We start from the raw sequence: 121,896 nt of genomic DNA, 5'->3' as shown, positions 1-121,896 counted from the left end.
GCAAAATCATAGATGAAGAAACACAAAAAGTTCTAAATTCAGAAACTGGTCATTGGAAAAATGTAATACAACGACATATCAATAATACAGTTCTTAGCACATCAGTGTCATCCAATGAGGGGCGATTCTGATAAACATTTTCATCAAAACAATGGTAATTTTTTTAAGATTTTTGAGCTCTTTAAAAATTTTGATTCTGTGTTACAAGAGCACATTAGGAGAATAACTAATGGAAGTAACAAGCAGCATCCCTACTTGGGAAAACGTATTTAAAACGAAATTATTCAGCTCCTCCATGACCAAACAAAATTTTAAACTTTTTGAAATCAGCAAAGTATTATAGCATAATTTTAGATTGTATATCTGATATTGCTGGGGTGAAACAGATGACTATTGTTGTACAATTTTTCGATTTAGGTTCTTGTTCACAAAGTGTTAAAATTGAAGAACATTTTCTTGGATTTGTGCCTGTAGTGGACACCACTGGCTTGTGAGTTACAGAGTCCCAGAATGAACTAGGAATACCTTTGGAAGATATGAGAGGACAAGGGTATGATAATGGGGCAAGCATGGAAGAGAAGAACTTGGGAGTTCGAAACAGAATTTTGAAAATGAATCCTAGAGCATTTTTTGTCCCATGATCTAGCCATTTACTTAACTTAGTCGTGAACGATGCTGCTAAATCCTCACAGTATGCTGCTAAATCCTCACAGTTTGCAGTTTCTTTCTTTTTCTTAGTGGCAAAATTTACAAGTTTTTCTCAGCATCTATTCGTTGGACTATGCTGAAAAATCATATTTCTATAGCCTAACATTGAAACCTATGTCCGAAACTATATGGGAAAGTAGAAAAAGTGATGCAATTACTCCCATTAGAGACCAAATTAAAGAAATTTACGATGCTTTTGTAGAAATCACTGTGAATAAAAACAGCGATAAAATAATTGCTCATGAGGCAAGCTGTTTGGCAAATCAAATCCGTGATTTTACTTTTCTTTGCTCTGTGGTAATATGGCATGACATTTTACTTCACGTCAACGTAGTCGCATATGCAGAGTATTGATATGGTAGCGTATCAAGCTATCAGTTTATTAGAAAAATCGGAAAATCATTTTAAGTCTCTCGGAAGTGATTTAAAATTCCAGGGCTATTTGACAGACGCAAAAGTGCTCATCAAAGTTAGATATTAAGAATCCAAAAAGGAGGCTGAAGATTAAAGTATGGACCCAGATCCAGAGACACGATATAAAGTTGACTTCTATTTAAAAATTATAGACACAACCGTTAATGAATTAAGTGATAGATTTCAGCAAATTAGCCATAATGAAATTTTTGAGTTTTGGGTATACTAAGGGGGAGGGGCGGCGGTCGCCGATCTTGCCCAGGGCGGCAAAATCCCTAGGGCCGGGCCTCATTAAAATCCACAAAGCTAAATAAATTCGAAGTATTAGAAGCGTTGATTGATAAATATACAGATCCGCGTATATTTATCAATCAACGCTGTTAGTGCATGAAGGTCAGTGGCGGCTGGTCACAGGAGGCAAGGGATAAATTTTTTACACATGCTAAACACTGTTTTGTTTACTTTGCTATTTTGCGTCGCGTTAGAGATATCGGAAAAAGTTATTTGAACAAGTTGTTCCAAATAATGTTCTAACCCCACATACCAAATTTCATCACAAAATTTGCACTTTTAGTTTTTTCATTATTTGTAGTCAGGATCCTAAAACTGGACCGGAGGCTGCTAAGCAAATCGTAATGCAAAATTGTAATGCAAAGCAAAATATCGGTAATTTACCGTGTTTTAGATTCGCAGTAGGCCGCTTTTAGAATTAAAATACTTCAGTTGAGTACCTATCTTAAAAATTGTGAACCTTTCGCCACCTGTACCTATGGACTGCAAAACTTCAAATCTGTATTTATTTTGATATCTATGCATATCTATATAGGTACTTACAGAGATAAAATTGTTAATTATGTTAACAAATAAACGACACAAACTTTGGTAATACACTTTTACAATTAGACTACTTTTAAAATGATATGATATTATAAAATTATGAATTATGAATATTATCTATAAAATGTACCTAAATAAAAAATGGTCAAAAATATGGGGCCTTAAATTAGATTTTTTTGGCGGATTTTTTTTTAGTGCAAATTTGTCTAGATATTTTACAATTAGGTATAGCCTCTTCTATTGTAAAAATCACGAGCCGCCACTGATGAAGGTGTTAACTCATTTTCTTCAAAAATGACAAAAATGGTATGCATGAAAGTGTTAACTCATTTTCTTATTCTACTCTATTCTTCTATTATATTCTATTCTATTCAATTTAATTAATTAATTAATAGTTAAATCAAATTAGGAAATGGATTTTTTTTTATTAACTAAGATAAATTTTATCTTTTAATTTATAAATTATTATTATTTTAATATTATATTATTTTAATCCTCCATCTACCGGTTAATAGCGTAACCAGATAGAAGTTTTCTTGTTGTCAACTTGTTAAAAGCAAATCGGTAAGGTAGGTAACCGCCTGCCAAATTACCTTCCATAATTCTTTTTCAGCAGTTGTCAAAGCACTGTAAGTAAATTTTAAGAAATCTTTTATCATCCTTTGAAAATAATTACTTTTTAGGAATATTATATAAAGTAGACGATAATATTTAACAGTAATAATATCATTTCATACATATTTTTGCAATAAATACGCAACATCACTATTAAATAACTAATGTTTTTAGAGTATAGGTTATGTTATACCATTTACTAAACTTTTGTATTATTTTTAGGCCACAATGGGTAAAATAATGAAATCAGGAAAAGTCGTATTGGTCCTCGGGGGCCGATACGCCGGCAGAAAAGCCGTAGTCGTCAAAACATACGACGAAGGTACATCAGATAAACAATACGGACATGCCTTAGTAGCTGGAATTGATAGGTACCCAAGGAAAATCCACAAACGCATGGGCAAAGGCAAAATGCACAAGAGGTCCAAGATCAAGCCTTTTATCAAAGTAAGTGAAAATGTTTAAATGGAAAAATAGACCATAACCTTAATACCCTACTAGAGTTTATCTTGATGTTATGTCTGTGTGAGTGGCTCTGTGACAAAATCGTATTTTGAATGTTTTTATTATTCCTTCCTTTCACTAAAAATTTTGGCATACATATAAGGCTTTCATCCATTATAATTTCTTTCTTTTATGTTCAGGTGTTTTGCCTGATGTATTCTTATTTTCTTGTATTTCTAAGTGTTTTTATTTATTTTGGTGATTAGTTTAGGAACCACTTTATTAGTGAGTATCCACTTCTATGTCCTATAAGTACCTTGTCGTTTTTTGTGCTTAGATTCGATTTTTTTCTGAATACCCATCAGATAATTTGTTATTAATCATCTGATTGGATCATCATCATTTGGCTCTACACTACAACTCTATGTGAGTCTTGGCCGCATTTACTATTTCCCTCCATTGTTGTCGGTTCTGAGCAGCTATTTCCCATTGCTGTACTCCCATTTTGCGTAGATTACTGGCTACTACGTCCTTCCATCTCTTTCTTGGGTGACCAACTGACCTTTTTCCATCGGGGCTTTCCCAGAATGTGGCATGCAGAAGTCTTTCGTCACTCGATCTTAGCATGTGACCTGCCCATCGTATTCTGTTTGCTTTAATGTAGTGTACTGTTCTCATCTCCATATATTGTCTGGAGTTCATCATCTGATTGGATCGTCTAAACTATTCGATATATTTAATTTTACCATACTTAATGAAAATTGTTTCACTAAAACTTTCTTATCTACCACTTTCAAAAAAGAAGAATATCTTCAAAATTATATAATAATATATTTACAATCATAAAATCTATAAAAAAAAATAAAAAAATAATAACTTGCTTGGGGCTTGAACCCACTTCACGTCTACCGCACCGTATGAAAGTTGACGCCATTTCAAACTGCACCAAACTCTCGTATACGTCATGTGGGAATATACACAAACTGAACGTTTACACCATAAATTTATATGAATTTAATAAAAATCAATTCATTCAAAAAAAAATGTCAAAATGCTGTTACATTAGTTTTTTCAAAGGTAATAAGAAGATCAATACTTCATATAAAATAAATAATGAAGATCTGAAATATGTTTCAAAAGTTAAAGATTTAGGAGTAATTTTTGACGAAAGTTTGAGTTTTGTGTAACACATTAATTACATATGAGTTCAGTCTTCAAAAATGTTAGGATTTATTTTGAGGCACTGTAGTAATTTTTCAGTTGACACTGTAAGAGGAGTTTATTGTTCTTTGCATACCATGCAGTTCATAATATGATTGTTGAACAAATTCAACACAAATTTTTGAGGTTCTGTGCATTTAAATTAGGTGAAACTATTGTAGATCACGATTATTCATTAATAGAAAACAGTTTAAAACTTAATACACTAGAAAATAGACGTAATCAAGTAGGATTAGTATTTTTGTATAATTTAATAAATGGAAATTTAGATTGCTGTGATCTAATACAGTGTATTAATGTTGATATACAAACTAAAAATCGAAGAGGTGATTTTATAACATTTTATATTCCTTTCCATCGTACAAGTTATGGCCAAAATTCACCTATAGATCGTTACTGTAAACTTATAAACGGCAAACACATTGAAATTTTTAATATATCTCTGAATATGTTTAAAAATAATTTAAATAGAGTATTTATTTAATTTTTTTGTTAGTTCTAAGGTTACAAGTACCTACCGTATCTACCTATTCTTACTCTAATATTTGTTATCTAATTATAATGTTAAAGTATTATTAGTACATATTTAGCTCGTAAACTTATTATTGTTAATTGTATAACTTTTAATGGGGTAATCCCGTCAATAAAAAAATAAATAAAATAAAATTATTAGTTTGATTTTTGTCGAAATAAAATACAACAAAATATAGAGTAAGAAAACGATATATGAGATGAAGATTTGGAGAAAGTTTGTTCGTAATCAGATTATGTAAATTAAAGCATTGCCTACTAATAGGTAACTACAGTAGAACCCCGCAAATCCGAACTAATTGGGGGGATAGCCTGTTCGGATTCCAAAAAGTTCGGATTATCCGAAAGTTAGCCTTAACTAGTAGTTCAAAGCTTTCATTGTGATTTTGAGTAGCCAAACGTTCTCGCAAGAGTGTGGACAATATTTTTGGACTCGATGTGACTACGAGAGAACCAAAGTAAGTTTGTGTTTAACCTTTATAAACCTGTATATTAAAGTATAATACTTATTTTTAAGAAATTTTAAACGTCAAAATCCTAGTAATCCTACATTGTCCAATTTTCTGGCTTTACTCTGTATAATAAACATGTTTTTAAGTTTTTGTCTTGAATTTTTAAATTTTTTTCACTTTCGGTTGGTTCGGATTTGCCGAAAGTTCGGATTCGCGGGGTTCGGATTTACGGGGTTCTACTGTACATTATTTTGTTTACATTTTCCAAATACACATATGTCCAGAAGTTTGGAATATTGGAATATTTCGTCTTTTTATTGATTTTTATGTATAAACTTTTCTGAATAGTTAAACATCATTTTGTTTCAATTCTTAACAATACTAAATAAATCTCAAAACCACATAAACGATATGCAAAAAAAATATTTATTCTCTTGGAGTGAAAAACTTAGAAAGTACAACTTACATTTAAAAATAAATTAGTAAAGAAAAAAATAATTTTCAATAAAACTAATAATTAGTATTTCCTCCATTGGCCTGTATGCATGCCTGTAGGCGATTTGGCATGCTGCCGATTAACTGGTCAAGCTGGGCTTGCAGAATTCTCTCCCATTTTTCACGAGCAGCATCTTTTAGTTCGCGAAGTGTAATAGGGGGATTGTTTCCCTTTTTGATGAGTGTTTTGAGAATGTGCCAAGCATGATCAATAACGTTCATATCAGGGGAATTCGAGGGCCACTGTAATGTAGATATTCCTTCTTCTTCCAGAAAATTTTGTACTGCTGCTGTTCGATGAGGAGGTGCGTTGTCATGCATAGACACAAATTCATCACCTACTGCCCCTCAGAATAGACGTACGATAGGATTTAAATCTTCCTTGATGTACACAGCACCAGTGACACTTCTCTCCAGATCCAGCAGTGGCGTCCGTATACCACTCATAATACCACCCCAAACCATAATACTGCCACCTTCAAACGGGACACGCGGTTGGGCTGTTTCTAGTCGGGCTTGTCGTCCTGGGGCCCTCCAAACCAGTGTTCTTCGAGAATCAGATACCAAGCCAATTTTTGATTCATCGGAGAACATCACGTTATTCCAGTTAGGATCATGTTGCACCATTTCTCTAGCCCATTGCAACCTTACTATTTTGTGCTGGTAGGTTAGTTTAGGAACATGTAAGGGCCTTCTACGATACAAATTTACCGCATTTAGTCGGCGTGTTATTGTTTGCCGTGAAATATGCAGTCCTTGCAGCCTAGAAATTTCTCTGGATATACCACTTGTGGATTCCAGACGATTTCTTCGAGCTATCAATGTTATCTGCCGATCTTGTGCTGCTGTTGTACATCGACTTCTACCACTTCTGGGACGATCCTTGACGTCATTTATCTCTTGGAATTTTTTTAAATTTTAGATACAGCACGCTGAGTAACATCAACAATATTCGCGATATCACTTTGACTAAAGCCCTGTTGTAACAAAGTAATTACCCCAGATCTGTCAAAGTGAGATATTACGTTTCTAGGCATTTTTAAACGGCTCAATTCAAATTTAAACACAGACTGAAATAATGTGTAAATACGCTAATCAGTGGAATGTGACCAAAATGGGCAAAATGATACAAAAACGATTCAAAGTTTATCATTTTCATGTAAAAACGCTCTAAAATGAATATCAACAACAGTTTTTAAAACACCATAGGCGTAGATATATTATTGGTACGTATTCCAAACTTTTGGACATGTGTGTAGAAAGGTATTGAAACTATTAGGTATTTCCAACTGAAACATTTAGAATTACGTACCTGCGGCTTTTCAAAACTATTGAAAAAGTCACTATAATTATAAATTTGATTTTATTTCTGGCCACACATCAATAAAAACTAATATACAATATTTTTGTTTACCGATAACCTCCATATTGAACAATTATTGACAGTTCATTTCAAAATTTCAACACCCAATCAGAGCCCATGTAACAACTAATACCATACTGTCGGTGTGCGCATGCGCGCGGATCAATCAAATTTTACCCTCAATCGATTCGCCGCTAAAGAAGAATATCTTCAAAAAATGTTTATTATTACAAACAAGACCTAAAATACATCGTAAGACTAACTAACGTAACCTAACCAAAGTAATAAAATAAACGACTCTGTAAACAAAATGACACAAACGATGGTGGCGCCACAAGAATTATTGTATAAAGGTAAACAGTCCCGGACAAGTTCTATTTATAGACTCATCGATCCGTCGACGTTGGTTTAACAAAATGTATATCTCACTTTAATTTCATACGGAAGTGGACTTATTCCCTTTATACAATAAGCGATTCAATTGGTCCAACCTCAGGCAAGTTTACTCCACTGTTATAAAATTTTGACACTAATGACATTTATCAAATTTTGACACTAGTGACATTTAGATTTCATAGGTTAATTAAGTTATATCAGCGATTTTTGTGTTTTCTGTGTTATTCCTTTAATTTTTAGATTGTTAGTCTGCTTTTATATAAAAAGCATTTGTTTTTGGAACTCTTTAGCGACATATTAATTTAATATAATATTATGGATTACTGTTGAGGGCTGACTAGATCAACCAAAAAAGAAGATGTATTTGGTTATTATTCTAGTGACTTTCTTGGGTGTGAATCTGTCTTTTAAGTTTACTCCTCCTGGTTAAAAAACAAACTATGGTATTTATTTTTAGTTATCGAGATTGCTTTACTTTGAAATTCACCCTTCAAATATGAAAGGCGCTATTACTAAGACACCCATATTCAAAATTCGAAGCTTATGCTGTATTAACCTGCCACATTACTATGCTTATTTTTTAACCAGGAGGAGTAAACTAAAAAGACAGATTCACACCCAAGAAAGTCACTAGAATAATAACCAAATACATCTTCTTTTTTGGTTGATCTAGTCGGCCCTCAAATGTAAACCATAAATATATTAAATTAATATGACACTAAAGAGTTCCAAAAACAACTGCTTTTTATATAAAAGCAGACTAACAATCTAAAAATTAAAGGAATAACACAGAAAACACAAAAATCGCTGATATAACTTAATTAACCTATGAAATGTCACTAGTGTCAAAATTTCATAAATGTCATTAGTGTCAAAATTTTATAACACTGGAGTAGACTTGCCTGCAGTTGGACCAATTTCAAACAAGCAATACAGCGTGGTAAATTTGAATCACTCCTCTTGGTTAAAAAACAAACCATAGTTTTACTTGAGTAATCTTTCTTTGCTAACCAATGCAGTTCACATAACATTTTGTTTTTGCTCTCTTGAAAAGTTTGCTATTTCAGGGTTGTGGCACAATAATGCTAACGAATCAGTAGGGTCACTCTATGAAAAATCCTTCTTTCTCTATGTTCCCTTTTGGTGACAATGTCACCAAATTCATCAAAAATTTTAGACCTTTGCGCAGATGAACGACAGTTAACAGCATCCTACATTTGCTGTGATTGGTCGTTACTGTCGTCCATTTGCTGTGATTGGTTGTTATCGTCATGCATTCAAAATGTCTCAGGAGTGGATTGCAAAATTGGAACCGTCAAAATTGAGAGTGCCCCACTGATTCGTTAGCATTATATTATGGTTAGGGCATTAATGAAGTCAGTGTGATATATTCGTCAAAAATGACCATAGAAACTGTTTAGATCTCTTATAAACATAATTTGCAACTTTTTAGTGAAATTTTATGTTTAATTGTTATAACTTTTTTTATTAATAAAGATAAAGCCATTTTGTCAAGTTTTCTTTAAAGGTGGAAAAATTATCTTTAAAATGAGGGTTTTGAAAATTAATGGCACATATTTTATTAAAGCGGAGTTATACTTGGAAAAGTCCCATTAAATGCCTATTTTGCAATTGTTTTTTACGAAATTTGTTATAACTCTTGTCTAACAATTTTGTTCATTTTTTCAAAAGGAATCATTTTCATTTGGGCAAAATTAAACATTTCTAAAGGCTGTATGACACTATGCATTTTCTTGTATCATTTCTAATATCGTTTCTGATATGTCAAAAAAATGTATAGTGTCATACACAGATACAAGAAACGATACAAGAATTTGTGTCAGGCACAGATTCTTGTACAATAACTGCGCCAATTTCTGCGCAAAGAGCAAAAACGTAAAACCTGCTGGTAAAACTTCTAAATGTCATGGCGGCTGAAAATGAGATCATATGATTTATGTCTTGATGAACTTATTTGTGTTTTGTAGGTATTATTTATAAATATTTTATTGATACTTAATATACCGTTTGGTATGGACTACTGTTCTACTAATAACCATATATTTAGAATAACTTTGGGTTTCATATTGCATAATTTTTTAATAGAGGAAAATACAAATAGTTCCAATTTGGATCAAACTGAAGATAATTATAATGCAAATATTTTAGCACAAATATCAAAACAAAATAAAAAACACAAATAATCAACAGTCAACGTAAAAATTCTAGTTATTATAACATTAAAATATTTGTTTTTAAAAGTTTATAAATTTTATAAAATCCTTAAAATCAGCTGTAGACGCAGTACTACCATACCAATGTAACGTGACAGGGTGACAAACAAAATTTCGACCAATCACGTGCTGAATTTCATACAGTTGTCGATACAAGAACTTGCATAGTGTCATACAGGGCACAAATGTACGTACAAGAAATGATACAAGAAAATGTATACAAGAAACGATATCAGAAACGATATTAGAAATGATACAAGAAAATGTCATACAGCCTTAATAGTTTAAGGGCCGGTTGTTAGAACGCTAATTAAAATTGATCATTATCAAATATTTAATTACTGTCACAACTGTCAATGTCAGCTTTGATTGGGTTGCTGAAAACATAATTATTGATTACAATTATGAAATTAGTTAATCAATTATGTTAATAATTGTTATGTTAATTGATTAACTAATCTCATAATTATAATCAATTATGTTTTCAGCAACCCAACCAAAGTTGACATTGACAGTTGTGACAGTAATTAAATATTTGATAGTGATCATTGTTGATTAGCGTTCGAACAACCGACCCTTAGAGATACAATAATTTAAATAATTAAATTATTAATAACAAATTATCTGATGGCTTTTCAGCCTGGTACCCTCGAAAAATTGAATCTACGCATCAAAAAAACAGAACTGTCAAAAAACAGTAAAATGCTGTATAAAAGGTATATTTAAAATCCCTCAAAAGGGCCACATCAAAATCACATAACTAGTTTTCGACTGGTTTACCAGTCATCATCAGTGCTTACGTGCAATGTACATGCTAACCACCAAGATATTATTTAACAAAAATATGTGGGACAAAGCCCAGTAAAAGTAGTCCATCAAGGAAACATTGGTTTAAAATGCTACATTAAGTGTGGATGTTTAAAATATTTAGCTAGTCTGCCCCAGGTAACATCTGAGCTGTGGATTTGACTTGTTTACATGTTGAAAGTATGACGGCAAGTATCAAGTGATACTTGCTCAGATGTTACCTGGGGCAGATTAGCTAAATATTTTAAACATCCACACTTAATGTAGCATTTTAAACCAATGTTTCCTTGACGGACTACTTTTACTGGGCTTTGACCCACATATTTTTGTTAAATAATATCTTGGTGGTTAGCATGTACAGCTGGTTCCAAAAAAACTGATACGACTCTTTAGCGTATTTTGTAGAAAATTGAGCAGTGTATTTTGAAATATAATTATTATTTACATACTGTCACTGTTCAACCTCCAAAAATTGATCACATGCTAGCAAAGAACTAAAAGCAAGAATTGTAACGAAATTAGAAGATGGTTGGTTGGTCACTATCTGTCGTAGCGAACCATTTTAACGTAAGCAGAACAACAGTTTTTAATATTAATAAAAGATGGAGAGAACAAGAAACTCTCGAAAGAAAGCAAGGTTCTGGAAGACCAAAAATATCTACCGCTCATGAAGATCGTACGCTTTTTGAGAGATTAGAAGAGAATCCTTTTAATATATGATGTTGATATTTATATTATTTTAATATATGAATTAACATATGTAATCAGCTGTTTGTTTGTATATTTTATTATTTTTCTGTCATAATCAATATAATATAATGTCAAACCAATCAAATACACTGCTCAAAATAATAAAATCTTACTAAGAGTTGTATCAGTTTTTTTTTGGAACCGGCTGTACATTGCAAGTAAGCACTGATGATGACTGGTAAACCATCCCTTTGAATTGTTTAGTACAGTCGAACCCACTTATTAGAATAGCCTTCGTGCCAATCAAAATTATTCCTTTAACAGGAATATTCTAATAACCGATCATTGGTCCCTAGTAGAAACGTGTCGGGACCTCAAATTTTTATTCCTTAAACCGGGATATTCCTTTAAGAAGTATTCTAATAAGCGGGTTTGACTATTACATTTTAGTTAATTTTTCGTTATTAAGAAATATGTTTTTATTGTTCTGAAGCAAATTTTTTGTAAGTATTTTGACAATGACATCCGATGTGGATGTCATTGTTAGTTAAAATTGTGGCTTATTTTCCAATTAGAATAGTTAATGAAGTTGTTATATACATTTGTTAAAAAAAAACCTTTTATACAGCATTTTACTGCTTTTTTGTATTACATGGTATACAGCCAACCACAGGAAACTTTTTCCTTGTGAATTTTTACTAAGCTAAATGGTTACACATGATATTTTACGTTTTATATATTTGTTCCAGGTATTGAACTACAACCATCTCATGCCCACTAGATACTCTGTAGATTTGGCATCAGACTTGAAAGTCGTACCCAAGGACCTCAAAGACGCCATGAAGAGGAAGAAGGCTAGATTCCAGACCCGTGTCAAATTCGAGGAAAGGTATAAGCAAGGAAAGAACAAATGGTTCTTCCAAAAATTGAGGTTCTAGGCTATAGATTTAATTTTATAATTGTACACTTTTTATTTTGAGAATAAAATGTGGATAAATGTTTGTGTTTGTTTTTATGGTATTCATTTCAATTTTAGATGGGTATAATATAAGAAAGCATTGATTTTGTTGATATATGGCCACTGTTTATATTTTTGTGTGTCCATATCTGTATTAGGCTGTGAATTAGTTTTTGAAGGATATCTTCATTTTGTGATCGATAGTACATCATCCTCGAAACAGAAAATTTTAATTTCATTGTTCCCCATTGTGTATCTGTTTCTACCAGTACCAGTGTTTTAGGCCTTCTAATGCTGTATGTTTTTGTGAATGTAATGATTGTGTTTTATCAGCACAGCCAGTCTCTCTTACATGAGTACGATCATCTACCGCATCCAAAGTAGATATGACTCACTGTGGCAGATCTACAGGGTGGGAAAATTTGAAACAGCCATCGAGACAAAAATATATGCATTTGCTGACTGCCTCCACCTGCTCTTGCTTTACTGGTTACTTTACCCAGGGATGCAAATTGCCACAGGTGTGTCTCGTCTATATCTAAAAAGGCGGTCATTACTATCTCTTTGTTCTCTATTGATTGAGATAATCCAACACAGTGCCTACCTAGATTTACTAGGCTGGTATGAATATTGATGATTGCTTAGAGTAGAGGATTATCTCTTCTGAATACAGATAGAGGATACACTGTGGTTTCTTAAAAGAAATAAACAATGATGCCGAAAAAAAACGAATGACAAAATTTAAATCTCCGAAATGAATCACCATCAGCAGTGGTGCCGGAACGCTGTTCCGGCACTGGTTAAGAAAAGAAATTAAAAATTTAGGTTTTCTAAATAAAACAGGGATTATAGAAAATGCATTTTTGAATTACGCAAATTCATATACATTTTAAAGTATGCAGACGTAACTTGTATCAAAAAAACATGAGTACCTAATATTTTAGGTACTTGTAAAAAAGTTAAGGAAAGTGCGTTCCGGCACTGCTAATTTTTCCATGACACCACTGACCATCAGACAAAACAGTAGAAAGATGTTGATAAAATATTGAAATGGAAAAAAGAAACGAATGGATTAGAAAAGCCAACAAATTGGTAGGCTTAACTGAGCAAATAATACGACCGAAGAGATTAGGAACGCCCCTTTAATTTCATGGAGATAAAGTAGGCGAGAGCGAGAGGCCATACCTCAGATGAACTACTGAAATTACGACCGACCTTAAAAACGTGGATCTGGATGAAAACAGCACTGGATAGAGACCACTTCGGCGATCAAACGTCAACTCAAAAACAACTGTCAAATTTTCAACTCCCAACATAACCTATAAAATCTTGATTGACCAAAAAAGTAAAATTACGTAATAAACAATCGTTTTTATTTATTAAAAAGTAATTTTTTAGATACAAAAATGGTTAAGGCTTCCGAGACAGGGGGCGTGAAGCCCATGTCGATAGCAGGTCGCTTTATAAACGAACGAGAACGTTTACTAGGAATGACAGCTGCAGAACGAGACTTTCGCAAACAGTGGCTAAAAGACCAAGAATTGTCCCATTCTGAGCCGAAAAATGTCCCCGAAATGTATAAAGCTACCCATAATCCAATCAGGAGGCTCTACAGATTTCCTCTGGATACCTTAGGTTAGTGTCTATTTCTACATCATGATAGGTTGTTAAATAATTCTTTTCTTCTCTAAGTGCAGTCTCCTTTAAGAATGTTGGCTATCTTCACCTTTGATACTGCTGCTCTAAACAGCTCAACAGAGTTACAATATTATTGATAATGGTACACTTATTATACCATTGTCTCAAATTGTTTAACCAGAATATACTGTGCATATCTTTCCCTGTAGGTATATCGATCTGCAGCAAACGCATATCTCTCACCTCTCATGACATAAATAACCCAGATGGTGCAATTTTAAAACATTGTTGTTCGTAACCTTATCAATCAAACTTATTTTTTTATATTCTTTTATAAGCCCACATTTCAAACGCTTCTATTCTGTTATTCATATACTATATTAGCGTCTCAGCTTCCATTCCATAAAATAACACAGAACGTTATGCACAGCAATTTTGTAATACTTTGTCAAATGCCTTGTTGTAATCAAAGAAACATCCATACATCAAGGTTGGTTAACACCCATACATTGTTGCGCCAATACATTAAGGGCAAACAGGGCCCCTCTTGTACCCATTGCATTTTTGAAGCCAAACTCAGTGTCACTAATATCGTGCTCCAGTTTTTTGAAAGTCCTCTGATGTACCTATAATATTCAAGAATACCTTTAGAGTGTGGCTCATTAAGCTGATGGTTCAGTGGTTACAGCATTCTCTAGCTTTAGTTTTTTTGAGTAAAGTTAAGAACATCAACTTACGCCATTTTTTTTTGGAATGATGCCTGTATCATATTATGAGTCTTTTAGTTGGTCTTAAGGTCAACAAGAACAAGACCAATTACATGGTGGTTACGAAGAACCCAAGACCAAGGGTTAGACAAAACGTAACAATTAATGAATACAATTTTGAAGTCGTCAAAGAATTTAAGTACCTGGGAGCGATCATAACATCTGAAAATTAAATTGAAAAGGATGTGGCAGCCAGGATCATTGCAGGAAACAGGGCATGTTACTCATTAAGGACCCTACTTAAATCAAAAATACTCTCAAGACCAGCAAAAATAAGAGTATATAAGACAAGAATTCGTCCCACAATAACGTATGGAAGCGAAACATGGACTCTGAATCAGCGGGAAACAACAAAATTACTGGTACTTGAAAGAAAGATACTGCTGACTATCTATGGGCCTTGCAGAGAAGAGACAACAGGAGAATGGAGAAGAAGACACAATGATGAACTCCAGGCAATATATGGAGATGAAAACATAGTACCCTACATTAAAGCAAACAGAATACGATGGGCGGGTCACGTGCTAAGATCAAGTGACGAAAGACTTCTAAATGCCACATTCTGGGAAAGGCCCGATGGAAAAGGTCAGTTGGTCGCCCAAGAAAGAGATGGAAGGACGCAGTAGCCAGTGATCTACGCAAGATGGAAGTACAGCAATGGGAAATAGCTGCTCAGGACCAACAACAATGGAGGGAAATAGTAAACGTGGCCAAGACTCACATAGAGTTGTAGAGCCCAATGGTGATGATGATGATGAGTCTTTTAGTATATTTATGTGATCTTCTGAAATTAATATTTTCTGCTGGTATTTCCTCAGGACCTGTAGCTTTATTATCTTTGGTTTCTCTTTTTTAACTCTCTTTATTTTTAGGTAAAATGTTGGAGCCTGTTTTGGGATTACAGAGTGCTGCTAGAGTGAGATACTTCACCGGAAAATTTATTTTGGCTGTTGCAGGTGCTTACGCCTTGACCTACTATGTTAAATACAATACCAATGACTGGACACGTAAGAACGGAATGAGAATACTTAAGTCTAACATATCAGTACATGAAGGCGACCCAGGCTATCCTAGAGTATCTCAAAGGAGTAAACCATCAGATTATGGTGATCGAGGATTCAATGATAACAAATTAAACTTGTAATATATTTATATGAAAATATTTAGTGTTCGTTTTAGGATCAATTATTTGTTGCTTGCAAATTTTAACCATAACATCTTTGTATAATAAAGTGCAAGAACTATTATATACAATATTGTTTTGACTTAATAGGTACAAAGTAAAAATTTTGGGAAAGATTAGATAAATAGGCGCTTAGATTAATTTATAATTACATATTACGAAATATTAAAATAAAAACTTAAATTCAGTATTTAAAACGTAAGTATATTTAAGGTTAAAATATACACCAGAGCTTTGACCAACTAATATTATTTCCTATTAATGTTTTTAATTTTAATGTTTTAAATTAATCACTTTGACATTTATGTCAAATTTCCAGTAAAAGCTTACAGACTTGTCACTACTGCCACTCGCGAATTTTTAGTTATCCCTTCTACCTACGAGCTCATAGCGTATATGCTCTGTGCTTCGCTGGTGGCGCTCCTAGCGGATTACTAATTCAACTTTCATCGGTAATTTTTAAATTTATTATTTAATTGTTATCGCTTAATATTTACAACGCAAAAAATTAAATAAATTGTAATCGATTTTTTAAGATTTTGCTAATCATTTTGACGTTCTATTGATAAAATATGAATTTCTTACTTAGGATACTTTCACAATTATCGTGTAGATGGCGCTAAGATTAATAGAATAATTTTTAATTACATATTACGGAACAGTTGCTTGTGGCTGGCCTCCACACCATGTAAAACTTTTGAGCCTAGAAACCCCAACGGGCGACCATGGCCCTCCATGGGCTGTCAAGGGTCACCGACGATGACGATGATGAAGCTATTTCCTTGTGGCATTTTTATAATCAACTATTTTTAATCGGAAATAAGCCACAATTTTACCAAAAAAATGACAACCAAAGGGTTTTTTGTATTTTGACAACAAAACCTGATTTGGGCTTCGAAACGTTAATAAAATAATTTTTTTGGTAAAATTGTGCCTTATTTCCCATTAAAAATAGTTGATTAGATAAAGAATCTATTTAAAACCGTAGTACACATTATTCTACTAACTTTTTTCGATGTGTATTGTCTACATACTTATTAACCTTCTACCTTCCCCAGTTGTTTCTGTCCATTGTCACTCTTCCTTCATAGTCGTCTCACTCTATTAATATTTCTTACTGGTACTGCTACTAGGATTCATCTGGGTATGCGTAATTTTTATTTGCTGTAGACACAGATCGTCGGCTTACTGCCAAAACCAACCAACTCCATTTTAAAAGTTTTGGAAAATCTACCTTTTAAACTTTAATTTGAAATTGAAAATCGACTGAATTTAAAAAAATTATTTAATAACTGAAAAATATTTTTGTCATATTTTTCAATTATTAAATCATTATTTAAATTCAGACGATTTTTCATTTCAAATTAAAGTTTAAAAGGTAGATTTCTCAAAACTTTTAAAAATGGAGTTGGTTGGTTTTGGCAGTAAGCCGATGATATATTCAGCCCATCTATTTTTATGAAAGATATTACATCTCTACCATCTATTTCTTTATACTTCTCGTATGATTCAAAGTTATACTTCTCGTCCAATTGCAGTCACGAGGTTGTGATTTGTGGGTTTTAAGGGGGCCATTTGATCTCAAACCTTTCTACCCTTATTTTTTCTTTTTATTCACTTATATTCATGCCCTAAGTATTAGCTCACTATTTTCCTTTTTTCTTTTACTTGTTGATATGGGATGTAGAGAAACATTATTGGGTAGTCAAAAGTAATAATCGGGAACAACGGAAAATAATACTTCTAAAAAACTAAATTTTTTATTTTAATAATACATAAATATAACAATATTACATAATCAAATTGTTAAATATTGATGGGAAAACAATATACAAAAACTATACACATTAAACAGTTTTTTGATAGTTAAAAAAAACATTTCATTGAAGGCAATAAAAACTAATAACCATAGGCATAACCAGGGGGGTTTGGGGGTTGTAACCCCTCCCCCCCCATTTGGATGTACTGTACTTTGAGCTTCATATGCTTAACACCATTACTATTCCATACTCCCCAGAGACCATCAAGTAGTTGTAAACCCCCCCCCCCTTAGGATCATCCTCCTTACACCTCTGTTAATAACCACATGCAGATCAAGAGAATATAAAAATAATAAAGAACTGGAACACTTTTCTAAAGAATGAAACTTAATATTTTGATGTAATTTGTTTAATTAACACATTATGCAGTAAAAATTATGTTTAATTCCCAAATAAACTGCACCAAAAATATACTTAAAGTAAAACTATACAGATCATATAATTATTTTATCAAAGTGGTCATTAGAGACAAATACATTCAACAAATGGTCTATTATAGTTACCCCTTGAAATTAAATAAATCCAGTAAAATTTTAATACAAATATGTCCCCACTATGCATACATTACAGTCCAATAAATAATTATACAATAATACAAACCATACACCATCTACCTAAACTTAATAACTAGATACAGAATAAAAAACACCACTACAGAAAACACAAATAAATACAGGATGAGGTAATTATGAGATCCTTTCGATAATCTCAGTACTCTCGACATTGTGGTGCCCAAGAAGCCTCCAGTCTTATCTAGATCGTCGTCCACATCTCTGAGCATTCTGTCCTGGTATTTAACTTCATTTCCAATGTCTATAGTCAACGATTTTAAGACGCCAATCTTTTCTTGCAGATCATTAGTCATTCTATCGTTTTCATCTTCGATTTCGTTGGAAGCTTGTGGTAATGGTTCATAATAGTTACCTGCGTGGGCTCTCCTCATCTTGTAGGCTGCCACGGTTAAATATCGCTTTATAACTTTAAAAAATAGAGAAAATATGTATTTACAAAACTTTGTCTTTTGTATGAAGATTGACGTGTACTCTAAACGTCAAAATATGTAAAAGTGGGGTTATGATATAATCGATTATTTTTATTCGATTAATAAATAAACTTCAGTCATGCCGATTTGAACATTTCGTCTTATAATTGTGGCAACATTGTCGAGCTGTCATATAGAGGGCCTATTTATAGATATATGGTTTTTTGATTAATTAACACAAAATATTATTTATTTTACTTAGGTAATAAAAACAGTCATTAGTAAGCAAAATACACTTATTATAAAATGTAATATAATAAAAATTTATTATTCATGGGAAAAGCCATAACTAAAAAAAAAAATGATTTATCGACTTCGACGTTCGACTTCCAACTCGGACGTCTCGGAACTCGGAGTAGAGCAGCCAGAGATAGATACTTGTAGGCGGATGCTGGGGGAGACCAGGGGCCCGTCTTGGGTACTTTAAAGTTTAGATATTTTTCTGTTTTTGTACAATTTTCTTTTTTTATCACTTTTGTCTTTGGTTTTGGTTTTTATATGGTCAGATTGTATTTTATTAACACAGTAGATATTGTTGTTGGCTACATATTTATAATAATTAATTCTCTCTTCTTCATGGAACTGTTCCTTTTTCACTATCTTCTTGATTTGCAAATATTTTGGAAATCCTGGGAATTATTTGGAACAGCATCTTTTCTAAGAGAAGGCCTTAGATAATTTTTAAAACACCAACAGAATGTATATTTATGTAAAACTGTATAGATCTTTTGATAGGACCTGTATCCACTGCTGACATATTTCAATGTTCTGGTTGTGGATTACGTGGTTGTTTTTAAAATAATAATCTTATTCCAAATAATCGTTTATTTTGTGTTTTTTCGATAAATCAAAGTAGCGATTAATCGGATTTATAGGCTATCTCGAATTCTCTGTAAGGATAAACAAAGATACATGACGAGAATAATTTATTGTTTACCTAACAGGTGACAGTGGCAGGTGGCATAGGGCTTTTCATCGATTGTCATTTGTTTCGAGCTTCTGTCAAATGTTGTATAATCTGTGTATAATATTAATATACTACATTCGCTCTCGCGAGATTTTTTTTGACACTGACGTTAGTAATTTCTTTTTTGAAAAATTCAGTTGTCAGAAGTGACTGGAAATTACTACAAAACCAACGCACCTGCTCATATCCAATATTATTAATAGTAAACAGACATAAAAATAACATAAACCTTACGCCAATCAATATTTATTTATTTAAACCATTATAATGTATTGATAGCAAATGAGAAAATTATTTATTGTACAAAATAAAAATATTTTGTAGAAATAAACTTCACAAAATTTTATGAGATTAGTAGACACTCCCACTATTTCTAATAATTCTTCTTTTTTTAATGAACGATTAAGTTGATTTGAGTTGATTTTAGCAGTTAATAGTGTGAGGTAGGAATTTTTGTGTTGTACGTTTCCTATTCCGAATGTCTCAAAAAAAATCTCGCGAGAGCGAATGTAGTATATACACGGATTATACGACATATGACAGAAGCTCGAAACAAATGACTGTGAATGAAAAGCCCTATTGTCAATGACCAGTGATCTCCCACATCACTGTCAATGACCGATGACCGAATGCGAATGACCGAACTGTCAATAATCTTGTTGAAATCATAAGATCAAAATAAGATTTATTTTTGATTGATAACAATAAAAACAAAATTTTATAAATTTAAACCGTATGTGGATTAATTTAATAGTTCACATTGATCAAAAATACATGTTGAAAATTAACAATCAGGTAATTAGAACATAAAATGAATCTTTTATCTCATAGATATGTAATTGTTTACTTTATTCTTTAGTTCACCAGAATGTATTAAACTCTCGAGACTCGAGATGAGTAATATTTTATATGGTGTTATCCAGTGTTATCTCATTAATAAATACTTTTTATCTGCATAAATTTTATTGTGTATCATCTTTCCAGTTGAAACAATGAAATGATTAGGGAGGTATCAGTATAAAGTGCTCTAGGATTTAGAAAAAAATGTCAACAATTTGGAAAGTGCTAACTAGGAAAAAGGAAATTGATACTGAATCTGTGGAAGAGACAAGACTGTCCAGAGTTTTGGGCACTTTTGATTTAACAGCCTTAGGTGTGGGCAGTACTTTAGGTGTGGGCATATATGTTTTGGCAGGAAAAGTTGCTCTCACTGCGGGCCCCTCAGTGATTTTATCGTTTTTGATAGCTGCTATAGCGTCTGTTTTTGCAGGTGAGTCAAAAATATGTTTTATATGCAATTAAGTAATTAGAAATGGTGCATGTGATAAATTAAAATGTTTCCCAGAATAGTTTTGACATGATTTTAGAGGAAAATAAAGATATAGATTTTTTTATTACATGTTTTAATTTACAATCTGTTTCATCGAAGCCGGAAGTAAATAGTGTTAGTGTTAAATACATAAGCGAGAGGCTGCCTTATGGCAACCCTCCTATTTTTTACATTAGATTATTAGATCATATATTTAATCAAGGTGTAGCAGAGTCCTCATTCAGGGTTCTATTGCTTATATACCAGGGCATGTTGAATATCATTCTCAATATTTTTGTTTGGTCTCTTTGTTTTATCTTGATATTTGATAGCAACCCTAGAGTTGGACACCATAGGTTCAAATTGGTGTTATCATAGATTTATATGGGAGCAATTTATTTTCAATAGTAAGTTTTGATTTTTGACCCTTAAGCCATTTGTACTATCTTTTTTTACTTCTTTTACTGTCAGGACTTGTATTTGTTCTTGGTGATTTTTTTGTATTTCATCAGTTAACACCTTAAGCGCTTTGTGTATAAAATATATACACAGTAGTCTGGTCCAGGGTGCCTTGTGTATAGATATTATTCACAAGGCATAGCTGTATTATAGGCCGTAATTCTGTTATGGCGCCACTGACCCAACCACAAAATATAGTTTGGCGCTTAACATGTTAAATATTGAAACTCACAACCTCGTGTTTTATATTTATTAGTATTTATTTGGTTATTACTCTATAAAATCATGCCAAAACATACTTTTCATGAATCTGGGCTTTTGCCAGAACATTCAGAACAATATTGTGCATACAAATTAAACATATGCATTACTAATCATGATTATACCTATATTTTAAAAACTCTCAAGTTGAATTTATTAAAAACTCAACGAGATAACTCTGATTTGGTATTTGTGTTTAAATTAATAAATGGTTTAATTTGTTATTCTGAACTTCTCCAATCTATTAATTTATATGTTCCCTCCAGAAGTCTCAGACATGTTGATATGTTTTATATACCTTTTTATCGAACAAACTATGGTATGCATTCACCCATTGAGCGAACACTAAAAATTATAAACGAGAATAACTTGGAAATATTTGGTGTCTCCTTGGCTGCTTTTAAGAATCGGATTAAAACAGCTTGACAGGTACTTTTTTGTCTATTTTAATTGATTTGTGTAATAGATGTAATATGTGTAATGGAAAACTATTAATATTTTTGTTTTTTTGTTTAATGTGTAATTAAGACTTTAATTTTACTTTAGTTTATAAGAAATTGCAGAGATTGATTTTATACTGTATGTTTTGTAATGGGGGTAATCCCGTATATAAATAAATAAATAAATAAATATTATTTTCAAACTAAATCCTCATAAATCTAAAAATGACCAATTTTTGACTTTTGATGTTTCCACATTTAACCATCGATTTGTTGTTATGTTTTTATGGTTGTATTTGTTCTTTATCATTTAACAAGTCTTCAAAATACTCTACCCATGTAGTTATTTTATCTGTTATATCTGTCAAAAGTAATCCTTTCAACAATTTGTGTAACTATTTGCCTCTTGTTTTTTAACTTCCCAATAAAAATTTCTAATTTATTTGTTTCTATAATTTTCTTGTCTTTTTTTAAATTGTTTTCCAGTAAGTAATTGTTTCTATCTGTTATTTCTGATTTTTTTGGTAGTTTTTTTTTGTTTCTTCTAGTTTCATTTTGTTTCTCTGGTGTAGTTGTCTCTTGCAGTCTTCATAGAACCTGCCTTCTTCCATCTAAATTTCAGTTTTTTAATGCTTAGTGAGGCCTTTTGCTTTTATCATGGCTGTTTAATATGCGTCTGTTCTTCTTCTGGATGGTCACTAGCTGTTGTTTCCAGTTTTTTTTTTATTTATTTTCACCTGTACTTATTCTGCTACAGATTTATCTTGGAGATCTCTTAGTCAAACTCATTGTTGTCATCATTTTTATTTTCTTCAGTGTTTATTTATGATCATGATTTTTTGTACAATCTTTAAAACCTGTTTCCTTCAAAGTTTCGCACAGTTGTCACTTCTCTTCACTCCTGTTACATTGTTTTCCTCTTCTTCTTCTTTAGCCTGTTTGCATCCACTCCTGGACAAAGGCCTCCCCATGAGTACTCCATTCTTCTCTGTTTTGAGCTATTGGGTGCCAGTTTCTCCCCATTTTTGCTTTGATGTCATCTAGCCTTCGTTTTTGTGGTCTTCTACTATGACAGTGCTGGCGTGGTCTCCAATATACAATGTTTCTCATCCATCTTTTGATGTTTTGTCGTGCAACATGTCCTACCCAGTTCTATTTCATTTGCGCAATTCTTCCAATTACATCTTCCACCTTCGTCCTGCTTCGCACATCCTCATTTTATGTATACTTCATCTAATTTACTTACCGTTGCACGTCATCCGCGTCAAAGCCCGTGACGTCACATGATACCAACATGAAATATTTAGGCGGTAGGTGTGTGCTTTTTTAGAATCACTTTGCCGAGTACACTGGCATTACAGCCACTAGACATATTTTATTATATACGCTTCTTCTTCTTAAAGTTCAATCTCCTAGCGGAGGTTGGATATCATAATGGCTATGGTCACTTTGTTGGCTGCTGCTCTGAACAGTTGTAATGAACTACAGTTAAACCATTCTCTAAGGTTCCTCAGCCAGGAGATGCGTCTTCTTCCTATGCTTCTTTTTCCTTGGATCCTGGATTTAAAGATTTCTACTAATGTTAACTTAAAGAAATACACAATAATATGTTTCATTTAATTTGTATTAAATGGATTATAAAGCGTTTTAATGAAGCACATTTGTTCGGAATACACTGGAACTATAATTGAACGAAGGCGATATTTTGGCATAAATTGGTTAACATTTATTTGACAGTTGCGGTGATGACACTTCATATTTGTTTATATTCTTTACTGTAAATATTTGTTTCATTATATTTACTGTTTTTATTATGTACTTTAACGTAAGATTATAACTTAATTCTTGTTTTCTATTTCTAAAGTTTTTATTTATTTACATTGAATATTAATTTGTTTTGCTGTATAATCCACTTCCGCAAAAATTGTGTGATGTATTTGATTTAAAATGAATTCAAGAATTTTTTGTAATTGGGCAACAATGTCAACTTAGATCTCTAACGTAGATAATGACGTGCAGCGGTAAGTAAATTAGATGGACTTTATGTTTCCTCAGAGATACTCCTAACAGCTCATTTGATCACCCTCTGTGTTGTTCTCAATCTATTGGCATAACTGGTAGAATACAATTATTGAATACTTACCCTTTTCTTTAGATTTATTGGTATCTTTTTGTTTTTTAACAAATTGCCGAGTCTTCCGTCATTCGGATTCTTCTAGTTATGTCTGTCGGTTGATTCTGTTTGCCTTGTTTGGTTGTGTGACGTAGGTAAGTATATATACTTTTCGACACTTTTGATTACATTGTCTTAATATCCTTGTTGCATTTTTCTTTACTTTTTACTTTTACTTTACTTAGTTTTTCTGTTGTAGATGGCCCCTTTCTCATATTTTAACTTGTTCTCGTTTTTTTTTTAATAGCCGGTCTTCTTTCTCATTGTTTATGTTTTTTGAACGATACAGTTTTCTATCAGTTCTTCTATTTTTTCGTCAGCATTTGCATTCATTTTTAATCCTGATAATATTAGATTTATTCATACTGTGTTTTTATATATCTATTCCTATTCCAGTCTTTTTTCTAGTTGCCTTATCTCACTTCTCAGTTTATGGTTCTTCAAGCAAAATATAAGCAAAATTCACTATTTTAACACTCAATCCATTGCTGATTTGTTAAATTGTTTAATCAAAAATGACCCAGTTTAAACAACACAAATATTACATAAAAGGTTAAAAGGTTCTGTAATAATCAAGTAAACATTTAGTTGAAAAACAGTTTATATAATATTGTTGTTATTTTAACCATGAGGAACCACATAAAATAGATTATCTGACCTTAAATATTATTATTATTGACATTAATTGGTAGATTGTGGTGGTACCAGACGGAAATGCATTTTATAATAATAAAACAAAAGCTATTTGCCCAAAAATTTATAGATAGGGTCTCTAATTAAATGCTTAATATCTTCACTTCGGGTTTCAGATGTTTTTTTACTTCTTTTGAATTTTTTACTTTTTTGGCAATGTTCGGAAATGAACCCCAATTTTAAATACTTTTCTATTTACGCTATCAAGTCCTTTGCTTGGAATTTTATCTCGAGAGAATCTTTTAAGTTGATTTTGCAGGGAGGGGAGGTAATTATTGGGGATTTGGAACATTTTCGTCCACAAGTGTATATTTTTTTGAGCTTGGGGATTTAAATCTTGGAGAAGTCCCCTACATCATGATTCCGATGGTTCTATGGACTCGTTAATAAATTTGGAGCAGGTAGGTTGTGGAACCGTCTGCTTCTCTTGCAGATATTTAAAGACTGCTCCTTTGGAGAAAGATTTGTTGGTTTCTGCATGAAATCTTCCTAAGTCAGTTTCATTTTCGGCTACAATGATGTTTAAAAATGTCATGTTACACATATTTTCGGTTTATAGAATCTAAAACAATTGTTAGATAGTAGTTATAATGGCTATCAAAACAACACTGTATTTTTGCTCTTTTCCTTTGGCTAAAAGTGAAAATGGAGTCAATTAAAACTATGAAAAGTATAGAGGTATCAGTCTATTGAATGCAATATATCATAATATACTCGAAACTATTACCAGATAAAAAAATGGTACAGAAGCCATTGTAGAAGAACAATACAATTTTCGAAAAGACAATTTTACTGATGATTGTGCACTTTTTTCTGGATAGAGTGAGTAGTAAATGGTTTATTTATCATTGTTGCTTCCAGGCCTTTGCTATGCAGAATTTGGAGCTAGAACTCCAAAGACAGGATCAGCGTATGTCTATACCTATGTGTGTGTAGGAGAATTTGTGGCGTTTGTTATAGGATGGAATCTTATACTGGAATATGTCATTGGTAAGTGTTTTTTAATATATTAAAGTAAAATATAAAATATCTCAATAAATTTAAAGAGAAATAAAGGCAAATACTTACTCACAATCAATTTATTTTACCACAGGCGACCGGTTTCGTGTACTATAATTTACTATGCATCCTCAGGTCTCTGGTACCTCAGTCTTTTTACTTATTTCTCTTTTTACCTAAATTGAAATGAACTCATATAGTACATTCTTTAACGGTAAAATATTGCAAAATCTCTAAATTTTAAAGAACCGCTTGGATTGACATGAAATTTGGCACACACATAGCTAACAAGTCAAAGAAAAAAAGTGATATTGTGCCCATGTGTGCTTTTGCCCTGGGGGTGGTTTTCACCCCTCTTGGAGGTGAAAAAATATACGTCCAAAGTAAGTCCGGAAATGGATAAACTGACCAATTTTAAGTAACTTTTCTTCCATAGAGTTTTTTCATTAAGTCAATAATTTCGAGTTATTTGCTAGTGAATATGTTCATTTTTATAACAAAATAACCACGCTTTTAGACGGTTTTTCGGAAATAACCCAAAAAGTAAGTATTTTCTCGAAAAAAACATTCTTAGCAAAAATTCAGCATGTAATAGTTATTTATGATATAAGTGTTAAAAGTACACGTTTAAGGCATGTATGTGAAAGTTTGCAGATGTGCCTTAAAAATTCACATGAGTGCCTTAAAAATGTACTTTTTAACACGTATATCATACAATATTTTTTCTACAAACGTCTTATATATCAACAATTATAATTTATTCCATTATGCAGTTTTATCTATAATCCCGTCGTCACGGTGCGGTGCCGATTTAGCTGTATCATGAGAACCATCAGTACGTCCCCCAGTAATTATAGTAAGTACCTCCCCCAGTAAGTGCAGTAATTATAGGGGTATATCACGTCTCTGCTCAGCGTTGAAAATCTACGAAATTATTCTAGAAAAGAAACTACGAGAAATAGTTGAGCCTCGACTGGCAGATATACAAAGTGGATTTAGACCATCACACGGCGTACAAGATCATATATTCACACTACAGCAAATTACTGAAAAAACACTGTTAAAAAGCCATACACTGTATCTGGCGTTTTTAGATATGAAAAAGGCGTTTGATATGGTCAATAGAAAAGGAATATGGCAAAGCCTGGTAAACAAGGAAGTAGATGAAGAACTTGTAAGTGTAATAAAGAGTTTGTATGTCAACACAAAAAAACAGGTCAGGACAAGTAACTTAATCTCAGGCGAATTTTCCAACAACGACGGGGTTAGACAAGGTGGAGTGCTGAGCCCACTGTTATTTATTTCTGTTATGGATGAAGTTATTAAAAAGTGTTGGAAAAAAACTAAAAAATGCGCTGTAGGGTATAGAAATTTGCAGCAAATAAAAATTGAAGCCTGTGCATTTGCTGATGACATTGTATTAGTTGCAAGAACTGAAAAGGTTCTCGCAGATAACATAAGAATCTGGGCCGAAGAACTAAAAAACTACAACTTAATAATAAATATGGAGAAAACTAAAGTAATGACAATAGCCAACAAAGAAGCAACTGTAAATATTGAAATCGAAGGGCAAAAAATTGAGCAAGTAGACCTCTTTAAGTATTTGGGAATAATGTTAAACAACAAAGGTACACAAGAAGATGAAATTGGAAACAGAATAAAATTGGCAACGAGAACTTATTATTCACTGTATAAAAATTTCCTAAACACAAAAGAAATATCGAGAAAAACCAAAATGACAGTATATAAAACCGTATATATGCCAATTACAATATATGGGGCAGAAAACTGGGTACTCAATGACAGACAAAGAAAAAGATTACAAGCTACAGAAATGAGATACTTAAGAAAAGTGGTGGGAGCAAGAAGATTAGACAAAAGAAGAAACGAAGATATAAGACATAAACTACAGGTAAAATCGCTCAACGAAAAAGTTGCAGAAAAGAAGTTAAAATGGGCTGGACACATGATAAGAATGAGTGGCGACAGACAAGTGAAAATGACATGGGAGGCCAAAGAGTGGGTAAAAGCACGAGGGGCATACCAAGGAAAAGCTGGAACACTAGTGTAAACGAAATACTTAAGAAAAGAGGAACATCGTGCCAAGAAGCAAAAGTTTTAGCAGCAGATAGGAAGAAGTGGCGTAAATTTGCAGAAAGCATTATATAAAGGAGGAATCCTCGACACCTAATGGTATAAGAGGCAATCGATTATGTATGTATGTATAATTTATTCATTCTCAATTACAGGACAATATCTACAAAAACTTTTACTTGAACTTGACTGACATTCCATTTCAGCATTCTTCCGCTCTTGTAGGGTAGTATTCAGCACTATGCCCTGAAAAATCCTTTTTTGTTTTCTTTAGTTAGAGTGTTCTTCCATATCACTCCATAGAATGCTTTCGTGGCTTGTTTTCTCCATACTCTTTTCATTTCTATATCTTTCATACAAGTGTCATCTCGGTTTATCATTTACCCTAAATACTCAAAAGTCTTAAACTCTTAATAGTGTCTGTATCAATATAACCAGTCTGTAATCAATTACTTTCGACTAGATTAAATTGGTTTAGACTAAGCTAAACTAGTTGATCCTGATATAAAAATATACACTGGCCTAGGCCAAACTAGTTTATCCTGAAGTGTGCGTCTTTATATCAGGATAAACTAGTGGCCTAGGACAAACTAGTTTGGCCTAGGCCAAACTAGTTTGTCCTGAAATCGGGTTTGGCCGGTAACATATATACCACGTCTCTATACCTAGTAGAAGCAGAGTTATATCTAATGAAAAATAGGTTCATATTCGTCAAATTCCAAATGGAATACTTTAACGTGAAATAACCAAAAATGAAGCGCATTTCGGGGAAAATTCATTACAACTTATTTAAAGTGTTTAAAAATAGCTTCATTTTTGTTTTATAAAAAAAATTTCTAGCGTCAAAAGTAAACAAGCTACGCTCAAAATAAAGCTAGTTCTTTTTTTTTTGGTAAAAAAATCGGGAAAGTCACCTCCTAATTAGTATCTCAAATGAACTTAATCGTTACGACTTCACAAGTTTTTGACTCGTGTATGTATTGTTTATATGATTGTATGTATGTTTCATCGGTTCAAAGTCCTTATTTTTGAAAGGGCTGTAGTTAAAAGGGGTTGAACGAGTCACTGATCATGAATGTATGCAAATTTAGAACCACCAAATCTTAATCAATTTTTGTCTTACAGAAAAACAAAAAATTCAGGATATTCAGAAAAGCAATGCTGATTTTTTTTGTTTTTAGAGATTTTTGGTATCTCTAACAATTTTTAAGTTATTTTGAAAAAAAGCATATTTTTCAAAATTAAAATTTTTAAAAAAATTAATTTAAAACCAAATTTTTTCAAAAATAAGCACTTTGAATCGATGAAACTTACAGATCATATAAACACAGCGTAAGTAAAATAATTTGTGGAGCGGTAACTATTAATTTCCTTTAAGTTGCTAATTAGGAGGTGGACTTCCCGATTATTTTTGCCAAAACAAAAGGACCAACTTTATTTTGAGCGTAACTTGCTTAAATTTGATGCTAGAAACTTTTTATAAAAACATAAATAAAGCTTTTTTTAAACACTTTAAAAAAGTTATAATTGATTTTCCCCAAAAAGTGCTTAAATTTTTGGATATTTCATGTCGAAATATTCTATTTGAAATTTGGCGAATATGCACCTATTTTTCATTGGCTATAACTCTGGTTCTACGAGGTCCAGAGACCTCACGCGTACACCATTTTTTTACTTTTTTATAGGCTATATTTTTGCTAAGTACGTTTTTTTCGACAAAATACTCACTTTTTGAGTTGTTTGCGAAAAACCGTCTAAAAATGTAGTTATTTTGTTGAAAAATGAAGATATTCACTCGCAAATAACACGAAAAGTGTTGACTTGGCGAAAAAGCTCTATACAACAAAAGTTACTTAAAATTAGTCAGTTTATCCATTTCCGGACTTACTTTGGACATATATTTTTTCACCCTCAAGAGGGGGGTGACAGTCACCCCCAGGGCAAAAGCACACATCGGCACAATATCACTGTTTTTATTTGACATGTAAGCTATGCGTATGCCAAATTTCATGTCAATCCAAGGGGTTCTTTAAAATTTAGAGCAAAACCCGTGAAATAATGTACTAATAGGCAACATATTATATTCAACATTTCAATAAACTTAATTTTAAAGTAAAGTGGTTTGTTTCCAACAAATATACTAAATGGCAAAAATATTTTAAGAAACTTAAAGTTAAATGGTATTATTGTTTTTCCACTTTTGTTTAAAATTAGATGAGAGATATTTATGTAATTTTCCAATGATAACAAAAACTACATTAGAGTGACGTGATGTATCAAGTTATCTTTTTACTGAAGTTTTTTTATTTAATTGGTTATAATAAAGTCGCGAGTACGTACTGACAAGAATAAATGATTTACTTTGTTTAAAAATATACTTTTTGTTCTGATAATTGGTCGCAAAGATTACAAGGAAGTAGATAATACATTAATTTGAATAATGCAGATAATTGTTGTATTTATTAGTTGTTAATTACATCGATATCCAACAATGACTAATCAAGTATAGTATAATAAATGTTTATATCATTTGAATAATTAAATTGTATGGATTCACTTGTGTACAAAATAACACAAAAATTATCGCTTTTAAAATACTGTTTCAATACTTCCACAAAATTTATTACTGCCACTACGGCTGTTTCGGCAGAGTGCCTTTCTCAAGTCATGCGTTTTTACTATGAAACTACAGTTTATAGTCTCTAACTGAATAAGTTGAGCAGGGGGAGCTGATTGTCGCAAGTTTGTCTTTCATAATAAATTATATCTGTATTTTTTAATTTATTATTTACATAGATTCTAATAAGGATAGCTTAAGACCTTAATTTTGAATATGCAGAATTTGAGATTGGGCACTAAAAGAATGATTATGATCTAGCTTACTTAGAATCTGTTTTTATATTATTGAAAGCCCTCTTGAGTTCTGCTATACGTTTGTTAAAGGATCTACCAGTTTTACCGATGTAAGTTTTTCCTTGTGTTATTCCTTTCTTTTTATTTATTTGGCTTATAATATGTAATCGAGCAGAGGGCACTGGGATTTTTCTCTGGTGGCGGAAAGACTAATTTCAGTGCTTTCTTATGCAGTTTTTGGTTTAAAAAATTGTTTATTGTTTGGTCGTTTTATCGATTATTTACGGCTATTTATTGAATGATATTCAATTCTATCTAAGTTATTTTTTGCCATGGAAAGTACAAACCTTATGGAAATTAGGCCCCAGTGGATTTAGTTTATACTTTGGGAAAATACTCTTTCAAGCATCCTGATAAAAAGTTCTCATGGGCACATCTCGATCGTATGGAGGATTTTCAAGATATAGAGGAACAAACTCGGAAAATTATAAGATTACCGGGTATTCCAATTCCCTGAGTTACTTTACTAGTTATCTGGCAACATGTAGAAGTTTGGATTAAATAAAAGTATTAGTAGTCTAGGATTTTTTCCTGGCTATCCAATGGCCATCTTTACTTTGACCTTGACCTTAAACGGACGTTATCTTCTAGAGTTTCGAGGGTTTTTAGCATTAAATTGATATAAACAGATTACTCAGTGGTTTTTGGGATCGCTAAACACGAATATGCCATCAGAATTGACCTCCGTAGGACGTGGTGGCCAGGGCCACTGCAAGGGACGTCATTTTCTAGAGTTTCGATGGTTTTCGGCATTTAATTGATACAATTGAATTACTGGAGGGTTTTTTGAGGTCGCTAAACACGAATATGCCACCAGAACCGACTCCCGGAGCACCTGATTTCCAAGGTCAGTGAAAGGGGCTCCTGGAGTTTCGGTACTACATTGATGCAAACGGATTACTCATAGGTTTTTGGAGTTGCTGAACACGAATACCCCATCAGAACAGACATCGGAGTACCTGGTGCCTAAGGCACGTCATGTTTTGGAGATTCAAGAGCTTTCGGTACTAAATTAATGTAAACTGATTATTCACAGGGTTTTGGGGCTGCTGAACGTGAATACACCATCAGATTCGACCCACGGAGCACCTGGTGCCTAAGGCAGGTCTTTTTCTGGAGTTTCGACAGGTTTCGGCATTAAATTGATGCAGATGGGTATTACTCATGGGTTTTTGGGGCTGCTGAACACAAATACTCCATCAAAACAGACACCGGGGTACCTGCTGCCTAAGGCACGTCATCTTCTGGGGTTTCGAGAGTTTTCGGTACTAAATTGATGCAAGCGGATTACTCTTGTATTTTTGTAGTTGCTGAACACGAATATGACTTAGATAAAAGACTCTGGAATATCTAGTGACCACGATGAATAACACTATCAAAATAGAATATAGTAAATCGATCTTAAAATAAATGAAGGAAAAACATTGTTAGATATAAATTGAGTTTATAGGTATTTATAAATAATTAAAACAATTGAATAGCACAACATAGTTATTTTAATAAAAATCTACAAATAGCAGTGGCGTAGCGTAGTGGGGGCGGTAGGGGCGGCCCGCCCCGGGCGGCACTTGTTAGGGGGCGGCAAAATTTACCAATAAATAATAAAAATATTTTGTAAATATTTGAACCATTTTATATTTTTATCACAACTACAAATTCGGACCGATTGAAAGGAGCACGGAATTTTTCATTACTTATTTTGTGACGAATTCGGGGAATTCCTTTGCTTTGAATGATATTTTGTAGCGACTGGCAACGTCTATATGACTTGTGGGAATTCCTCGTTTTTGACTAACAATCATCACAACTTTTTTCGGCACTTTAGAACGTTGCTATTCTTTTTTTCCCTCATCGACACATCTTTGGGAAGTTCTGATAGCAGCTACAGGCAAAAGAAGGATGCCAGACACGCGGTGGAGTGCAAGAGGCGATTTCGTAAATGTGACATGGCATCATTACAAAGACATTCTCGCCACTTTGGAAAAACTGACAGAGGCAGGTGAAAGCTTAAATACTAGGACATATGCAGGTGCTTTACTAGTTTCGATGCAGTCATTTTCCTTTCTTTGTTTTTTGGGCCTGTGGCAACTGGTGCTACATGAAGCGAATGATGCACAAAAATATTTACAAACAAGGGGACTTGACATATAAGATTGTGCGCTCATAAGATATTGAGAGAGAAAAGAGAGGAATGGGCAAATGGCGCTGTAGGTTATGCAAAAATATGTGTAAACAACTTGGAATTTCCATAAATCCTCGAAGGCTCATAACAAGAAAGCATATTTTTGATGCCGGAACTAAAGGTGCTAACTTTTCTTATGAAAATGAGTTGAGACGAAAGCCGTTTTCTTCGTTAGATAGAGTTGTTGTAGAAATTCGTGAGCGGTTTCAACAGCTACAGAATTTAACGGATAAGTTTGTTTATCTAACGTCGGCTATATTATTAGATCCAGACAACACTGAATGTAGAATGTAGACTACGCATCTGACGAAATTGATGAGCAGGGTTTCAAGCTATAAAAAATAACGACTGCGGATTTTCGTTGCTGCTACAGCCAACGAAATTGATTAATGCAGACTCATTTGATTATTTAAATTTATTGTTAAATCCAAGCTGGAAGATACTCTGCCCAATATTTTAATAATATTCCGAATATTGTTCACAGTTGCTATAAGCAATGCCAGCTGTAAGAGGAGTTTTTCAAAATTGAAATTGATTAAAAAATATTTAACATCGACAATGAGTACTCTAAGACTAACTATGTATTCACACCGTTCTTAGGCGTCTATGGAGGAGTATCACCAAGCCGCAAGCCCTTATCCCTTGCCGTACCGCTCCTCCATAGGCCGATCCGACGCCAGTTTATCCAGACCAAACCGTAGACTCTATTGAGTTTTATACTACGGCGTTGGCCTTTGACATTGACGTATAAATTTTTAATTGAAGACGGAAGTTTTGTTTTTAATTCTAACAAATACTCATATTACTTTTCAATAAAGTTAAAAATATAACATTATATAGTATCGTTTCTAGTTCTAATTAAAAATTGATTTTATTTAATTTTGTCGATCGTCAAGGTGTACCTAATCTTAAGTGATAGGTACTAAGCTATATCAATGTATCTAATTGGTTAAAGTAAAAGAATTTTTGTAAATAAACGTGATTATAAAACTTAGATAAACTTTTTTTATTTAAAATCCAACCAGTATAATGCAAAATAATGATGACTTTTCTCACCGAAAAGTTCTCTATAATTAATGTTGTAATGTATAGTATACAATAAATTAAAATACCTAAATAAGAGGGCGGCAAAATTATCTTCCGCCCCGGGCGGCCGATACTCACGCTACGCCACTGAATAGCAAAAAAAAAAACTTTTCACCAATTTGTACGCTTTCTTTGAACAGTAAATCTAAAAACCTCCGAGTACTCGGTGTGTACCAATCCGTTTGCCCAAAAAACACACTTGGTGTGTACCAAACAATTTAGTGCTGAAAACTGTCGAAATTCCAGAAGATGACGTGCCTTAGGCGATAGGTGCTCCGGTTCTGATGGCGTATTCGTGTTCACCAACTACAAGAAGCCATGAGTAATCCATTTGTATCAATTTAATGCCGAAAACCCTCGAAACTCTAAAATATGACGTCCGTTGAAAGTCAAGGTCAAAGTAAAGGTCACCACTGGATGGCCAGGAAAAAATCCTACACTACTAGTACTTTTCTTTGATCCAAACTTCTACATGTTGCTAGATAACCAGTATCAAAATCGTCTCAGAAGCTCCAAAAGTGTTGCAAAAGAAACTTGGTCCATAATAAACGATCTTCGAAATAAAACTCACACAGCTCAAACATTTTCCCTTCCAGACCCAGAAAATCTAAATGAATATTTTGTTAATGTGAGTAAAAATATAACATCAACTATTGTGTCACAACAAGATCCCATTTACTATCTCCCTAATTCAGGAAAGGTTTCGAATTCATTCTTTATAAGACCGGTTGGTAAATCTGAACTGATCCAAACAATCAATAGGATTTTTTTTTGAGAAAGGTAAATTTCCAGAGTGCCTAAAGACGGCCATCATTATTCCTCTTCATAAGGGTGGTGAAAAATCTATTGCCTGCAATTATAGACCTATTGCATTACTACCGGTACTCTCCAAAATTATTGAAAGACTCCTAAAAGCCCGGCTTATGTCCTTTCTCGTTGATAACAAGATTTTATCACAAAATCAGTTTGGATTTTTAAATAATAAATGTACCACCGATGCCATGTTTTCTGTACTACATGAGGTTTATCAAGCATTAAACAATAATCTCCACACTGCCACTGTTTTTTGTGATTATGCCAAAGCTTTTGATTGTGTAAATCACGACATTTTGATAAAAAAACTAGATTTCTGTGGAATTCGAGGTATTTCTTTGAACTGGTTTCAATCTTACTTGGAAAATAGGAAACAACTGGTTAGAGCAAATGATACAGACTCTAGTCTCAGAAATGTTGTATGTGGGGTACCGCAGGGTTCAGTATTGGGTCCTCTACTTTTCCTTATCTTTATTAATGACATCACTAGTTTAAGAATCGATGGAAAAGTTTTTCTTTTTGCTGACGATACCAGTATCACTTGGAGCAACTCAAATATCGCAACTCTTCATGCTACTATAACTTCTGATCTACTCACAATAAAATCCTGGTCAGATTCTAATTTACTCTCTTTTAACGTAGATAAAACAGTAGCATTACCCTATAAAGGAACTCTTCAACCCTTACCTCTTCATAACAGCCAGATCAGTATCGTTGATTCTGTAAAGTTTCTTGGTATTTTTTTAGATAGCAACCTTAAATGGTCCCTTCATATCGATGTGTTAAGCAAGAAACTATCCTCAGCTTGCTTTGCAATAAGATCTGTCTCTAAGGAAATGGATTTAGCCTCTTCCAAAATAACATACTTTTCATTGTTCGAGTCTTCGATATGGTCTGCCTTTTTGGGGTTTTGGTACAGCTGCCCAATCCGATGTTATTTTTAAATTGCAAAAAAGTGTTTGGCCTCAGAAAAACAACACATTGCAGAAGCTACTTCAAAGATCACAGAATTCTAACATTACCTTCTTTATATATTTTAGAAACTGTTTGCGTAATTCGTAAACATCTACATGTTTTTCCAGAAAGACCTAGACATGACTATTCCACCAGAAATTCTACTTTTGACATCTATTTACCGATCCCGTCCAGTGAGTTAGTAAAGAAATCTATATTATATTCTGCAAAAAAACTATACAACCATCTCCCTCTACAACTTAAATCTGCATAATCTTTCCCCAAGTTCCGTAAAATGACTAAAGCCTATTTATCTGAAAGACCATATTATTCAATAGCAGAGTTTCTTAACCAATAACTAAGAAATTACAGTATTGTTATGTATAAGTAGAATCTTAATCTATATTTGAGTGTCATATGCAGCAGCATAACTTATTAAATTACTTATTAAATTTCTTAAGGTAGATTACGCAATTTGCAATTTTTTTTTAATTTTGCAATATATTGTTACTGAATTTTATTTGACTTTATTATGTTTTATTTATATTGACGATTTGTATAATTTTAGTAAATTGTATTTGTTATTGTTTTTATTTATGATTCTTGTAAGCTTTGTCTATAAAATTGTTAAATTTTTCATGACAATAAAGCATATTTCTATTCTATTCTATTCTATATTCTAACTCAGGGAATTGGAATACCCAGTAAATCTTATATTTTTCCGAGTTTGTGCCTCTATATCTTGAAAATCCTCCATACGATCGAGTTGTGCCCATGAGAACTTTTCATCAAAATGCTTCAAAGAGTATTTTCCCAAAGTATGAACTAAATCCACTGGGACCTAATTTCCATAAGGTTTGTGCGGGGTAATTTCTATTATGTTGTGTAGGATGGGATGAACTGTCACAGTATTAGATATTTGTCCCCACCTATAGTTGCATGAATTATGGACCTCTCAGGAAAAAAAGGAAACAAATTTTGGCGAATTTTGATAAATTTGAATATGGTACCCAATAGTTAAAAGGTACCCAAAATTAGAATATTGTAACACACATTATAACAAGCTATAAATATCGTGTCATTAACTACTAACGACTTTGTTTAAACAATGCTGAAAGATTAGTTAATGTTTATTTAGTCTGATAGTATGTTATTACCCGTTGTGCAGAGATAACATCAGCCAAGATGAAACTGTTTTCGGGATGAACACGTTTATTACATAATTAACAAGCCAGGTGAAAATATCGGTTAATTGAACCACGGTTAAGATCATTTGCCAGAGATTTAATGAAGATTAATTGGTTTTATATTTGTTTCTGTAGATGTATGACAGGACCACGTAAACTGTTCTTATTTTTGCCAATTAATCGAATTAATGACGTAATGGTATTCTTCAACGTATTCTTTGAATCATAGTCCACGACGGATCTGTTTTGAGATGGACGTTGAGAGGTGACTCAAATTTTTTTGCAGAAATTGCTTGAAAATAGCTCAAATAATAATATTTAAGTTATCCTCCCACTCAAAATGGTCCGGAACATTGTTTAAATAATCAAAATGTCAAAATATGAAAGGAAAAATTCGATTTTTTTATTGGTTTTTTGATTATAACTTTAAAACTATTCATTTCTGAGAAAAGTTGTACTGACATAAAAGTTGCGTAATTAAATTTCCTACAATATAGAATTGGTTGAAAATTTAAAAAATAGTCACCCTTGTTGCAAAATAGCAATAATTGCGAAAAAAAAAACATACAAAAACAAGTATTCGCATTTTACGTTTTTCAACCATTTATGCTACACTTAGGACCTTCATATTTTACCCAGAAAAACTTTATGATATAGTAAAGCAGCATTGTAAATTTCATTAAGATCGATTTAATAGATTTTGCAAAATAAATTTTGCAATCCAGCTTTCGCAAAAAAAATTCATTTTTTAAAATGTTGCAGGACTGAAAATAAAGCAGATAGCAAGTTGAATTTTTTTTGCTTATAGAAGTGTACTGTACCTTTCCTTTGCAATTTGCAAAATTAAAATCGATTAATTACCACGGCGTCAAGAAATTTTTTAAATAAACATTAATTTTTGGTTCTACGCGCAGGACAGCGGTATAGAATTCACACAAGTTGATTTCCACCAAAATTTCTTCCAATCTTTATCTAATATATTATTTTCTTACTCTATATTTTGTTGTATTTTAATATTTTAATTCCACAAAAATCAAACTAATTTTATTATTGTTTGTGAAATATTGTTTAAACAATTGCATATGTTTAAAGATAATAAACTTTTATTCTCTAATTTAAAATATATCAACAAAGAAAGTTTTTGCTAAAAAAAGTGTTATTTCAAAGGATAGAGTATGTGTTTTTATTTTGCAATAAACAAATTTATTTATTTATATCGAAATATAATAAAAATTAAAATGTATCAAAGGTCATTGGAATGCCCAATCAGAGCAAACTATCCGCTGTCCTGCGCGTAGCACCAATAATTAATGTTTATTTAAAAAAATTCCTGACGCCGTGGTAGTTAATCGATTTTAGTTTTGCAAATTGCAAATGAAAGGTACAGTACACTTCTATAAGCAAAAAAAATTTCAACTTGCTATCTGCTTTATTTTCAGTCCTGTAACATTTTGAAAAAATGAATTTTTTTGCGAAAGCTAGATTGCAAAATTTATTTTGCAAAATCTATTTAACCAATCTTAATTAAATTTACAGCATTGTTTTACTGTATCATAAAGTTTCTATAAATGAAATATGAAGGTCCTAAGTGTAGTATAAATGGTTGAAAAACGTAAAATGCAAATATTTGTTTTTGTATGGTTTTTTCGCAATAATTGCTATGTTGCAACAAGGGTGACTATTTTTTAAATTTGTAACCAATTCTATATTGTTGAAAATTTAATTACGCAACTTTTATGTCAGTACAAGTTTTCTCGGAAATGAATACTTTTAAAGTTATAATCAAAAAACGAAGAAAAAAATCGAAATTTTCCTTCATTTTTTGACATTTTGATTATTTAAACAATGTTCCGGACCTTTTTGAGAGGGAGGATAACTCAAATATTGTTATTTGAGTTATTTTCAAGCAATTTCTGCAAAAAAATTTGAGTCACCTCTCAACGTCCAAATGTACTAATATTTTTACAGATGCGCCCTGGTCTATCATCATAAATATCTATTCCATCCATCGTCGGATGTAAGCTTCCTTTATATGTTTCCATTCTAGAGATGTTGAAAAAGTATCTATTCGTTACAAAGTACTCGTTACTTATGAACACCGAAAGTAACGGTTACTAATAAAGAGAGGCAAATCGTTACTTTGATTACTCTGATTACTTCGTACCAATCGTATCAGAGCGAGTAACGACTATTGTATCTACTTTGAATACTCTGATTACTTCGTACTAATCGTATCGGGGCGAGTAACGACTATTGTATCTACAACCAGTACACTTGATTACTTTCTACCAATCGTGTCCCAGCGAGTAACGGACGGGACCGGTATTTTACGAGCGTTATCGAATATCGTTATCGGTATGAAGCGTTTTAAGGGTATGAGCCTCAGAGCCTCACACTGTGAGGGTGAGGAGAAGACAGAAGATGAACAGAGGGAGGTATAATGGAGGTAAAATATGTATGTCATTAACAAAGATCGAATGCGAGAACCCTATATTTTTATCTATATCTATACCTATACAAAATACCTACCTACTGAGAAATACGATTCTCGATATGATTACCAGTACACAAATACAAAAGTAACGAAAAGTAATCATAGTAATCAAATCATTTTTATCCCTTAAACAGATCGGTGAAGGTCGTTGTTATATCGGAATACCTATACAAAATACCTACCTACTGAGAAATACGATTCTCGATATGATTACCGGTACTCAAATACAAAAGTGATCATAGTAATCAAAGTAACGAATACTGTAAATGATTACTTTATACAAAAGTAACGATTTGTAACGAATACTCGAAAGTAACTATAATCAACATCACTTCCATTCACTTTTTTTTGAGTTGTTTTTTGCATCCATTTGGGATTTTCTTGGTCCATCTTATCTTTTCTGGTTTTTTTTAAAGAACTTAGGTATTGGTTAAGTATAGGGTCCTATTCAAATTTCATTTTGGTTGTTATATTTCCTTATTTTTGCATGGAAGTTGCCCATTCAGATTACAAACCTTGCTTTGTTCGCCATCATTGCTTCATTAATTTCTTTGTAGAATTGCTCTACTTCGTTATCTTCATGATCTGATGTCGGGGCATAGGCCTGAATAATTTTACATGATATTGATATTACTCTTTTCGATATAGCCTTATACTGTGTGATCCTGGATCTCACTTTTTTATTAATAATTAAGTCTACGCCGCCTACTGCTTGATTTTCATCTCCTTTGTAGAATAGTTGGCAACTTTTTAGTTCGATACATTGTCTCTTTTTGATCGTACCTTTGCAAATCCTATCACTGTCGACTTTATTTTCGTAATTTATTATTCTAATTCTAGCAGCATTTCTTCCAAATTTAGTGTGCGTACATATTTATGTTGAATGTAGCTACTAGACCACTCATCAGCGGTAAAAACTGTAATACCGTGGAATTTTGAGAACCAACACCAATTTTAATGAAAATTTGGGTTTAAACACTGTTGACACTCTTCTTCAAAATCTATCCTTTTGCCCTGGGGGGTGAAAACAACCCCATCTAGGGGATGCAGATTTTTTAATCAAAATAACTATGGAAATCGATAGAGTGACTAATTCTGAGTAAATTTTGTTCTATAAATTTTTTTTGCAAAATTGACACTTTCTAAGTTATTTGCGGTTAAAACTATGCATTTTTCATTGAAAAAAAAAACTCACGTTTTATAACAGTTTTTCATGAATAACATAATTTTTTAGAAAAAACCATTAAGAACAAAATTGTAGCTAATAAAAAAAAACAAAGAGATTCGCGTCTGAAAGACCTAGGTAAACCCAATAACGACTGAGCTATTAATTGCTCTTTAAAGGATGGTTATTTTCGAAGAACCTTGAAATGGAGAACCTTCAATCTCAAATAACTCGAATGTGGTGCAATTCTTTGGGAAAACTTAAGAGACATATTTTAAAGCTCATAAAAAATATTTTAAATAAACTCTGACAAAAGTTTCTTGCATAAGAACTGACTAACTTATGACAAAAATAAAGTCGATCCCTGCTTTTTTTTTGAAATGTAAAAATGAAACCCTCGTCGTTACAATTCTAATAAAAATTAATAGCTTCCCACTTGAAGTTAACTTTATTTTGGTATAATTGATACGATACATGTGATTCGACAGGTTTGGAATGCTTAGTTTAGAAAAAATAGTTGATTAAATCGAAAATGGCATTATTATAATTTAAAAAAAGTGCATTTTTCTTAAATACACCTAAAAATATTCATGATACAAAAACAAAAAAAAAATCAAAATTTTCAGTAAAAGAAATTCTACAATTAATATATGAAACATTTTTTCATATTACGAATACTTTTAGATTTAATTTAAAAAAATGCACTTTTTTAAAAATTTTAAAAATGTCATTTTCGCTTTAATCAACTATTTTTCTAAACTAAGCATTCCAAACCGGTCAAATCACATGGATCGTATCAATTATACCTAAATAAAGTTAATTTCAAGTGGGAAGCTATTTTATATTAGGATTGTAATGACGAGGGTTTCATTTTTACATTTCAGAAAGAAAAAAGCAGAAAGCGACTTTATTTTCGTCATAAGTCAGTCAGATCTTACGCAAAAAACTTTTGTCAAAGCTTATTTGAAAGGTTTTTTAATGAACTTTAAAAGATGTCTGTAACGTTTTCCCGAAAAATTGCACCACATTCGAGTTATTTGAGATTAAAGGTTCTCCATTTCGATGTTCTTCGAAAATAACCATCTTTTAAAGAGCAATAACTCAGTCGTTATTGGGTTTACATAGGTCTTTCAGTCGCGAATCTCTTTGTTTTTTATTAGCTACAATTTTGTTCTTAATGATTTTTTCTAAAAAATTATTTTTTTAAAGTTATTCATGAAAAACAGTTATAAAACGTGAGTTTTTTCAATGAAAAAATGCATAGTTTTAACCGCAAATAACTTGGAAAGTGTCAATTTTGCAAAAAAAAAATTTATAGAACAAAATTTACTCAGAATTAGTCGCTCTATCGATTTCCATAGTTATTTTGATTAAAAATCTTCATCCCCTAGATGGGGTTGTTTTCACCTCCAGGGCAAAAGCGCAGTTCGGCATAGGGTAGATTTTGACAAAGGTCATAATTACTACCTAAATCCAAATTTTCAAGAAAATCGACCTTGGTTCTAAAAATTCCACGAGAAATTGATTGGACTATACGGACCACTCAGTTGTGTGATGTTTTATGTGCCTGTTTCTGTTGTTTCTTATCGAATTGCTGTCCCACCAGAATCCATGGGACTACCTGAATATTCAGTGCGAGATTCTGAGATACTATCTCTACTCTTCTGGGGTAATTTGTTTCGAATATTCGACATTTTTAAAAAATACAGAGTAGCAATCAGACCAGAAGTTACGATAAAGAAAAGAAGAAGATTAAGATGAAGAAAAATCAAGACTATTCGAAAGGAATGCCCTTAGAAGAATTATGGGCCCTATAAGAATGGGCCTATGTAAGACAAGGAAATGAGAAGAAGAATGAACCATGAACTAAGAGACATAATGAAGGGAGAAGGTATAGTTAGATTTATTAACCCGGGAGAAGTCGCGCCGTTAGAAAAAATCTAACATTTTACCCTTTTCCGTGATAACTCGATGAATTGAGCAACTTAATTTTCCACTCTTGAGTGCCTCGAGGAAGGGTGTAGTAATGCGTAGGTTTATTTTTTTTATTTTTCTTCTTCTTCTTCTTTTTTGGGGAATTTATGACTTTGGTGTGAACCAATTAGCATTAATAATTGTTAGAAATAATATTTCTAACATAACAAGTAAATAAAAATACTATAAAATAAATTATTTGTTGTAAATTCGAATATATATTCGTATTGTTAGATAAAATCTAACGCGCCATTGCTGACGTATACCCTATTCCACGAACATACGCCTGCTTTGGATTACTTCGACAACGAATATTTTACTGTGCAAAATAAGAAGAACGAAAGTAAATTGCAAATTACATTGTTGTTTATTGGAATAATTATTAGCGCCATTTACTTTCGTACTTCTTATGTTGCACAGTAAAATATTCGTCGTCGAAGTAATCCAAAACAGGCGTATGTTCGTGGAATGGCCCATAACAGAAGTGAGCGCGACTGTTCCTGGGTTAAAGCGCAGAGACTCAGATGGCCAGGATACATATAGAGAAGGAAAAACGACGTACTGATTAAGAAGGTTACCAGATGGAAGCCAGAAACTGAAAGACCAAGAGGAAGTAGATAAGTAAATAAGTAGAAAAGACCCAGAGACAGATAAGAGGACAAGGTCATGAGAGATCTCATAATCTTGAAAGTGGGAAATTGAAGGGAACTAAGCACAGATCGAAATGAGTGGAAGAAAATGGTAAAGAAAGCCAAGTTATACAACAAACTTGGACAATAATCAAGAAGAATGCATAGTGGAAGAGCGACAAACATTCTATCTGGAATGAAAAGCTTTGATGATGGTGATTCGACATTTCATAAGGAAGGTTTTAGCCTTAACTTGTCCGGCTGGCCACGCGAGTTGACGAGTGCCTGTTGGGCCACATTTATTTCCCTCCTACTCACTGCTAAACCGGGTCGGGACTTCCCCTATCCGCCAACTAGGGACGCGCTTTTTGTAGGGGTTACAGGTTACCCCTAGAGGCAAGACAATTTTGAAAGACCTATTCTATAGTTAAGTACACAGACTGAGATTACTGTGATACATAAGGTTTGTTCCAACTAGCGGGCAAAGCAGTCAGAAACTATCAGCGAATAGTTGACCAGCGAGAGTAGAGGGGATAGCACTGATGACTGTATTATGTTCTCGCACTGGCCAACTGTTTGCTAACGATTTCTGACTAGTTTGACTGTTGGTTGGAACAGACCTATAGAGATAAGGAAAAACGACCTACTTACTAAGAAGGTTACCAGGAACTGAAAGACCAAGCTAGAGAGAGATCGGAGGACCAGGTCATAAGAGATATCAAAATCCTGAAAGTGAGAAACTGAAAGGATCTTTAGGACAGATCGAAATGAGCGGAAAAAAATTGTAACGAAAGCCAAGTATACCATACACAAGAAAAATGCGGAGTGATTTACGGCAATAAACGAATCAAAGAGCTCTAAGTACGAGCGGCAAACATTCCATCAGGAATGAAGGTTCTTGATGGTGATTATGCTCTTCGGCTGTTGTTTGTTGTTCAAGTTTGTCTAATGGTGTTTCTATTTCTCTTTCTTTCTTTCTTTCTTTCTCCCCTTCCTTGTACCCTATCAGGGTCTCGGATTTGGGATCGCTATTTTAATTTACATTCACCCATCTCATCCATTATTTTCTGTTTTCTGCCATTATTTTCAATTCCTCGAGTGATTTTCCTTTAACTTTTCCCACCTCTACTACTTGCTTTATCCATTTTTTTCTTGGCCTACCTCTTTTTCTTTTTACAATGTTCTTTGCTTCGTGGACTTTTCTTGTAATTCTGTTGGGTTGCATCCTCATCAAATGCCCATACCAATTCATATGTCTCTTTTTTAGTTTATTCATTATTGGTTCTTTGTTTGGTTGGCCATTCTCCTAATAGTCTCGTTGCTTAATCTATCCCATTTTGTCTTTCCAACTGTCCTTCTTAAATGTCTCATCTCCATTGCATTTATTCTGCTCTTATGTTTTTCTAGAATTGTCTAGTTTTCACTTGTTGCATAGAGCACAGTCGGTATCATTATTGTGTTATATATGTTTATTTTTGTCTCTTTTGTAAGTTCTCTTTTTTCCCAATATTGGGGCTAAGACATAGTATAACTTGTTTGATTTCTTTGCTCTATTTGTTATTTCCCAGTCTATTTATCGTATAGGTATTCGTAAGTTGTAACTATTTCCAGTTCTGAGTTTTTGCATTTTATCTTTATTTCATTATCTTCTTTGCCGTTGATTATCAGTATCTTACCTTTTTTCTCGTTTATTTCCATTTTTAGTTCTTCTATTTCCTCTACCCATATATCCATTAGTTTCTGCATTTTGTCCTCGGAATCTGCTATTAGTACTATGTTGTCCGCATAGTCTCTTCCAGTTTCTATTTCTCTAATTATTATATTTAAAGTTTTGTTCGAATCATTACGTCAATACCCTGAAATCGATTTCCACTCAAATCAAACCAAAAAAAGTATCATACTAATTAATTATTATTTTGGATGTTGTTAAAGATAAGAATTGTCTTTTTTATCGTAGTATTAAAGTTCTCAATCAAGGTTTATTGTTTTAATAATGGATAATTGATTATTTGTCGAAAATATGTACAAATTTTTTTTATCTGTATACTCTTTGATGATATCACTTGATACGGTGCATCAGTAAATGTTTGAAGATAGATAATAGATATGCCCACGATATTTCACACAATTTTAACGCCCGGTCAAAAGCAAACAGACGCGATTAGATTTGGTCAAAGAGTATTGGACCGAAGATAATCCAAGAATATAGACGAACGAAATTTTTACTTTTAATGTTAACAATATTAAAAATAAAATTTTATCAGAACTAATCTCCTTATGGTGGTACGGGGTTGTTACCCCCGATGATGGGGTTGATTTGTTAAAACACTATTTACCAGAATATATTTATTTAGAACACTAAATATGACAGTAACTAGTTGGTGGACAACGTCTCTGATCTAACCACGTCGATGTCTGAATAATGAATAATCTCTTCTTTACTTTCTCCGTATCTATAAATAGATCGTAATTATTTTGTTATGATTGACTACACCCGAATGTGACCGTGAATTCCTAATAGTAACATAATTGCTGACTTCATTGTTTCCAAAACGAGTGGCCTACATTGCAAAACCAATGTCACCCATTTACGTAATGTAAACAATACATGTAAACATTTGTTTAAGAAAAATATGAAAAATTTTTTTTAAGAAACGCTTTTCTTTAGTTACGAGTGACCAAAATTAAAAATAGTATAAAAAATCAACTAAAAAGCAAAAAATAAAAAAAATTCAAACTCGAAGGATTATTCGAAAAAAAACTGACAGATTAAATATACAAAAATCTCATACATTCGTTAAAAAATTGAAAAAATCTAACACATTCGTTAAAGAAAAGCGCGGGGCGCGTCTTCATCGAATAAATGCTCTTGAGGATAGATTATTTTTTACTTTTCGCGCCCCACGCTTTTCTTTAACGAATATGTTAGATTTTTTAAATTTTTTAACGAATGTGTGAGATTTTTGTATTTTTAATCTGTCTAACAGTTTTTTTCGAATAATCCTTCGAGTACGAATTTTTTGTATTTTTTGCCTTTTAGTTGATTTTTTTTTATATTTTTAATCTTAGTCACTCGTAACTATAGAAAAGCGTTTCTGAAAAAAAAAATTATATTTTTTTATTTTTAATATTATTAGCACGTTACTTTTAAGTACACATCAAATTTTGGTATCCTTAAATCCGAAGTATTGAAGTAGATCTAGTATGAGAATGTTCTGTTATACAGGGTGTTTCATTAATAATTGTCCATATAGTAACTGGAGAAACCTTAGCTCAAAATACGAAGATTTAACCTAAAACACCTAAATAAAATGTGGTTCCTTACTGAGTTACAGGGTGTTTTATCTAAAAATTTAAAAACTATTTTTGCTCAGCATGTGAAAAATATTCGACATATCCTTTTCATACTTGGCAGAAAGTGCGATTAATATACACCCTACTAAATTATGATACACAAACGTTTCTAGCTACTACCAGAGGCGTACGACAGGGGATAGTGAATGGTTGACCCTTTTCAAATTCTACGCCACTGGAGGAATTACTATTTTAGTGCCATTTTTAGATTCACCAATACTTTCTACGTAAATAATATACTCTTAATTGGTAACAATAAAGTCATTAGTTTTCGAGATATTTGAAGTTAAATATGAAACGGCACAGTTATTTTGATTAATTTATGATATGATTCATATGATTAAAATTTAAAAATTATTTGTAGCCAGTACTTTAAAACTATTTGGCATATTCTTATCATACTTGGCAGAAAGTGTCGGTGTACACCCTACTAAATTAAGATAAATAAACGTTTCTAGCTACTACCAGAGGCGTACGACAGGGGATAGTGGCTGGTTGACCCTTCCCAAATTCTACGCCACTGACGAAATTTCTATTTTAGTGTAGTTTTTTGATTTTCCAATACTTTTTACGTAAATAATATATTTTTCATTCGTAACGATAAAATTATTAGTTTTCGAGATACTTGAAATTAAAAATGAAGGGATACACTACGTTAATCAAAATAACCGTGTCGTTTCATTTTTAACTTCAAAGATCTCGAAAACTAATGACTTTATCGTTACGAATGAAGAGGATATGATTTTCATAGAAAATATTGGAGAATCCAAAAATTAAACTAAAGTAGCAATTCCGCCAGTGGCGTAGAATTTGGAAAGGGTCAACCATTCACTTTCCCCCGTCGTACGCCTCTGGAAACAGCCAGAAACGTTTTTTTAACATAATTTAGTAGTTTGTACAGTACCTATACTTCCTACCAAGTATGAAAAGGATACGTCGAATAGTATTAAAATGCTGAGCAAAAATAATTTTTAAATTTTTAGATAAAACACCCTGTAACTTAGTAAGGAACCAAATTTTATTTAAGTGTTTTAGGTTAAATCTTCGTATTTTGTGCTAAGGTTTCTCCAGTTACTATATGGACAATTATTAATGAAACACCCTGTATGTCATTTATTAGTTATCAGCTGATGTTTAATACTTAATGTTTCATGTTTAGTACTCTAATCGCAGAAACAGACGAACCACTAGCGCTACTATGTGGATCCACAAAGTGGCTTAAACAGGCGATTTGTGGCGCCACAGAGTAGCGCTGCAGAGTGGTTCCTCTGTTTCTGCGGTGAGGGATCGTTGAGAAAAAACAATGCTTTTAGCTTATTTTAAAAAGTTATGAACGAAAAAATAAGGCAAACTTAAAAGTGGGAAGTAACTATCAAAAAAAAAATGTAACTAAGGGTTAAAAGAGAGTTTTTTTTTTAAATTTATTTATTTAATGCTAAAAACTCTATTTTAGTTCAGAGAAATAAAGAAAAAAAATATACTGTTGGTGATACAACCCCCTCCAGGCCGAAACCAAATTTTTTGAGTGGTATGGACATCTGTAATAATAACCTGTATGTTTCCTGCAGCCGATTTTGATGATATACATAGTTATAAACAAATTAAGATCAAAAAACGGTAAATTTTCGCTTTTTTCGTCTATTACCAAAAAGTTAAGCATTTTAAACAAATTTGAGAGTAAGAAACTCATAAATCGTATAAAAAAATTCAATATGGCGTTCGCTGAATATGTCTATCTATATTGGTTGCTTAGAAAATTGCAAAATAAATCATAAATTTTGAGTTTGAATAAATTTCATATCTTATGTAAAAATGAACTTAGAACCTTCTTATTACACGAAATGCTGAGACTTCTGGTGCTTAAATCATACCCTAAATTTGAAAGCAATTGGTTAAATAGTTTAAAAGTTATTTAATTTGTTTATACCAAATTAATTTTTTTTTGCAACACTATAAGTCAGAAAATGATGAAGTTACAGTAATACTTTGGGTAGTTTATGAAAGAAGAAGTTTTACACTATTAATTTAATTAAAAAAAATGACAAAAAATAATTCTAAATATTGCAGAATTATTTTGGAAGAACATGTGAATTAAAAAAAGGGGGGGCTAACTTCGTCCCTAATTGTCCTAGGACAATTGTTTTTTTTCTAGATGTGTATAAAAATTCAGTCTCTCTAAATATGAAAAAATAATTTTTCTACAGGTAACGGTTAAAAAGTTATTCTAATTGTTTATAAGTAAGCGAAACATCGACATGTTTTTGTAAAATAATTTTACACTGTTTAAAATTACTTTTTGTCATTTTTTTTAATTAAGTTAATAGTATAAATGTTCTTCTTTCATAAACTGTCCGAAGTATTACTGTAACCTCATAATTTTCTGACTTATAGTGTTGCAAAAAAAATGAATTTGGGATAAACAAATTAAATAACTTTTAAACTGTTTGACCAATTGCTTTGAAATTTAAAATATAATTTAAGCACAAGAAGTCTCAGCATTCCGTGTTTTAAGAAGGTTCTAAGTTCATTTTTACATAAGTTATGAATATTTATTACAAAATTGTGATTTATTTTGCAATTTTCTAAGCAACCAATAAGGATAGACATATTCAGCAAACGCCATATTGAAGTTTTTTATATGCTTTCTGAGTTTCTTATTCTCAAATTTGTTTAGAATGCTGCACTTTTTAGTAATAGACGAAGAAAGCGAGAATTTACTGTTTTTTGATCTTCATTTGTTTATAACTATGTATATCATCAATATCTACTGCAGGAAAGATATAGGTTATTGTCCATACTACTCAAAAAATTTGATTTCGACCTGGATGGGGATGTGTCACGAGAAAAATCTTATTTCTCTGGAAAATTTTATTTCATATGGAAAGCAAGCTTTTTTAACTATACATATCTTCGATTTATAATTTTTTTTAAATTACTCCTTATAAAAAAGTGTATATTTTTATTATTATTTTTATTTTACATCATTCAATGATTTTCATTAATCAAACCTATATACGTATTTGATTTTTGGAAAATCCATGACTAAATTCATTCTAAGTATCAATTTCGTCCTCCCACTTTAATCATTTTCAGGAATAATTATTCTTCTAATCTGAGTTTTCGACTGTCTACAATAAAAATCATTACTACTCTTTGATTTTTTTATCACGTACCAGATAAGATAACATTATGTTCTGGTTTTTGTTTGTTGTATTCTTTAAAAACAATTTGAATTTACCAACATTTTTTAATAACTTAGGAACAAATTCAAATTTTTATTTCCTTCGTCTACAAATACTCCATGATCAAAGTCGAAGAAACGATAGTATATAGAAGAGTCACATACAGGTCCAGCGATATTTAAACGGATCATAGCCAATACATGTATTTCGGCTCTAGGCGGTTGTCCAATAAAATATTTTCAAATAATTATTATATTATACAAGTACAATACCTCAGTCGACTGCTGGATTCTGAACTAAGCTACGTAAATGCAAAAGCCCGCCTACATTTACCATTTCATTCTGTTTTAAATCAACCGAACGAGTCTAGAGGTGGGCTAATTTACGATAGTGATATTTTATTCATTGTGATTTTTGTCTGTAACTGAATCAGTCATTGTGAAAACAATACATGTTCTTCTTCTTCTTCTTCAAGTCCGTCTCCTATCGGAGGTTGGAAATCATCACAGCTATTCTTATTTTACTGGCGGCTGCCCTAAATAGGTCGATGGAACTGCAGCCGAACCATTCCCTCAGATTTCTTAACCAAGATATTCTGCGCCTACCGATACTTCTCTTACCCCTGATTTTACCCTGAATGATCAGTCTCAGGCAGCGAGTATTTGTCACCTCTCATAACATGGCCAAAGTATTCAAGCTTTCTTCTTTTAACAGTAAGTACAACTTCACATCCTTTTCCGATCCGACGTAAAATTTCGGCATTCGTCACGTGGTCCACCCAAGATACACGTAGCATTCTACGGTAACACCACATCTCAAAAGCTTCAATGTTTTTAATGCTGCCCATCTTGATGGTCCATGACTCAACTCCGTATGATAAAGTGGAGAAGATATAACACTGCAGCATACGCACTCTCAGATCAAGATTTATGTCACGACTACAGAGAAATATTTTCATCTTGTTAAATGCTGATCTAGCTATTTCTATTCTTGCTCTTATTTCTTTTGTTTGATCGCCTGTATGATCCAGGCAAGCTCCAAGGTATTTATAGGAGGATACCCTTTCTATAACCGTGTTATTGACAACCAAATCAGTCCTGGCGTGTGGATCTTTTGTTATTACCATCCATTCAGTTTTTCTGAGGTTTAATGTAAGTCCGTAGCTGTTGCAGTAGTGGTTAGTGCGTTCCATCAGTCGTTGCAGATCTGTAAGATTGTCTGCTAATATCACTGTGTCGTCAGCGTATCTCAAATTATTGATTGTATTTCCGTTGATCACTACACCACAACTAACGTCCGACAGAGCTTCTTTAAATATGACTTCGCTATAAAAATTAAACAAAAGAGGAGACAGAATACACCCCTGTCTTACTCCTCTACATATTTTGATCTCCTCAGTCATTTCATCATCTACCTTGACTCGTGCTGTTTGATACATGTTACAATGTGTAAACTTTTAAGGAAACGTAAAAATATTTTCATTAATAGTTGGATATTGCGAGATAATACAATATTTTAAAAGTGAGCACGTAAAGGTTGGAATAAATTCATTTTCTCGAGAATGGACGATTTTGGTAAAAAATCCCAAAACAGGTCAATTTTTATTTTCAAATTGCGACTTTTTGACATATGTATCATACTGGTGACGTCACCCATCTGTACGTGATGACGTCATCTATAATTTTTTTAAATGAGAATAGGGTCGTGTGATATCTTATTTGCAAGGTAATTCAATTCTCTATTCAGTAATATAAACATTAACTAATTATTTATACAGGGTGTCCAAAAAATTTTTTTTTTAATTATGTAAATTTATTGACAAAAAGAAGAATTTGTGTAATATATTTAACTATGGATTAGACCACCAGATCAAAAATATATAAAGGGTGTTTGGTAAAGAATGGGCCATAGCTTAACATTAGATTCCTGAGGTTAAAATAGGTCGATTTAAGCTAACTTACCTTAGTACAAAAGTTGATAATAACCGAAATACAGGGTGTCAAAGTTTAACTGTTATTTTATTTTTTTTTTAATATTTCCTGACAGGCACGGGACAACAACACGAAATTTGGTAAGTGGTGCTGGTAATGTACACGACACGCTACTAAATTATGCTAAACAAACGTTTCTGGTTATTACCAGAGGCGTACGACGGGGGAACGCGAATGGTTAACCCTTCCCAAATTCTACGCCACTGGCACAATTGCTATTTTAGTGCAATTTTTTGATTCTCTAATACTTTCTATGTAAGGAACATGCTCTTCATTCGTAACGATAAATTCATTAGTTTTCGAGGTATTTGAAGCTAAAAACGAAGGAGCATAATACATTAATCAAAATAAGTGTGCCTTTTCACTTTTAACTTCAAATATCTCGAAAAGTAATGACTTTATCGTTACGAATGAAGAGTTTATTAAATGAAGTAAAGAAGAAGAGTACATATTATTTGCATAGAAAGTATTGGAGAATCTAAAAAATATGCTAAAATAGCAGTTACATCAGTGGCCTAGAATTTGGGAAGGGTCAACCATTCACTTTCCCCTGTTGTACGCCTCCGGTATTAACCACAAACGATTATTTAACATAATTTAGTAGGGTGTAGAGTACCTACACTTTCTGCAAGTACCATAAGGATATGTCAAATAGTTTTATAGTACTGGGCACACATAGTTCTTAAGAGGAAACAGTAGCGATCAACAGGTAGCAACAAACGCGTTCCAAAATTGCGGCTCTAATTTTGAATATTTGGTCGAGATATTTGGCACACATATTCGTAATATAATAAAGAATGGCGGTACAGAGCCCAATTTCAGAAATATGTTGGTATGTGGAAATTACTCTACAACTAAATAAAATATTGAAAAAAGGAGCCTGTACCGCCATTAAGAAAGACAAAAAAATACACTTTCTTCAAATAAACTTTTTTATCCCATGCCTAGATTTTGTGTAATCTTGGAACTACTAAAAATCGATTTTTTTATAACAAGAAATCGAACGTCACTGACTTGGCAACATTTCGCGCCTATGTGTATAAAAATTATTGTTTTTGATAGTATAAACGTCACTGTCAGTGTGGCAAATTACCGACGCACTGTTGCCTCACTTTTGAAAGTTCGCAGAACTTTCGCAATATTGGACCGCCTTTGTTGCCACCTGTTGATCGCTACTGTATCACCTTAAAGTTGTAAATAAAGAATAAATTATTAAAAAAAAGAATACTTTAAAATAATTTGACATATCCGTGTGATACTTGGCAGAAAGTGTAGGTACTGTACACAGTGTACACTCTACTAAATTATGTTAAATAATCGGTTCTGCCTACTACCAGAGGCGTACGACAGGGGAAACTGAATGGTTGACCCTTCCCAAATTCTACGCCACTGATAAAACGGCTATTTTAGCATAATTTTTAGATTCTCCAATACTTTTTATGCAAATAAAATACTCTTCATTCGTAACAATAAAGTAATTAATTTTCGAGATATTTGAAGTTATGAAAACACTTATTTTGATTAATGTATTATGCTCCTTCGTTTTTAACTTCAAATATCTCGAAAACTAATGGCTTTATCGTTACGAATAAAGAGTATGTTTTTTACATAGAAAGTATTTTAGAATCAAAAAATTGCCAGTGGCAAACCATCGACTGATAAAATTCCATTTTCAGCATTTTTTAACATCATAAGTTTGAGCTTTGAGACTTGAGTAAATTTTGTCAAAAAAATCTCAAAAATATAATTTTTTGAAAAATCTTAAAGTTTGACCCCTTATATCCCTGATGAGCACGGATGAAAAAATTTGAAGTTTGGCTGAATGTTAGCCCCTAGCAAGTAGAATAAGAAGTAAAAATTTGGAGTTGCAGACTTACGTCATATAGGAGTTACAGGCTTGAAAAAATGGTCGAAAATCAAAATGGTCAAAATTTGAGCGTTTGCGGGCAGGGTAATTAAAATTCAAATAAACTGCCTAATGAAATAAAAATTAATGTATTTTCACCAGATTTCACAATAAATACAAATTTATACCGGGTGGGCCAAAGAAAAGAGTCCACCTCGATATTTGGTAATAGTCACCTATTAGATTTTAAGGAAATGCCGAAATAGGTCCATTTTTATTTTTATTATATTGCAACTTTTTGGGATATGTTTCATACTACGTTACGTCATCCATCAGAGCGTGATGACGTAATCGATGATTTTTTTAAGTGGGAATAGGGTCTTGTGACAACTAAAAATACATTGTACTGCTGTCAGAAAATAGAAAAAATGTTTATTTCACAAATAAACATTTCTTTTCGCTTAAATTAAATCACAAACAGCCTCCCACCTACCTATTGACAGTTTGAACGTTTAATTTAAGCGAAAAGCAATGTTTATTTGCCAAATAATATTTTTTTCTATTTTATGATAGTAATAAAATGTATTTTGAGTTAAATAAATTACATACATTCTTCTTTTTCTGTCATTTAATTTAATTCATAAATTATTTTTGGCCATCCTGTATAAATAATTATCTTATTGTTTATACTACTGACCAGAGAATTGAACACTCTTTCAAATGAGATAACATACGACCCCTATTCCCATTAAAAAAATCATCGAATATGTCATCACGCCCAGATGGATGACGTCACTGACGATGACACGTCATGGAGACGTATGAAATATATATGTATAAAAAAATTGTAATTTCTTATCTAATTTAATCTTATAATCTAATAACTGTCAAATATCAAGCTGAACTCTTTTCTTTGGCCCACCCTGTATAAATTTGTATTCATTGTGAAATTTGGTGAACATAGATTAATTTTTATTTCATTAGACAGTTTATTTGAATTTTAATTACTCTGCCCGCAAACGCTCAAATTTTGACAATTTTGATTTTTGACCATTTTTTCAGGCCTGTAACTCCTATATGAGGTAAGTCTGCAACTCCAAATTTTTACACCTTATTCTACTTGCTAGGGGCTAACATTCAGCCAAATTTCAAATTTTTTCATCCGTGCCCATCAGAGATATAACGGGTCAAACTTTGATATTTCTCAAAAAATTACATTTTTGAGATTTTTTTTTGAAAAAATTTACTCAAGTCTCAAAGTTCAAACTCTTTTTATTTAAAGTATGTGCGTATGTCTTTTGCAGAAAAAAATACAAACCATTATCGGCTTGCCTTATGCTGTTAAAAAAATGCTGAAAATGGAATTTTATCAGTTTACCTTCTCAAATTTTCAGGTTCATTTAAGGCCTTAAGGGTAGTTTCAAATTAAATAATGCTATAGGCCGTTTTTTTAGAGCATACTTTTCTAAAAAGTTTGGTTTTTGATTTATTGTTCTAGGACAAACCTCAGTGAAAATATTGGCTAAAGAGCGAAGCCATGTTTTCCGTGAAAATAATCGATACGCTTTAACAAAAATGGCCGTCATCGGCAAACTAAATTTTTTAAAAATAAAATAAATGGAATTCTGTAGTCTCTATAGACTGAAGTTTAAAAGGTAGAAAAATAGAAAATATTAAAAATAATCAAGCAACCAACTTAATTTATATGGACCACTTGGCATGGATTGACCCGTGTATGATACAATAAAAATGAATGAGTTATATTGCAATTCTGTTTTTTTTTCAGGTTCAGCTAGCGTGGCAAGAGGGCTTTGTTTATATTTGGACACGTTATTGAACAATACGCTCGAGAATACGTTTAAGGAAATCGCACCCATAAATGTTTCTTTTATGTCAGAGTACTTCGATTTTATGGCTTTCGGAATATCAATTGTTTTAGCGAGTAAGTAATTTTTAATTTCTCTGTTCTTTCGCATTAGTTCAGGGAGATAAGGAAAAAATATCCTGTTGGTAACACAACCCCCTCCAGGCCGAATACAAATTGTTTGAGTAGTATGGACCTCTATAATAAGAACCTATATGTTTCCTGCAGCCGATTTTCTTCATATACAGGGTGAGTTTTTAGTGCGGGATCGGTCGATAACTCCATTATGGTATAAAATATCGAGAAAAGTTATTTAAAAAAAATGTAGGCAATGATATTCTCCACGCTTGGAAAATATGTCCATTTCTACAGGGTGATCAGTAACTGCGTGGTATATCAAACATATAATTTTTTAAATGGGACACCCTATATATTTTTTTATATTTATATTTCTCTCATAATTCTTGTTCATATAATATATGGTTTTGCATTACTATACAGAGTATTTAACAAGTTATGTTCATTTTTATTTCGAAATCACTATGAGATTAACACCCTGTATATAAAGAAGTAATTCGTAGACAATAATTTGTTTTATGTAATAAGATAAACAATATACTGTAGTTTTTAAATTAAGTCCAATTCACATCATTGACGAATATTTGTATACAGGGTGAACTACAAAACCAAATTACGATTTTCTCTATTTTTTTAAATGGATCACCCTATATTTTATTTTTCAACATTATTGTATTTAATATCCTCTTTCATTTTTATATAGCATTCCCTATATCTAAACTGATTACTTTCCGAGATATTTTTAGTTTTCTTCAAATTTCGGGAATACATTCAATTTTTCTAGTAGAAATAAGTTAGTATTGTGATAATTAAACAACATTATTTTTATTAGATAAATAACTAACACAACATATAAACCATAGCAATATGCAGTGAATACACCAATAAATGTGATATTAAGAAATTATCATATTTCCCTAATATACAAGAATCGTAAAATTCCTACAAAAAAAAACTTTGTATTGTATATGATAATATAACAAGATTATTTTTATTCAATAAATAACTTACATGAAACATAAATCAAAACAATATACAACTGATGTACCAGTTTTTAGATTGGTATATCAACAGCCAAGAATTTTTTAGTAGAACATTCATTTTTATAAGCACTTTTAAACTACAAAACAAAATTACGATTTTCTCAATTTTTTTTTAACAGATCACCCTATATTTTATTTTTTTTGAAATATTGTATTTATGATACTCTTTCGTTTTTATATAGCATCTCCTATACCTAAACTTATTAGTTTCTGAGATATTTTTAGTTTTCTTCATTTGCCAGGAATACATTCAATTCTTATAAATATAAATAACTTAACAAAAAAGTTTTATGTAATAATATAACAAATATTTTCATTCAATAAATAACTAACAAAAAGATAATAAACCATAACAAAATTTAATGAATGTACCAATTAATGTGATGTTAAGGATATAAGTCTAAAGTAAATGTTGAAAATAACCACTTTCAACGTCTATGCAATTTTGTAACCGATATTCAAATGACCGAGCCACATTTCTAACATTTTTGTAAGTCAATATTATTAAAAGCTTCTTTTATTCTATTTTTCATATCATCAAGCGTTGTTGGATGCTTCTGGTATACAAGGTTTTTTATATAGCCCCACTTCAAAAAATCAATTTTGGAAGAACTGGAGCACCGTCGTATAAAAACCTCAACTGTCAAAAGATGTGGACCAATCTCATAATCTCTAACAGTATCACCTTAAACATTTATAGATCACCTAGTTTGAGTGTTAACAAAGTAGGGATTTCTTGATGCATATTAATGAAATTTAATATGAAGATTATATTATTAATAACTGCGGGTCACAATCTGCAATTAGGAATGTGTTACTAAAAACTTCTTGACTTAGAATGCTGTTGATGTAATAATCTAAAAACTATTAAATTAGTTGTATATTGTTTCGATTTATGTTTTGTGTGAGTTGTTTATTAAATAAAAATAATCTTGTAATTTTATTATACACAATATACCTATATTTTTTTGTAGGAATTGTATGATTCTTGTATATTAGGGAAATATGATAATTCCTTAATATCACATTTATTGATACATTCATTGCATATTGCTATGGTTTATATTTTGTGTTAGTTATTTATTGAATAAAAATAATTTTGTTTAATTATCATTCAATACCAACTTATTTCTACTAGAAAAATTGAATGTATTCCCGAAATTTAAAGAAAACTAAAAATATCTCCGAAATTAATAAGTTTAAATATAGGGAATGCTATATAAAAATGAAAGAGTATAATAAATACAATATTTTTGAAAAATAAAATATAGGGTGATCCATTTAAAAAATAGAGAAAATCGTAATTTGGTTTTGTAGTTCACCCTGTATACAAACATTCGTCAATGATTTCAATTGGACTTAATTTAAAAACTACAATATATTGTTTATCTTACTACATAAAACAAATTATTGTCTATGAATTACTTCTTTATATACAGGGTGTTAATCTCATAGGGATTTCGAAATAAAAATGGTCATAACTTGTTAAATACTCTATATAGTAATGCAAAACCCTATATTATATGAACAAGAATTATGAGGGAAATATAAATATAAAATAATATATAGGGTGTCCCTTTTAAAAAATTATATGTTTGATATACCACGCTGTTATTGATCACCCTGTAGAAATGGACATATTTTCCAAGCGTGGAGAATATCATTGCCTACATTTTTTCTAAATAACTTTTTTCGGTAGTCTATACCGTAATGGAATTATCGACCGATCCCGCACTAAAAACTCACCCTGTATATACATAGTTATCAACAAATGAAAATCAAAAGACGGTAAATTTTCATTTTTTCGTCTATCAAAAAGTGAAGCATTTGAAACTAATTTAAGTGTAAAAAACTTATGAATCATATAAAAAACTTCAATATGGCGTTCTCTGAATATCTCTATTCTTATTTGTTGCTTAGAAAATTGCAAAATAAGTAATAAATTTTTAGTTTTTATAAATATTCATAACTTATTTAAAAATGAAGTTAGAACCTTCTTGTTACATGGAATGCTGAGACTTGTGGTGCTTAAATTATACTCAAAATTTCAAAGCGATTGTTTAAATAGTTTAATAGTTATTTATGATATAAGTGTTAAAAGTACACGTTTAAGGCAAGCATGTGAAAGTTTGCAGAATGAGCGAAGCGAATTCTGCAATTCACATGAGTGTCTTAAAAATGTACTTTTTAACACGTATATCGTACAATATTTTTTCTACAAACGTCTTATATATCAACAATTATAATTTATTCATTCTCAATTACAGGACAATATCTACAAAAACTTTTACTTGAACTTGACTGACATTCCATTTTTATATTTTTCTTGACATTACATCAAAACTGCCTATACTGTCAAAACGTAAATCATAACAACTATGAATAACATCTTACTTTTATTGTTGTATATTCTAACAAATTTTAATAGTTTTTTTCTACAAACGTGTTACAAATGCAATAATACAGTTTCAATTAAATTAAAAAAAAAACCTTTTAAACCACCTCTTTCAAATTGCTCAAGTTGTACTATTAATATTAAGAGTAAACAGTAGCGATCAACAGGTAGCAACAAAATATAACTTTGGGAGATAGTATCATAAACTTTGGCAACAGTGGTAATCTTTCACATTATCTAAGATTAATATTTTGACAATATCATAGTCGCGCTAAATGGAAGTAATAGAAAACGATTTTATTATTAATAAATAGATATTTATAAAAATAAACCAAAATGGGTGAAAATTTTATGTTAAGATAGGTATTTAGAAAGGTATTTGCATGAAATATCTAATAATAAAACAATAATAAATAATCATTTTTTGTTGTGAAGCGAAACAAATTTCGATTTTCGCATAATTTTGGCACGGTTTTTATCGTTTTTTTTTCTTGGAAGGTTTCACTTTATTTTTCGTTTGATTTACTTTTTCCATTCCTCCTAAAACTTTATATACTCGCATTAGAATTCGAAATATTTTTACGTAAAATACCTACCTACTATAACCTACCTAAAATATTTTTACCTACCTACATATAATTAAAACTCATAATTAACAACAATATATTCTTTCAAAGAGGCCAACAACTTATACAACAACAACAAATATATAATAAATTAACTATCAATAAACACTACTTTCCTATGAAACAACAAAAACTAATTCTTAAATTAACACACTACTGCACTGAACAGATATCGATAAAGATGACAGAACAGATTAGAGAAAATCTGACGCAGGTTTGTCAAAATGATAGTGATAATTTCTCTATGTTGCCTAATTAGTTGTTTAGTTATAATATGTTCGATTTCTTGTTAGAAATAAAAAATTTTAGTAGTTCCAAGATTACACAACGTACTAACATATTTCTGAAATTGGGCTCTGTACCGCCATTCTTTATTATATTATGAATATGTGTGCCAAATATCTCGACAAAATATTCAAAATTAGAGCCGCAATCTTGGAACGCGTTTGTTGCTACCTGTTGATCGCTACTGTAGCCTCTTAATGTTAATAAATGAAATATAAATATTTTGACGTTCCACAATTTGATAATTCACTTTTAACTGCAGTGCCTTAAAAATTTTAAAGCACTAGTGCTGTAAAGTAGCATTTTTAACGCTCCTATGGAGTGCTAAAAATTGCATTTTTAACACGGTTGTAGAAAAAAGTTATTTAATTTGTTTATCCCAAATGAATTTTTTTGCAACAGTATAAGTTAGAAAATGATAAAGTTACAGCAATACTACGGATAGTTTATGAAAGAAGAAGATTTATATTACTAATTTTATTTAAAACAAATGACAAAAAATAATTCCTAAAAATAAATCCTATCCAGGAGGATGTTTATCCCTGCCACATTTTTGCCACAATTTGGAGCAATTTTCCAAATTAAATACTTCGACTCACTTTTAAATGACCTTCAGATCCAGCAATTTTTTCCGATTTTCATAACAATTTACGATAAATTTCAATAATATAAAACACGTGCTCCCCTTACAAGTTTAAGAAAGCAACTGTCGAGTTGCATGTGCACATGTGAGGCGTCGCTCGGGCGCCGTGTTGTATTTCTTTATAAAATTTTATTTCTGTGATGATGATAAGAAATGTTTTTCCTTAAAAAAAACAAAAATCGAATTTTTGAAAATTTAGAAATAAGTCCGCTTATTTAGAACGAATGTGAATTTTTCTACTACAGATTTACCATATCTTTGTTATTTCTAGTAAAACTAAACATCATATTTTCTTTTTAGTTGCACTAGCATTTGGTTTGAAGGAAAGCAGCTTGGTTAACAATATTTTTACTTCATTGAACATAGGAATCGTACTATTTGTGATAATAGCAGGATCACTTAAAGGTAGGAAGAGATTATAGCACTATATCTACTTGGTTTTTTACCTATATACCGCATTATTGTGACGTCACTCTATAATATTTTATAAATTTGTCTTCTTTGAAAACTGTTTTATGTACAATTTAGTTTGTCTAGTCTAGAATAAAGATTATACAGCATGATGTGACGTCAACACTAATGTGACATGTTACTAAAGTAGAGTGGTAAATGACAGCACTCAGGATATACTAACTGATTCAGCTGAATTTGATACTATTCACTTCCGATACACATGCTCGAATTGGATGCAAACATGCAATTCAGTGAAAGGGCCTAGCCGGGTAAGATGGTGAAAAATGCCCCTAACTCGATTCGAATTCTATATAGGTCACCGCTTAGCACATATAGAGAAACTCACTTTCTGAAATTTTTAGCCCCCTAGGTGGTCACGTGACCCACCTAGAGCCTAAGTAGGCTTTTTATGTTTTTATTTTTTATCTCAACCGCATCGAGAGCTAGCGAAAAACTTTTAATAAAAGTAGGTTTCAAGAAGTTCTGTTCGAAAAAATAAGACGATTTCAAAATTTTAAATGAGTATAAAAAAATAACTAAGGCATTCGTTCTCACGAAAAAAATTTCTAACATGTATTTTTCCATAATCTATCATCATAGATTTTTTCAGATTTTTAAAATTGGTGAAACGTACTTTTAAAAATAAAAAACTGCATTTTTTCGCTTTTTTTCGCTTTTGATAGAATTTTATACAGGCTGTTTAAAAAAATGTAACACCGTCTATAGGATAGGTAAAAAATGAAGAACAATTGGGGTTTGCTTAATAAAAAATTTTTGTAATGCCATCCATTTTCAAGATACAGGGCGTTGAAGAAAACAAAATTTTACACATTTATTACGATTTTTTCCGAAACTACTGGCCACATTGTAATAAAATTTGGCAGGTTTTAAGAGGTAGTTATTGTGCATTTTTTGACATACAATTAAGAATTTTATATTAATCATTGGCGCCTATACGGGAAATGGTCTGAACTTTTTAAAGAAAAAAGATAGTACGCCTTCGTCCCATTTGTGACAAAAAACTATTTTCCCTTTTTTTCATACGACGCGCCGTGTTCACGCAAAAAGTAAAATATCTCGATACTTCCAAAGTATTGGAATTAAGTTTTTATATGGATGTACGAGTTACGAGTATTGAGACCGTGCAAGTTCGGAAAAGCGACACCTGGTTTCTATGCTCTGCAACTTTATTCGCACTTTTAATTATATTGGCCAATCATATGGTCCTGGTCCTGGTTGCTTGATAATTGTGAAGGCCATAGTCCAAAAAATAATAAGAAAAAATAAGATTCAGTTTATGTTATTAAAACGTAAACAATAGGGAACTTGCACATTTTTTTATTACATAATAATTTTCTGTTTTGTATAAAAGTGAGATTTTGAAAATTTCACGCTTCAAAAACTCATAATAACTTAGAAGTACAAATTTAAGTCTTCTGTATCTTAAAATAGTTCAAACAACCCGTGACATCACAGAATTTAACTATATGGTTCCGTTTATGGTTATATTTAGGGTATATTCTTCTTCTTCTTCTTTAGTTTATTGGCCTCCACCTACTTGGGTATTTGGCCAGCTCGTCGTCGCGTAATAAAGGAAAATATTTATATTCTAATGACATTTATCGTATGTCATTGTAATAATGTATACCAGTTTGTTGAGATTGGAGTTTGATACAGTTTTTGAAGGAAAGGAAAGAAGGTTTACTATGAAAAATAAAACCATTTTGTAAAAGTACATAGAAGTTTTCTATGAATAGTTCAAACGATCAAAAATACTTGTAACGTCACATAAGTGTATTTTCTCCTGACGTTTATAATGTCTAATTTAAAATTATATACAATTTTGTTTACGAATGTAAACATATAACCCCGTGACGTCACGGAACAAAACTTTTCTAAACGAAAGACAAACAAAACTTTTTTATCTTTGATACATGTTTTAAATTATGTTCTGTTGTGATTTATAACATTTTTTTCGAATTTAAAATTTTATGCAAGTTCCCTATTGTATGTAGTAAATAAAATTAGTTATTAAAATGCTGTACTGCAAGCAAAATACAATTAATTATATTTACCTTTATATAATAATTGCATATCATATCAATATTGTGGAGCAATATAGGTATAATTTTCCTTCTTAATGACAGTAGGAATGACAGTTTCAATTGACAATATGAATTATTTAAGAAAGTTGCAATATTTCTCCAAGTACTGCACACCGCGAATAATGCAGATGTATAGAAACTTACATAGAAGTTCGAATACTTTGTAAGGGTTAATGTTTTATTTCATGCATAAAAATGGCGCGTCGTATAAAAAAATGGGAAGATAGAGTTTTTGTCACAAATGGAACGAGGAATTCAAAAATGATTGCTAATTTGTAAAATGTCAGTGTCGTACTATCTTTTTTCTTTAAAAAGTTCAGACCATTACCCGTGTATGCGCGCCAATGATGAATATAAAATTCTTAGTTGTATGTCAAAAAATGCACAATAACTACCTCTTAAAACCTGCCAAATTTTATTACAATGTTGCCAGTAGTTTCGGCAAAATCGTAAAAATGTGTAAAATTTTGTTTTCTTCAACGCCCTATATCTTGAAAATGGATGGCATTACAAAAAATTTTTATTAAGCAAACCCCAATTGTTTTTCAGTTTTTATCTATCCTAGTAACTGTGTTACCTTTTTTTAAACACCATGTATAAAATTGTATCAAAAAGCGAAAAAAAAACCCAAAAATACGGTTTTTCACCCTGAAAAAATTCAGGGTGAAACATTATGCAAAAATACACGTTATAAATTTTTTATAGATAGATAGATAGATAGATAGCCATCGCGACAGTAAACTATGAAATGGACTGAAATCGGGGATATTTGACTATTTGCAGTTTTAGCTAATAATCGAAGAGAATTCCAAATGGGTACTTAAAAGAAAGGATTGCAGTTCGACATAATTACTTCCAGACGTTTTTAATTATAGGGAAAAATTGAAAATAATGCGTAGTTTCGGTATCAGTATACACATTCTTTCAACTAGACTAAACACAAAACTCATAGTATGGTATAACTAGATACAAACCCAGACATCCAAAATGAAAGTTATCCTCCAACACCAAATTGTTCTATATGGTCCACATAATGTTCAGAAAAAAGTCACACCATTTTGAGCGTCGGGTTTGGGGGGAGAGGGGGGGGGGGAGAAATCGATAAATTCGTAGTTTTTTACGTTTTTCGTCAATATTTCTAAAACTATGCGGTTTAGCATGAACAACCTTCTATAAAAAAAATGTTCTACATTAAATTTAAAACAAAAAAGATCCATACGTAGTTGTTATAAAATCAACGGTTCCAGAGTTACGGAGGGTGAAAGTGGAGGTTTTCGATACTTTTTATATTTTTTGGGCAATTTATAATATTATCACTGACGAAAGAAATTTTCTTTAACAGGATTGTGTTTGTAAATAAAATTTACTATTTCAGTGACCTATGGTATGTTAGTGATAAGCCCTTGAAGAAACGTCAACCTCACCACCCAAATTCATCATCAATTGCCCAAGAAATAAAAAAAGTATCGAAAACCTCCACTTTTCACCCTCCTTAACTGTGGAACCGTTGATTTTTTAATAATTATGTATAGGACCTTTTTTGTTTTAAATTTTACGTAAAACATTTTCGTATACAACATTGTTTACGCTAAAGCATAGTTTTAGAGATATTGATGAAAAACGCAAAAAAACTACTAATTTACCGACTTCTCCCCCATCTCCCCCCCCCCCCCACATGCTCAAAATTGTGTAACTTTTTACTGAACAATATGTGGACCATATAGAACAATTTGGTGTTGGAGGAAAACTTTAACTTTGGATGTCTGGGTTGTGCCTTCTTGGATCAATTATACTATACTATCTCCGTAACTTTGGAACCGTTCATTTTAGAAGGATTATGCATAGGACCTTTTTTATTTCAAATTTAATGTAGAACATTTTTGTATAGAAGGTTGTTCATGCTAAACCGAATAGTTTATAGAAAAACGTAAAAAACTAAGAATTTACCGATTTCTGCCCCCTCTCCCCCCCCCTCAAACCCGACACTCAAAATGGTGTGACTTTTTTCTGAACATTATATGGACCATATAGAACAATTTGGTGTTGGAGGATAACTTTCACTTTGGATGTCTGGGTTACGCCATTTTTGGATCAATTGTATCATACTATCAAGGAATATTGCAACTGTGTACAGATCTGACCAAATTTTAAAATTCAAGAAATGCCACAACCAGATGATTAGACAAGAAAAAATAGGCCTAGACAGGAAAAAGCCTAAGCATGGTGTCAAATTTTCGCTGAACCAACTAGAATATCCCTAGTGCCGTTCTTTATCCTTTACTTACTAATTATACAACGTTCTGTTTCTTTTATTTGGTAGCTGATTTCAAAAACTGGAACATACAACCGAGTAATACAACGAACGCAACAAACATTGGCGAGGGCGGCTTCTTTCCTTTCGGCCTGGAGGGAACCATCGCCGGAGCCGCCACCTGCTTCTACGGATTCATAGGATTCGATTGCATCGCCACCACCGGAGAAGAGGTTAGGAATCCGAGAAAAGCCATTCCTATCGCGATCATAGTGTCACTTGGCATCGTGTTCTTGGCTTACTTCGGTATTTCGACGATACTTACGTTGATGGTACCTTATTATCTGCAGGCAGGTGTATTTTAGTACCTCTTTTAGTAAGTCTTTATTTTACAGCACCATTCGAGGAAGATATATTTAACAAAATATACGAAACGATTTTGTTGGAAACTGGTTTCTTAACTAGTAAACAGTGTTTCCGATTAGCTCTTAGTTTTTATCAAAATTAAGGTGGTTTTATTTGTTAGAAAATTATCAAAGTGTATTATAGTATTATGTTATAATTATGTTATAATGTATTATGTAATAGTGTATTATATAGTGCTTAAAATAATTTTGGGATCAAACTATAAGTTAGACCAGTTTTTTTACTATTATTTAATCAACAAACAGTAAACAACGGTTATAAATACCAGTACTGAGGTAATTAAGTAGCTTAATTACTAATGAACCTGTCCAAGTATCAGAGATGTAATCAGGCAACATAGGCCCAATATGCAGGAAATTTCAGAGTAGAGAACTTCTGAACTTCAAAATTCTCAAGATGTCATTAATCCATCCAATCAATCAAAATTATATTCAACCGCTCTGAATCAACCTAACAAATTCCCAAGCAAAAACCAAGCCATTTTGTTAAATTCACTTCCAAATACTAAAATTGATGATTATTTAAATGCCATAGCAACTAAGGTCGATCCCAATAAAATTCTCGCCATTTCCAGGATTGTAAATGATCGTATTTGCATATATTTTACTACTGAAGAAACAGTCACCGAATTTTTAAGAACACATAATGGAACAATAGTAATCAATCAGGAACGTATCCAAGCCAGGAAGTTAATCACACCTGTCTGTGTGCGCATGCGCCCAGAATGTATAATAAAATTTTACTCTCAATCGCGCCTACAGACGTATAACTTCAAAAAAACTTCATAAAATGTCATCCAAATGAATTGCAAAACGATTCAAATAGATTCTAATACTTAAATTTTCATTTTCAGACATTTATTAACAACCATTACAGTTTAACTAAAATCCAAAATTAAAACTACTTTTTTTGAAGTTCTTAACCAAACATTGGCTTTATCCTGTCTTGTCATGTCACTCTCGTCATAATGAATGCCTATTTCCTACTTTCTCAATTGGTCTGTGCCTGGCATTGAACTGGCAAGTACCTAGCATTTTTTCGAGCAGAGAAACATGTTACCCTTTGAGCATATTGTATATAATTTAATCTATTAACATCGACTTGTAGTCACCATATTTTATTAAACAATACAATGTAAACTATATATTATGAGGTTACCACTTTAAATAGTGTGCTAGTTTCTCCACATGTTTTTCTTATTAACAGTCACAATTTTTACTTTTTGTTTTAATCTAACGTGGAAATACTTCATTCTAGGCACTGATGATGTTCTAATTTAGAACGAAAACGTTTTGCAATCCATTTGGATGACATTTTATGAAGTTTTTTAATAAACGATTTTATACCAATGTACAACTTGAAGTTTTACTTTTGTATGAGTTTTTAAACTATGGTATGCAGTAGGGTGGTTCAAAAAAAACTTTTTATTTCAGATCGCTATAGTGCGCAAAAGTTGCGATTGGTGTAGACTTGAAAAAAGCAATAATTATTATTTTTTTATTAATTTGTCTTCCGGTCGCGCAATGCCATCGAAGTTAGCAAAAATTGTGAAAAACCTTAATTTTTCATATATTTTTTTAACAGGCCAGATGATTTTAATTGCGTTCCTGTACCATGAATTAACTACTAAAAGTATGTAAAATCAGTATAAATGCACTTATTATACATTTGTTTCATATCTTCCGGTCGCGCAACATAATGTAAAATTAGTAGTTTTTGCAAAATTTCAAAGTTTGAGTGTTTGGTACAATTTAATCATACGACTTTTAGAGATGGTATAGTCATTGATTATAAATATTCCTCTAGATAGCTCACCTCTTGGTAACCGAAAGACGTATGAACAACTAGATGGCGCTACTCGAAAACCGTATCGATATTTCTCATTCCCTCTCTGACTTGCGAGGAGGTAGGAGTAGTGTCAGGGCCGAACTTACCCTATAGGTGTATTATCTGTGACAAGTGTTGTGACAAGTTATAGCAAAATTTAAAAAAAAAGGACTCACATTTTAGATAAAATGGCATCAAAAGATGGAACAAATAATAATATATCTTTCTTTAAATTTCCCCTGAAAGACGTAACCATTCTTTCACGGTTTTTGGTCTAAATTTTAAAGAACCGCTTGGATTGACATGAAATTTGGCATACGTATAGCTTACATGTCAAAGAGAAAAAGTGATATTGTGCCGATGTGTGCTTTTTTCCTGGGGTGACTTTCACCCCCTCTTTTGGGTGAAAAAATAGATGTCCAAAATAAGTCCGGAAATGGGTAAACTGACTAATTTTAAGTAACTTTTGTTCTATAGAGCTTTATTATTCTATTAGTTCTATTAGAGAATTATGACAGGTGATAAATATCAGTCTGATTTTTGCATGAGAGTGTAACCTCTGTTCGGAGAGTTTAAGTCTGTTCTGTCGGACAAAATAAATGTGCCGTTTTCGTGGTCTGACCGTTCCAAATTTTTAAGCTGTTCCACAATTAAAACTGCCCCAGTTCCAGTGTTCCCATATATCAAAGTTTGTCCGACTAGACACCCTTAAGCTATTAACAAATTTTCAGCTTGCTATTAATCAACTTTTTTTCATACGCGGTATCCAGACCTATAAGTATTTTGTCGAAAAAAACGTTCTTAGCAAAAATATAGCCTATAAAAAAGTAAAAAAAAAATTATGTACGCGTTAGGTCTCTGGATCTCGTAGAACCAGAGTTATAGCCAATGAAAAATAGATTCATATTCACCAAATTGCAAATAGAATATTTCGACGAGAAATATCCAAAAAATTAAGCACTTTTTGGGGAAAACCCATTATAACTTTTTTAAAGTGTTTAAAAAAAGCTTTATTTTTGTTTTTACAAAAGTTTCTAACATTAAATTTAAGAAAGTTACGCTCAAAATAAAGTTGGTCCCTTGTGTTTTTGCAAAAAAAAATCGGGAGGACCACCCCCTAATTAGCAACTTAAATTAAATTAATCGTCACCGCTCCAAAAATTATTTTACTTATGTTGTGTTTATATGATCTGTAAAGTAAAATTTTTAAAAATTTAAATTTTGAAAAATATGCTTTTTTTCAAAATAACTTAAAAATTGTTAGAGATACCAAAAATCTCGAAAAACAAAAATAGTCAGATTTGCTTTTCTGAATATCATGTATTTTTTTGTTTTTCTGTTAGACAAAAATTGATTAAGATTTGGTGTTTCTAAATTTGCATACATTCGTAATCAGTGACTCGTTCAACCCCTTTTAACTACAGCCCTTTCAATAATAAGGACTTTGAACCGATGAAACTTACAGATCATATAAACAATATATACACAAGTCAAGAAACTTGTGAAGTCGTAACGATTAAGTTCATTTAAGATGCTAATTAGGGGGTGATTTTCTCGATTTTTTTACCAAAACCAAAAGGGACTAACTTTATTTTGAGCGTAACTTGTTTAATTTTGATGCTAGAATTTTTTTTTTGTAAAACAAAAATGAAGATTTTTAAACACTTTAAATAAGTTGTAATGAGTTTTCCACGAAATGTGCTTCATTTTTGGTTATTTCACGTTAAAATATTCCATTTGGAATTTGACGAATATGAACCTACTTTTCATTAGCTATAACTCTGCTTCTACTAGGTGTAGAGACGTGATATATACACCATTTTTTTAAATTTTTTACAGGCTATATTTTTGCTAGGAATGTTTTTTCGACAAAATACTTACTACTTGAGTTATTTGCGAAAAACCGTCTAAAAGCGTGGTTATTTTGTTGAAAAAATGAACATAGTCACTGCCAAATAACTCGAAAAGTATTGACTTAGTGAAAAAACTCTATTGAACAAAAGTTACTTAAAATTAGCCAGTTTATCCATTTCCTTACTTTCTTTGGACGAATATTTTTTCACCCATAAGAGGGGGTGAAAACCACCCCCAGGGCAAAAGCACATATCGGCACAATATCACTTTTTTTTGACTTGTTAGCTATGTGTATGCCAAAGGACATCACACACATATACGTGCACACTTTTGTTAATATGCAGTTTTCACACAAAACTCGTTCACAATGGAGTCACAATGAAAAGGATTTAGCTCTGGTCATTTATTATAAGTCTCCTAGTTGTTAAAAATTTTTAATTAGATCTCTTAACTTTATCTTACCTTCACTAAAAACAATTCAAACTTGGTTGCGTGTCATAAAATTAAGAACTGGTTTAAACATTTCCTTAATTGACAAGTTGAAGAAAAAAGTAGAGACAATGGATGAGTGGGAAAAAATTTGTGTGTTAATGTTTGATGAAATTTCTTTGAAAAAACAATTGGAGTACAATAAATTAGATGACATTATAGAAGGGTTTCAAGATTTAGGTGCTTTAGAAAGAACAGAACAAACAAACTTGCCAACACAGGTTTGGTTTTCATGATGCGCAGCTTGCTACATAAGGCTACGCGGCTTGCTACAGGTGGACCAATACATAGCGACAACTTAAAAAACATTGTAGTTGAAGTTGTTTCAAAATTACAAAATATTGGGTATATACCAAAAGTGTTGTGTGATCAAGCATCTAATAATAGAGCTTTATTTAAGCTGTTAGGCGCATGTAAGGATCAGGCTGCAATAGAAATAGGAAATCAGAGGATTTTCACTGTGTTCGATACACCCCACTTATTAAAAAGTCTAAGAAATAATTTTCTTAACAAAAAGTTGAAGTGTTTTGCCGATTCTAAACAAATATCGTGGCAAGATATTTAATACACATACAACATCGATAGAACCAGTGTGAGAGCCCGATGCATGGTGAAAATGACAAACGTTCATATAAACCCTAATAATTTTCAAAAAATGCGTGTAAAATTAGCAGCACAAATTTTTTCCAACTCAATTGCCTCAGCAATATCAACAGCAATGTCTGTAGGGCAGTTACACACCAAAACGGCTTCTCTTACTGCCGAATTTTTGAAAAATATAAATAATATTTTTGATGGTCTTAACAGCAAATATTGCAGTGATAGTAATCCAAACAGAAAGCCAATGTCAACTTTAAGCAAGTCAACTTTAAGCAAGTCAACTGAAAACTTAAAAGCAGGTTTAGAATATTTTAAAAAAATTAAAGTTTTTGAAAATCAAAAAGAGAGAAATAATATTCACTGTCTACACGGCTTTCAGTGGACCATTTTGTCAGTTTTATGTTTGTGGGAGGAACTTCAAAAATAATATAATGTGTCATATCTTTAACATCTTTTCTGAACCAAAATCCTCTAGAAAATTTTTTCTCTATTGTGCGCAATAGAGTTAGTCTAGTGCGTTCATAAAAAACATGTGTTTTTACTTAATAACAGGCGGTAGCTGGTTTGTATTTAGTTTCATGCGTGAAAGAGAATGATGCTAGATCAAAAGTATGTGTTTTATCTCGTCAGGTATTAATGACGCACGGGTAAATAATCGTGGACTCAACTGAATGTTAAACTACACTATTAGCTTTAGTTTATATATACAGTAGATATTAACAAGTATTTTATAATATCAGGAAAACAATATCAGTATGTCTTAAAACCTTGGAATCATATGGAAACTTTTTTATTCAGTTTAGGGAAAAATGTATTATTGATAAAAACTTGCACGTCCTAAAACTCAAAATGAAAGAATCAGATGTCAAATATTATGAGTCGTATACCAAGTTTGTTAAAAAGTATTAATTCTTCTCAAGAGTAATATACCTTCATTTTTAAAGTACTTTCATATAAACATGAACGTGGTTTTAATTGTTCTAGACTATTAATAATAAAATGTTTCGATATTGTCAATAATGAAAGTACTTCTTGAGAACAAGAAATAATAAATATCTTTTTTTCCTAAAATTTTAATTTTACTATCTTAGTTTGAAAAGAATTAATATTCAAATATACTTATTTACTTTGTTTTGAAATATGATCTAATTAGTGATGTTTTAAACTTTCTAATCCTGTCCGTTTATTAGCTTTTACCTATTGTTCCTAGGCAGATGGCCCTCAACTATTTATATGTTGGAAATTCCCTGTCATTTTATCAAGATATATGTATACCAAATTTCATGCCAATCCAATGGATTCTTTAAAATTCGGAGGTTTTGCAATATTTTACCTGGGGTGAATGGGTTAGATCTGGAAAGAAATTCTGTATATCAACTGCAAATAGTTTATTTCGCATTAGTTCTGAAAATATCATTCTTTTACAAATTGCAAAAAATAATTTACATGTGAATTATTACTGCTAATTTTATTATGTATTTTCTATTTTGTTGTTTTTTTGTAGTGTATTAATAATTAAATAATTTTTAAGAAACCTCTTCTCTATTTTTATTAATCAATTTTTAGCGTTTTATCTGAAGTAAAATCGGAATTCCAAAATAGAGATTACAATCGCGTTAAAATTATTTGTTAAGATGCTGAATACTACCCTTATATCGTTGTCTATTACGCCAGCCAAGCGACTCAAATTTATTTTTCAATCTTGGCAAAAATTTCAATAAATGTCGCCACCGTCCAGCCAGTTAGTACTTAGACTTGAGGGGCAAAGAGGTGTAAGTGGGCGGAGTTTAACACTGAATTCGGTTTTACTTAAAGGTGAGGTATCTATGTAGTCATTAATCAATGGTATAGTTTAATCTAGTTACAATAATATATTTAAAATCCACTCATATAAGATAAATTTTGATATTCAAGTGGAAAGACGTATCAGTGGGTACGTGATCCTATCCCAACGTCACATTCAAGATGGCTTACTACTGCAAACCGAGTTTTGCGTTTATACATCAGTGTGTCCAACCCTTCTGAAAATCTGAGAGAGATTGTCACATTCATTCTCAAATGTTATAATATGCCTATGTGGTTTGCCACAAAAATAAACCACAAATTCACAGATGGGCGTAGACATGATTACAAAATCATTGAATATTTAAGGTACTTACCAGAAGAGCTTCTTCACGTTGTTGATCCCGTTTTACAACGGAATGCTTACTTTGCCCATCACGAAGATTTACTTCTGGCTATGGTAACTGATGACAGAAACCATATCCGAGAGCTGGGCTTTAGGTGTATCATGATAGGAAAAGCAAGCAATATCTGAAAGTGACTCTATCAGAATCTTTAAACCACCAAACTTAAACTTTGAAGCTAAATAGTATTACGAAATTATCAAATGGAACACCAGTACACTTACCCCTCTACTGCTGAGAACATTGACTAATGAAGAGATAAAACAGTATGTGAGCAATGACTTTAAGCCTGTTATGAGTATAGATACTTAGCCATGCCATACACAGGCAGTTGAAAGATGCGTTAAACTAGTGACTGTAGCTTCAAGTAATGTGGACACAGTTCCAGAGACGGCTATATTCTCTCTCTTCAATCCTGAACCCCCGGAGGGAGTGTAGTGGTCGACGTGATGTCGTGTATTAGCCAGCTATATTAGAACCACATCTTTCACAATCAGGTAGGGCCTTTCCAGTCGGTCCGGATATCCTATAGTGCCTGTTGTATTTCCAGAGGAATTGGTCGAAAGAAATATTCATGGCTTCGAAACCTTCGTCAATGGACTGGCTTATCAGCAGATCAATTGTTACATGCCGCACAAGATCGAGAAAGATATCGGCAAATTGTTATGGAAGCTACCCACGCCTAAAAATTTGGGCACGGTACTTAAAGAAGAAGAAGTATTTCCATCTAAGTGTTGAAAAAGGTGGCGGAATGGCAGGTCGTTGTAATGGAGAAGACAAATACTCCATTGTAGAGGTCTTCCCACATGTATCTCTATTTGTGGCTGCGCGAGCTTCGCTGGCATTCGTCACTTTCGCCTCGCCTCTCGGTAGTCTGCTGTTTTTAACGAAGCTGCGCGACCTAATTCCACTTGAATATCAAAATGTATCTTAGATGTTTGGATTTTAAATATATTATTGTAATTGAATTAAACTATAGCATCTCTAAAAGTCGTATGATTCAATTGTACTAAACAGTCAAACTTTAAAATTTTGCAAAAACTACTAATTTTACTCATTTTGTATTACGTTGCGCGACTGGAAGATATGAAGCAGATTTATAATAAGTGCATTTATATTGATTTTACATACTTTTAGTAGTTAATTCATGGTATAGGAACGCAATTAAAACCATCTGGCCTGTTTAAAAAAAAATTTGAAAAATTAAGGTTTTTCACAATTTTTGCTAACTTCGATGGCATTGCGCGACCGGAAGACAAATTAATTAAAAAATAATAATGAGTGGTTTTTTTAAGTCTATACCAATGGCAATTTTTGCGCACTATAGCGATCTGAAATAAGAAAAAAAGTTTTTTTTCGAACTACTCTAGTATACAGCCAGCTACTGGGATTTTCCCATTGATTTTAAAATAATAAACAATATCAAAAATAAAACTATTGGGACCAATCTTCTGGTACCACTTTCGTGGTTTCTAAAATTTGCAAACCAACGAATTGCCGGAACAAAGAAGGCCGAGGGAGACCTAAATAATAGCATCTCACTTCTCACCTGTCCAACTGGTAACCCCGAAATTATTTTAATAATTTTACATAGATACATATACTCCATCTAATTTACTTACCGTTGCATGTCATCCGCGTCATAGCCCGTGACGTCACATGATACCAACACGAAATATTTAGGCGGTAGGTGTGTTCTTTTTTAGAATCACTTTGCCGAGTACATTGGCATTACAGCCACTAGACATATTTTATTATATACGCGTAGAAATAATATTTAAAGATTTCTATACACAATAATATGTTTCATTTAATTTGTATATATGGATTATAAAGCGTTTTTATGAAGCAAATTTTTGTTCGGAATACACTGTAACTGTAATAGAACGAAGGTGATATTTTGGCATAAATTGGTAACATTTATTTGACAGTTGCGGTGATGACACTTCATATTTGTTTATATTCTTTGCTATAAGTATTTGTTTTATTATATTTACTGTTTTTATTATGTACTTTAACGTAAGATTATAACTTAATTCTTGTTTTATTTTTCTAAAGTTTTTATTTATTTACATTGAATATTAATTTGTTTTGCTGTATAATCCACTTCCGCAAAAATTATGTGATGTATTTGATTTAAAGAATCTTTTGTAATTGGGCAACAATGTCCCTCTAATGTAGATAATGACGTGCAACGGTAAGTAAATTAGACGGACTATACATGCTTTAATTGTACAAATAATGCTGTGTTTGATATTGATATTTTCAAGTTTAATAAGAAGTTATGTTACAGGCTTTTAATTTTTTTTAAACAATTTTAGGACGCTAGAGCATCGATACCATACGCTTTCGATCAAATCGGCTGGGGTTGGGCCAAATGGGTTGTCGCTGTTGGAGGGACTTGTGGTTTATTGGCCAGGTAATTAAACATATAACATTTGCTATAATCGGTGCACTTATGAAGGAAGAACTGATAACACTGGTTAATGTTGTTCTGAAGCTATTTCCTTGTGGCATTTTTATAATTAACTATTTAGATGGGAAATAAATAAATAACGACACCCGATTTGGGCGTTGAAACGTTAATAAAATTATTTTTTCAATTTAATTGTGGCTTATTTCTCATCTTAATAATTAACACTGGTTAACAAAAAAATATATAATATTTTGTCCCAGAAGTTGTATTCACTGATTATTTAGTCCAGGAACCGAAGCTTTTCACTGCTCAATTTTTACAGAATGATCGATCGATCGATTTGCTTGAAAATTTGAGAATAAGTAGTGGATAGTCCAATTATCAAAATCTATATGATGCCGAAAGGCGCTTTTACCATGGATTATTATATTTTGACCGCAAAAGTTGGTAAAAACATTCATTCTATACATTTTTTTGATAAAATTTATAGTTTTTGATTTATTCGCTATCGAAAGTTCGTTAGTTTTATAGCGAAAAAATCAATGTTTTTCGATATACTCATTTACGATTCACTCAATTTTTGCCATAGAAAAAGTGTTTTCAAACCATCTTCTTGGGAATTAAATAACCTACAATTTCATATTTAAACATTTTTTCGTATCTTTGATGCTAATCTTTCTATTCTGAAGAAAATGGCATTTTTTACAAACTACAAAAATTCGTTATTCGCTTTTAACTCCAATTTTTTAAAAACTAATCATTCTAAGCCAGTCAAATTTCTAGAATCTATTAATAATACATAAATAAACAAGAATGAATAACGCCAATGACTAAAAACACCGCTAACTTACACTAGTATGCTTCACATTAGATTTCTCCTTTTTTTTTTTCAAAAAAATATATTGATTTTTCAACCGTAACTTTTTTATTTTCTATCTTAGAAAGTTTGGTAAAAAAGAATTTTGTAGGATTTTACAAGATCTTCCATACTATCGTTATTAAATCCTTTTAAAATCCTCAGTTACAAAAAGAGGTGACTTTGAAAGAGTTGGTAAAGGTGGTTTTTGAATGTTATTAAAAGTTTTAATTGTCAATAGATCACACAATTTTTACATTAGAAAAATTTTTTGCAAATCAGGTTCTTGGGACTTAAATAAGCTACAATTTCATAGTGAAATATTTTTTCGTATCTCTGATGCTAATCTTTCTATTCTGAAGAAAAGGGCATTTTTTACCAAACTACAAAAATTCATTATTCGCTTTTAACTCCATTTTTTTTAACTAATCATTCTAGGCCAGTCAAACTTCTAGAACCTATTAAGAATACACAATAAAGAAGACCAAATAAGATCAAAGACTAATTTTAATTAGGGTGGTGATTAGGGGATTTTTCCGATCACTTTTTCGCTGAAAAAAAAATAGGGACTGACATTCTTTTTATTACAAGTCACTTAATTTTTGAGCTAGAGACTTTTTTATTCCTGGAGATAGATATTTTTAAATACCTTAAATTAGTTTGAACAAAAGGACAAAGGGCGAAAGAACTAGGTGATGGATATAAATTGTGGTATGTAGGGAGTAGTAACACTAGAAATGGAGTTGGTATAATTGCTGATAGTGAAATGAAAGATAACGTAGTAGATGTTGTAAGAACGAGTGATAGAATGATGTCAGTGAAATTTGTAATTGATAAAGAGGTATTGAATGTTGTGTGTGTGTATGCTCCTCAAACAGGTCTGGGTGAGAATGAAAGAAGAGCTTTCTATGATCAATTGGGAGACATACTGAGTGATATTCCAGCGGAGGAGAAAGTTATAATAGGAGGTGATTTCAATGCACATGTGGGCCAAGCCAAGACACGATATGAAACAATACATGGGGGATTAGGCTTTGGAACTAGAAATGAAGCTGGAGATGACATGCTAGAATTAGCAACAGCATTGGATATGGCGATTGTTAACACATTCTTTAAAAAGAGAGAAACTCAACTTATTACCTACAAAAGTGGACAACATCAATCCCAAATAGACTACTTCATGATAAGGAAAGAAGACATACGTGAATGCAAGGACTGCAAGGTAATAGTTAGTGAGACAGTAAGCCAACAACATAAGCTGCTTGTTCTGGACATCGAAGTAAAAAGCGAAACTAAACAAAAATATCGGAGAGGACCACAAAAAATCAAGTGGTGGATGCTAAAAGATGAGAAGGAAGGTCTATTCAGGGAAAGAATAGTAGAAAAAATATGTTGGAACATGAAAGGAAGCCCTAACACAATTTGGAGAAAAATGGCCAATATTATTAGAGAGACGGCTATTGAAATACTTGGGAAAACGTCAGGAAAGAAGTTTGAAGATAAAGAGACTTGGTGGTGGTCAAATGAAGTACAAGGAAACATAAAAGAGAAGAGAAAATTATATAAAAAGTGGCAAGAAACCAGATCGGACATAGATCTTCAAAACTATATGGTCGCCAAAAAGAAAGCGAAAGTAGCAGTAGCAAAAGCTAAAGCAGAAGCGTATTCAAACCTATACGATCAACTTGATACCAGGGAAGGCGAAACGAAGATATATAAAATAGCCAAACAGAGAGCAAAGAAAGCAAAAGATTTTAATCAGATTAGATGTATCCGAGATGAAAATAATAAAATACTAGTTCACGAAAGGGATGTCAAAAAGAGATGGAGAAAGTACTTTGACAGCTTATTAAATGAAGAATTTGACAGACAGCCTGTAGAGTCAACGGAGACAGTAGCAGCAATGGTCACCAAAATAACCAACGAGGAAGTGGCTCAAGCGCTTCAAAAAATAAAGAAAGGAAAAGCGGTAGGACCAGATGATATTCCTGGGGAAGTATGGAGAGCATTGGGAGAGACAGGAGCAAGGTGGCTAGCAGGTCTATTTAATAGAATTATGGAAGTTGGACAAATGCCAGACGAATGGAGAAGCAGTATACTGGTACCTGTTTACAAAAACAAGGGAGATATACAACAATGTACAAACTACAGGGCTATAAAACTGCTTAGCCACACCATGAAAATATGGGAAAGAGTAATTGATAGACGGATACGTGAAGAAACCGAAATATCCGAGAATCAATTTGGCTTTATGCAGGGTAGATCAACAACAGATGCAATTTTCATTATAAGGCAGTTGATGGAAAAATACAGGAGTAAAGAAACAAACGCTCATATGGTATTCATTGATCTTGAGAAAGCATATGATAGAGTTCCTCGAGAGATTCTGTGGTGGGCACTCAATAAGAAAGGAGTCCCTGGAGAATATGTAAAGATTGTGAGGGATATGTATGAGGGAGTAACGACTAGTGTTAGGACAGGTGTGGGAGAGACTGATAAATTTCATGTGAAAGTAGGATTGCATCAAGGTTCTGTGCTTAGTCCGTATTTATTCTCATTAGTTTTGGACCAGATAACAGCGAAAATACAGGGTAACATTCCATGGTGCTTAATGTATGCTGATGATGTCGTGTTAGTAGGAAATAGTGAAAGAGACTTAGAACAAAAACTGGAACAGTGGAGACAAGCTCTGGAGGAAAAAGGTTTAAAACTTAGTAGGACAAAAACAGAGTATTTGGAATGTTCATTTAAAGATGGAGCTACTACAAATAAAATGGTATCTTTGGATGGTGAAATGATTGTAAAAAGCAATAGTTTTAAGTACCTAGGATCGGTATTACAGAGTAATGGAGAAATAGATGGAGATGCATGCAGTAGAATTAGGGCTGGATGGATGAAGTGGAAAGAAGCGAGTGGTGTGTTGTGTGACAGAAAAATTCCAATGAAGCTGAAGGGAAAATTCTATAAAACAGCCATAAGACCAGCTATGATGTACGGAACTGAATGTTGGGCAGTGAAAAAGAAAGAGGAACAGCGAATGCATGTGGCGGAAATGAGAATGCTTAGATGGATGAGTGGAGTGACAAAGAAGGATAAAATTAGAAATGAGTATATTAGGGGAAGTCTAGGTGTGGCACCAATTGATGCCAAAATGAGAGAGCATAGGTTAAGATGGTTTGGTCATGTTCAACGTCGAGACGTTAACCACCCAATACGAAGAATAGCTGAAGTGCAGATTCCTGGAAGGAGTAGGAGAGGAAGACCAAAGAAGAGCTGGGGGGAGACGATAAGGCAGGACATGTTGGTAAAGGGGATTAACATTGATATGGCCCAAGATAGAATTGTGTGGAGAAATGCAATTAGGGAAGCCGACCCCGCATAGGGATAAGGCAAAGAGAATGATGATGATGATGAAATTAGTTTGAACAAGTTATTCTCGAAAAATGCATAGTTTTCTAGTCTTTTGACTTTGAAACTACAATATCTATCATTTGACGAAGAAGAGCTAACATATAAAAAAGTATAGCTTGATTACTATTGGTCTTAAAGAAAATTAAAAAAAAACGGTTTTGTTTATTTTTTCAAAAGGTACATTTTTGTTAAGCAAACTTGTTTTGATGAATTGAAAACTTTTTGAGTTATTAGCAGAAAACTAATTAAAAACATTGATTTTTTTATATAAAACTAACACTTTCGATAGCGAATAAATCGAAAATTATCAATTTTATCAAAAAAATGTATAGAACGTTTTTTGCTGAGAATGAATGTTTTTACCAACTTTTGCGGCCAAAACAAAATAAAAAATTTCCACCCTCGAGGTGGGATGGCAACCACCCCCATGGTAAAAGCACCTTTCGGCCTCATATAGATTTTGATCCTTGGACTATCCACTACTTATTCTCATTCTCAAATTTTCAAGAAAATCGATCCGTTCTGTAAAAATTGCGAGGTTTTGTCCTATTTTAAGCTTCATTACTTGGACTAATTATAGTACTTTTTACAGGGAATCCAAAAATGATAATACATAGATTTTTTCTATCACGTATGGTTTTCTTATGACAGACAGTCCAATCAAATTATAATTTTTTTACCAGTTTACATCTATACAAATATAGAATTACTACATTAAAAGGTGGTTGTGAGAGATTTTCGTGACTATTTTGCTTTTGGCACATGTCTTTTTAAATGTTCAGCAATAGTCAGCCATTATTCTCGGACTCCATTTTCCTTGGTATCTTTTTCCATACTTGATATAGCTTGTTGAAAACATTCTTCATGTTCATCCCTAACCTCTCAAAAATTTTCTGGAAAAAGTTCAAGTGAGAAACATATATTATAATTCTATATATTTTTTCAGCTTATTCGGAGCGATGTTTCCTCTACCCAGGATAATTTTCGCAATGGCTTCAGACGGACTAGTGTTCAAATTCCTTGGAAAGATTAATCCTCGATTTCAAACACCTGTAATCGGCACAATTCTAGCAGGTGTACTGACAGGTAAGATTCCTCACTACGTTCATACTTTTGTAGATACAATTTTGTTGTTTAGGTTTGATGGGAGCCTTATTCGATCTCGCGCAACTCGTCAATATGATGTCCATTGGTACTCTAATGGCTTATACAGTAGTAGCTGCTAGTGTATTACTTTTGAGGTAGGATTTTCTTTAATTTTAGAGTATATCTTGCCATGTTGTAAAGTTTTTTTCGTAATGTGCTTGTTATATGATTCTATGAAGGCAGTAGGGCCGTTAGGTAGATACACGAGACGGGAATTTTTAAACGATTTGTGTATTAACATTACATTTGTACATTATGACATCAGAATTGACATATGACAAATAGAACAGATGGTTGGAAATCACGTTTGAAATATTATAGGAGAGACAAATGGAAAATGACAGATGACTTGAAGCTCGACAGAAGAGATAAATGACATATGATATATGGAAATTAAGTACTGACTACTCTAGTCAGGGTGTGTTTAGAGTTGCTGTCATAAGTCGGACCTAAGATTTTTTAAGCAATATCATACTAAGATTGTTTATATGCTCCTTCTCAGAGGCATCTTTCAGTTGCGTCACAGTTTTTCGATTTCTTACTAACGTATTAAGTTGGAAGTGACAGAAAAGAAGGTACGTCCGTGATTAAAATCATTTATAACATTTAGGGCCGGTTGTTCGAACGCTAATCAACAATGATCATTATCAAATATTTAATTACTGTCACCAAAACTGTCAATGTCAACTTTGTTTGGGTTGCTGAAAACATAATTAATTACAATTATGAGATTTATTGTTAATTATGTTAATAATTATTGTTATATTAATTTATTATAGACTCCACAGACTTTTTAACGACCCAAACAAAGTTGACATTGATAGTAATTAATTATTTGATAATGATCATTGTTGATTAGCGTTCGAACAACCGGCCCTTAGGGCCGGTTGTTCAAACGCTTATCAACATTGATCACTATCAAATAATTAATTACTGTCACAACTGTCAATGTCAACATTGGTTGGGTTGCCGAAAACATAATTATTGATGACAATTATGAAATTAGTTAATCAATTATGTTAATAATTGTTATGTTAATTGACTAACTAATCTCATAATTATAATTAACTATGTTTTCAGCAACCCAACCAAAGTTGACATTGACAGTTGTGACAGTAATTAAATATTTGATAGTGATCAATGTTGATTAGCGTTCGAACAACCGGCCCTTAGGGCCGGTTGTTCGAAAGCTAATCAACAATGATCATTATCAAACATTTAATTACTGCCACCAACTGTCAATGTCAACTTTGTCTGGGTTGCTGAAAACATACTATGAAATTACTTAATCAATTATGTTAATAATTGTTATGTTAATTGATTAACTAATCTCATAATTTTAATCAATTATGTTTTCAGCAACCCAATAAAAGTTGACATTGACAGTTTTGGTGACAGTAATTAAATATTTGATAGTGATTGTTGATTAGCGTTCGAACAACCGGCCCTTATTCTAGTTGTTGATAGATGGCACTATAATCGAACAAAACATGATTTATGTATTATCTAAATGACCATAATATATTGCACATCCTGAAGTCGTGACGTAAGTGGAGACCTACAAGTTCGTAATCATTCGTAAAGTTCGATTAGTTTGAATTGTTCGCGGTTGTAAGCAAAGTGTATTTTATATTTTATCTTTGGCAGAAATCTCGACACTAAATTTTTTTCGAATACATTGAACTTCAATGTTATTTTGCTAATTGAATAATTTCATCACAGAATTTATACAAATCCCATTTAACTTTAACAAGAATTCAAATTCAACTTTCGGTCTCCAGTTACGTCATCATGCGTAAACTCGGACGTATTTGCACTATGGGAAGATACTATCTCGTTATTTATAGTATCGTGTATACGACTATAATCTATACATCATATAAGACTATACAAATCAAAGAAGGTTCCTTTTTATAAATAAAATAAACACAATTGATTTGTTTTTATACCAAATTACGAATACGATTCAGACAACTGTCAGATTTAACTAAAATGTCATGCTATGATTCTCTAAATTCTTAAAATCATATACCTACTACATCATTAATGACACACTGAAAGACTGAAAAGAACTTTAAATTATAGTCGTATAGATATGTAATAGGTAAATGAAAATGAAAATGGCAAATAGCCGAAACGTCTAAGCAAAATCAAGTGTTTTATTTATAACAGACCGCAAACCCAGGAATTAAAAACCAACTATGTAAATACCTAAATATTTATTTCCGATTATAGCGCCATCTATCAATAACTGGAATAAATATAAAATGTATCACACACCTACCTTTTTTTGTCACTTGTGACGCACTGAATGATGCCTCTGAGAAGGAGTATACCTAGAATTTGAACACGATTCATCTGAAAAAGTTAACGGAAATTCAGCAAAACATTTAGAACGATTAATTGTGGTACTCAGCCTTTAAACTTTTTATTCCGATTGTCTCTTGTCGGGAAACAGATCATTCTTTGCAATGCAATATCTAATAAAGTCAAAACTTCTCTCATGAGGTGCAATAATATAGATATATAAGACCACAATACGACCAGCAGTCGCGTATAGAAGCGAAACATGAACGCTAACAAAAAGAAAAGTAAATAAATCGCGGATGTGGGAACGTAAAATTCTTCAAGTGATATAATATAACCTTTGCAAAGACCGCGTGACAAACGAAGGGAGGCGCAAAGACGCAGCCAGAGTAGATTTGGAGAAAATTGCAGTGGGACAATGGAAAATAGTGGCACAGGACCGACAAACATGGAAGGTAATAGTAAACGCAATAAAGACTCACGAAGGGTTGTAACCCCATTGATGATGAAGATGACGATATCGACAAAAATAGATAAAATTATAGTTCATGTTCATCCAATTCTTTCTTTATAGGATCGGTTGGATGTATAGATCGTTTATGAGTACTCTTCATGTGTATCTATCTAATGAGACTGAGTCAACGAGGTTCTGGCTGGCATGGACTCATATTTAATGTTTGTAATTTTTGCTTAGATATACAGATGAGGAGAGGAGACAGTACGCTCCAGTGAGGGTTAATTCGGATTCTGATGATAACGAACTGTAAGTGTTTTGTGATCGTTTTAATCGTTTTTGCTTACTATTATGTATTTGTCGCCTTTCTTTACGTTTTTGGGCAAATAGGTAGATTACAAATATGGCCAGGCCAACTTCTTATAAGAACTAGAGAAATGAATGGTAATTTTTATCTAAAGATGGACCTCCATCATAGTGCTTTTAGTTTATTGTATGGTGGCGGAATATACAGGGTGTTTGGTAAAGAACGGGCCATAGCTTAACCTTAGATTCTTGAGCTTAAAATAGGTTGATATAAGCTAACTTACTTTAGTACGAAAGTTGATAATAACCGAAATACAGGGTGTCAAAGTTAAACTTTTATTTTATTTATTATTGAATATTTCCTGACAGGCATGGGATAAAAACACAAAATTTGCTAAGCGGGGGTTTTTTGGGACGAGAAATCTAAATTCGCCACCAAAAATAGTGTATTACCCAGAGGGCGCCACATACGTCTTTCAGCGGTCATTTAATACGTTCAATTTTTTTTATCCCCCACTCTACATACTTTTTGAATCAAAACTTTTAGTCCCTTATAATATTTACTTAAAAATGATATACTACATTCATTTCGGTAAACTCAACCGTTTTCGAAATAAACGCATTTTAAACCTCGATGCAACATAATTCTTGCATAATATCATAGTAGTTTCACACGAAAATTAAACTTAAAGCCATAATAATTTCCAAAAATGTATCGCAAATTTCTTCTAATGGAATGTGCGATGCAATAACATAAATATGAGAACTGGCACAATTATTATGGTTTTAAGTTTATTTTCCGGGTGTAACTACAATGATATTATGCAAAAAATTATGTTGCATCGCAGATTTAAAATGCGTTTATTTCGAAAACGGTTAAGTTTAGCGAGATGAATGTAGTATATCTTTTTTAAGTAAAAATATTAAGAGCAAACAGTAGCTATCAACAGGTAGCAACAAACGCGTTCCAAGATTGCGGCTTTAATTTTGAATATTTTGTCGAGATATTTGGCACACATATTCGTAATATAATAAAGAATGGCGGTACAGAGCCCAATTTCAGAAATATGTTAGTATGTGGAAATTACTCTATAACTAAATAAAATATTGAAAAAAGGAGCCTGTACCCCCATTAAGAAGAACAAAAAAATACACTTTCTGCACATAAACTTTTTTATCCCTTGCCTAGATTTTGTGTCACATTGGAACTATTAAAAACCGATTTTTTTATAACAAGAAATCGAACGTCACTGACTTGGCAACATTTCGCGCCTATGTGTATAAAAATAATAATTTTTGATAGTATAAGCGTCACTGTCAGTGTCGAATTACCGACGCACTGTTGCCTCAATTTTGAAAGTTCGCAGAACTTTCGCAATCTTGGACCGCGTTTGTTGCTACCTGTTGATCGCTACTGTGTGCTCTTAAGAGAATAAAAGTTTTGATTACAAAAGTATGTAGAGTGGGGGATAAAACAATTTAACGTATTAAATTAGCACTGAAAGACGTATGTGGCGCCCTCTGGACAATGTACCAGTTTTGGTGGCAAATTTAGATTTCTCGTCCCAAAAAATCCCAGCTTACCAAATTTTGTGTTTTTATCACATGCCTGTCACGAAATATTCAAGAATAACTAAAATAAAAGTACCTTTGACACCCTGTATTTCGGTTATTATCAACTTTCGTACTAAAGTAATTTAGCTTAAATCCACCTATTTTAAGCTAAGGAATCTAAGGTTAAGCTATGGCCCATTCTTTACCAAACACCCTGTATAATAGTTAAAGTTCTTTTGATCAATTTGCAATTGGAATGAGCGAGCAGAATAGTGATTTTCATCGTGTCATATAGATACAACTAGGGAGGCAACAGTTTAATGTACTAGCTTTTTCAGATCTATTGTTCTTCTCTTTATCAATAAAGCTCTTCTTCTAGCCCGATTATCTGATGATGTTCCAAAGCCTCTCAAAAACTGGTCTTAAAGCCTGATGCCACTTTCTACGCTAGTCTCAATAATGACTTTAGGAGTATACAATATCCCAGTTCGTTAGAATTTGCTTTATCCATTGAGAGGTGAATCCAAATACCCCTCTGCTTTAAACGCCTCTTTAAAGCAGGCGCTTGAACCAGATTTTAGATACTTTTTTACGTTCAGAAAAGTCGCTACCACTATCTCTTTGTCTTCCAAGACATTGAGGACCGTCTGTTAAGATCATCCAGCGTTAAACTTGTCAACTTTGCTGGCTAGTATGCACACTGACGACGATCGCCTAGTGGTATCACTATTAGCCTGTTTATTTGCTCTATATTTGTACTCAGTTCCCTCATATCTAGCCTTGAGCTTCGCATCTCGTGACCTTTTTTGTTTAGAATGACCTAAAAAATCTGAAATAATATCTGCCAGGGTCGAATTTTTTTTTAATTTATAAAAAAAATGTCATTTTTTAATTATTAATTAATTATAGTTATAACAAGATTAGATCGGGCAAGCCTTGTTTTTTGTAATTATTGTTAACATGCTAAATTACATATCCAATAATTTTTATCCATTAAACAGATCGGTGCAAATCGACCTTATATCGTATCTTGGACTAATATGTGCGTTATCCTTGATACGGAATTTTACTCTTTCTATAACAAAATATCGATAGTATCCAACCGTTTGATTTCCAACAATCTAGAAAACCCATAACTATCCATTTTACGAAGGGATTTTAGTCCAAAAAATCCATAGGCTAGTGTTAAGCCTATGATCACTAACAAATGATCGCTTTAGGATCTGTTTGCCTCGACTTATGGTTTAGAGATTTCACAGTTGTTCTAAATCTAGACCAGTAACTACATTACCAAGCCATTTTGTCCTCATGATATATGCAATATAAGTAGTTCGATTTTTAGGTATAGTGATTCAGACCAGTTGACTCCTGAAAGGACCAATACACGTTACATAGCACAATTTTTGAACTGTGGACGACATTCTCAGCCGACGAAAAAGTCTCAAAATATTGTGGCTTTCAACGTTTTTCTTTATTGTAAGTATTCTCTTACTTAATTATTTATTTAACCGGTTTTCCTAGATAGTAAAGAACGAGATGTTTATTTTATGTTTTTTAACACGAAATCTCTTAATGTGAAAATAATTGTAGCACACACAGATGTGAGTTTTAGTATTTATTGGTGTGACCAGAGCTTACAACAGCATTTCATTACAGATACTCTGACAAGTTATCGAGTAATCGCAGAAAAACATTGGAGCTTTACAGACATTGACAGAACTCTACAATACATACCGTTAGACTGACATTTAAGTAAAGAGCAGATAAAGAGAAAACTTCGAGCATATAATTAGAAGACCTAAATATTCTTTTTCTCATAGGCATCTTTCAGTGCGTCACAGTTTTTCGATTTCTTTCTAACGCATTAAATTGTATGTGACAGAAAAAAAGGCACGTCCGTGATTACAGACATTTATAACATTTATTCTAGTTGTCGATAGATGGCGCTATAATCGAAAAAAAATTATTTACGAATTATATAATATATGTAATATAATCTGTACAATTTATAAGACTATACAAATCAAAGAAAATACCATTTTATAAATGCAATAAACACAATTGATTTGTTTTTATGCCAAATTGCAAATAAAATGTGACAACTGTCAGATTTAACTAAAATGTCATGTTAGAATAAATGTTATAAATGTGTATTATCACGGATTTACCTTTTTTTTCTATCATTTGTGACGCACTGAAAAATGCCTATGAAAAGGACCATACCATCTACTTCGCCTTAGAATAAAAGGAAATCTGGAGGAAAAGAGATGGATTGGCGGAAAGAAACTTTCATGGCCGCGTAATATTAGACAATGGTGTAGCTCCACAGTAGAACAATTATTTTGCGCAGCAGTCGATAGAGAGAGGTTTCAGGAAATTGTAACATGATGACGGCCAACGTCTGAATACGGACACAGCACTTAGAGTAGAAGAAGAAGACTGACATTTAGAAATTGGCACAGTCAGTGTTTAGGTCTGGATAGAGCTCAATTGAGTTGTTTTAAAGATCTTGACAGTATGAGTTGAATATCACAAGATTCTTTCTTCTGTTTCTTAACTCCTTGCTTTTATAGTCTGAGCAGATTATCGGAGAATAGACCATTTTTGGGAAAAGTTCTTTACCAGCAATTTTATTGCTGGAATCGAATCTTATGATTGTATAATATATTAATAATATAGGTATGCAAAGTCCGCAGATATTGTGCTACTTTTTTTATAAACAAAATGGCGCCCGAAAATCGTGTTTTTTCAATTTTTGCCCTATAACTCCAAAGATTTTAACTTTACATCAAAAACACCCAAATAAAAATTCATCGCAATTAAATTCTGCATAGAGACGTGTTTTTTCCGATTTACTTCGACGAAAATTTTTCCCGAAAAATGCGAGTTATTCCAACAGATCTTTAATTTTCAACTAAAATTTTAAATAAGTAATTGTTTATCAATAATTAAATAACTTGGTAATATAAAAGCTCGTTTCGTATAGATTATAATTCCAGAAGCCGATGGAAATTTAATGAACAGTTTAACAACAATTGAATTGTTAATTAAAAATTTCATCATCATCAATGGTGCTACAGCCCTATGAAAGAGCTTCGACCTTCCCAAGTCTATTACGCCAGTCAGTCCTATCCATTGCCAACCGTTGCCAGTTTGCTGCGCCTATTTTTCTCCCATCCTCATCTACACCATCTTTCCATCTAAGTTTTGGCCTACCCCTATTTCTGCTTCCCACAGGTTGTGACATAAGGATTCTTCTAGGAGGGTTGTTATGCTGTGATCTTGCTAGATGCCCTGCATATCTTAGTCGTCCTATTCTTATAAGAGATACTACGTCTTTTCCACCAAATATATGTTTATATCTGTGGTATACCTCGTAGTTGTACCTCCTCCTCCAAATACCATTTTCACAGATGCCACCGAATATGCCTCTCAGGATCCTTCGTTCAAATATAAGCAGAAGGTTTTCATCTGCCTTGGAGATGGTCCATGTCTCCGATCCATATGTCAACACTGGTTGTATAAGGGTTTTGTATATGGTTATTTTTGTTTTTTGGCTTAAGTTTCTGCTTCTCATATGTCTACTCAGTCCAAAATAGCATTTGTTCGCTAGGATTATCCTTCGCTTGATTTCTTCTGTCATGACGTTTTCCTTGGTGATCTGGGAACCTAAGTATGTGAATTTGTCCACCACTTCAAAGGTAGAGTTATCAACAGAGAATTGGTGACCGATGTTTATGGCTCTATTGTTGGGTGTTGATGCCACCATCTTAGTTTTCTCCTCGTTTACTGTCATGCCCATATTTTTTGAGGCATTTGAGAAGGTGGTATACATTTCTTCTAGTTTGCGTGTTGTGCGGGCAACTAGGTCCACGTCATCGGCATATGCCAAAATTTGGGATGATTTATTAAAAATATTTCCTCTGTTGTCTATTCGGGCATCTCTGACCGCCTTTTCCAGAGCTATGTTGAAGAGGAGACACGCCAGCACATCTCCCTGTCGCAGCCCAATATTCGTTTCAAACGCCTGTGATTGTTCGCCCTGTATTTCGACTTTGCAAACGACTTTACGCATTGTAGCCTTAACCAATCTTATCAGTTTGTCAGGGATGTGGAATTGATCTATGGCTTCATACAATTTATTTCTTAGGACACTATCATAGGCCGATTTAAAATCTACGAAAAGATGGTATGTGTCGTTATTGAATTCATTGGTTTTTTCCAGTATTTGTCTTAGCACAAAGATCTGGTCTGTTGTTGATCGACCAGGCCTAAAACCACTTTGATATTCTCCAAGAAGCTCCTCTTGTCAACTCTTCTCAAGAAGAATATGCACTTAGGCGACCATATAAGATGCTCGAAAATATTTTGTGAGCTGTATTAAGGAGGGTTATTCCCCTATAGTTTCTACATTCCAATTGATCACCCTTTTTGTGTAGCGGGCAAACGATTCCAAGACACCACTCTTCCGGGATTTGTTCCTCATTCCAGGCTCTTAGTATTATTTTATATATTTGATTAGTCAGGGTATCACCTCCATATTTAATAAGTTCCGCGGATATACCATCACTTCCTGGAGATTTATTATTTCTTAGGTGTTTTATTACATCCCGTACTTCTTGAATTGATGGAGGCTCTAATGGTGTATTGTTGGTTGCTCTTGGGTTCGGTTGATTTGGATCTTCTACTTCGATGGTAAGTAGTTCTTTATAGTGTTCCACCCACCTTTTCAATATTTCTTCTTTTGTATTGAGTATGTGCCCCTCCTTATCCTTACATAGTCTTAGCCTTGGTTTGAATTCCTTTCTTGCATTATTCAGAGTTTTATAGAATTTTCTTGTTTGATTTTCCTGTTTTAATGCCTCAAGTTCTTCTAGTATTCTATTTTCATAAGTTCTCTTTTTTCTTCTATGAATGCACTTCTCTTCTCTTCTAAGGTCTTTATATTTTTGTTGTTTTTCTCGGGTTTTCCTGTGCTGCATCTGTTTATATGCATCGTTCTTTCTTCTTGTAATGTCCTCACACTCAGCATCGAACCACTCATTGCGTGATGGTGGTTTCTCTGGCCCTAGAATATTATTTGCTGCGTCTTTAATATTATTTTTACACATTTCCCATTGTTCGCTGATTGTTAGATTCTCATTAATTATGCAGTTAGTTTCGATATAGTTTTGAAACCTTTCTACCGTTTGCGGATTTTTGAGGAGTTCAATATTAAGGCGCGTTGTTTTGGTACTTCTCTCCTTCTTCGCGTTTGAGATTCTAGCTCGAATTCTTGTGCCAACTAGAAAGTGATCTGAATCAATATTGGCGCCTCGATAGGTCCGGACATCCATCAAGTTTGAGAAATGTCTAGCATCTATGAGCATATGATCAATTTGGTTGTTCGTTAATCCATCGGGCGAGGTCCAAGTTCCCATATGTATTTTTTTGTGTAGAAAACATGTGCTTCCTACGATCATGTTCTTTGCGGCTGCGAAGGTGACTGCTCGGTGTCCATTCGAATTGGTATTATGGAGACTATATTTACCGATGTGCGGTAGATATATATCTTCCCTTCCGATTTTTGCATTCAGATCACCGATTACTATTTTAATGTCACTTCTGGGACAACTGTCGTATGCTCTTTCTAATTCATCATAGATAATTAAAAATTTACGGTCACTATAATAACCACAATAATTATGATACATAAGAATAACTATGATTTTTGTATAAAAAGACACTGTACCTAATTAATGTACTTATGTAACTGAAAAAATATGTAGTTTTCTTTTCTTATAAATAAATTAATCTATTATAACACAAGAAAATCAAGTTTGATATTTAACAATGGGTTAGTTAGATGGCTCTACTCGAGTTACTTGGGAAAAAAAATAAAAAGGTGATGGTTCGAAAATTATGATCCTATTGTTTATATCTTCGCCGTAAATGCCGGTCAACTTTGGCCAGTTGTATCTCAGGAACCACTCATCACAATTAAACGTTTTTTCTTTTAAAAGAAGCGTCATGCTGCTTTTTTCCAATACCGTTTTCATGATTTAATTTAATTTAATATTTCCTGAGATATTCTATTTGTTTATCAGCCAAAAAATTGTTTATAATTTTAAAATTTTCCTGAGGCCGCTTAAATAGCCGCTAAATTTCAATTCTGTAAAGTACATTAGATAGGTACAGTGTCTTTTTATACAAAAATCATAGTTATTCGTACAAATTATGATACATAACATAGTTATGTATCATAATTATTGTAATTATAGCGACCGTAAATTTTTAATCAACAATTCAATTGTTGCTAAACTGTTCATTCAATTTCCATCGGCTGCTGGAATTATAATCTATACGAAAAGAGATTTTATATTACTAAGTTATTTAATTATTGATAAACAATGACTTATCTAAAATTTTTGTTGAAAATTAAAGATTTTGTTGGAAGAACCCACATTTTCCGGGGAAAATTTTCGTCGAAGTAAATCGGGAAAAACACGTCTCTATGCAGAATTTAATTACGGTTAATTTTTATTTGGGTAGTTTTGGTGTAAAATTAAAATTTTTGGAGTTATAAAGCAAAAATTTAAAAAAAACACGATTTTGGGGCGCCATATTGTTTAAAAAAAAGTAGCACACTATCTGCGGACTTTGCATACCTATATTATTAATAAATACAATCACAAGATTCGATTCCAGCAATAAAATTGCTGGTAAATAACTTTTCCTTGTATTTTGCTAATTAGCCCAAAGTATTATTACAAATTGCATGTAACGTTAAAAACGTGAGTCAACGAATTCAAAATCAGACAGTTTAATGAATACGCAATTTTTCGGTCATTTTTTCGCAGTATTCGGTAGATTTTAAAATGATACGAGGTTTAAATGTAGTCAATTGAAAACTACCCTATCTCTCGTAATTATATTCGTTAATATCTGTTCGCTAGTGATAATTCAGTACTGCAATATTATATTTCTGTCATGTTTCCCATCTGTTCAAAGAGAATTCGATCATTGAAAGCGTTGTATCTTCACATATAACTTCCACTCTTAACAATAGCAACATATAACATAGGAAGATGACTAGATTTGACCAAATAACGATTAAAACTAATCCAAAAAATAATAGAATAAAACACAATACCACAAGAATGGAGATAAAGCATTCGAATACCTCTCTTCAAAAATGGAGGCAAATCGGACCCGGAGAATTACAGAGAAATTAATTTATTAAACACAACAGTAAAATTAATATCCAAAGTGATAACAAACAAATTGAATGAAATTATAACTCTAACAGAAGAACAATAAAGTTTTAGGTCAGGAAGATCATACACCGACGCTATATTTATAATGAGGCAAGTGCAAGAGAAATCATTAGATAGAATACAACAAACCGGAATATTGATATTTCGTGGAGTTTAAGAAGGCATTTGGTAGGGTCAAATTAAAGGACGCCAAGAGAGATACCTCTAGGAGTAATCAAAATAATGGAAAATATATACCTGAACATCACAATAAACGTAAAACTAGAAGAAAGAACTAACGGACCCAAGTGAAGCTCACAATAGGATAAGAAAGGGGGATTCTTTGAGTTGCCTATTGTTGAACCTGATCATGTAGCCCAATAAATGATCGTTTTGGAGTGTAATTTTCATGGGCAACTCCAAATTGCATGAAAATTTGGAATTAGGTTCTACTTACCCTCCACTTCAAAGCTGAATTTGTGCTGTTGGTTTCTTTTACTTGAGGGGTGGCATTGACCCCTTCTCGGGGGCGAAAAAAAGAGCGTTTGTGAGTCCGGAAATGGATAAATTGACTAATTGTAAGCAACTTTTCTTCTATAGAATTTTTGACGTAAGTCAATACTTTTCGAGTTATTTGCGATTGAAAATGTTTATTTTTCGACAAAAAAACTACGTTTTCAGACGGTTTTTTGCAAATAACTCAAAAAGTAAATATTTTTATCGAAAAAAATATTCTTAGTTCTTAAAAGTGTAGCTTATAAAAAAAACTAAATAAATGGTGTATCAGTAAAGTTTACAAACTGAGTAAAAGCAAAGTTGTAGCCCATGAAAATACGTTCTTATTCGTCTAATTCTAAATCGAATATTTCAACGTGAAATCACCGAAAAATTAAGAAAACTAAGAAAGTGAAATCTCCCTCTATTTAGCACCCTAAATAAAATTAATCGTTACCGCTTTACCATTTACTTTAAATGTATGTATACTATTTATATTATCTGTAAATTTGAGCGGTTTCAAGTGCTTATTTATGAAAAAATTTGGTTTTACAGTAAAAAAAGTTTTTCTAAAAATTTTGAAAAAATTTCCTTTTTTCAAAATAACTTAAAAAGTATTAGTGACACGAAAAATCTTAAAGAGTAAAAAATGTAGGTTTTGCTGTTAAAAATATGCTAATAGTTTCATTTTTTTTTCTGTAAGACAAAATTTGTTAAGATATGGCTATTCAAAGTTTGCATACACTCGTGTTTAGTGTTTAGTGACTCGTTCAAGCACTTTCAACTATAACCCTTTTAAAAATAAGCCTTTTTAACTGGTGAAACTGACAGATCATGTAAAAATAGATAAATAAAGTAAATTGTTTGTAAAGTAGTAACGAATAATTTTATTTGGGGAGCTAAACACCGTGAGATTTTTATGATTTTTTTACCAAAAAAAAGGGACCAACTTTATTTTGAGAGTAACTAGCTTATTTTTAATGCTAGAAACTTTTATAAACAATTAAAATAAAGCTTTTTTTTTATACACTTTAAAAAAGTTTAAAATGAGTTTTTCCGAAAAGTGCTTCATTTTTTGGTTATTTTACGATGAAATACTATTCAATTTGGAATTGAACGAATAAAAACGTATTTTCATGAGCTACAAATTTGCTTAGTTATTTGCGAAAAACCGTTTGAAAACGTAGTTTTTTTGTCGAAAAATAAACATTTTCAATCGCAAATAACTCGAAAAGTATTAACTTACATAAAAAACTTTATAGAATGAAAATTGCTTATAATCAGTCAATTTATCCATTTCCGGGCTTATCTTGAAGGTATGTTTTTTCACCCCTGAGAAGGGGTGACTGTCACCCCCAAGTAAAAGCAACCAACGGCACAAATTCAATTAAAGTGTGGGCTAAGTAGAACCTAAATCCAAATTTTCATGCAATTCGGAGTTGCCCCTGAAAATTACAGGTATCGCCGTATTTCCCGTTCATTTACTGGGCTAATGGATGAAATAATAAAAAAAGTATGAACAAAAAAAGGATACCAAATAGGAGAAAAACAACTTAAAATAATCTGGTATGCAGATTACACAATACTAATCTCTCAAACTGAAGACTATCTACAAGGTATGCTGCATCAATTTAATATAACCGCCAATAAAATTTAACGTGTTAATTTCTTAAAAAAAAAACAAAATGCATGGTTATAACAGCAAATCTACTAGGATATAAATTTCAGTTTTTGTTCACTTATAGTTCTGTAATTTTTTAGGTGTAACTTGCATCTTTATTGGTCTCAGTGCAATATATTTAAAAAATCCTATATCAGAAGGTGAAACGTGGGCTATTGCGCTGGCGTCTACAGCTATTGGTATAGCATGTATCTTGATCATGTCCGTAGCTACACAGCCCGTTTCCAGACAGGAACTTAGCTTTAAAGTAAGTAATATTACTGGATTTATGTTTCATCAGAGTGAGTAATAGCCATTACATGCGAGTAGAATACTATACTTTTTCTACGACCTTTTTTTATTTGGATTAGTAGAAAAATATAATTATAAACTACTAACATTATTTAAAACGAAATATTTTATTTTTCATAAGAAAATATATTTTATGTAATTATGGCAATACTGTTATAATCATAGAAATGCCATTATTATCATGGTGTATAATGGCGGTGGCTTTTAAAAATAAAACATTTTAAGTCAATTGCATGAAAAATAACGTTTGCTCCCAATAAAAATCTATTGTTGTACAGTAAGTAAAACAGAATTCATTGATATAAATTTCATATCCGTAAACCCATTTACAGAATTAGTGCTTGTTGTTTATGTTTACCTTTTAATAACGTCAATCTTAAAATGTCAAATGTTGAAATTTAAACGTAAAAAATATGCTGATTCATTGTTACAGTTAAAAATACTTTAAACATTTTTCGACGTTAATTGTTGATATAAATTACAATGATTATTTTATTAAATAAAGTTTAAGTAATTTTACTTGCTAATAATAAGTATGTATATTAAAAGTGCCATGCACCACTTAAATCTAACTTCAACCCGTAAGTAATGACCCGCAAGTAACGTCAGCCCGTGAGTAATGAACTATTGCTCACTGGTAAAGTAATGGGTGTTATTATATCTATTCCAAAATAGTGAATAATAAGCATATTATTAAACGGTCGTATTAGTCGAGAAATATCGACTTTTAGTTCTACTTTCGATTACTTTGGGTGAAAACCTAGGACTTACGAAGTCCAATTACTTGTTTATTATTTATATTTAGACTTGTAAAACGGTACAAACATGTTTTTAACGTAAATAAATCAAATTTTTGTGTTTCCCATCTCTTCCCTTTTTCGCATTGAAATCGTCTACAGTCGGAAAAATGAAAGAATACCCATAAACGATCACATCAATCACTTATTTTGAATTTGTTGTCTTTTTCTATAAATAACAAACTTTGTTATAGAAAAAGACAGCAAATACAAAATAAGTAATTGATGTGATCGTTCATGGGTATAGGGCTTTTCATCGATTGTCATTTGTTTCGAGCTTCTGTCAAATGTTGTATAATCTGTGTATAATATTAATATACACGGATTATACGACATATGACAGAAGCTCGAAACAAATGACTGTGAATGAAAAGCCCTATTCTTTCATTTTTCCGACTGTAAAACTATTTTAATATCATGGTGTGGTACTGTATCACCTTCTTTCTCTAATTTATTATAGAAGGCATTTTTACTTCTTTATCTGCCTCCTCTGCAGAGGCGTATACATTACAGAGGTTTTTTTTTGAAAAATGGCTTTGGCGGAGCCAATTAGCCAGATTTGTTTGTGATTGATTGCAGATTCATAGTCATTTCATATTCAATTTCTTATTTCATACCATAAGTACATAATACAACAATATTATTTTTTAGATACATAGGTACATTGTGTTGCTTTTTTTATTTTATTTTTTTAATTATTTTACTGTTTTTTTTTAATATATATTTTAATTTATGCTAAACACTTTTTTTATTGTATTTTATATTTTACTATGTGTATTTTATATATTACTTTTTTTCTTTTATTTTTCTTTTTAATTTTTTACCACATTAAACCACATTAACAAATTATGCCTAGTTAGTAAGTACATATTACATTTACAACTTGTATTTACATAATTAACATGTTTATAAATGAGATGAAGAATTTCCATATCATTTGTAAATATTAAAGCATTACGGTTTATTGGGAAAAAACATTTTACATCTTTTAATTCCTTATAAAGGTCGTTTATATTATTTATTTGTAAATGACATTCTAATATGAATTACAGAGGGTTAAGTTGAAAAACTTTAACCGTAGACGTAAAAAATGTTAAAAAAAATTTGAAGTTATACTTCTTTAGGCGCGATATGGGGTGAATTTTTATTATTCTGCGCGCATGCGCACAGAGACAGTATGTTATTCGTTACTAAATCTTTTAAGTTATGTATGTATCAGTCCAAAAAATGCGTGGAAAAAGTATATTAGTGTTTTTAGTAAATATATGTATTTTAAATTTAATAGCCTAGTAACAAATGTCATTTGCTACTAGACTTTCACCATGTAATCTAGTCACACCATAACTCAGATGTTACCTGGGGCATTATTTTTAAAATAGTTTAAACATCCATGCTCTAATTGGCATTTTTAACTGATGTTTCCTTAACGAACCACTTATACAGGGCTTTGACCCACATATTTTTGTTATTTCTTGGTGGTCAGCATGTAAACTTCACGTAAGCACTGATGATGACTGGTAAACCAGTCGAAAACTAGTTATGTGATTGTGATGTAGCCCTTTTTAGGGATTTTAAATATATACCTTTTATAAAGGATTTACTATTTTTTGTATTACATGGTATACAGCCAACTACAGGAAAACTTTTTCGTTGTGGATATTTAAATAAAATAGTGTAAATTATTATCATACTTATAGTTATTTAGCGATAAAAATCGTAGTACTTAAAAAGTAGAAAGAAAGTTGATATTAATAGGTAAATTTCAATCTATATGACCTTATTGATTTCCATATTGATAACAATAATAATTTTTAGGTGCCCATGGTGCCTCTTATACCTGCTCTCAGTATTTTAACCAACATTTACTTAATGTTAAACTTAGACTCAGAAACTTGGATTCGTTTCGCCGTCTGGATGGCCGTAGGTAAGAAAAAAATGCATTTATTTTGTTTTTTTTTTATTATTGAACTGATTGTCACTAAAGCATGCATCTCAGACATGGAGTTAGTTTTTCAAAAAAAAAAGTATAATCATAGTCGCTTTGTTTATGACCTATAGGACGAATATCATTGATACTACGTTTTTTAACTGCCTTGACTATTTTTTACCTTAAAATATTTAACAAAAACTCGCAACCTGCCATATTTGTATGATTTGTCTGGTGTGTGCGTTGGATTTTTGAATAAGTCTGATATTATTCGTGAAGTATTTTTATATTGTTTCTATTTTGTACCCTTCTTTCTTCTTCATGTACCGTGCTCGATTATCGAGCGTTGGCTATGAAATCGGCTATAGTAATTTTGTTGACGCCAGCTTGGAAAAGGGATGCAGAGGATCTGTTAAACCATTCTCTCAAGTTTTTAAGCCATGACGTTCTTCTTCGACCTGGCCCTCTTTTTCCGTCTACCTTGCCTTGTATTTTAAATGGAGCATATTCTATCTCTCTGGGTGTTACATGACATGGCCAAAATATTCAAGTTTTCGATTTTTAACTATTTTGACGACTTCCGTGACTTTTCCCATCCGATGCAAAACAACTTTGTTACGAACTCTATCTACCGAACTTATTCGTAAGATTCTCTGATATACCTAGAGAACACATAACATCTCACTAATCTAATTTTCAGATTCAAAGTAATGTTTCCACATAAAAGTTTCTTTATCTTAAAGAATGCAGCTCTGGCCTTCTCTAGTTCTCTCCAGTTGTTTACCATAAGCTGTTACTACTTCCGGTTGTATTGGCGTCTTACTGACCGAAACTAAACACAACCTTTGTACCCACAGAAACTAAAATCATAAAATATGCTACTTGTCCTCCTAGACAAGAATACATTAACCCTAACCAGCAATATGACGAAGAACGGTGATTGATGCACCCAATTTCAGGTTTTGTAACGCAATTGTAGAGTGTATACAATTTATTTTCATATTGTAATAAAACGAGCGATCCGTATTTACATATATACGACTTTATTAATTTATTTATACAAGTTTATTTTACAAATCTCTAGCTTAAAACTAAACTCTCCTAATACCGCAATTTGCTTAAATATAAAATAACGTCATTCTCGAGAATTCTAGACTTCGCCACCTCTAGCTATTGTGCCAACTTCCATCTACCGCACGTATCTCCCCACCACTTCCATCCATATCGGGCTATCGGCAGAACATTCTCGGCTTACGTCTTGAGGTGGAACCGTTTGGAGCTGTTACTTGCAGTCGGTGATTAATTCTTTTGTTACAATATTATTTTAATATTAAGTCCAGTTTCGTAGCTTGAATTAATTTCTTTTAAAGAGATTAGTATGGCGTCGTATGCTTAGCAGATTATTTTAAGTTGTTTTCTCCCATTTGATATTTTTCATTCTTTTTTATTATTTCATCCATTATAGAGGACCCAGGGAACCCCCATCATCTTATCCCATTGATAGCTTCCATTGGGTCAGTTAGTTCTTCTTCTACTTTTTGGAAGGGAAGGGACTTGGGATGGTCTATTTCGGCTTAGTATTATATGGCTGTCGTAACATTGATTATTCTTCTTCTTCATTGGATCTTCTTGATGTGCCTATCCGTGAAGAATATTGGCGATTATCATGGCAATCATTATCTTATCTGCAGCAGCGCGGAATAAACTTCATAAGGACCATTTTTTTATACCTATTGTTGGGTTGTTATGTAACCAGATATTCATCACACATATATTTTTGTTCTGAAGCTATTTTCTTGTGGCATTTTTGCAATTAACTAATTTTGATGGGAAATAAGCCACAATTTTACTAAAAAAAGATTTTATTAACGTTTCAACGCCCAAATCGGGTGTCGTTGTCAAAATACAAAAAATATTAAAGAATTAAACAAAAATGTTGTTGCTTAGTAAAAAAATTCTTCTAATAATTTATTTAATCTGACTCATTTATATCGGCAATTCAGACATATATTATACATTTTAAAGTAGAAGGCTTTAAAATGATATTGCTAATATTTACGACTTTATTGAAAGATAGTTCATTCGATTACATGAAATCAACCCCAACTCAAGAATATTCGTCACAAAAAATCATAACATGTGATCTGTCTTTAAAAAGACAACCACATGTAATGGTGACAGTAAAATTCTCGCGCTAGAGATTCCATAATAAATCACGAGGGAAAACCAGGAAAAAACCTCGTGATACTATCCCGACATCGTAAGTATTAGGTCTTACTTTAGTTTACTCTCAAAATTAATACCAAATTCTGACCTTAATATGTACATATGTTATTCTAAATTATAAATAATATTAATAAAACATAGATATATAAACAATACTAAAATATAAAATATGTATTAACTCGATATGTTATTGACTTACTAATCCTGGTATTTTCTTTCTATTGACTTCCTCTTTCAGTATGGGTATCCACATCCTACTACTGCATTCCACCGAGGAATTTGCTACACAATTGGTTTCGTTTAGCATAATTAAAGTCGCTTCTTTGATTTTTCTCTTTTTACTATCTGTTTCTTTCAGGACTATACTTGAATCTCTAAACTGAACTCTATGTTCATTATCCCATGCGTGTTGACATATTTGAGATCTATCAAATTCTCTATTTTTAATATAAGATTGATGTTCACCTATTCTAACGTTTAATGGTCTTGATGTTTCACCTAAATAAAATTGTTCGCATTCACAAGGTATTTTATAAATACAATTCTTTGTTCTTTCTTGTTCACTGTTAGGTTTAGTTTTAGATAGAATAGATCTCAACGTGTTTGATGTTTTGAATGTTGTTGAAATGTTGAATTTATTTCCTATTGTTTTAAAATAAATAAAATGTTATGATTTTTTGTGACGAATATTCTTGAGTTGGGGTTGATTTTATGTAATCGAATGAACTATCTTTCAATAAAGTCGTCCCAGGAACGCAACTCATAAATATTAGCAATATCACTTTAAAGTCTTCTACTTTAAAATCTATAATATATATCTGAATTGCCGATATAAATGAGTCAAATTAAATAAATTATTAGAAGAATTTTTTTACCAAGCAACAATATTTTTGTTGATTCATTAATATTTTTTGTATTTTGACAACGACACCCGATTTGGGCGTCGAAACGTTAATAAAATCATTTTTTTAGTAAAATTGTGGCTTATTTCCCATCAAAATTAGTTAATATATTTTAGGTCATAAATAGCCTGTTTGGTCATAAATATCGCTTACTATCTTTATACAATAAATGAGGCCATGAGAGCCAGAGTGGCCTAACTGATTTTAGCATTACTTTACATAATCAAAGAAAATGATCAGAAGCTACCAATGGCCGATTGTTTGAGTAGTTTTATGTTGACCAAGAATCATTATTGGTCAACATACAATTACTAAATCAATCAGACATTGATAGCTTCTGATCATTTTCTTTGATTATGTAAAGTAATATTCAAATCAGTTAGGCCACTCTGGCTCTCATGGCCTCAAATAAACTTTAGTAATATCTTGATGACGTAATATGCACCGGACGGCATGGTTGTCAGTTATTTCTCTCTAAAAACCAGTACTGCGTTCACAACGACATATTTTAGCTTAGTTGGGTCTCATCTGGTATTGGTGGAATCGAAATCAGACTCAGAGAGAGATAAAGGAAAGATAATTCTCCAAGTTTCCTACGTGATAGAGTATTGGTACTATATGGCACCATCTACTTTAGACGGCATACAATAGACAATGCTGTATTTAGCAATGTATCTGTTTTCTGTCATCCAAGATAGATGGCGCTACGTGACAATACCACTCTGTTAATGGACAGCCTAAGTCTGACGTCACAAATGTCACAAAATTGGGAGGAGCTTATATTGACTCCAAACAATTTTGTTTGTAACATTAAATGGTCATAAGGAATTTTTCATTTATGTAATTTGTGTGGCAAAATAAGACTTCATTTAGGTATTTCGTTAAAGAAACGTGTTAATTAAGAGATTTTTATTCGTTTTTGCTCAGGTGGTTTTTAATCCTTAGTGGTTGAAAATAAACATAACCTCAAATCTGTTTACGTTCCAATCATTGCATTAAATTAACTCACCTGGGCAAAAACGAATAAAAATCTCTTAATTGGCACGTTTCTTTAACTAAATACCTAAATGAAAAGTCTTATTTTGTCACACAAACAACGTAAACAATAAATTAAAAATTCTTTATGAGTGTTTAACATTATAAACAAAATTGTTTGGAGTCAACTATAAGCTCCTCTCAATTTTGTGACGTCAAGACTTAGGATGTCCATTAGGAGGCTTGCTTAAGGGTATCTACCAGTCTGTATTTGATTCTACCACTATCAAATGATGCTCAATTAGACCGAAACATATCATCGGGTGAACCAAAAACAGACTTTTAGAGAGAAAGGTAGACCCTCTGCTTTCTGATGCACGTTACGTCAGCCTCTATGAAACAAAGTACGCACATTTTGATTCTGGAGGTAAAGGTATCCTAATGCATGCTTAGAATATAAAAAAAATGGCAAAGATATTAAATATGTTGTCTTTATTTTATGTCTTTGTATAGGTGGTGGTCATTTATAATTATGTATTGATTTTCTTTAAAGTTATTTCAGCTTCTTCTTCTTTCTATTTTGGCAGATGTTTGCTGGTTTTAACCTTTGCTTGAAGCCTGAAATGATGTCTGACCAAATTTTTCTCGGGCTGTTTATTCTCGTTTTTCCATTTGGCGATCTATGTTGGCCGTTACTATGTTTACGGATCTCTTATCTGCCATTCTCTCAATATAATGATTTCATTGCATTTTTCTTCTTTCACTGACTTCTCTCCGTATTTGTTTCTAGAGACTCGTCAGTAAAATAGAAATAGCAATTCCTTATTACTATTCTACCCGCTCCCAGAAAATCAATCATGATATTACTGTTTCTTCTTCTTCTTCTTAAAGTGCCTATCCGTTCCGGATGTTGGCGATCATCATGGCAATCGTGACTCTGTTTACCGCAGCGCGGAACAGTTCAGTGGTAGTCGTGTTATACCACTTTCGTAAATTTTGAAGCCAGGAAAAGCGTCTTCTTCCCGGTCCTCTTTTACCATTTACCTTCCCTTGGAGAATCAGTTGAATAAGGCCGTAACGTTCTTGATTTCTGATTACATGTCCTAGATATTCTAATTTTTTTGTTTTGATGGTTATGAGAATTTCACACTCTTTCCCCATTCTACGCAGGACTTCCACATTAGTAATTCGGTCAACCCAGGATATACGTAAGATGCGCCTATAACACCACAGTTCTAAAGCTTCGAGCCGATTCATAGATGCAACAGTTGGTGTCCACGCTTTCATTCCATAGAGCAGATCTATTATCTATCTATATTACTGATCTTATCTATCTATATTACTGTTTGGCGATCTATAAAACTGAAGCAAGAACTTTTCCAACAGATTTTTGAACATGACATTTCTTTACTAGAGATTCCACTGTTTGCTTGTTTCTGGGCTTCTCAGCTATTGATGGATTGGCAATAGAGATTGTTTCTGAAGTTATAATGAGGACATTCTTCATTCTTCATCAACCAAAGATACAGCGAGGTAAATGTGAAAAATCATCAAAATTGATTTTTCGTATTGTTGCATAAAATTTGATTTTTGAACATGTTCCACCGATTCTAGATAAAAATAAACTTCATATTCGGATTCAGCGACCTCGAAAACAGGGCTTCTCATTCACAGTCATTTGTTTCGAGCCCCTGTCATATGTCGTATAATTCGTGTATATTAATATTATACACAGATTATACAACATATGACTGAAGCTCGAAACAAATGACAATCGATGAAAAGCCCTATATAAAGAATGATAAAAATTTGCCATTCACCTATCATGGTCGCTTATTCGATTTCTAAGCCAAATTAGCTTCAAATTAGGGGGTGCCGCTCGCCTAAATATCCCAAGTATTTGAGCTTGTTGATCTGTTCAAAAATGTGTCCGTTTATTGTGCAAGGTTGAGGTACAATTATTTTGTTTATTTTTATACCTACCAAATTGCTCACAGACCAAGTTGGTCTTGTGGACGAGTCGTTGTAGACCCAAATTGGTGTTCTTATCTCTGGTGGTTTCGTTCCACTACAAAGATTTTCGCAGTTTCTTCTTTCTTTCATGGCCAGTTTTTCGTAACTAGACTTTACGGTAGATAGACTTATGTATGGAATTATTTCTTCTTGATGTTTTGTCTTCAACTTACGTAGTAACGCTGGATGTTGTTTTCCGGGTAGCACCTGATAGAACCAACGTATCAGTTACAACTGTTGTATGTTATAGTCAATTGGGGGTCTTCTCATACAAATTAATCATATGTTTTAGTTCGTTTCTGCTCTCAAGTTATGATATATTTTTGCTATAATATTTGCCATTTTTTACTTATTCACCACAGCTTTTGCGCATGCATAATAATAGACATTGACTGACATATCACGTGCATTTTGACAACATAAATGCTGTACATAATGCATGACCACATATCTTCACTATATTTCCTTTAGGCCTACCCACCTACTATTTTTCTATAAAATCTCAAAATCCCGAAGTGACAGAGACAAAAGTCAAACCTAACGAGCCTCTGGCAAATGGTACCTCAAATGGAGGAGAACATTATTACGATAACGTTGCATTTGTGGAGGAACTAACAGCTAATGCAGAGACGGTACCCAAAAAGAAAAAGAAAGCTCCCGTTGCACCTCCAGTACTTGAAGATAAAATCGAAGACAAAATCATCGGAGAACTAGATGAAATGCTAGACAAAGTCGCAAAAGATCTCGAATTCGATCGAAAATCATCAGTTGGTAGTGTGTCTGTATCTATGTCACGCGAAGAAAATGTTGTTGCTGATGTTCACTGTGATAACGTCCTTAACCCCGCTGTTCCTTCCCCTCCAGATCCAAAGCTAGAGCGTCCAACAACCCTAGCACTAACAACCAACGTGAACGACGATGTAGAATCTGCGGAAGTACAAAAGAATGCCGTAGAATTAAGAAGATCTAGTTCTGTGGATTCTCCAGCCCCTCCAGATACTCCTGTATCTTTCAAGTCGGCTCCTGTGTCGTCAGATGATGACCCAACTGCTAGTCCGGAGCAAATCTCGCCAACACCTACTCCACCTCCTTCAGCGAATGTTTCCCCTCTTCCCACTCCTAAATTGGTAACATTTACAATTCCTCCTCCACCCCCAATCCCTATGCCAGAAATCGTACAAGAAAGTAAGAATATTACAAAACAGGAAGCGCAGGAAGAGGAAAAAGAGAACAAACATAATTCTACCCTACCTAGAATTACTTCAAACGACCCAGAAATGCCAGAAATCATACCAGAAAGCAAGGATATTACAGAACAGGAAGCACTAAAGGATAAAGAGCAAAAAGAGAACAAACACAAGTCTACTTTGCCGAGAATTAATTCAAATGACATTAAACGCATCACACTGAAGTCTATAGCCAAGAAAAGGGTGCAAATAGAAGACCAGAATAAAGCAGACGAACCTGACGACGATAATCTTAAATTGGGCTCAGAAAGAGCTAAATCGTTTAAAGAAAAACTTTCGAACAAACTAGCAGAAGTCCCAATGACACCGTTCTATATAATGCCTAGGAAAAAACAAGCTGCTCCCAAGCCTCCTCAAGAACATAAAAAGAACGAGAATGTTCTGGAGGAAAGCATCAACAAGGACCAAGCAAGAGAAAAACTTGGGCTCTTTGTTACATCTAGATTGAGTTGGTTGGATCCGTCTAAGGAAGGCTCACCAGTAACAAGTGCTCCACCTAGTCCCAACGTAGAGATCGATCTCCCATCAACTCCTAGCGCTGAGACCCACGATGTTGATGAACCAATAGTGGAAGCTGTCGACAAAGACTACATGGCACATCAGAACAGAATGAAGAACGTTTTTAGAAGCTTGAAAGTTGGAGAATTGACTAAAGAACCCAACACTTCGGAACGGAATTTTAAGTCCCTGGATCATAGAGAACACAAAGTTGATGACAAAGACAAGCACAAGCAAGCTATGTCGGAAATTTTTAAAACCATCCAGTTGAGGAGGAAAGCTAGTGCTGCGCAACAGTCGAAGGTATAGATTCGTCAATTATAGCTTCAGAACAACATATAGATTCGTCACTAAGAAACTGGAATACACAAGTTGGTTCAGAAGCACTGTTGAAGATCTGATTTATGAAATTGAAAATTGAAACAACAAAACAAGAGATTATCGAGATAGATCTGTTGCTGCAGGAAAATTGATGGTCGTAGCTCACGACTTGTGCAACTGCATAGAAAATGTATATAATAATCCAAATCCTTGTTCCTAACCGATTTTTGTGCTTTTTTGCTTTATACCTGTATTCTTTCTGTTTAAAAAGTGCTGGTTTTAGTAAATTATAGAACATCTATCAATAAAACACTGATAACTTTTCTTTTCAATACTTCCACAAAATTTATTATAAGTTAATCTCACTACATACAGAGTGGTGTATACAAACGCATGTGGTGACTGTCCAAAAAAATTACATTAGTCAAACAGGCAGAACCTTTAACATACGAATATCAGAACACAAAAGAGCTTTCAATAACAGAAAAACAGATTCTACGTACGCACTTCACCCTATACATCAAATTATTCTTTTATTGAACAGTTTTAAATTCTTCATATTAAAAAAGGCCTTAAGCTATCTTTATTAGAATCTATGGAAATTATTCAATTAAAAAATACAGATAAAATACAGATTAAGTATTATAATGCCAAACAGATATTTTTTTGAAATATACTTAGGGTAACATATATAGAACATTTTTTATAATATTTATTGAATTATAATTTACAAAACCAGCACTTTTAAACAGTACCTTCGTGATTTTTTCCTCCTGTTGCTTAAGTACTGTCTTTAATGCTTAAAAAGGTCTTAAAAATGACTCTTCCAAAAAATTTTGAGAACATAACCTAATTTTTTTGAGACCTCTGCTTTTTCTAACAAACTATCTTGTTTTTCCAGTTTTTATGAGCAATAAGAATGTATTAGGCTTCTATCGGTATATATACAACTGCTGGTCAGTGTTTTTACCAAAGATAATGATAGATTCAAATACATTGGTATTGCAGACAGGTACCATTGTCTGGTAACAAAGAATAACAATTAGACGTTAACATGGTACTGTTTGAAAGTTAAGAATATCTTCGAGAAAATATTTGATATTAAAGCATTCGTGTTGAATATTTAACATGGTAATATAGTACCTTTCTTTCAAATGGGATAGGCAGAAATAGGACATTTTATATCGTCAACAGCACTATAAGTACGTCCCTACAAAAGACAATAAAACAACCCAAACAGAAACAGATCAAAGAGTGCTAGTTTATGCTCTCTTTCTATTTTGATTTTTCTTTCTACTATTATTTATTTCATATTGTTTTGATGCTACACATAATAGGGATATAACTCTATATAGCCCGGGAGGTAGTGTCAAATTTAACCGGAGCATTTTAGCATGGCTGTTTTCTTTTTATTTAGTTAGGTGTTCCAAAGCTTATTAACAAATAATGATGTGTCAGCTGACCCAAAACCGGGGATGTTAGCCAAGAAAAGGTAAAATGTCAAACTTGATGGAAAACGCTACAACTTATATGTCAAATATTTATCTACGTGACTTATGTGTATAATAGCCAAGAGTACCTAGCTACTGAATAGGCATAATTTGTTAATGTGGTTTGAAAAAAATTAAAAGAAAAAAAAATAATATATAAAAAACATAAAAAATAATAACAAAAAATAATAAATAAATAAAAAAAATAGAAACAAAAATAAAAAAGAATAGAAAAATAAAAAAAAGAAGTAAAAAAGTGTTTCGAATAAATTAAAATATATATTAAAAAAACAGTAAAATAATTTAAAAAAACAACACAATGTACCATGTATCTATAAAAATAATATTGTAGTATGTACTTATGTTATGAAATAAGAAATTTATGACTATGAATCTGCAGTCAATTACAAACAAGTCTGGCTAATTGACTCTGTCAAAGCCATTTTTCAAAAAAAAATACCTAACTACTGGCTTTCACCAAGACGACTCGGGTTCAATTCCTGGCCCTGAAAATCTTTTTTGTTTTTAAAATTGACATTTTGATTTGAAAAATAATTATTTTTTGATAATACCACGTTTTTATTATTTATACGACACAATATAAAAAAGTCTGTATGTCTTTTATAGAATCGTAAACTTTGCATTTGATCATTTAGATTCAGCTGACCCTTTTTTCTTACAATCTAAAATTCATAAATTAATGATTTATACTTTTTAGGGCCGGTTGTTCGAACGCTAATCAACAATGATCACTATCAAATATTTAATTACTGTCACAACTGTCAATGTCAACTGTGGTTGGGTTGCTGAAAACATAATTGATTATAATTATGAGATTAGTTAATCAATTAACATAACAATTATTAACATAATTGATTAACTAATTTCATAATTGTAATCAATAATTATGTTTTCAGCAACCCAAACAAAGTTGACATTGACAGTTGTGACAGTAATTAAATATTTGATAATGATCATTGTTGATTAGCGTTCGAACAACCGGCCCTTAATCTTTGCCAAACTACATAGTTCAAGAATATTTTTTTATTATTAATTAGCTGACCCGGCAAACTTCGTACCTCCTTAGAACTAAAAAATAATGTTTAAAAGTTAAATACCTAAAAATTACCAGAAAGCCATAAAATACTCAAAAATATTGCGTATACTTTTTTTCTAATAAACAATGTTGTTTTTGTGGTGTCTGCTTAAATAATGATTACTTAGATTGGTCGTATTAACTCAGAAACCTTCCCGGGTTCATGTACAACAACTTTGCTTGAGGACATCATATGATCAAACGTATAGTTTACGATTCGATAAGGGGCATACAGACAAACATTTATTTTTATATATTATAGAGAACAAGGAAATATTTAAATTAATAAGGGGTTGGTGATAGAAAATTGAAAAATTAAGGTCCAAAAAAATAAAAAAGAACGTCGGAGTTTTAAAAAGTTTTTCACTTAGATTGAAAGAGATAAATACTTAACGGAGATAAATATTTGACATATAAGTTGTAGCGTTTTTCCATCAAGTTTCACATTTTGCCTTTTCTTGCCTAATCCCCGGTTTTGGGCCAGCTGACACATCATTTGTTAATAAGCTTTGGAACACCTAACTAAATAAAAAGAAAACAGCCATGCTAAAATGCTCCGGTTAAATTTGACACTACCTCCCGGTCTAATAGTTTTGACAGTCTCTTATTACCCTTCTTGCGCACTGCTACAATTATTGCATTTGACCACTCTCTAGACATTTTTTTTCTTCCAAAGTATATTTGGGATGTATAATAATCTTTTCTGGACTAATTTCATCACTCCCGGGACTTCCCCAGTCTTTATCTGTCCTATTGCTTCGGATAGTTCTTCCTGTATAGATTCTGTTTCCTCGGTGTTTTCCTCGGATCCGTCAATTACGTTGTTTTCATTTCCCTTTGCTTTTCCGTGCTCTTCATTCTACAGTTGTTCGAAATGTTTCCTCCATCTCTCCATTATATCCGTATCGTCGATTAATATTGCTCTTTTATTGGTAATTATTTGTCTTAGCTTAATTTCTTTGTTGCTTCGTAAGTTTTTCAGTGTTCTATAACTGAAAACTATGTTTCTATAACTATGTCACGTGACAAATATCAGAGTTTTGGAGCGAAATTTCAAGTGGAACATAACATTTTTAATGTCCTCCAAAAATAGTCGACATTTTTATCGCAGTATATTTTTCTGAATGTTCTTTCCCTTCCACTATACTGGTTTCCGTTGTATTATTTCTGATTCTTGTTCTCATCCCTACACTTTTCTTAGTTATATCATCTCACTTATCTTCACCTCTTTACTTTTAGTCTTCCTTAAGCTTCTAGTCCTGCTTAACATTCATATACTTTTTCTTCTCTTACTTTTTTCCTACTTCTTTACTTTTTTCTCAACATGTGCAATATTTAATGGACAAACGGAGCTCAAACAACACAGTAACTGTAGATTATGTAGTTGTTGGTGCACGGGATACCAAACTCTTGATGTACATTCAATGAAAACATCGAAAGTCAGACAAATATAGTCCCTAGAAGATCCACGGAGGATTTTCTTTTTGATAATATGCTTGTATGTCAAATATTTGTCTAGATATTTGAAGTTGTTGTCATACTCATCAGAAATGATCATGCATCTCGTTGATATTAATGTTTTGTTTTGTTTTTGTATGAGTCTTTCTAGTATTAAGTTGTTTACAGGTTTGTCAGTGTATATATGCTATGGTCTTCCAAATAGTCTACGCAACTACAGAGATTATGAACGGCTAGACTAAAAATATGATTATATTTTTAATATATTATGATTTTAATTTTATTTGTATACATAGTCGGATATACATTTTATAACTTATACCTAATATATTTATATTGATAGTTTTATTGACTGTGTTTTATTCTAACTTTACATTAGCTAATAGTTATTCTCTTATTATTCTTTTCATTCCACAAGACGATTTTATTGGAAACATTCATTTTTGAAGTTATACTTCTTTAGGCGCGTTGGGAGTAAATTTATATGTGCGCGAATTCATCAAAAGTCTTGGTCCTGAGCGCAGCTGAAACGTTAAACATGCTCTGATTGGGTAATTACAATGACCTGTCAATCATTGTTCAATATGTCGGTTATGGGTAAACTAATGTTGTGTATATTAGTTTTTATTGTTGTGAGGGCAGTGAAAAAAGCAAGATTATAATTGTAGTGACTTTTAAAATAGTTTTTAAAGGCAACAGGTAAGTAAGTAATTGTAAATGTTTCAGTACCGTAATAAAAAAATTACATAGGTACCTACCTATTTGGAAAATGTAAAATAAACCTACCTAGTATGTAATGCTTTGATTTACATAATTTGATTACCAACAAAATTTCTACCAATATTCATCTAATATTATTGTCTTACTCTATGTTTTGTTGCATTTTAATATTTCAATTCCACAAAAATCACACTAATTTGGTTAAATTCAGAACTGTCAAAAGTTTAAAACGTCTATCTTCCAACATGATATGTGTCCGTAGCCAAAATCTAAAGATGCTTGAATTTTAAAACTAACCGCGCCAATGTACGCGCGTTCAATCCCCAATACAAACTTTTATTTTTTTTATACATTTTATGATTGTAAGTATATTATTATATAATATTTTTTTCAGAAAATCCGTGTTTAGTTTAAATTTTTCCAACAATTATTGTTCAGAAATCATTTTTGTGGCATTTTTTCAATGTGTTTGTGTGTGTTTTATTGTTTTATTTATTTTTAATTTTTGATATTGTTTTAATAAAAATTTTTGAAAGTAGTAAGTAATAAAATTAGTTTAATATTTAAATAAAATATAAATAAACTTTTTAAAGTATATTAATTTCGTTGAAATCATAATAATAGAAGTATAACTTCTTACGTGCGTACAAAGTACACACACATTCTTTTTTTTTTGAAGTTATACTTCTTTAGGCGCGATTGAGAGTAAAATTTCATACTGCGCGCATGCGCACATAGACAGTATGGCGTTTAGTTGCTATCTTTCAAGTTATGTGTAAATATATCAGCGCAAGAAAAGGTGTGAAAAGAATATATTAGTGTGTTTAGTAAATATATTTATTATAATTTTTGTGTCTTTGGATTTGTCTTCCTGGAGTAAGATGAGTGGTATTAAAACATTTTATTGTATATTTATTATACTTCACCTTGCCTGTTTGTTACCGTGAATTGTCATTAGGTACAGCTGGATCCAAAAAAAACTGATACGACTCTTAAAGCGTATTTTGTAGAAAACTGAGCAGTGTATTTTGAAGGATATATACTTATTATTTACATGCTGTCACTGTCACTGCCTAATCTTAAAATTTGTCAGATAACTTATTCTGTTCAACCCATTCAACCTCAAAAATGGCTGTTTGTTTGTTTATTTTATTATTTGTCTGTCATAATAAATATAATATAATGTCAAACCAATCATACATTGCTCAAAATAATCAAATCCTACTAAGAGTCGTATCAGTTTTTTTAGGAACCAGCTGTACGTCCGAACCGAGTAGCGTATTTGGTATAGCATTCGGCCAGAGATCTAGAGATCTTGAGTTCGAATCCGGAGCAATCCTATACTTTTTTTTTATTTTTTTTTTTTGAAAGCGGTAAGCACAAAATTTGTTTGGTGTTTAAACAAAAATAAAACAAACTGTTTAAAGTATATTTATTTTTAAGAAATCATATAATAGAAGTATAACTTCTTACGTGCATACAAAGTACACACACTTTTTTTTTTTTTTTTTTTTTTTTTTTGATGAACTGTAGCCCCTTCGCAATTGCTTCTCACTTAATGAATCGTATAAATTCTAAAAATCGTAACAATTTTGTACCATAATTTTTTCATGGTCTTTGATTTTCTGATGTATTTTTAGCAAATCTTAAAAACATTAAAAATTGTAAATTCTGGATAAATAATGTTAATCCGATAGTTTTTGATGAATTGTAGTCACCCCGCAATTGCTTTTCCCTTGATGAATCATATAAACTCTAAAAGACGAAGATCTTCTACAAAAAATTTTATACAATTTTTGAAGTTATACTTCTTTAGGTGCGATAGAGAGTGAATTTTTATTATTCTGCGCACATGCGCACACATACAGTATGTTATTCGTTGCTAAATGTTTTAAGTTATGTATGTATCAGTCCAAAAAAGATGTGGACAAAGTATATTAGTGTTTTTAGTAAATATATTTATTATAATTTTTGTGTCTTTGGATTTGTCATCCTCGGGAGTAAGATAATACGTATTATTAAAACGTTTTTATATTTAAAACTTCACTTCATCTATTTGTTACCGTGATTTGTCATAATGTCCGAGAAACCGTAAAAACAATGCCTTCGTAGCATCATTGGTACAGCATTCGACTAGAGATCGAGAGGTCCCGGGTTCAAATGAGGGCAATTGCTGTATTTTATTTTTATTTTTGGATGTATAGAAAGTGGTAAGTATTAAAATTAGTTTAATAAAATAAACTGTTTAAGTATTTTATTTCGTTGAAATCATATAATAGAAGTATAACTTCTTACGTGCGTACAAAGTACACACACATTCTTTTTTTCATGGGTTATTGATTTGATTTTGATTTTTTCATGTATTTTTGGCAAATTTTAAAAGCATTAAAAATTTTAAATTCTCGATAAATAATGTTAATCCGAAATTTTTTGAAAAACTGTAGCCTCCTCGCAATTGCTTTTCCGCTGATAAATCATATAAGCCCTAAAAAACGTAGATCTTTCACAAATAAATTTACCCTAATTTTTTCATGGGCCATTATAACATTAACCAGCTGCAACAAATGTAGATAAAAAAGCAAAAAATTTAATCACTAAATTGTTTATTTATTTCATAAACTTATATAATTACATTATTTCATTACTAGATCCTAAATAAGTTAAAAAACACAAAAATTTATGTTTTAAATTAGCTGAGCATGATGGGCTGCCTAATTAGTAGAAATTTTGATAGGGAAAAATAACAATTACTGATTTTAGTTTATACCTGCCTATTGTTTTAAAATATATACTAAGCAAGTTTAAAGTAATTTTCTAAAAGATTATTAGCTATTTATAAACCAAAAATTACTTATTTAAAGTTTTAAAAATTTATTGGTTTATTTGGCGACACCTATCAGCAGAAAGCTGAAACAGTATAGAGTCGACATTAAACTTTGATAACCCGAAGATAGATGGCAGGAAGTATGCAACCAGTTTTACAAAATATAGAATTTAAAATTTTTATACTACATTATTTCAAAGTAGTGTATTATCATTGTTTAAAAAAGTCTTTTTTTAAAAAATGGTATACACATAATAGGATAACATCACTAATTCAATTTATAAATATACATGCTCTTCCATATTTATTATGTATAATTTTATTTTTCTTAATATATGCGAGTTGGAATGTATATGAATAGGGTAGTAGAGAATTTGTTGCGTCTGTGTTTTGGGAGTATAGGAGTTGGCTTTCAATGAGTTGGGTAACGTATATTTGTTTGCCATCTAGTGAGTAACATCCAAACTAAACATAAATTAATTTAATCCGGCTACTTTGTCATAGATGTCACTAATAACTGACGTGATGCCTATTTCATACAGAAATTAAGAAAGCAGATAATCTAAAATATACGCTAATATAGTATTTATTTATTAAGTATATTTCTTTTTATCAGTCGTTACTTTTAAAGAGTATACGAAAATTCTTGAAAGTCTAGCCCCTAATAGTTATGCAATTAATAATACACTAACGATTGTGGCGACATCTACCCACTCTTAATTGAATTTTTATAAACGAAAATTGCGCTCTCACCAAAATTTAAACTGTCACAAGGGCTCTCGTCAAAATTTTTACTGTCTTTTAAAAATTTTAATTTTTATCGGTTTTAAATTTGAAAATAAAAATTATGTAACTATTTAATAACTAAGGGCCGGTAAAATGTTGTTAGGCGCTTAAAAATAGCATGATTAACAGCCGTTTAAGCATAATCAAAGCATTTTAACCTTATATTTATATAAATAAAATATATTTTGAAAATTGGGTTTGAGAGGTTTGAGAATTGGGTTTTCGCCCAATTTTGAAAAACTGTGAAAACATTGAATTATCCACGTCCGTCTGCCCGTCTGTAAACACAATTCCTCCGTCATTTTACCAGGTAGAATGACAAATGAGTCATGAGGTTTTGTTTTAAAGTGACCAGAATAGAACAAGCGATATATTATTCAACGCGCCTTAGCAAGTCGAGAACAAAATATATACATACTTCCGGTTTCATGACTGTCTGTCTGTCCATCCGCGAATATAACTCCTCCGTTATTAATACAGATATAATGACAACTGAGGTGTCGAATGAAAGCTTATAAGCCAAAGATGGTATTTAAGATGAGAAATTTGACCTCGAACTTCCGGTTTTAGAGTTGCAACCGGAAGTACCGTTTTAAAGTAACCGAAATAGTAAAAGCGATATATTATTCGAGGTGTATTCGAGAACAAATATATATTTTCGGTTTCATGACTGTCTGTCCATCTGTCCGTCCGTCCGCGAATATAATTCCTCCGTTATTAATACAGATAGAATGACAAGTGAGGTGTCGAATGAAAGCTTGTAAGCCAAGGATGGTATTAAAGATGAGAAATTGGACCTTGGACTCCCGGTTTTAGTGTTGCAACCGGAAGTACCGTTTTAAAGTCACCGAAATAGTATAAGTGATATATTATTCGAGGTGCCTTAGCAAGACGAGAGCAAATATATACTTCCGGTTTCATGACTGTCTGTCCGTCTTTCCGTCCGTCCGCGAATATAACTCATCCGTTATTAATACATATAGAATGACAAATGAGGTGTCAAATGAAAGCTTATAATCCAAGGATGGTATTCAAGATGAGAAATTTGGTCTCGGACTTCCGGTTTTAGAGTTGCAACCGGAAGTACCGTTTAAAAGTCACCGTAGATTATAAGTGATATATTATTCGACGTGCCTTAGAAAGATGAGAACAAGTGTATACTTTTGGTTTTTATATTATTTCCGGTTAAAAAGCTCTAACCGGAAGTGCCATGAAATAGTACATGTGACATATCAATCAAAGCGTATTGAAAAGTCGAGCTTTAATCTTTAGTTCCGGTTTTGAAGTAATTTCCGTTTAAACAATTATGACCGAAAGTTTAGTAAAAATGACTTAAAATTAATGAATTGTAGGTATATCATTCGACGCAAAGTTAGACGAAGAGTTCAAATGTCTACTTCCGGTTCTACCTTCGCTCACTTTGGATGAAAACCTAGGACTTACGAAGTCCAATTACTTGTTTTCTTATTTCATTTCTAATGATATCGTTGCATTAAAAGTTTATTCTCAAATCATATACCTCCTTTAGTACAGTGTTTCACATATACAGTCGGAAAAATGAAAGAATACCCATGAACGATCACATCAATCACTTATTTTGTATTTGCTGTCTTTTTCTATAAACAACAAACGTTTGTTATAGAAAAAGACAGCAAATACAAGATAAGCGATTGATGTGATCGTTCATGGGTATTCTTTCATTTTTCCGACTGTAGGTACAAACGTATAATGTTTCATTTTATTTAAGTCTACATATTATGTATATATTAAAATTTTATTAAAAAGCGACTGGGCGATAACAGTATATTCACCTTATCGAGTTTGAAGTTAACGGCATGCTATAAGGTACTTGCCGCTTTTTCGAAAGCATTTTATTTCCTTGATAAGCATAGGAACGACACCACGAACCTCTGATAAGGGTTCTAGATTGGAGCAGGGTGAAATTGAAAAATATATATAGTCGCGGAGGTCGGAAGGGGTCAACAATTTTCATGGTTCTTTTTGGGGGTTTCAAGATTAATAATCATTGGCGTAGCATAGAATTTATGGAGAGTTTTCAATGCTTGAAAATTATTCAAAGTTAATGACTTTTTAGTTTTTTTTACTGCGAAGGTGAGCTTGTTTTGATGTTGCTGTTATACCTACAGGGTGATTGATTAGTAGGGTAAAGCTCAATAGCTCCGCTATAGTAATAGATAGCAATAAAAGTTAATTAGAAAAATTTTAGCCACCTTTGAGCTTCACATTACAAAATTAGTTAGAATGTTACAGGATGTTCGATAACACAGTGGCAGACCAAACTTATGTTTTTTTTAAATAGAATACCATATTTTATTTTAAATTCGAAATCCTGTTAACTTCTCCATCACAAAAGTATAAAGGTTATAATAATAATAATAATAATAATAATAATAAGTAGGTATAAAATGCACACCCATGAGAATGGAGACTAATAGTTTATGTTTAGGGCCGCTGCCTGGGGATCGCCAGGGCACGTCTGGAGCCGACGCTGGACGTGACAGCATGCGGGACGTCGGTGGCAGGGTGTTGAGGAGGCGGGCCCCTGTCACACAAACAGCTACAGCCCAACAACAAGAACAACAACCACAAGCGAGCCAAACAACAGCAAGAGCTCCACTCGCTGAAGGTGCTGCGCCGGAACATCAGCCGGCGCTCACTCAAGCGGGACGACCGAGGCAGCGCATGAAATGGACTGTGTCCATTAACGAAAGCATTTTGCGCTTCTATTATAAGGTGACAAACCTCGGTCAAGAAACGATCGGCTACAGACAACAGCTGTATGCCGAATTTTGCAGGGAGTACCCAGATATTCAAGTATCGGAGCAAAGAGTATCAGATCAATACCGGGTAATCGTAAGAAACAACCTTATCCCAGAGACTAGACGCAATACGATCAAAAGCGAAGTCGAACGGGAGATTAATAACCAAGAGCTAGTTTTAGATCAAGTCCCTAATGAAATCCTTGATGAGCAGATTCCTGAGATTCCCATACCAGAAACTCAACCTGACAATACACAGCAGGAAAACAACGAGTTGCGCGATAGTCTAGAGAACGAAATGGCTCGTGCCGTACAAGAGTTTAATGGAACAAATCCACTTAGCAGACCACTGCTACCACGAATAAACTCTTGTAAGAAACTAGGTGCCCTGTTACAAATTGTGAATACTGAAGTCCTACCCAATTATGTCGTAGAAGCCCACACATTGGAGTATCTGCATATGCTAATCTACTGTGCAGCTACAGCAATTGCCAATGTAATGGGCGTTAAGATCAGAACACGACGGGGGTACTAATAACGGAAGGACTGGTAACAGAATTGCACCCTGGGAAAAAAGACTTCTCGGAAAAATTGAATTACTGCGTAGGGATATTGGTCAAGTCACAGAATATATAAGAGGTGTTACAAGTAGAAAAGTCATTAAAAGAGCTGAAGAAATAATGCGGAGCACTGCAAGACACTCGAGATACGATCCAGAAAATAACACAGCCCAACAGTGTCTGGATACATTAAAACAAAAACTCTCCGTCTATTCAGGACGATTAAGAAGGTATAAAGTTAGTAACAACCGAAAATGTGACAATGCACTTTTTGAGAACTCTGAGAAGGCGTTCTACCGAAAACTCAATTCCACCGTAGAAAGTGTCGACAGGTCTTACCCAAGCCAAGAAGAAATTCATGAGTTTTGGGGAAATCAACTTTCCACACCAGCTGCTTTTAACAACAATGCTGGCTGGATAGAAGATACGACGCACAACTGTCACCACTACGTCACTGCTAACTACGAACCATTCACGACTGAAGAAGTCTCAAATGTCATCAAAGAGCTTCATAACTGGAAATCTCCTGGACCAGACGGAGTTCAGAACTTCTGGCTTAAAAAGTTTTGGAGTATTCATGAGTGCTTATCAACATTAATTAATCATGTTATTTCTAATCCGCAGGAATTACCATCATTTCTAACTCAGGGAACTACTTATTTAATACCCAAGGATCAAAATAACACCCAAGATCCATCCAAGTACCGCCCAATTACTTGTCTTCCAACTTTGTATAAATTGGTCACATCCTGTGTAACCCGGCGTATCTACCAACACTGTGCTCTAAACAATATCATAGAGCCTCAACAGAAAGGATGCGCTAAGGGTTCCATGGGTTGCAAAGAACAGCTTATCATCGACTCAGTCATTTCTAACCAGGCATTCACTAAAAAAAGGAACCTTTTTACTGCATTTATTGACTATAAAAAGGCCTTTGATTCAGTACCGCATGAATGGCTAATAGATATATTAAAAATATACAAAGTAGATGATAACATAGTGACCTTTTTAAGGCATATAATGAGAGATTGGAAGACTAAAATTCACCTCCAAATACCTGGTGAAAACAATATCGAAACCGAAAATATCGCAATCAACCGGGGCCTATTTCAAGGAGACTCGTTGAGTCCATTGTGGTTCTGTTTAGCTTTGAACCCCCTTTCCCAGCTATTAAACTCCACTGACTCAGGTTTTAGCATTAAAAGCAATAATACTGTGGTAGCGAAGCTCAATCATCTGTTGTATATGGATGATTTGAAATTAATGGCTTCCACTCGAGAACACCTAGAAGAGATGCTAAAAACTGTAGAAACATTTTCTAATGATATTAGTATGCAGTTCGGTCTAGACAAGTGCCGTGTTTTGAATATAGTCAGAGGAAAGGTACAGCCCGGTGGATTCGATATGCAAAATGGCCAGAACATCGAGGCCATGAGCGACAACGATATGTACAAATATCTTGGAGTAAAGCAGGCGCGGAAAATTGACCATAAGCAAATGAAAACTGAGATAACTACTGAGTTTATAAGAAGGGTAAAACAGCTGCTTCGTTCACAGTTTAACAGTAAAAATTTGTTTAAGGCACTAAACACCTACGCTTGTTCCGCGCTTAGCTATTCATTTGGTATTGTTAAGTGGACAAAAACGGATATAGAAAATCTTCAGCGAAAAGTACGAACACACCTCACAAAGGCACAAAAACACCACCCTAAAAGTGCAGTAGAACGAACGACATTACCCCGGTATTTAGGAGGAAGAGGACTTATGGATATAGGTGAGCAATTAGATAAACAAATTGCTAATTTAAGAACTTATTTTCAGATGCAGGCTGAGACATCTACTCTACATCGCGCTATCTGCGCAGTAGATGACACAACACCGATCAAACTGAGGGAAGCAGAACTGCGCATAAACCACCTTACTAAGGACGAAAAAGTGCGCGCCTGGATGGGTAAACCTTTGCACGGGCGACATCCCAATGAGGTCAGCCAAGATTATGTCGACAATATAGCGTCGAACTACTGGTTGACATCAGGAAAGATGTTCCCTGAAACGGAGGGTTCATTACTGGCCATTCAGGATCAGGTTATACCAACCAGAAACTACCTGAAATATATCATCAAAGACCCTCAGGTTCAAAACGACAGATGCCGATACGGATGTCAAGCCCAAGAAACCATCCAACATCTTACAGGGGGCTGCCAGGCATTTGCTGCAACTGAATACAAGGAACGGCATGACGCAGTGGGAAAAATCCTTCATCAAGAGATAGCTATCAAGCTGGGACTTCTCCAAACGGACCATCTCCCGTATTATCAATACGTCCCTGAGAGTATGCTTGAGGATGGCAACTACAAGCTATACTGGGACCGCACTGTGCTCACAGATCAAACAGTGGCACATAATAGACCAGATCTCGTACTAGTTAATAAATTAACAAGACAAACAACACTAATTGATGTGGCGATACCTAACAACAAAAATCTACGTAGTAAATTCACTGAAAAGATCGCCAAGTACAGAGATCTAGAAATTCAAATACGAAGGCAATGGAGAATGCAAAGTACCCAGACGATACCTATTGTTATATCTACTACTGGAGTCATTCCGAAGAACCTCCTCGAAAGCATAAAAAGGCTGGGTCTAAATGAACATCTTTACAAGACCATGCAGAAAGCTGTACTACTCGCAACGGCCAGATGTGTACGAAAATTTTTGGGAGATACACCTGCATACCAAGTCACCTAGGGCTCGATAACACGGAAAGAGTCCCACCAGAGCTCAATCCTTTTGATACCGTAGGTATCTGGGATGAGTCAATTTTCCCCTTAGAGGGAGTGTGAGCCGTATGGCTAAATCTGGATAATAATAATAATAACGCCTGTGGGAGTTTTATGTCAGTTCTTCTATCAGGCGCGGCCCCCTGCGAATGGGGGATGCTTTCTGGGTATTCGTAGCGCCAATACCCAGAGAGTAGCAGGAATACTTGCCGTGGAACAAAAACTGACACCTGGCAGTAGGTATAAAATGCACACCCATTAGAATGGAGACAAATAGTTTATGTTTAGGGCCGCTGCCTGGGGATCGCCAGGGCACGTCTGGAGCCGACGCTGGACGTGACAGCATGCGGGACGTCGGTGGCAGGGTGTTGAGGAGGCGGGCCCCTGTCACACAAACAGCTACAGCCCAACAACAAGAACAACAACCACAAGCGAGCCAAACAACAGCAAGAGCTCCACTCGCTGAAGGTGCTGCGCCGGAACATCAGCCGGCGCTCACTCAAGCGGGACGACCGAGGCAGCGCATGAAGTGGACTGTGTCCATTAACGAAAGCATCTTGCGCTTCTATTATAAGGTGACAAACCTCGGTCAAGAAACGATCGGCTACAGACAACAGCTGTATGCCGAATTTTGCAGGGAGTACCCAGATATTCAAGTATCGGAGCAAAGAGTATCAGATCAATACCGGGTAATCGTAAGAAACAACCTTATCCCAGAGACTAGACGCAATACGATCAAAAGCGAAGTCGAACGGGAGATTAATAACCAAGAGCTAGTTTTAGATCAAGTCCCTAATGAAATCCTTGATGAGCAGATTCCTGAGATTCCCATACCAGAAACTCAACCTGACAATACACAGCAGGAAAACAACGAGTTGCGCGATAGCCTAGAAAACGAAATGGCTCGTGCCGTACAAGAGTTTAATGGAACAAATCCACTTAGCAGACCACCGCTACCACGAATAAACTCTTGTAAGAAACTAGGTGCCCTGTTACAAATTGTGAATACTGAAGTCCTACCCAATTATGTCGTAGAAGCCCACACATTGGAGTATCTGCATGTGCTAATCTACTGTGCAGCTACAGCAATTGCCAATGTAATGGGCGTTAAGATCAGAACACGACGGGGTACTAATAACGGAAGGACTGGTAACAGAATTGCACCCTGGGAAAAAAGACTTGTCGGAAAAATTGAATTACTGCGTAGGGATATTGGGCAAGTCACGGAATATATAAGAGGTGTAACAAGTAGAAAAGTCATTAAAAGAGCTGAAGAAATAATGCGGAGCACTGCAAGACACTCGAGATATGATCCAGAAAATAACACAGCCCAACAGTGTCTGGATACATTAAAACAAAGACTCTCCGTCTATTCAGGACGATTAAGAAGGTATAAAGTTAGTAACAACCGAAAATCTGACAATGCACTTTTTGAGAAC

At 32.7% G+C, this 121,896-nt stretch overlaps 4 protein-coding genes across 7 annotated transcripts; 3 read left to right on the top strand and 1 right to left on the bottom strand.

Annotated features, from left to right (window-relative positions):
* The first annotated feature begins 2,478 nt into the window (after positions 1 to 2,478).
* On the top strand, positions 2,479 to 12,208 carry LOC126883391 (60S ribosomal protein L27). Of its 2 annotated transcripts, none has more exons than XM_050648921.1 (3): positions 2,479 to 2,588; positions 2,797 to 3,021; positions 11,957 to 12,208. In XM_050648921.1, exons 2-3 carry the CDS (start codon positions 2,803 to 2,805, stop codon positions 12,143 to 12,145), a joined length of 408 nt encoding a protein of 135 aa, XP_050504878.1. In that variant the 5' UTR covers positions 2,479 to 2,588; positions 2,797 to 2,802; the 3' UTR covers positions 12,146 to 12,208. The 2 variants fall into 2 exon arrangements, with proteins under 2 accessions (XP_050504878.1, XP_050504879.1); XM_050648922.1 differs by lacking the exon at positions 2,479 to 2,588 and adding an exon at positions 2,598 to 2,676.
* Positions 12,209 to 13,409: 1,201 nt separating this feature from the next.
* LOC126883390 (uncharacterized) lies at positions 13,410 to 15,824 on the top strand. Its single transcript, XM_050648920.1, has 3 exons — positions 13,410 to 13,510; positions 13,564 to 13,800; positions 15,443 to 15,824. The coding sequence occupies exons 2-3, from the start codon at positions 13,572 to 13,574 to the stop codon at positions 15,712 to 15,714; spliced, it is 501 nt and encodes a 166-aa protein (XP_050504877.1). The 5' UTR covers positions 13,410 to 13,510; positions 13,564 to 13,571; the 3' UTR covers positions 15,715 to 15,824.
* A 1,670-nt stretch (positions 15,825 to 17,494) lies between these two features.
* On the bottom strand, positions 17,495 to 18,636 carry LOC126883392 (BET1 homolog). Its single transcript, XM_050648923.1, has one exon. The coding sequence runs from the start codon at positions 18,514 to 18,516 to the stop codon at positions 18,184 to 18,186; it is 333 nt and encodes a 110-aa protein (XP_050504880.1). The 5' UTR covers positions 18,517 to 18,636; the 3' UTR covers positions 17,495 to 18,183.
* Positions 18,637 to 20,192: 1,556 nt separating this feature from the next.
* On the top strand, positions 20,193 to 110,355 carry LOC114343386 (high affinity cationic amino acid transporter 1). Of its 3 annotated transcripts, none has more exons than XM_050648915.1 (14): positions 20,193 to 20,377; positions 20,567 to 20,852; positions 25,779 to 25,907; positions 55,567 to 55,722; positions 61,015 to 61,119; positions 65,593 to 65,873; positions 75,227 to 75,324; positions 80,535 to 80,674; positions 80,727 to 80,829; positions 83,736 to 83,804; positions 86,698 to 86,831; positions 94,847 to 95,013; positions 97,670 to 97,778; positions 104,369 to 110,355. In XM_050648915.1, exons 2-14 carry the CDS (start codon positions 20,627 to 20,629, stop codon positions 105,949 to 105,951), a joined length of 3,300 nt encoding a protein of 1,099 aa, XP_050504872.1. In that variant the 5' UTR covers positions 20,193 to 20,377; positions 20,567 to 20,626; the 3' UTR covers positions 105,952 to 110,355. The 3 variants fall into 3 exon arrangements, with proteins under 3 accessions (XP_050504872.1, XP_050504871.1, XP_050504873.1); XM_050648914.1 differs by having other exon boundaries at positions 86,686 to 86,831; XM_050648916.1 differs by lacking the exon at positions 83,736 to 83,804.
* The last annotated feature ends 11,541 nt before the right edge of the window (positions 110,356 to 121,896 follow it).

Source organism: Diabrotica virgifera, chromosome 4, assembly GCF_917563875.1.
Source record: "Diabrotica virgifera virgifera chromosome 4, PGI_DIABVI_V3a".
Classification (NCBI taxonomy): domain Eukaryota; kingdom Metazoa; phylum Arthropoda; class Insecta; order Coleoptera; family Chrysomelidae; genus Diabrotica; species Diabrotica virgifera.
The sequence above is the reverse complement of the archived record's forward strand: the minus strand, read 5'-3'. Positions and strand labels throughout refer to the sequence as shown.

Coding starts and splice junctions, on each gene's coding strand:
- LOC126883391 (XM_050648921.1), top strand. CDS start 2,803: ATGGGTAAAATAATGAAATCAGGAAAAGTCGTATTGGTCCTCGGGGGC. Junction 3,022..11,956: donor AGATCAAGCCTTTTATCAAA/GTAAGTGAAAAT, acceptor TATTTGTTCCAG/GTATTGAACTACAACCATCT.
- LOC126883392 (XM_050648923.1), bottom strand. CDS start 18,516: ATGAGGAGAGCCCACGCAGGTAACTATTATGAACCATTACCACAAGCT.
- LOC114343386 (XM_050648914.1), top strand. CDS start 20,627: ATGTCAACAATTTGGAAAGTGCTAACTAGGAAAAAGGAAATTGATACT. Junction 20,853..25,778: donor TATAGCGTCTGTTTTTGCAG/GTGAGTCAAAAA, acceptor TGTTGCTTCCAG/GCCTTTGCTATGCAGAATTT. Junction 65,874..75,226: donor TGGTACCTTATTATCTGCAG/GCAGGTGTATTT, acceptor AAACAATTTTAG/GACGCTAGAGCATCGATACC.
- LOC126883390 (XM_050648920.1), top strand. CDS start 13,572: ATGGTTAAGGCTTCCGAGACAGGGGGCGTGAAGCCCATGTCGATAGCA. Junction 13,801..15,442: donor ATTTCCTCTGGATACCTTAG/GTTAGTGTCTAT, acceptor CTTTATTTTTAG/GTAAAATGTTGGAGCCTGTT.